This window comes from Lasioglossum baleicum, chromosome 13 (genome assembly GCF_051020765.1).
Source record: "Lasioglossum baleicum chromosome 13, iyLasBale1, whole genome shotgun sequence".
Lineage (NCBI taxonomy): Eukaryota > Metazoa > Arthropoda > Insecta > Hymenoptera > Halictidae > Lasioglossum > Lasioglossum baleicum.
In genome coordinates this window covers 1,247,072-1,391,250 of record NC_134941.1, presented here as the reverse complement: position 1 = coordinate 1,391,250, position 144,179 = coordinate 1,247,072, and the positions used below count along the sequence as shown (strand labels likewise).

At 34.7% G+C, this 144,179-nt stretch overlaps 1 protein-coding gene and 1 pseudogene across 2 annotated transcripts; both read right to left on the bottom strand.

Moving 5' to 3' along the window:
- Window positions 1-49,929: 49,929 nt before the first annotated feature.
- Window positions 49,930-50,924, bottom strand: LOC143215049 (histone-lysine N-methyltransferase SETMAR pseudogene; annotated as a pseudogene).
- Window positions 50,925-68,212: 17,288 nt separating this feature from the next.
- Window positions 68,213-131,434, bottom strand: LOC143214845 (protein gooseberry). Of its 2 annotated transcripts, none has more exons than XM_076436321.1 (6): window positions 129,875-131,434; window positions 100,518-100,831; window positions 99,055-99,184; window positions 89,579-89,750; window positions 87,889-88,170; window positions 68,213-74,844 (listed from the first exon to the last, which is right to left on the bottom strand). In XM_076436321.1, the coding sequence occupies exons 1-6, from the start codon at window positions 129,927-129,929 to the stop codon at window positions 74,583-74,585; spliced, it is 1,215 nt and encodes a 404-aa protein (XP_076292436.1). In that variant the 5' UTR covers window positions 129,930-131,434; the 3' UTR covers window positions 68,213-74,582. The 2 variants fall into 2 exon arrangements, with proteins under 2 accessions (XP_076292436.1, XP_076292437.1); XM_076436322.1 differs by having other exon boundaries at window positions 99,055-99,181.
- Between the last annotated feature and the right edge of the window lie 12,745 nt (window positions 131,435-144,179).

Sequence of the window (144,179 nt, the reverse complement as noted above, 5' to 3'; positions counted from 1 at the left end):
ATTACAAATACCAATTTTTAGAGTATTAGGTACCTACAATAGCGGACAAAAGTTTAAGACGACTACCTTTTCAGTAGATTATCGCATTCTATTAGAGACACTAAACGTCGAACAACCCTCAATTGTTCTTAACATTTACACTTATAATCGCACTCTATCTACGAACAACCTAGACTCTTTCTAAACATAAACAGTGTTTGGCACAATGCGCATGACACTTTCAACGCTGTATTTGCTGTGGACATTAATTTAAGACTTATTTATAAAAAGGTATTTATGTTAATATAAGTAACAATAACTTCTTTAAAAGTTAATATTTTGTGGGGTAACAGTTATTTTTAATGGCTGCAGCAGATCTTTGCGGCATTGAATCAATTAGCATTACTTTAATCCAGCATGTAATTTCGGTCTAGAAAGTGTGTTTTATTGTTCGTTGATTAGCAGATAGTCGTGATTATGGATCGGCAAACAGTTGCAATATGCTAAGAATTGTTTCTTGGATTTTGGAGTAAGAATGAGTGGCTGTGTCTAATCTAATTCATCGGATTTGTATCCGATGGACTACTGAATTTGGTCTGTTATGGAGCAGAAGATCTTCAGGAAGTGATACAAATCAACTTGTCAACTAAAAGTTGCTCTGATAAGGGATACTCTTCGATTTTGATGAAAGTTTGCGTAAATATTTATTAGACGTATCAACCCTTTTATCCGAACCGCCCCTATAAGTCGTAAACAAAAAAGATATGCAAAAATGGTTTCTTGAGATCAATGAAGCTGCGAGTAAACTAGACCATTTATACATAGAATACAAACGTATTCATAATTAATAGAAGGTAAAATAAAATTTCTGATTTGATCCACTGTGAAAAATGTCACATGTCTTACAGATTTTTTATTTATTATTTAAGATTAAGATATTCTATTTTATTAGCGGTGTATTAGTTTTAGTATTAGTAGATGTTTGTTGCAGCTACAGGAGCGTATTTTCACTTGTTATTGAAGTTCTCTGAACCGGAAGGTGTGGAACTGTATAAAGTGTTACTATACGATGTAAAGAATAACATTAAAAATCATAGTTTTGTCGCGAGCTGTCATTCTCGAATTCACGCGATGGTGTTTCAACGAGAACCGCTCGTAAATTGTTAGCAAATCTATACATTTTCGTTAAAACTATCCGCTGTCAAACGTCAACACTAGTTCCGATCCGTACACTAAGAATGTTTTGCGACATCGTGAAGATATTCGCTGGGACTGTCTAGTCTAGTTGCTGTCAGTAACTAGGATGCTTTCAAAAAGCCCACACAGAAGCTCCTGATTCGCTAATTGATATGCACAACGCACGCTGACGTTTTATATCTTTCCATATATCCACTTTGCTGTTAGTTCCTGATCGCAGAGTCTTGGCTAGGGACTCGAGGGTCCGTTAGTTTATCACGGGGTTGATTGATCAACAACTGACATCTGAATACGCGCGAGTACCAACCTTGAAACGGGTAAGCTCCGTAAATGTGCCTCATGCCGTTGGTGACATCCATGCTGGCCGTGGTCCCGATTCACGTTAAACACCGTGCACTAGAAAATCCGTGGGTAGGTATTCTTCTGATTCACTGTTTGATCTGAACGAAGACACAACAATCCTGTTTTCACGAGCGAAGAGTTTCCAGCCGCTATCGGAAGAAAGAAGCACGCCGCTCCGCGCCACGCCGAAGAACTCGTGGTAAAAAGGCAACGACGGAGATGGAGAACGAGAAAGAGGAACGGGACGAGAGGTGCATCAGCTTCGCATGGAGGGCAAGACACGCGCCCGAAGATAGAGGAGAGGAGATAGAGCGGAGTGCAGAAGGGAAAAAAAAGGGAAGAAAATGAAAGGAAAAACGGGCTCTGTAGGGGGACTCTCTCGCGGGGTAGGTCCCAGGCTAAGATACTAAACAAGAAAACGAATAAGCAGGCAGCACGCGTAGCTTTCGTTGCGAGGGGTACCGGTGCAATAACGTGTCAGTTCTGCCACTGGTGCCCTCGTGTCCCTCCAACTGTGTCGAGCAATGGGGGGCTTTCTGTCTTTCTTTGTCAAACCTGGCGGCTGCCTAGAAAAAAGAAGGGGGCCGTCGCGTCGGGTCTCTGGGACTAACGGGGTATACTATATCACTGGGGTCTCATTGTCGGCTACGCCCTGCTATTTGGTTGGTAAGCGATCACCTAGCGGTGGGCGTTCTTACATACGGGAACGCCTACAGAGCGCAATGCCACGATCCTTGCCCGCTCCTGACTGGTTTGTTTTCCGTACCCTGTGCCCCTACGCTCACCGTGCTCACGGGCCCCCCAGGACTCTCCGAAACCTCCTCGTCCTCGCCGGTTTGCCCAGCTTTGCCATGCCGCCGCGTGGCTTCAAAAGCCACAGAGAAAAGCCGCGTGGCTTGCTCTCAGAAATGCTGCTGGCACACGTAGCGGCACGGCACATGCCCCACGCTAGTCAAAAATTGTTGAAACCTGGACTAATAAATCAGGGCCGTGCCGTGCTATGATGCGGAGAACCGGCCGCATCAGGCGACACTAATTTGGACCATTCAATCATTTAAAATGTTTACGCAAGAGAAGAATAATATTTAAAATTTCTTTGCAAAACTTCTTAGTACAATAAGAACTTAGGAGTTATTTGAAGTCGTCGTGTTATGAGACTCACCCTGTAGTTTCAAAATAAAAATAGTATTCGTACATTTTGTGCAGTCTTTTCTTTTTAATTTAGAACCGAAGGTTTTTTTAAAAAAAGAACATTTAAAGAGCGGCATTTCGAAGACTTGCATCATACTGAAATTAAAGTCAATTTACAATGGGAAATTCATCATTTATAGGACTGACCTGTGTTAATCTTTGTACATTCTCCAACTTCATGACTTTGCTCGCTATACTTGAAGCAGGTAACCTTTTCTCGCTTAGGCATTTTACAGTCCTTTGAAGCATGCCCAAACTTGCTGAAATTGTAGCACCTCATCTTCACTTGTGCTGCATCTGGTAATATCGATGTCTTCGCTTGTGGGTGAAATCTCCGCTCGTACCCCTTGTACATAGGCATGATTCCTCGATTCGAACGAGCTTCAACGATTAAATTGATACTTTGAAATGCGTTCAATAACGCAGCTGCAGTTTGAAATTGTTGCAGCCTCGCTTGATTCCGTTGAATATGTGCGTTTCTTTATTCTACTTTGAGGAACATAATGTTAATATTGTATCCAGCAGCATTATACAGTTGTGTATTTCTTCAGACACGGCGGAAACCACGCGGATATAAACCGTGCGGATCAACCGCGCGTAGCTTATTTACATCAGCATCTTCATATGTATTAGGTCAATCGGAAAGTTCCGTCCGTTTAGCGTCCAGTAGCTGTTAGCTCGAACTGTCATTAACTATAACGTCTAAAGCAATGTTAACTTTCTAGTTTGGACATCTTTCAATAAAATTCAATACATAACAATATACGCTTGCATCAATAACATCGTTTTTGCTATATTGAAAATGTCGGAATTTGAGCCGAATAAGCGTCGTTTGCACGAAGTGTTAATATTCTGCTTCAATTGGAAGAAAACTACAGCTGAAGCTCATCGAATGATTGTAGACGTTTATGGCGATAATGCTGTTTCCGATAAAACATGTAAAGAATGGTTTCGACGCTTTAAAAATGGTGATTTTACTGTGGAGGACAAAGAGCGTTCGGGACAGCCACGAGTATTCGAAGACGAAGAATTGTCGGCATTGGTGGATGAAGATCCATGTCAAACGCAAAAACAAATTGCAGAAGCGTTAAATTTTGCTCAATCTGTCATTTCCGATCGTTTAAAAACCTTGGGGAAGGTCTACGAGGAAGGAAAGTAGGTTCCATATGAACTCTAGCCAAGAGACATTGAAAAGCGAAAAACCATCTGCGAAATTCTGCTTGCGAAACGTCACAAAAGTTGTCAAAGAAACGTTATACGCACTTCGCTGGAAAGTGCTACTCCATGCGGCTTATTAGCCAGACTGTGCCCCTTCTGACTATCACTAGTTTTGGTCGATGGCACACGCACTTGCTGAGGAACGATTTAATTCTTACGAAGATGTCGAACAATGGATCTCTGACTGGATAACCTCCAAAGATGACTCATTCTTTCATCGCGGAATTCGCTTGCTGCCCGAAAGATGGGGAGAAGTCATCGCTAACGATGGACAATATTTTGATTAATGTACTTTTTCATTTTGTTTCTTAAATAAAGCTCTACTTTTTGTAAAAAAACGGACGGAACTTTCCGATTTACCTAATATATCATTGCTCAGTTAGTAATACATAGGTTGTATCTGTGCAGGGTAAATGCTTGTTTTCTGTCCATAGGTTTATGGTTAAAGGGGCCTACTCACGAGCAAGCATTTTGCGCAACAATGACTATTGCGCAACATGATTGATCGTGAATGATAATGATTGACTAATTGCGCAACCTGTTGTGTAAAATCGGAATTTCCTGATATTTTGTGTACAACAAACGGGTTGTGCTTGTACTGTGTTGTACTGTGAATGACAGCGTTGCACAAATATTGTCAGACGAGTCTCATCACTACGGAGTGAAAAACTGAACGATTGCTCAAATTATGTGTCAACGTGAATACAATTTGGATTTGCACACATTACAGATATAACTACAGACAATTACATAATCGCCAAAATGATTTTCAGAGTTCATTCAACTAACTTGAAAGTAATAACTCTTTTCTTCATTATTATTCATTCATACTCTTTTTCTTGTGTTTTCGTATATGCAAAATAAAAATGTTCTGCATTGATTGTGGGATGCAGGAATAAAATAAAACTTGATTTCATCCTTTAATGACTTTGTTACATTAAAAACAACATTACGACATTCTTAAATTTTTTAATCCTTTAGTGTTTTATATTTCACCCAACCAATTTCTTCATAAATGCATAAGGATCCACAGTCTAATCATCAGTTATGGATAGACAGCTGATTTAATGCATTTAAGACATTATTACATTATTTGCGACCTATTAAACATATTAGAAAACAAGATAAAATTTTATTTCACTCCAGATTGTTGCAATTCAGGTAGAAAAATAATTTTATTTCTGTATTATGACCCGCTGTCTAGTTATGGGCTAGGCTGTGTATACAATAAGTCATAATTCTTCTCTATATATAGAGCCATTATCACGAATCATCGTTGGGCACTGTAAATCTTTAGAAAATATAGTGCAGGCTAAACGAAACTTTCTGTATTCGAAGTTCGAAGGCTTATTATGAGAAACCATGCTTCTTCCATGGTTGCGTCGTAGTCTTCAACGGCAAGGACATTGCGAGAAATTGTTCCACAAACTTCCGGCTACCTGCCTGGCTACTGTGCAGAAGATTTACAAGCTGAAAGACCATTCACACAGGAGACCTTCAAAAAAATTTATACCGGCCCCCATAATGCGTTCATTATGATTTTACTTCCAGACAGTAGTCGCTGTAAATATTACTCGAATTTGAAGGCAAGCAGAATGTCTTTCTTCAGACTGTCTCAGAGCTGGGTAAGACAGAATTTTAAATTGAGATAGTAAATGTTTAACAGTCCTATTTATTTTAAAGTGCACGTACGTGCAACGTACTGAATTGAAAATAAAATATTTTATATATATTCGCTACAGAAGTTTTTAAAATAGTATTTTATTTGAAGAGTAATGAAAATATTTCGATTTGTCTGGATGTATTTTCCATATTTTTGATATTTTTACTTAAAATAATGGTACGTATTGAATACATTCATGGACATACATTGTTTCCTCATTGCAAGATATTGTATGTTGATATTGTGTATCATCAAACCGCAAAAGGATCCTGCTGTGTGTATTACATACATAATACATCAGTTTTATGTGGATCAGTCATAAGTATGGCTTCTGAAAATTTAAAAAGAATGCTACAATATAAAAAGACACTGAATTTAATACGATTTTTATTTATTTCAGATACAAAGGCTGAACCACTGAACCTAAGAAAAATTAAAATTTGCATAAACATCCGCAGTCTAATCTACAGTAATACGTATTATATCCACGAAACAAATCTCATTATACGTTTAATTGATCTAATGTTAACAGACAAATTAAAAAGATAAGTTTGACAGAGTATTTTTAACAGTCACTCTTCCTTTTGTGATATTGTTTTCCTCTGTTCTCAATTATAACAAGCGAGGGTGCAAAATCTTCGTATTATAACAGTATATGTACATACAGAGTGGGTATCTACACATTAGCATTTGAATATCTCTGTTACACTTTTGGAGATATTGATAAACTTTATTAACGATAGTAGTTCAGATCAGAGACATCTATAATATGGCGGTAATGAGTTTTTTGCAGCTGGAGAATTTTCGGAGATTTCAATGTCACCTTCATTTTTTTAAATATGTAGAATTATATGCCACTGTATAAGGGGCACATGTAACGCATGCAGACAAATTTTTGATACCAAAAATTTAAAAAAAAATTGTAATAGATGACATTCATATGTACATACACGTGTGTACATACATACAATACATATACATATGTATACATATTGCATTTTTTACGCCGTTTTTCACTTGATTTTTTCTTATTTAAAATAAAAAGCTATTATTTATCAAGAATGTTGATTTTTCTTTACCAATTTCTTGATTTTAACGAATTAGTTGGGGGGTTAACCCTTAGCACTGGAATGTTAGACGCAATCTTTAATATGGCACGTTTTTCTCGAGCAGTAGTGACTTTTGAGCAATCACCAGGTTGTCCTCTTTTTACAGTAATTATAATTATTTTCCAAGGAATTGTAAATCGTACAACGGCTTCTTCCTAATACATAGTTTTGCAATAACCTTCGCTAAATAATTTTTATCTATTTACCCTTAGCACTCGAGTGGTGGAAACCGCGCGTTTTCGATCGCGCGATTTTGGTTTTAGATTGTTGGTCCGCGCGGGGACAGATGTGAACGACTATACATATGATACGAGAACTGTACTTATTCAACTATATTTGCGAAAATTAACAAAATTGCATAGTGTAAAATTGCACCTTTTTGTCGCGGAGTGTAGACACGTCAGCTGAAATTCTACGTTTAATTGAATGAGTCTTTATGTGAATTGTGGGAAAGATAATACATGTGTATATGTATACTCCACCACATGACGCAATAAGCACTATTACAAATGACAAAATCTTTTTACAGAGGTCTCACTTAAGTGTGATATGTATGTTGTTTTTTCTCGTAGTTTTCAAAGTTATCGATGTCTTGATTTTAAGTAACTACATACAAAGGGTGTCTCGACAGGAGTGGAATATTTAAAATCCAAATAAAATACGTAAAATATGTATGGAACAACACATCTGGAAAACGCCCTCTTCCTTTGCTGGCACATTTGCGTTATGTGACGAAATTTTCAATCACATGTTGGCATAATTGTGGCTGGATCTTCGCGATATAGCGTCTAATCTCTTCCTTCAAGGCTTGGGTGGTCGTAGGCTTGTTTGCATAAACGTTTAACTTCAAAAAACTCCAGAGATAGAAATCCAAAGGCGTTCAGGGGATAAACTCGTTTCGAGGATTGCAAGGGTGCGGGATACGCCTTCGCATTTCTCGATGATGCAAAAATGGGGTTTTTCAGTAGCTAAAAGCGCTAGACTTTCACCATTTTTGTTGTATCGAATAGCGATAATTTTACTGTCCACCATTGAACTGTGATAATGGTTTGACTCTCAAAGCACTGCAACACAAATGGTGCCAAATTTAAATTTTCCGTTCTTGTTGGGATACCCTTTATTTTCGGGTTGTGATGAAAAAGAATACATTCATATATGTACTGTGGTATGACCTTCGAGTGACCTTGAACTCCGCAGATAAAGGTCAAACTTACCAACTTTATTTGTAAGAAGAATGCAGGTTTTGCGAGAACCGCTAACACCTGTAAATCCGTAGAAAATGTCTTTCGTAGCACAAAGAATATCCAGGTTTGCCCACAGTGTGCCAATTTGGTAATCTACAAAGAATATTCAGGTTTGCCCACGACGTGCTAATTTCGTAATGTATTGTTTTTAATGCACCAAGTAAGTTATTATTATTACTTTAAAAAATAATTTGTATAGAGCAAAGTTAAAGGATTTCCGGCAAGTCGTATTCGATATTAACCATTCTTCACGTCGACTCATCACAAATAATGATGTTACTAGATTTATCCACGCGAAGTAGTAGGGAAAAGAACGGCTGAAGGATTCGATACACTCTTTTCATGGCCGGAGAAAATTGGGAGATAGAGAAAACGAAGTAACAGAAGATGCCTGGTCGCGGCCAAGGTAAAAATGACTGGACAGTTTCGTTTTTGAGGGAAAAGGAATTTTTCGGGGGCACTGGAAGCCACAGGGGCGACGAAGCTTCACCAGCTGTGACAATAGAAAGCACACAGGGTAACCTATCGATCCACCGAATTCGGCTAATCAATTTCTTCCGCGTTATAGCGTGCTACCTGGTTTACTCTTTGATCCCCAATCTACATGACCTTGCTACGCTCCAATAGAAGACCGGTGACTTTCTCCTCCTACGTCGAATAAGAGGTAGGCCCTTTAGACGACTAGCACTCGACCACAGTTCACGCCGAATTTACCGCTTCCGAGACAATGCGAATGCACCTCCGTTACGGAAATATTGAAACTCGTTTTATCTGGGCACCCTCGGACTTGCTCGGAACTAAGTCGACTTCGCAACACCTCTTTCTTGGATTCGACGTACCATCTACTGTTGTTAGATGACTCCATGCTGGACAGGTTTGTCTCTGCGTTAAATGGACAGGTGGCCGGTTACCTGCTTCGCATTGTCTCGCCACCTAGGCCAAGGCGGATTTTATCAATTTTTGCCAGATCGAATTTCAGATAGGGGAGACTGGGGAGGATTCGCACACAGGGAGGATTCACACATTTTTATATAGGTTTTGCACTCCAAACTCATCCTTTTGCAAATCAATTTCATCTTTTTGCAAATCAATTTCACCCATTAACCCTCTGCACTCCGAATTATTTTTCGATTTTGTTGCTCACAACTCCCTACTGTTTTAAATATTTTATTTGAAATTTATTTCAGAAGACAGTTCCTTGACTGCTACTTATTTTAAACAATGTCGTTTACTAATTATATTAAATAAAGCTCTCAAACTTTAATTTATATTTGTGGAACTTGTATTTGTTTTTAACTAAAAAATAAGACAATTAAATACATAAAGGAAGAACCAAATACAGTACCATTTCTTCTTTAAATTATTGCTAAAATAAGAAATATTAAATAAGTAATGCAATTTCTGAAAGTATGTATTAGGTATAACGGTGCAAAATATAAAATATTCTATTTTGTGTTTCAGATTATTAAAATAGAAATATTTTACTTTGTGTTTGAGATTATTAAAATAGAAATATTTTATTTTGTGGATGAAATTGTTAAAATGGAAATATTTTATTTTGAGGTTCAGATTGTTAAAATAGATGGAAGTATTTTATTTCGAGGTTCAGATTGTTCAAATAAAATACTATTGTCTTTAAGCAAAATAAAATCTAACCTCTGTAAGAAACTCAAAATAAATAAAAATATATTTTTATAGCAGATTGCTTAATGAGGGATATTTTGTAATTAAAATTTTAGAGGAACATCCTCATGCATTAACCCATTTTCGTTTTAAGTAAAGGTTGCTTTGAACATTTGAAAGATAACTGTGTCAGTTTTTAAGTAAAACGATCTAATTTTTACGATCGTACGAATATAAAAAGTTTTTGTGTAGTCATAATCACAAAGTAAAATTCTAACTTTTGTTACGTCGGTTGTTCTAAACTAAAGATATGGCAAATTAGGAAACAGTATATGAACTAAAAAAACTATTTATATTAACTTGTAGCTATTTAGTTTTATTATTTAAAATATTGAAAAATGAGCTAAGCGACGTTAATATGAAGCAACAATTCATTTGAACAAAATTTATTTTATGCGAAATTATGTTCTGAATGTACAGCAGCTGCCATTTAAAAAAGTGATATAAATATTCTATGAAGCTTATAAAAAGTTATTAATAATAAATTTCATAATAATCAAATAATAATAATGAATAATAAAAAAGGTTGTAAACAATAACAAAATAGAAGTTATTTATTACATTGCCATAATTGTTAGAGTGATTAGTTTTGTTATATTAGATATTGTTAAGCATAACAATGTTCAAGCAGAAATAATCACTTTTCATTAATATTGTCGAAACAGCTATTGCGTTAGCGGAATATTGTACAACAGCAATTCTACACTGTCAAAGTATTTGATTCAATAACTCAAGTTTGGACAACAATAAACGCTGTCTGTGAAGAAAGTGGTCCGCCGTGCGTTTCATTGTCGGTATACCGAAAACCTGTTGGTTTTCTTGAACTCCCAATGCAATTTATGCAGTCTCGCAGAGGGATGTCATCTCGGTAAAACGTCTTACGTTGCAACAAGTACTTCGCTACGGTTCTAAATCTACCTGTGTACTTCTAACTGTCTGTTGGCACAATACTCGCATCTGCCTACCACGGATCTGTTTGTTGGAAAACGTAGTATGTACTGTACTTGAGCCCCTTTGAAACTGGCTACACTACTATACATATTTATTCTAGTTCCGGAACATGAGAGAAAGCACACTACATGCTTTTTAGTTTTAGAAGTAACCAAATTTTTAGGTTTATTTCACTTTCTTATAGATAAGGAAATAAAGCAAATTCGTTTGAACATAATTGAGGTTTTTATTATTAAACTGCGGATCTTTATGCAATTATGGCTTTTGAAAATTTTCAGAAAATACGTTAGGATATAAAATATGACAGAATCTAGTACGATTTTAATTTATTTCAGATCTAAAGAGGTTATTACCAGAGTAAATAAGATTTTATTTGATTCCAGTTCCTCTCTCTCTCTCTTAAAATTCATTTACAAAAATTGCGAATTGTATAAACATTCCGCAGTCTATTTATTATATTTTGTAAAATGTATTAACTTATAACATAATAACAACAATATGCAAATACAATGCTCTGTTAAGACAAATTTTGTTACCAGATTTGAAATCAGCGTGAAAAAATCTACGGGAAATGATATATGTATAGCATGTTAAAAAAAATTTTTCCGCGCGTGGTACTGGAGAAACCACATTTTCTTGAAATTCTACATTTAAATTAAAAAACGTCGTACCATAATCTCTCTATTTTTCCCATATTCTGCAAAAGTTTCAGCTTTAATTTAAAAAATATTTCATCGCTCTACCTCATTTCTATCGAAAGTTCTTTGATTTTGAATCGAATTTGGTCCAAATTTTTAGAGATGTCAGGCAGCCGCTGTACGTGGTGCGCTAATTTCTGCGAAGCACTAACTTCAAACACAGCTATCACAGGTAAAAAATTGTCGCAGCGAGTTCATGGGGTACTCAATCGAATCGGCAGAATCTCTGCTTCAATCTTACGTTTGGATCATGGTATTACCATAATTTCTCGCCGAGATATAGCGAGTTAAAGGAAAAATGGAAATTGTGCACTTTTTAAGCATATTTTCAGAAACACCTGGTATATCAAAATGTTAATGAAATGGAAAAAACAAAAGAAGTGCCTTGAAGAGAAAGAAACGCTCTTTCCATTGCTTTTTTGCACAAGATTCTACGATAATTTTTTCGCTTTCTGGAGCCAGTTAAACTTAAAAAGCCCATATTTACTTCAATGTTGAATAACTCGAATAAAAAAATCGCGCAATATTCAACAACACAATTTACTCAGGAAAGATAGCCCTTCCAAATGATATTAACGCGATTTATCAAAAAAATTTGTTGCTCCCCGTGTGATGTTCCAAAGTTGCACAAAATTTTTGTTAACCGTCAATATTGTCTTCATCTCACTATAACTTTGTAAAAACCCAACACAGCAACAATTTGAAACAGAGCATCCGAAACTAGAAGTTCCAGGCTTTCAAACCATTGTTTAACAATATCGATACGGCAATTTTTGACGGAGTTATGATCACGTAAAGTGGGACCAATTTTTCGGGTTCGCACAAGTGATTGGAGGAGTGTATTTTATGTTGTATCTGAAATATTATTTATTAGATTGAATTATGTTTTCTACATTTAATTACCATCAATCTACACTTTATGTTTTTCAAATAACCTTTCCATTAATGTAACATATATCTAATAATGGTCAAATAAATGCCGTGTTCTCGAGGTGTATATGTATATTTTATTCTCACCGTATACATACCTAACTACCATAATATAAGTAAAAATAACCGCATAAAACAATACATAATTCTCAGTGAATGCGTTATAAATAAATATTCCTAGCAATTACTACATTTATTGTCAGAACAATAATGAATTTAGAAACGTTGAACTGTTAAAAATGCTGTTGTACTATTGAAAAACAAAGTGAACCCGAAGTTTGAAGTTGTTAAAATTGATATGTTGAAACAGGAAGGAAGAAACCGTGGAAGAGAGAGAATGAGCGTGGAACATTTATAAGGCTTACCATCGTGTTTTCAAGCTCGAAGGTAACGAATGTTCTCTAAACGTTCGCATTGAAAATTCTAATGGTGTCGCACACTCATCGCGCGTCTCTCACCTGGTTTAACATAACAACGACTCACCGGTTGGCGGTGGTACTTGGACCACAGAAGGAATCCTGCAGTTCCCCCATTTTCGTCCAGCGAGAGCGGTCGTGGAAACAATGTGTTGGAAATCGGTGTAGCCCTCGCCACAAGCGTCTTTGACAAGCAAACTGATGTCGGTATATCAGTCATCAAGATTTATAGAGACTTAGACTAATTGCCGCTTTTAATAGAAATTTGGTCAGACCTTACAGAAGGGTCTACTTAGCGGGCCGACTCTTTTCTTTCTGTATTTCAAATTAAAACTACCGAGCGTAGTGGAAATCTAATTTTAATGAACGATATTCAAAAGTAGTTTCAACTAAATTCCACGAAATGTTCTTTCATTCGATTAACATACAGGGTGGTTCACCATTTATTTACCACTTCGACTTTCGTCATGATCATTATTCGTTGTGAAGAATGTTTATATAAGGATGACTGATTGAATGTCATTTTTACATGATTTGTCATTGCATATTCGACAAGCATTGTGACTCCAATAAGATGGTTGTCCTGCACATAATGGAAGAATAACAAGAAATGCATTAAATAAAATATTTCCGAATCGTTGGATAGGACGAGGTGGTCCCATTCATCTTCTGGCAAGATCACCTGATTTAACACCTCTCGACTTTTCCTTATGGGGTTACTTGAAAAATAAAGTATACACTAAGGGGCTTCGACTACACATTCAACCTTATGCATTTACATAATTAATATCACCCTTTCGGAAATCTAATTTACAATAAAATTAATTATTTATTCATTTAGATTAGATTGCCGAAACGTCTATCTATCGCATGCGAAACGAGCTTTTCGGCACTGGCTGCAATGAAAACCAAATATCGAACCAGGTTAATAGTCGAAAAAGAGTTGCGAGTGGCACTCTCCACATTGCCCCCAAGATTTTATAAACTTCGTGCCAATAAACAACAACAATACTCGCATTAAATTTTGATGCATTAGATGTAGTTTAATTGGTAATTTAATATAAAAATAAATATGCATGTTCGTATTGTTATAGCAAAACCTTGTTATTATTCTGTTAATTGTAGTTTTCAGTATTTTTCTGTAATAAAGTTATTACTATATAAAACGTGTCTATACTATTATATCGATTAAAAGATAGGGAGGCGCGGAAAAAAATTTTCTTTTTAGGGAGGCATAGTAGCATAAAGGTTGGAAACCGCTGCCTTAAGCCGTAAGTAATGATTTTTCGATATTAATAGGTTAATACTCTTTTTTGTAGAGAATATGAACCTTCATCGCTAATGTTTGTTGATAGATGATAATGAAACCACACATCAATTTTCAAATTTCAGTGAAAATTTTTGGATTTTGGTCCGACGTTTTTTTCAATTTTTTCGAAAACCGTTTGTTTTACGAAAAAATGTAATAGGACATACAAGATGCAGCCTGTCCAGATCTACAGATTTTGTTTAACACATTTTTCGACGCGGTAAAAAGTTTGGAAGATATTCGAGAAAAATGATTTTATCAGCATTAAATTAATTATTTTAATGTTTAATCCATTTGGAACCGTTATCCCCGATCGAGCTCAAACTTCGCGCAGATTTTAAAAAAATAATTGCAACAACCCTGGCGGTTGCCGTAGAAGGAATTTTGATAATTTTTGACAAGAATAAATAAGAGCCACCCTAATGCACATATTGGTGTTCCTAGTATCTTTTGTAGATGAACGTGCGTCAATTATGAAAATCAACATTGATTTTTTAAATGGACCCATATATGTATTTATGTTTATGCACCACTCGATGCAGCTTTTTAAAGAAGTATTAACCGATACGTGAGTACATATGTTGAGAAAGAATAGAAAGAAAAATCATTAATTTCTAAAATGTTGTCGTATGCATTACAACTTCATATAATATAAATACGTACAATAGTAATTTAAATCTCTTTAAATAAAATATTATAAAATAATATACAATATACAATTACAACAAACATATAACAATTGTAACAAATACTACAATTATAATATACAATGTACAAAATAATATGTATATGATGGTATTGTATACACTATACAATTACAAAATACGACAATTACAACCAACATATAACATATAGCAATTGCAACAAATACGACAATTATAATATACACTGTACAAAATAATATTCTACAAAATAATATGTAGAAAATAAAAATTGTCTGCATCGATTACAAGAAATGGGAACTAAATTGAATGTTACTTCTTCCCTTCATGATTTTAAAATAGGAGAAATCCTATACATATTGACATCTTAGTTTTTAAATTTCATAACAATTTTGAATTTCATCTACTCAATTTTGCTATAAATGCATAAAGATCCGCAGTCTAATAATGATACAAATGGAAACAATTGAGTAGTCAATGTAGCAATTTATTAAATCATGTGTATATCTAATTGTCAATTTATATGCAGTTTATATATTCAGGTTCGATTGTTGGTTCAGAGTACAGAAACCATGTGAAACGTATCGCCTACGGTGGTGTGACAAAAAGGGTTTTGTGGTCTGCATAGTTTTCAAAACTACAGCATATCCGTGTTCCACTTTTAGTGTTCGGCCGAGCTTTCTTAACCACCATTGCCTCTTTAGACTTTTAAATCGCTGAAATATTTTCCTGATTGCCTTATTGACCCAATGAATGAGTCTTTAGCATAACTTTAGAACTGGGGCACTTTCAGAGGTTTACCATTCGAATTTTACCTGTGGTTGGATGTAGAAAGAGCTGTTCCCCAAAGATTCTTGGACACAAAAACCTTCAAATTAGTTAAAATATATGCGAAATCTTCTGTTTGCCGTGCTTGAGGCACTACTATTGTCAACTTGTAAATTATAGCCTGCTTTTTCAACTTCAAACGAAACTATTCTGGACAAATAGTCGACATAACGTACATCTACGATTGTCAACCTTTCTATAGCACGGCACGTTCTGGTCTGTTTTTCGAAAGAAGATATCGGAAATACGCCAACTCTATTTGTACAGGGTGGTCACTGGAAGTCTGAATGATATAAAACAAAAATAACTTTTACAAACACATGTTTTTTCAGTATTATGTGCGAAAAAGAACATCCGTCAACGTATAAAATGACGTAGAAATAGTATACATATGTAGATATTTTCATCTTCAACGGGTAATTTATCGTTAAATTTATTATATATTAAAATTCTAACCTTGAAATTAAAATAACGTAATAAGTTTTTTATATTTTTTTATTTATTTGTCAAGTTGTTCTTACATTGGGGCAGGTTGTTACTAAAGAATAAAAGTTGCTAATAATTAAAACTTTGATGAAATATTTTATTTGTTAATGAAATACGATACTACTATGTAAACAATATCAGGTTAAGAAAAATATGCTGTTTAACAGATCATCAAAACAATATAACAACTTAAGCATTATCTTTGGTATGAAATTATTAGGTCGTGTTCGAAAGGTAATTTCGTTTTTCGTGTAGCGATGGCATTGCTTCCATTTGTTATTACTCAACTTTATTTTTATTTACAGTACTTTCGAACCTTCCACGTATTTTTTTTTGTCACCGCATCAAATATGCAAAATCGAAGAACGCTAATACTTTTCTATTACCGCGAGGGTAAAAATGCAGTACACGAAAGAAAAAGTTGTGTGCTGTTCAAAGACAGCATGTACCATCGGATTACCATTTGTCCGTTTTTTTCAACATGTCTTATGCGGTACAAAATTGCATTTCAAATACAGCCGTAAAAAGTCATATAACTCAGTTTTTTGCTAATAAAAAACAGAAATTCTACAAGCATGGGATGTTTAAGTTGAAAAATCGCAAGAGATCATAGAACCAAATGTCATAAAACGTATTCTAAATGGTAAAAAACTTAAAAAATTTCCGACGTGTAGCACATTATTTCGCGCAAGGGGGTTCAATAATTACAACACGTATGCCATCAATGTTTTTATATTCAATAGTTGCATTAGATACATTGCATTAGGCATCTCTTGTTGTATGATATAATTGCAATCTTCCATTTCTACTTTTTTATACACACGATTGTTTAAACAAGTTTAAACAAACCGAACATGTCTCTATCCTGAAAATTTCAAGCGCTGTGTTTCGCGCGGTTCGATTTTATTTCTGAAAAGGCGTTTTTAGAAAAGGGAATGAAGGGTCTGAAGGTATAATCCGTGACGTCACATAATTTACGTAAAATTAGCCGATAAGTTCTCGCCAGCAAGGTGGCCTATCCGAAGTGTGCCGGCACCTTTGAGGGAATTAGTCTTATTGGGCACAAAATTGGAACAGAGGGCCCTCTGACCTCGCATAGGGCGGACAGTCTACATATAAGATCCATAAGGTCCACAAGGCCCATAAGGTTCTCTCGAAACCCGCTTTGCGCATAACAAGCTGAATTATGTCCATACCGCCGCTTACTTCTGCAACATTTTCGAGAGCTGCATAGTTCGCAAGCATGCACCAGGAATGGGCCCCCACACGTAGACCGCTTCCTCTCTTTTGCCCCCGACCCGTCCGACTATCCAACTTTCTTCCTTCTCTTCTGCCCCCACTGTGACCCTCCTTCTCTTCCTTTGCCGTCCCTTCTTGTTCAGCTTCTTGTTCCTTCTCGTTCTCGTCTGAGAACATCCACCGCAACCCTGCTTCGCTTGTGTGATTGATAGATTCCTCAGTTTTGATCATCTACATAAATAGGGAAACGCGAACGCCGAACTTCTACATCTCTTTTTGAACCTAGCAAAACGAAATAGATATTGCTCAAATTAGATTACAAACTTCTCTTCAATCGACAAGCATATATGTACATTTATCTGCCTCCTAGAAACTAGCCCCCCCCACTTGTTGAATTAAATAATTTCAACAGTTGTGTTGAGTTGTGTCAAGTTTGTGCTACATTGTGCTCGAATATTATAACTGTAATATAAAAAATAAAACTAAAAATTGAGAAAAACGATTTTTTGAGTAGCCCTCCACTTTTCATTGTTTTCAATTTTTTCAATTTCAAAATTTACGAATGTTGTAATGTTGTTTTGAATGCAACAATGCCATTAAGGGATGAAACCAATTTTTATTTTATTTCCGCTTCCCACAATAAATGAAGAACATTTTCATTTTGCATAAAGATCCTCAGTCTATTTATCACAAACCAAAGGATAATGTTAAAAAGTGGCTAAAGTTTGAGTAGCTCTTTATTGAGTAGCTATTTATTTAAAGGTTTATTTTAAAGGATTTTTTTCTAAACGCAATTTTCTTTATACGATCTTGTCCCTTGAGAAAGTGAAACTCAAAAATTTTTAAGACTTAAAAAAACAAATACATAAAATAATATTAATTTTAAATGTAATTAAATTTTATATAAATAATACTATCCCTCTAAAATAATATTGTATACAGAATCTCCGGCAAAAATCTGCAATTTAAAAACAATAAGTTTCACAAGTTCAATAATAAATATTTATTGATTAATGATAATAACAACACACTTCAATTTTAAAATTTCAGAGAAAATTTTTGGATTTTGATTCTTGTTCAGCTTCTTGTTCCCTCTTGTTCCTTCTCGTTCTCGTCTGAGAACACCCACCGCAACCCTGCTCCACTTGATTGATAGATTCCTCAGCTACGACCATCTACATAAATAGGGAAACGCGATCGCCGAACTTCTACAACTCTCTTTGAAATTTTAACCTAACAAAACGAAATAAATATTGCTCAAATTAGTTACAGACTTCTCTTCAATCGACAAGCATACATTTATCAGTAGACTGCGTATTTTTTTGCATTAATGAAGAAATTGGTTGGGTGAAATATAAAACAGTAAAAGATTCGGAAAAGTTACGAATATTGTAATGTTGTTTTTAATGTAACAAAGCCATTAAGGAATGAAATCCATATTTATTTTATTCCCGCTTCCCATAATAAATGCAGAAGTGCATTTCTGATGAATTTTCTGATGAATGAATTTAAAAAATGAAAGTACATATGTAGGTATTCATTGAAGCGTATTGTGTGCGTGAGTATTGAGTCTCTTATGTTTCCCTCGCAGTAATGACACAGTTCACGTGTGTAACTAAATAAATATATAATTTAATCGAAATAAATAAATAATTAATTGTAAATATTCTTAATGGGTGAAAGTGATTTGCAAAAGGTTGAATTTGATTTGCAAAAGGGTGAAATTGATTTGCAAAAAAGTGAAGTTGGAGTGCAAAACCTAATAGCTAAAACTTGTTAGCTAAAAATGAATGATAGTTTATAAAAGGAGAAATCTGAAGCTTTAACAGGAGACCAGGCTTATTGTTGTACTATTTCATTTTTTAATAAAATTACCACAGTTTAAGTTCTCGAGAATTTTTCGACAATAAGATATTTAGTATTCAAATAATTTTTAGATCCATTGTATTAGTCGAGGAAACTATAAAATTTAAGTGTTCTGCGGTGGTGTAGGTACCATTTGCAATAACGTGAGTAGACGGATGTGGCACCAGAGGTCGAAGTGGTAATGCAACGCTACTTATTTTTCTTCCAGTAGCAATACCTTGAACGTAAATTCGTATTACTCAATGAGTGTTGCTCCTACATGTTGTGAATTATGCGACGACCCTTGACATCGCACACATTCTCTATTTGCAAGACGAATTCTTGGCTCGTCCCGAGAATTTTACCTAGAAGCATGCGCCCGGGAAAATTCATATATTACTTATTTCTATTTTTAATATTAATCCATTTCTCGTAGTGTTACGATTCGTATTCAAAACTAGGAAATCGTCCTCCCATTTCATGACAGTGAAAGTAAACATTTTTCAAAAGTAAAAACATAATATTTCCCCTGTGATTGCAAATTTGGTGATGGAAGAGTTAGAGAAAGTTTCTATTTCTAAATTACCTTTTGAGTTAATTTTCTACAAAAGTTACGTTGATGACATTATCACTTGTATAAAACCTGAACAATTGCAAATTGTATTGGACAGCTTTAATAGCTTTCATGAAAGACTTCAATTTACTCAATCAAAGGTCTGATTGATCGTGCAGTCCTACTATCTGATCCTGAATTTAGATCTGACAATTTGTTATTGATTAGATATGTTTTGAAACGTATTGGTTATCCTGTCATGCTTGTATCCAAGATCATCAATGAACGGGTTTTTGAGATTTGCATCGATTACAAGGGACAGGAGCCACACAAATAGACATTTCATTCTATTCTTAAAATATTTTAAATGGTATATACCTACTCATTTTTATTATAAATATATAAACTTATACTATGTGATAAAAGGCTGGATTAAAAGAATAGCAATTTCATTGAATTTAATATGTATTATATGAAAATACACTGGCAAATGAAAGAAAGTTTAAGGAATAATACACACGATAAATACCACAATTTTTACAAACCGAAATTTTATGTTAAAGCAGCAATTTTCAATCCGCACATACAGAAACATCAAGTTTAAACTTTCTTTTGTCCACCACTGTACATTATACACTTGTGTATATTATTCATTATCAACAAAAAAAGCAGTGAATTTCTTAAAAAATGTACAGAGTAGGCAAAAAGTCTTTTCCCGAATAAAAAAATTAATGCCTTTGTTATGTGTAAACATTTTATTTTTATCTCAGACATTAAACTTGGGAGATTACAATATAAAAAATACATTGCAGAGCGAACGAAAATGGTCACATTATTTTTGGAAAATGGTCGGTCAATAATTGCCATTCAACATGCGTACCGGCAACTCCAAACTTTCCTTTGTCCACCACTGTATGTTTATACAAGCTCTTTTGCTTATTTTTAGTATGCCGAATTCACCCCTGCTGTAATTTCAACGTGCAACGCAACTCCTTCTGTGCAGAAATCCCGCGTGCAACACGAGGATTAAGTTCCGAAAGGGTGCCGTCTTATGAGAATTCGTGCTACACGAAACAAGGGACTAAAATAAAATTTGAAGGGGTTCCAAAAATTAAAAAGAGCACATTATTTTTCATGATAAGCAGAATTTCTGAGCACATGACTAACAACGGAACATCTCGGTTCATACACTCCGATTTTGATGAAACTTTGCATTTTAAATTAGACCTATCCAAGATGGTAGCTGTAATTCGTTCGTGCCTCTTTTTCACGTTGAGGGAGACATCAACTCTTTTATCCGAACCGCCCTTTATAACTATGTACAGTTACTTTATTTTAATGAATCAAGTTAATGAAAATTTCTCACAATCCACCCTGTCATACGTGCTTATAAATCGTAAACAACAAAGAGATCTGTAAGCTGCGGTTAACATGCAATTAATTCCTTGTCCTGGGATTATCTTTATAGTTTCAATAATTAGAACTTCTTTGTCTGTGATAGTTTTACACACGAGAGAAGCAAACTGCTTAATCAATGCTTAAATACTGGTTACAAAAGAATAGAACTTTCTTTAATTTTAAAGAATTTTCATTTCATTTCTTTGAATTTTCAGATTTTGAAAATATTTAGTCGATTTTCTTGAACACTTCTGAAGCATTTCCAAAATAATACTTTTTCTTTTAGTATTTAGATTCGAGCAGTTAAAGGGATATGCTCATTTAAAATTATCCAGAGATTTTCAAGATCTTCAGATCTATCAACTGCGTATACTTGCAATTAACTCCTTGTCCTGGGTTACCTGAATTTACTTACTTCTCATCAACGAAATTTTTAACTTCTGGTAATACACTCCTCAAAAGAATTAAGGGATCACTTGTGCGAACCCGAAAAAAATTGGTCCCACTTTACGTAATCATAACTCCGTGAAAAATTTCTGTATCGATATCGTTAAACAATGGTTTGAAGGCCCGAACCTTTAGTTTCGGATGCTCTGTTTCAAATTCTTACTATATTGGTTTTTTACAAAGTTATAGCGTGATGAAGACAACATTGACGGTTAACAAAAATTTTGTGCAACTTTGGAACATCACACGGGGAGCAACACATTTTTTTTATAAATCGCGTTAATATCATTTGGAAGGGCTATCTTTCCTATGTAAATTGTGTGGTTGTTGAATATTGTGCGATTTTTTTATTCGAGTTATTCAACATTGAAGTAAATGTTGGCTTTTTAACTTTAACTGGCTCCACAAAGCGAAAAAATTATCGTAGAATCTTGTGCAAAAAAGCAATAGAAAGAGCGTTTCTTTCTCTCCAAGGCACTCCTTTTGTTTTTTCAATTTCATTAACATTTCGAGATACCAGGTGTTTCTGAAAATATGCTTAAAAAATGCTCAATTTCCATTTTTCCTTTAATTCGCTATATCTCGGCGAGAAATGATCGTAATACCATGATCCGAACGACAGATTGAAGTAGAGATTCCGCCGATTCGATTGAGTACCCCATGAACTCGCTGTGACAATTTTTTTTCCTATGGCAGCTGTGTTTGAAGTTAGTGCTTCACAGAAATTAACGCGCCACGTACAGCGGCTGCCTGACATCTCTGAATTTTGGACCAAACTCGATTCAAAATCAAAGAACTTTCGATAGAAATGAGGTAGAGAGCGATGAAACTTTTTTTAAATTAAAGCTGAAACTTTGCAGAATATGGGAAAACAGGGAGATTATGGTACGATCGTTTTTTAACGTTGAGAAAATTCGTTAAACATGTAGAATTTCAAGAAAATGTTGTTTCTTCAGTACCACGCGCGGGAAAATTTTTTTTTAACATGCTATGTATCATTTCCCGTTGATTTTTTCACGCTGATTTCAAATCTGGTCTGAAAATTTGTCTACGACCTCAGGATTTTGCAAGAAATCGATTTTTGTGAACAAAACTAATGTAATAATTTTTTCGTTGAACAGATTTGACATCACCGTGAAAAAATCTACGGGAAATGATATATGGCATGTTAAAAAAAAATGTTTTCCGCGCGTGGTACTGGGGAAACCACATTTTTTAAAAATTCTACATGTTTAACGGAGTGTACATTATATGTATTCTTTTTGTACACACAACCTTAATCGATTTTTTACTATTTAATATGATTGAAATTTTCGGGTCAGTTAAGTAGATATACATATACTCCTCGATTAAAAACGTCTAGCATTGTATGCTTTCGGCTATTTTGTCGTGAATGCAGTCTCATATTTACTGGTAGCTTATTATTGAGAACACGCAAATGAATCGTGGCATAAAAACTCTACAGAAAAAATATGATACATTTCTATCGAAAGTTCGGTTTTGAAAACTTTGGTTTTGACACAAAGTTCATCGGTTTATCTCACTGCACCGCATCTTAGTTTTCTTGTTTCGAAAACCAGGTTAGTTGAATTGGTGATTTCCGCATTCAAGAGAGACAGCAGTAGGGAAGACCGGGGCTAGTTGACTAATGGGGTTAGTCGACTAATCCATTCTAATTGTAATACTATAGAGTAGATGATGCTGCTTTCCGCGATGTTGAAACATAAGAATTAGCTCACCATGCAATGTGTTGTCGCGACCGAAACTTGCGTGTTATACCAATAAGAATAAAAAATCTAAAAACATCGGCGGTAAGTAAATATTTTTGTTCCAACTATTTATCAATTTTTGTCCATTAAGTACTGCTTGAAAATTTTCTTCGTCACTTACAAGATACAGGAACCATATAAAAATATCTTCCTATCTTTAACAATTGTAATAAATTGAAAATAACATATGGATGTCCTTAAATCGTTTCAATGTTTTTCCTGTTTGAAATTCCATCCATCTATTTTTGTCATAAATGCATAAAATCCGCAGTCTAATAATAAGTCAGCAAAATATTAATGGTTCATTGGTAAAAATTAAATATGTTAAAAGTTAGCTAGCCCCGGTCTCCCCTACTATTTTGTAAATGTTATTTTCAAAAACATAGCAAAAACAGTAGATGCATTACTACTTTATTTGTGGTTGGCGGTTGTATGCTGTTAGGCCTTCTATCTACAATGGATCGCGTAAGCGTACACGTAGCGAGTGAAATGTGGACACCTTCTGCTTCTAGTCGTTACTCGAAAGTGTACAGAAACCAATATTTACGACATTACGTTTTGTCTTGACGAATGTAAATCGTGACGATAACGCGACAATGATGCTTCGTGGAGTGAACGGGTGTCTATTGTTTTACTGATTGCTGCACTGAAGCCTCCAGCAAGCAGCATTTCAACGCGTACGCGTTTTCGACACTACAGTGTGCAAAAATGTGGTTACCCTCGGTTCGTCAACAACCCATTTCACCGATACTGTTTTCATCGACACGATTTGATCGACAGTAACTTTCGTCGACACTATGTCTTCATCGACACGATCAAATCGTAGACATATGTTTTCATCGACAGTCCGTGTTTAACAACAGGTTTAAGTTCATTATTCATATCGCTTTAATTTCATTGTTTGATATTTGTGTAATTATTGTACAATTTTGTTATGTTTTGTAGTCTATATATGTACATTCGTAGCATTCGTTCTGTTTATTCATATTTTTTATTTGTATTTATACAATTATAACGTATATTCATGTTTTCAGCGCACTGGTTCGATCTGATGTTCCTAAACTAAGCAATTTTGCAAATTACCACAAAATTTTCAACGTTTCGGTCAATATTTAGACCATTTTCAAGAAAAATTTTTATATAATTGCGTCTGTAAAAATTATTAAATCAATGTGTAATATGTAATTTATGTTACGTTCTGCACAAACAACATCATAAAAATGTTCAATCAGACTTACTTTCGTCCACCTAGTTTCTTCGTTTGTTTTATTGTTTAAAAAAGAAACTTCCTTTCGTAGTTCTTCTGTTTTTATTATTCCATTTGACAACGGTATTCACAAAACACTCACTATAAAACACAAGTTTATAAAAATTGTGGTATTTATCGTGTGTATTATTTCTTAAACTTTCCTTCGTCCAGCATTGTATCAGTGAGAAATACTGAATGAAAGATTTTTAACCCTTTACAAAAATCCGGGTACAAAATGTACCGGATATACAATATTGTTTTATAAAAATTACAAGACTGAATTTATTTAGATTTTTCACAATCTTTACAATAACACGTGCTCGAATAAAGAAATTTATTCAATCATTCCTAATGGAAGCATCTTTATTAGCTAAAAAATAAACAATATGAAAGCGGTCACAGCGGTCCCGACCCGACCTAGAATAATTCCATTCTACATGACTTTTTCCTCCGATGTAAACAACGTACAATGAACAATGTACAACACCACACGAGTGTTTAATTTTGCAAAAATAAATTTTAAGTATTGTAACTATCGCGCGTTTCGTGTAAACATTAAACAATTATTAGCGTACTAACAACGTTTAATTTATGAATTTTAGACACGAAGGAATGACATGTCGTTCTAATGTAATCCGCAACGAAGTTCGTTCAACCGAAGATCGACGAATGCGTGAGCGTGCAGCGGTCAAAGAAAGAGACTCAAAAGGTTGTAAAAAGAGTTAGAAAAGGAAACGGTAATCCGGCATATCGGCGTACGCGCGTGGCTATAAAGGTACTTCGATAATGGAGTCGAGTCGGCCGACAAAGGGTTTTATTTAAATAACTCGCGGCAGGCGAAACGGTTCATTCGAAAATCCAGAGAGGCCTGAGTAATAGCGCATCACTCTACCTAGTGTTTCTTTTATTGTTAGCGACGTACTTTTATTCAACCGTTCAGAGCCATTACATGCAGGAGGCAGTGTCATGGGAACGCTGCGAAATTCAACAATTTTCATGAATTTTTTCCAACTGATGGAATGTCGTACATTATAAATTTTTTCTTCGTTATTCGCTCAGCTACTCTTTCGTCACACAGAACAATTTTTTGTATGGTTTTAATTACTTGTTTCTTTAATAAATTCAGTTAAATCAATAAATACATCTTTAAAAATCGCATTTTCATGACGTAGATCGTAGATGATTAGAAATCTCAGGGTAGACTAAAGCAAAACAGTCAAGAACATTATATTCTTGCATCGATCATCTTTATTGTTAATATTAAATTACTAATGCTTTCGGCGCAAAGTTCGATCATTTGTTACTTGATTTACAAAGCAATTTTGCAAACTAATAAAGTAATTCCGACGTTTCGATTTTTATACAGCTCATCTTCAGGGTTTACTAGAATTGCGTCTGTGAGAAATTATTTTACTTAGAATATTTAAATTTAGGAATGCATAACACCCAATTAATTGTAATTTATGTTATTAAGAAAATTACTCACTAGCTTAGTGATGAAAATTAGTAAACTCTGAAGATGATCTGAATAACTTTAGTAGTTTGCAAAATTCCTTTGTAAATCAAGTAACAAATGATCGAACCTTTGCGCCGAAAGCATGAGTAATTTAATAGTCGAGAACATTCTTAGCCGTACCATTTTTGTTATAGTTACAGCGAATGAAACGTCTTTATCCCCAAAAATGTCGTAGGAGAGAAAAGAATTCTCCATTTATAATTTAATGCCTAAATATTGATTACTAGACTGCGAATCTTTATGCAAAATAAAAGTGTTCTGCATTGATCGTGGGAAGCAGAAGTAAAACAAAAATTGATTTTATTCCCTAATGACTTTGTTACATTAAAAACAATGTTACAATGCTCTTAAATTTTTCTAATCCTTCACTGTTTTCTATTTAACCCAACGCATTTTTGTCATAAATGCACAAAATCCCCAGTCTATTGATTACAAACGAATCAAATTTTATTTCATTTAAAAAGAAAGGCGTAACATTCATATTTGTTAGACTCTGTTTCAAATCTTCACGACGAGTGTGACTCGTAAAAATACAGTAATTCGCATGCTATACTGAATCATGCCTGAACACTTAGCAAACATTTTTTGGCTCTGTGTCATTTAGTTCTCTTGTACTGAACGCCTAAAAATTACATAGCTATTTTTGCGTGACTTGACGAGAGAGTATCTTGCGTTAATTGATGAAGAAATACTGTTCATTTCAATACATATCGATTGCTAAAAATTCGCCCTTAAAATACATATACAGTGGCCCACAAAATTGTTCGTACGCCCTTTAAAACAGAATAACTTTTTTATAATTGTACCAAACGACCTGATTTTTTATAATCAATTAGAAGCATTGGTTTGCGAAATGAATGCAAAAAGGATTTTCCAAATAATTATAATTTACAAGGTTACATGCAAAAATAAAAAGGCATTTTTAAAACTTTTTTATTTGGGCCCTAAATGAAGATTTAAAATACATGTTTTGTAGATCTATGTTAGTTATACACATGCTGAACATTTCATCGAAATCGATTGAGATACACACGAGCTACAAGCGGTTAAAAATGCTGAAAATCGTAGTTTTTCACGACTTGTGATCAGTTTCTGCTTAAAAAATCCACAGAATCGTACATCTTTCGATGCGTGTCGTTTTCCCCTGCGTCAATCGATTTCGATGAAATGTTCAGTATGTGTGTATAACTAACATAGATATACAAAACATGTATTTTAAATTTTTATTATAGGTCCAAACAAACAAGTTTTAAAACATGCCTTTTTCATTTTTGCATATAACCTGGTAAATTATAATATTTGGAAAACTTTCTTTTGCACATAATTTAGTAAACCAATGCTGCTAATTGCTTACAAAAAAATCAGGTCGTTTAGTACAATTATAAAAAAGTTATTCTGTTTTACGAACACTTTTGTGGGCCACTGTACATATGTATGATAGTAATGCAAATGTAAAATTTAAGGCTATAACATCCATTCAAAATTTGTTGAAGATAGCATTGATAACATCTACGTCTACATTTATAACGAATTTGTTGCTGTTCAAAGATGGTGGACTTTTCAATTTGTAATATGAATATATAGCATGATTTACTAATCAATGAACGTTAGTAAATCAGAGAAAATCTAAAAGTAAAGAAATTAGAAGAAACAGGTTTCATTATGCAAGAAAACTTATGAAATTTTATAAATTTTTAGGCATAATACATCGCTGAAACTATTTCTATAACAAAATAATTATCTTATATACATATATATTATCTTAAAAAAATGATATTTCGCCTCAAATGGATAAATTTGTACGCTATAAAGACAACAATTATCAAGTATACAATTTAATTCCTAGGCCTTCCTTCGTGAATTTATTTATTATTAATGAACACACACACACACACACACACCTGAAAGACAGTACGCTCCCTAATAGAACTAATTAATACTACCTACAATAGTAATTGAAAGATTTGAACTGAAGATGGAGACAGAATTGATTAACAAACGAGAGCCACGAATTAATTTGCACACGTAATAATATTGTTAAAATTCTGAATTACAAGTCGAAATATTTTTATCTAGCGGAACTGAAAGTACGTGATCAAGGATAGGAGATTTAACATTAACAATTTTTCTTTTCTAATTATTGAAACGCCAAAGATGGTTCCAGTAGAAATGATTAAATAAATTTCTTCGTTCAAGCAGACATTGTCATAAAAATTGCAAGAAATCAACAATAAATCTAGTTTTTGAATTTTGAAGTGAAACTTCTTTGCTGAGGGGGCTACAATTTTCTAGCGTTACGGAAGTGACGCGGTCAAGCGTCATTTGTGTGCCGAAATTTCGCGAATAACTTCGAATAGTTTGACAAGTAACGTTTTCATAATTAATTCACTAACTTTAAAGACTTCATTGGTGAACTTTTAAGATTGTAGAATGTAAAATGAAGCCTTGACTACATTCCCATTTCAGTTTTACGCAGGTTTGATGCTGAAATTGTTAGTTATTAACAAATTTTGGAGAAGTGGTATGTTATGTCTGTCCTTGTCGCACAGTTCGACCCTCCTTGTCTTACGCATTACGGGAATTTTCGAAACAATCAGCCCGCGCAACAATTGTTAATAACTGGACTGTGGACCTTTATGCAAAATAAAAATTGCCTGCATCGATTGCAAGAAATAGAAACTAACTTGAATGTTATTTCTTCCCTGAATGATTTTCATAGAGGACAAATTATACATATATTGAAATCTTCAATTTTACAAATTTTTCAACAATTTTGAATTTCATCTTCTCAATTTTTCTATAAATGCATAAAAAGATCCGCAGTCTATTAATAACTAATTAACCGGAGTTAATTTGTGAACATTTGCAATTGTATAACATAGAATCAACCTCCAGCTACCTTTACATGCAGTTTCACATCGGATTTTGTTCCGATTGAAATATTTATAAACAATTATCCAAACCCTTGTTCTAAACTAACCTGGAAAATTTTGACAGGTGTCAGGTAAGTGAAAAACCATACGCGTGGAAAAGCACGCGCGGCAGAAGTAAAACTTCTTGCAGTCTAGTAATGTTTAGAAGTAAATTGAGATTGGAAATGGTAAATAATCCTAATGAAACGACAACAAGTTCAGGAACAACTCTCGATGCAGTATTTGCAAGACATTTAGACAAAATTGAATCAAGAATATTTATATCATATTTTAGCTATCACAAGCTAATTGTTTCAATGCTAGAATCGTAGAAAAAATAATGAACGATCAAAATTTGTGACGCAAATTGAAGGAGAGCGTATGGAAAAGTAAGAGACATATTTCATTATAAATGTTTCAGTCGGAACAAAATCCGATGAGAAACTGCATGTAAAAGTAGCTGGAGGTTGACTCTATGTTATCCAATTGCAAATGTTCACAAGTTAACTCCGGTTAATTAGTTATTAACAATTGTTTTGAATTTTCCACAGTGAGTGAGTCAATGAGGAAAGCAATTCGTTTTCGGGATGTCGTGGCAGCAAGTGGTCGTGTAAAAAATAATAGTAATCGCGATGAAGACGGTATTAATCGTTCACACGTGTAAACTAATCGATTAGCTACAATTCGAAGTGGTAGCGGCATGGCAGAGTTGAAAGAATCTGGGGATCGAAAATTGGTCCGCCTAAAGGCAATCGAAAGGGTGTCGTATACACCGAAACGAAGTAATCCATTAAACGATCGTTGTCAGAGCGGAGGGTACGACGTCAAATGGCCGGAGGAAGTCTAATGAAAGGCACGCGCACTCTGACGGTCCGGCGTGAGAATAAAATAATTAGCTGAGCTGCCCTCCGCACCATGAACCCTTCCTCTCTTTCTTTCTTTCTCGGGTTCTCTCTTTCTCGCTTTGAGCATACGGAGAACGCGAAACGAGAGTGTCGAGGAAGATGAAGCACGATGGAAGTGCCAAGGTGGAACGGGACGACCGGACCGCTCGGGCCAGGTGGATCGTAAAGCCTTAGAATGATGCTCTAATAAATCCCACTGAAAAATTGCGAGGCCTCAGGCTCGACGAGAAGTCTCTTCTATCATCTTCTTCTCTTCCCCTTTCCTTCTCTTTCGTACTCCTTTCCATCATCATCCCCTGTCTCTTTCCTTCTCTTCCTTCGTTCACTTTGGGGATCTGTTCGCCGAACACGCTTAAAGAGTCCTGAGTTCTTAGTCGTTCCGTGTTCGTTCTTTCGTGACTTTAATGTCTCCAGAAGAAACGTGTCAGACACGACTTGTGCGAACCGAGACACGAATGGAGGTCGTTTAGCCTTCGATACATTATGTGCTTCGAAATATGATGTCATCGTGCCTGGTCTCGCTGTACGGGTGTCATCCTGCAAACCAACTTCGTCGAATCGGAGTAGGTTCTACATTCGACAGTCTTCTACAGTGACTCGCAAAACGATAGTACAATGGCGGTAGAAAGAAAGTGTCCAGAGTAATGCGTACATACAGTGATTCGGATCAATATTCGGACGCTGTAAAAAAGACGATAACTTTTCTAATATTGTACTGTACGATTTGAACTTTTTTGGGAAGCTAGAGCAATTAGTTTACTACAGGATGTGAAAAGAAATTTTTTTCAAAAATTGTAATTGATCGGAATTGTAGAAAAAAATACTAAAAGTTGCATTTCAGAACTTTTTTATGTGGACCTATTTTGAGAATTGGAAAAATATGTTTTGTAGATCTGTGCGAATTAAACATATTCTGAAGATTTCGTCAAAATCGGGCGACGTTGCAATGAGCTACAAACGTTCAAAGATGGTAAAAATTGCAGAATTCCACGATTTTCGGCCTCCAATTGCAATCAATTTAAGGATCTTTCAATGCTTGTCGTTTTTTCCCGCATCAACTGATTTCGTTGAAACTTTCACAGTGTATATAATTCACACAGATCTACAAAACATATTTTTTAAATTTTGACTATAGACTCATATAAGAAAATTGTAAAATGCAACTTTTAGTATTTTTTCTACAATTTCGATCAATTGCAATTTTTGAAAAAATTTCTTTTCACATCCTGTAGTAAACTAATTGTTCTAGCTTCCAAAAAAAAATTCAAATCGTATAGTACAATATTAAAAAAGTTATCGTCTTTTTTGAAACGTCCGAATATTAATCCGAGTCACTGCACTGTACACGATGTATTTCATATGTCCTGTATTTTTTTGTTTGAGTCCCGTATTTGTCCCGAATTTGCATATCTTTTTCTAAATACAGTCAAACCTCGATAACTCGAACCTCTCTAACTAGAAAACCTTCATAAAACATTTTGTTCGTTCCCTTCCGCTGCACTTTAAAAACCTTTATAAATCGAAATAGAACTTCCTCTAACTCGAATTATTTTCCACAAGTGTGGAAGCTAAACAAGCCAAAACAGCAGTAAATGTTTTACAAAGTCTGGTAGAAAGATGCGATGATGTTGAAGAAAATGTATTCTCTGCAGTTAATCTGTTAATTCATTAACGCGGAGCAAAATCACAGATTTCTTTAATATGTAATAGTAATATGTAAGAGCCTAGTAGATTATATTTACTATATGTACGTGTATAATAAATAACTCATTTCCAAAAGTTGAACTTTTCTTTCTTTAAAACTGTTACAATCAGCAAATTGTTAACTTTTGTACAAATTATTATTATTTAAACCCCCTGTAAGTCGAAACCTCTACAACTCAAAGATTGTAACTCTTCGCTTGAGATTCGAGTTATCGAGGTTTGACTGCGAGAGTTGAATGCGGGATTCGATACTGTCTACATCATATAACAACTGAACATTACATGTTTGCACATGTATCATATGTTCAATATGTTCATTTGCATATGTTCAAAGCTAAATCAAAAACTTTTCATTACTTGCGTTAGTTCACGAAGACTCAATTATTTGATTTTCTAAAAAATCAAAGTTTTAAGTTCGTTTAGTTTGGGCTTTGTTACGTTACGTAGACTATATTATTGTTTTTTGTTATTCCGTTTCCATATTTTCTTTTTGTTCCTTAAATAAATAATGTATTAAATCCTCTAGTATAACAGTTTTGTTATTATTCGCTGTATTTTGTTGCACCAATATACCTACTATTTTCGTTGTTCGCGGTTTCGCTTCCAAAAATATGGTTGTCACATACATACGTTAAATACGACCATTTTTACAAATTCAAATTTAGTGTTAAAGCAGAGCACTAAATGTTTCATGAATATCCTCATTTTGTAAAATAATGAAAACAAAAAATTATAAAATAAGGTACGAAATTAATAGTGAAATAATGAAACGAGTGAAGAAACTAGGTGGACAAAAGTAAATTAGTTTCTACATTTTAATGATTTTAACTTTTATATTCAAACATTTCATTGGGATCTTTTGTTAGCTTTTTTGGTATATTGGTAAAATAAGACATTTTATTCTTCCATTAACTCGGAGCTATTTTAACAGGGATGTCAGGCAGCCGCTGTACGTGCCGCGCTAATTTCTGCGTAGCACTAACTTCAAACACAGCTGCCATAGGTAAGAAATTGTCGCAGCGAGTTCATGGGGTACTCACAATCGAGAGAATCGGCAGAATCTGTGCTTCAATCTGACTGATTTTTTAAGCATATTTTCAGAAACACCTGGTATATCGAAATGTTAATGAGATTGAAAAAACAAAAGGAGTGCCTTGAAGAGAAAGAAACGCTCTTTCGATTGCTTTTTAGCACAAGGTTCTACGATAATTTTTTCGCCTTCTGGAGCCAGTTACAGTTAAAAAGCCAACATTTACATCAATGTTGAATAACTCGAATAAAAAAAATCGCACAATATTCAACAACCACACAATTTACATAGGAAAGATAGCCCTTCCAAATGATATTCATGCGATTTATAAAAAAAATTTGTTGCTCCCCGTGTGATGTTCCAAAGTTGCACAAAATTTTTGTTAACCGTCAATGTTGTCTTCATCTCGCTATAACTTTGTGAAAAACCGACATAGCAACAATTTGAAACAGAGTATCCAAAACTAGAGGTTTCAGGCTTTCAAACTATTGTTTAACGATATCGATACAGCAATTTTCGGCGGAGTTATGATCACGTAAAGTGGACCCATTTTTCGCACAAGTGATCCCTTAATTCTTTTGAGGAGTGTATTGTAATAAAGATATTTATTAAATAATTTCTCTTAGGAAAGCATCTTTACAATTTCATTAATTGTGAAATAAAAAAATCTAGAACCGGTCATTTGGCCAGACGCTGTACGTTTAGAGTTAAGGATTAGCTTTGTACTTCGAAGTTTTGTATAATAAACTTATAGACTGTAACAGCATCTTGAATTTTTTAAATTTCGTAATAAAAGAAAACTATTAAAAGTTCATATCATTACTAGACAGCGGATCTTCATGCAAAGTAAACATTTTCTACCTGAATTGCAAACCAATTGGAGCGCAATAGAAATTTGTTTTCTATCTTAATAAGTGAGATAGGTAGAAAGCAATATAGTCCAGTCGGCAGGTCGAAAAAAGGCGTCTACCTGGAAAATATTCCGAACTTAATGAAATTTTGACACGTCATTTAGGGGTACTCTGGGGTGTCGAATCTCAGTTTTCGACCTTGAGGACCCTGTGCTAACTTGGGGAGGGGGAAAAACCACGATTTTTATTACCTTGTTTTGGTTTTTCGCCTATTACTCAAAAACTGTGGTTCCTATGAACTTTTGTCTTCCATTTTGGGAAAGAGCATTAAATTTCCTTCAAAATTTCACTGGTCAATCATTTTTTTCGACCAAATAGGCACCGAGAGACAGGCGTTCAAAATTAGGAAATTAAGTGGCAACTGACGAATATAGGGAAAGACGGAGCAAATTACACTGTCCAACAACAAAAATGTTTCCATATAACTGTTGGGTATATCTCATACAGTTTTTAGCGCTGATTCCGAATCTGGTCTTAATTTTTCTCCTACACGCACAGTTTTTGAGAAATTTGAGTTTGAAAAAAAAACACGTTTTTCGACTTTGAACAGATATTATGATGTTATTATAAAAGATATTGTATTATTCTTTACAGCAAAAGATTAGCACAGGGTCCTCGAGTACAAAAACTCAGATTCGACACTCCAGAGTACCCCTAAATGACGTGTCAAAATTTCATTAAGTTCGGAATATTTTCCAGGTAAAAGTACCTGGCAACTGGACTAATAGGAAAAAAGTAATTTACATTTTCAATTTGCTTTCAACGTTCAATTGTTTGAACGGAGTAATACAAAGAGGAAAGCAATCGCCTTCGAGGAGCTTTGTTTATAATATATTACGTTTGTTCTCATAATTTGGGCACTCACATATAATATTCTGCAGGTCTTGGAAAATGAAAATCTGATAATAAGATGAATATCTTCGAGATACTCAGTCCATGAACACCACTAAAATTAACAGAACATAAAGGCTATAATGTAATCAACTTGTCAAATATTCGGTACAGTATACAATAAAGTCAGGTCGTTTCTTCCCACTGGGCGTCGGTGATGGATATACAAGGGTCGTTCAGAATGTTCTCGGCCTGGTAAAGAAAATCCAAAATTTTCGGGTAAATTTTTTTTTTCTCAACGTAATCTCCTTGAAAATCGATACATTTCGTCCAAGGATGTCTAATTTTTCAATCCTACCTTCAGAATAATACGATGCGTCCAAGTTTGCGAAATAAGCGTTTGTCTCAGTATTGACCTCCTCATTTGAAGGGAATCTTCTCGTCCTCCTTGCCATTTTTTATGTTTGTAGAAAATGAAGGTACAAATCCTTTAAAGTAGAGTCTAACTCACTTTTGATATCAGTCGGGGTAAAGTTCTTGAAAACGCAGTACTTGATCACAGCACGAACTTCAAATTTATCCATTTCACAGGAGTGACAACAATCGTCTGCTTTAATGGAACACCGCAATGAAAATATTATACGCACGAATCTGAAACTTTGCAGAGCGATATCTAAAGGTTTTTTTATATATTGGAACTTTTTTTTATCAGAATCGAGAATCGAGAGTCGGATCGATCGACGAGCGCCCATTACAAAGCTAGAACAAAGACTTTTCTATGTTTTCGTTTCTTGTCTTTCCGTTTTAGGAAATTTTTTTTTTAATAATTCTTCGTTTTAAGATTTAGTTCATAAAATGTTTTGTTTTAAAATAAAAGTTTTTACTTTTTCGTTGTCCCGTATTTCGCTCTTAAGAGAATATGATCTGCGGATCTTTACGCAAAATAAAAAATGTTTGCGTTTTTTGCAAGACACGGCTGCCAAATACAAAATTTGTTCATCGATTAATGATCTTATTAAACTGAAACTAATACAATGATGTCCTTAAATCGTTTTAATATAACCACTGCTTTAAATTGTGCGTAGCCATTTTTATCATAAATACATAAAATCTGCAGTCTAATGATTATCGTAGATATACACGATGGGAATCAATATGGTTGATTAAAATGTACATATTATAGGAGCATGGTTGCTGTGGTATTACGTCCCAAATTGGAAAAGGTACGATTTAGGCTAGGGCCTAGGGTCTAGCCGCTAGGCAGTGGTACGACTTGAACAGGGAAGGAGCAGAGAAGCGTTTCCTTGACAGATTAATCGGGACCCGTAGCCATTTCTCGAGGAAGGAACTTCTTCTCCGTCGATCCTGGATTTCCATCATAGCTTAGATAGTAAATAAACAACGGTTTAAAAAGTCAGCGGCCATGGAGCTAACGGTTAACGGGGTTAGTGTCAGCTTCGCGGCTTATCCAGCGGCTAAGACCAGGCTAAGTCTCGAGGCGAGAGGACGCATTATCTTACTGGGGGGTCCTCTCCTCGGCAGAGCAACTCCTTGATGATTTCCTCTTCGTGGTTAAGCCATAGCCACGGGATGCTCGTATAATCTACCGCTGTTCCGCAAACGTCTTTTTTCGCCTGTCTCGTCTCTTCTCAGATGTCACTTCGATTTTCCGTGTAAACGGATACCCCTTCCCGTGCGGAAAGAAATATTTTTCGTGAACTGACCTTTATTCCGACGGATTTTCGGTACTAAGGTGTTCCAGCTTCCAACAGGAAAGGTTATGATTTTGTCATTAATAGACCGGTTGCTTTTCGCTTCAACAGGAGTATCGAATCAACTAAAACGGCCTATCCAACTACCACCTACCCCTGGCAAAGCTATTCAAACGTATTTAACCCCTTGCCGCAACATTTTCTTGACAGTTACAGTGATTAAAACGTCTTTATTCACAAAAATGTCGTAGAAGAGAAAAAATGTTTATACATTTTTGTATGGCTACGTCCATTTTAATGGTTAAATATTGACTACAAACGAATCGAATTTTATTTCACTTAAAAAGATAGGCGTAACATTCATATTTGTTAGATTTTGTTTAAATTCTTCATCACGAGTGTGACTCGCTACAATATCGTGCCAGATTCGTGATCAAAATTCTAAACAGGGTCTAATAAATGTATGTTATTAATTTCCATTAAACCGAGATAAAATTCCTTTTTGGTTTTGTTAATCTGCAGCTATTGGAGGAGATACAGGCATACAATAGATATAAATCTCCTGTTTTAGGAAATTACGATCCACAAAAAGGTTCTGAGCACTGAAACCGTAAAATAAGTCGTAGGGCAAGGGGTTAAAAATCGCATAATTTCTTCCTCGAAATTGAACCAAACCAGTTGAGATTTCTTGACATGTTCGAAGACCTAGTTTACTAAGTAACGGGTAAACGGAATTTTAAATACATTGCTAGTGCCAATTTTTTCAATTTTTTTATATCTATTAAATCAAGCAAGTTGTACATCTACTCCAATTATTGTATATACAGCGAAAATTTCATACAAATCAGTTAACGTTGCTGTGAGCAATAAACATTTCAATACACATTCAATAATGTGATCGTTAAACAGCGGATCTTTATGTAAAATAAAAATTTTGTACCTGAATTGCAAGCAACTGGAGTGAAGTGGAAGTTTGTTTTCTTTCGACTATGTTTAATAGATTGAAAATAATGTAACAGTATTTTTAAATTTTGCTAGTGGTTTTGCTTTTTTAAATTATACTCATCTCTGTCATAAATGCATAAAATTCGCTGTCTAGCGATCATCTTGAAAGGTTTGTTGCTCATGACAACGAATTAAATTAATATTAGTTTAATCAATGATTGACCATTATTAATTATATGACTGAAAAGGCCTTTACGCATTTATAGCAGAAATGAGTAGATGAAACACAAAACAGAAAAGAACATCAAATGAATTTAATATCACTATGGTACATTATTTACAACCTATCAAAATTATTAAGAGAAGAAATCAATGTCTATTATGTAACTGCTGTTTTTTGCAATTGATGCAGACAATTTTTATTTTGAATTAAAAAATATTTTGTAGTTGATTATATGTACATATATTTCATATGTATAACGTTTAATACCTATGATATACAGAATTATTCATACAGTTGAAGGTCACGCGAAGTTCAACATATCGCATATCGTTGAAGTTGTTTTTTATTAGCTATAATAGAGAGAGAGAGAGAGAGAGAGAGAGAGAGAGAGAGAGAGAGAGAGAGAGACTGTTGCAATGAAAATATGTATTCCTAATATTTAAAAGAACTTCGATGACCTTAAAATCTCTAAAAGAGTGACCTTGAGAAAATTTTGTTTCGAATACTCTTTTCCTCTGACCTTTCTCCTATCATAAACAAACAAAAAGGGGTATTTAAGATGGTCAAATTAGGTGAAATATGTACCTTGTATTATATGTATACGTTGATGTTCGACACCGTTTGACTTTATAAGTCAATCTGTCAGTCAATAAGTCAGTCTGTTATTTTAGGATGCATTTGTAGCATAAATGCGATTAGAATACCGAGCATAAGGAACGGTGAGAGATCTAGACCCAAGTGGATTGACTATTAAAACAAACTCATGTTCGTTGACAATACTTGTGACACAGAGTAAACATACTAAAGAATGTATACATAGCAAAAATAGCATAAATGTTTTCTATTACACACATAGGAAATGCTCTGTATATAAATCAAGTTCAAAAACTAAATACTTCGTAACTCTGTAAGAACGATAGTAAGAAATATGTAAAATTAATTCACATTTATTGCTATTAATTTGATGTAAATGTAATAGATATCAGATCCATTAAAATAGTTCTAATTATGTTTTATTCAAAATTAATTTGAAAATGATTGTTCCTGAAATTAATTTCAAAATTATTGTTCCTAAAATTATATGTACATATATCCTGAAATTGATTTCAAAATTATTGTTCCTGAAATTATATTCACAGAGAAACTTTAATATGCAGTATAGTGGAAGAATCTTCTCTAGGAAATAAAAGATCTATCATTGTGTAGAATTGCAAATTATTTTATAAATGCATTTTGAATATATATGTTATTTTGTTAGAAAAGTTATTCATGTTTAGTACATTTTATTTTTTGAAAATATGAATTGTCGCTCATTGAAGCATGAAAATAATGAAATTTATTTTATTTCTTCTTTGCCAAATGTACCATTTTACGTTTACAGAATATGTTTTATATAATGTCTTTAAATTATACATATATATTGTTTTAATAATAATATTGTATATAATGTTTTAATTTCAATTAGAATTGAACATTTTCTAATCAAATTCCGCAGTAACCCCAACGATTCTTAAAAAGTTAAATATGTTTGAGAGTATCATACAACAATTGCAAAAGTATTTACAGTTATAAAAGTAGTTACAATATTTACGCTTTTCAGTTGAACTGAAACTAGTGATCTGTGAATATCGAACTTGAAATGTAATTAATAAAATCCCCAATATTAATTGCGTTATCATATTGTCTCGATATAGTTCCTTAAAAATATCTGTATCTTGTAATACAACTACAGTAAGTCACAGTTATATTCAGACACTTTTGAAAGGACGATCACTTTTTTAACATCGAACCATACGACTTGAATTTTTTTAGACAAGTTAGAGCAATTAATTTACTACCAGACGTGACAGAAAAATATTTGAAAAAATTGCAATTGGTCGAAACTGCACAGAGAAAATACTAGAAGTTGTTTACAACTTTTTTATGTGGGCCTACATTGAAATGTAGGCTCATAAAACCATTTCAAAAACTGTGTAGCAAAAGGATTTTAATTGCAACGGTAAATAAATAAAATCTCCGTTCATTTCGCGAGTGCCCTATCTTTTAGTCCTCGTTTAGGGGGTGTGAAATTGTATAATATTTCGTAGATCTCTGTTTGAAAGAACAGTTTCACCAGTTAGAGCAATTCATTTACTACGAGACGTAACAGAAAAATATTTGAAAAAATTGCAATTGGTCGAAGCTGCACAGAGAAAATACTAGAAGTTGTTTACAACTTTTTTATGTGGGTCTATATTGAAATGTAGGCTCATGAAACCATTTCAAAAACTGTGTAGTAAAAGGATTTTAATTGCAATGGTAAATAAATAAAATCTCCGTTCATTTCGCAAGTGTCCTATCTTTGAGTCCCCGTTTAGGGGGTGTGGAATTGTAGAATATTTCGTAGATCTCTGTTTGAAAGAACAGTTTCACCAGTTAGAGCAATTCATTTACTACGAGACGTAACAGAAAAATATTTGAAAAAATTGCAATTGGTCGAAGCTGCACAGAGAAAATACTAGAAGTTGTTTACAACTTTTTTATGTGGGTCTATATTGAAATGTAGGCTCATGAAACCATTTCAAAAACTGTGTAGTAAAAGGATTTTAATTGCAATGGTAAATAAATAAAATCTCCGTTCATTTCGCAAGTGTCCTATCTTTGAGTCCCCGTTTAGGGGGTGTGGAATTGTAGAATATTTCGTAGATCTCTGTTTGAAAGAACAGTTGACGAGAGCAGCGATCTATCAATCCCGATTGTAAAAAAGTTGATAGACAGTTAACCGCGGTTGACCGGTGATCGCGTTCTGGGACACCGAAATCCCCAGTGTCCTCGTGTACGTCGTCGATGCTGGATTTCCATGTCATCCAGGTCGAACATCTCCCCAGCTCTCGATAAAACCGTCCTCGATCATCTTTTCGCGTCAGTAGAAGAAGAAGGGAACTCCCAGAAGGGAAGAGGTCTTCAGGAACGTTCCCCAATTTTCTCGGTTCTATGGATTCGCAACGGCCGTCTCCCGACCAGCTGGTAGGTCACTGAGAGAAATCACGAGAAATATCGTAAACTCCTGGCACCGGAGGCACGAAAATGCGGTAGGACAGGAGAGTTCGAACCGGGAGGACACGGCAGATAATCGGTAAATGGGAGGAAGTTGCGATCCAGCGACACCGGGCCGAATCCAATCCGCGTTCAGGAAACAAGCGGACTGTGACGAAATACGAGACTTGGCTTCGCGTCGAAGGATCACCGCTAGCTTTTTCTACAGTGGAAATCAAAGAACGCGACTTGGCTCGTGTACAGAAAAGATCAAGCCTCGACCCCTCTTTCCTTCAACTATCGGATAAAAAGTGTCGGCGGCGGCACGAGTCTCTTCCTAGGCGTTCGAGAACTATTAGGTGTTCCGGTTAGTTTTGTCGGCTTCCTATGCACAGTAGACTCTCGTATAATCCGATCAAAAAATTGTTCAAAGAAGACTGTATACATATACATGTATCTTTTGTAACAGTACAATCTTTTTCAACAATTCTTTATACATGTAGATATTGACAGTTTTTTATAAACAGTTTTCCTGATCACGTTTATACGGAAGTTTAATGTGGGTGTTTTTTGTGGATATTTTCAAATATTATCGTAATATTTTCAAAGATTAATTTTATCTTTAATTTTAAGTTTCTGAAGAACCATTTACACAAAGCTGGCTACAAAAAGAAGCTCGATGTATGGGTGCCTCGTGAGTTAACATTGAAAAATTTAATGGATCGACATCTTTGGCGACCCGTTAAAAATTGCGAGAGCTTGGTTGGGAAGTTTTGTTGCATCCACCGTATAGTCCAGACATAGCACCCTCTGACTATACTTGTTTCTATTTCTTCAGAACTCTCTCAATGGAATTAAGCTGCTTTCAAAAGAAGCTTGTGAAACCACTGGATTCAGTTTATCAACCAGAAACCACAGAAGTTCTTCACTGGTGGCATCATGGCTCTATCCGAAAAATGGCGAAACATTGTCGATAATAATGGAGCATATTTGGTTTAAATAAATTCATTTTCACACTATAAGAAAACCAGTTGAAGTTTACTAAAAAAAACGCCACGAACTTTTTCCCAGACCCAATATCAATGCATATTTTCGGGAAGACGGAATGCGATGGACCAACATGGAGAAATATTGTATGTGTAGATTTCTAGATTCAATGTCTCATATGTAAATTATGTTTTCATATCAAAAAGAGGAATTTGTTTTATTCCTGTACTGTTGATGCCAAGATGTTACCAAAAAATGATTTCGTATGACTTCTGTTAGGGGGCTATATTACCCTTACTTTTGTGAAAGATCCAAATCTGACTTACAGTATTGAACAAAAGAAAGTTTAAAGTTGATATTTCTGGATGTGGGGATTAGTATCTTCAGTATTACATGGTCTTCAAACTTTTGATAACATTCAACTAATTTGGAGACCCTCTGCAACACTATATGGCATGAAACTTCTTTTGTTTATTCGTCTGTTCTCACATAATACGTTATTTACGTTAGTTACGTTAAAGTAAGTTTAACCCTTTGCACCTCATTGACACCTCTGCGCTGTGGTGACATTCATAGTCAGCTGCCTAATACATATGTAAAGAAAATATATTGTCTTCAATTTAAATCGAGCGCGCTTTGCATGCTCAGCGCACTCTTTGAACGGTTCTTACATTTGAGATAGATAGAGAGAGAGAGATAGAAAGAGGAAAAAGAGTAAAAGAATATAGATAGCACATGTGCATAAAAATGAAATGAAGATAGAGAATTAACAGAAGATAGTTAATTAACAGAATAAGTTAACGATATAAAGTTAGTGTGAATAAAGAGAGTGAACAATAGACTCTAACTGTCGTTTCTTTATTTACAGGTGAGTTTGTAAATAGTTGTAAAAAGTGTAAAGTAATAAGTATTTGATAAATCATAACCTTTATTTACACAGAAACAAATTTGGTCTGTTGTTTACTTATTAACACAGGATAGAATATTCCTCATTATACATTGTATATTTGCGAAAATTAACGAAATTAGATAATGTGTTATCTTTATCTCCCGGAGCGTATAACATCGGAGTCTGTAGAATGACGTGAAGGATAGAACGCGGACAAAAGAAAATGCAACAATCTGTAAGAAAAGGGAAGCCGAAGGGTCTACGAGGGAGGTGTGAAAGGAGTGGGTCATCTTCGTCGTCACGTTCGTTCGGCGCGATACGCTACTACATGCAGAAAACATCTGTTACGAATATGATTTAGGCGTGCAGAGTAGGGCAGCGACTGGGGGTTGAAGGAGCGGTGCTAACCCGGACCGCGCGTCACGGGGCACTTTTCAGCCCTTAACGAAGCTCGACGAAAGCGGGCTGGTTAGGTCGGTAGCCGGGGAAATACAGCCCATCGAGATCAATGTGTATATGCGTGTAGTATACGTGTTAGGGTAGGAAACGAGATTGTGGTTGAATGCGCGAGGAAAAAATGCGTGGAAGGATCCGTGGATAAACGCGGACACGGTATCATCGGCTGTTTGTTGCTTTGGTAAGTCTAGTTAAGACGGTCGGGCCCGGATTAGTTTCGTTTGGTTACTACGATGATATAGACGTGGACAAGGGGGATTCAACATTATTCGTCGAGTTAGTCAGGCAAACCAATCGGTTTGATTCGCTTGTTTCTACACTTTTTAGTACGGGTTGTTCGCTGATTTAGATTGTATCTGTCTATGCCGTCGACTAAATGTGTGAATCCATTAAATACCTTTAATGTCAATACGGTGCGTATCAAAAGTTTAGACGCACCCTATTATTTTAACAAGAAGACTAGTGGATGGAATACGGGTCTGGGTGGTTATTAGAACACTACGTTTCTTCCCAGCAACGCATTATATCTCATCTATTATACATAATTCATTTTCATGATTTAATATAATTTATTAATAGTGGTGGTTATTCGATAAATGTATACATATGTAGGAATAAACATACAATTTATAATTTTCATAAAGATCCGCAGTCTACTCATCTATTATATTGGAGGTGGGAATAAGTTTCCGTCCCTTTTTGTTGAAAAGAAGCGTATAAACAATTCCCATAGCGTGAAAACGTTTTCCAACAGTAGATCGATCGACGTTTAATTCAATTGACAGTTCTGCAAGTGTTTCACGTGGATTTCCATCAAGTAATGCTGGGAAATCTGTATCTTTGAATTTTTTGGCACACCATCGCAATCTTTGTCCCTTACGTCGAAATCATGGGTTTGATGGAGCATTGTCCCCGTAAATATATAACACCTTTCTTTAAAACAAAATAATGCAACATGACTTCCCTTAAATGCTGCTTACTTGGAACAAAAGTCGACATTTTTTACGCGAAAAATTGACTGCTGTTCACGCTCGAAACAATTGTCACTAACTGCGTTTTGAAGCTTACAATTAGGCATAGACCTTTCAAAAACATGTACTACGTTCCATCAAATACGCGATTGGTACTTGAGTACAACGACATCTGTCAAAAGGGCGGAAACTTATTCCCATACCCAATAATTCATTATCATGATTAAATATCATTTATTAACAATGATGATTATTCGATAAAACTTGATTGATACCTGTTTCCACATATCTGTCCACTTAATTTCGTCTCTGACCGTATGTATACATAGGAATAGATGTATTTCGAACAGCATTAAAATTCGCTTCAGTTTTCTTTGGGTAAGTATGTACAGTGTCTATCAGAAGTTTAGACGCATCCTATTCTTTTAACAAAATCGTACCCTCTCATGAATCTTCGACTGATTTCTTTTATCGTACATTGAAATGTTTTCGTATGTTTTATCGTATGAACAAAAGAAAGTTTGATGTTTACGTTTCTCTATGTATGTGCTGCTTTAACATAAAATTTTGGTCTGTAAAAATTGTGGCGTTTATCGTGTGTGTTCATGTGTTTTCATGTAATACGTTAGTCCCTCCTTTTATCACATAGTATAGCCTTGTTAGTAAACTGTAAAGTTTATGTATCGTATAATAAAAACGAGTAGGTACCATTTCAAATTAAGAATAGAATGAAATGTTTATTCCGCAGTGTACTTATTAGCTGACTGCGGATTTTTATGCATTTATGGCTTCTGACGTTTTATGCACCCTGAATATATTGTATATGTCAAAGTTGGGCAGTATTTAAATATTTCTGTACCACTTGAAATGTAGGCGGGCTTGAATTGGGCAAATAGAGCCTCGGCTCTACATGGCCATCTCTGTACTACGATATGAAGTAAAGAATAAACCATTAACCAACCATTAAAATTATTTAAATACCGATTGTGGAATAAAAGATACATAACTTTTATTCGTTATTCGATGGTACGAATAAAAAACTATCTTTCATTCGACTTTTATTTAAAGAATTTTGTATTTTGTAATTTTGTAAGCGGATGTATTAGAAGTTTCGAATACAATTTGTAACTATTATTCATCGAATACATTCTCGGCGAATACAAGATTATTTAAATAAAAGTAGAATAAAAGATACTTTTGTATTCGAACCATCGAATAACGAATACAAATTTTGTATCTTTTATTCGTTATTCGAAATTTGTATTTAAATACGATTTAAAGACAATGAATTTAAATACGATTGTATTTAAATACAATTTTTGCCCATCACTGGTATATGTATTGGGTTGGCAAGAAAGTAATTCCGGTATTTTAAGGTGAGATAAAACCCGAATTTTTTTATGCAAGCGATGAATTTTAATCAATAAAATATTTTCTTATTTATTCTTTATGGCAAAAGATCATCGAACAAAAGAGAAAATATTTTATTCGTAAAAGTTCATAGCTTGAATAAAAAAATTTGGCTCTATTTCACCTTAAAATACCGAAATTACTTCCTTGCCAACCCAATATTTTATTTATATGCATATTGACGGTGAACTGTACCTTAAAAATTTCGGCGAAAATGAGAATAACCTCTGATAGTTTGCGACACAAAAAGCGCCATTCCGGTGAAAGTGTCCTTTTGAAAAAGGGTTGTAATCCTGGTGGCGTTGGTCTAGTATTCTTAAGCCTATCCCGCCTACTCGATGTTTTCACTTGCTTCCGCAGGGTTCCTGTGGATTGGATTCCGGTCTCTTCGACGTCGCTTGTCCGAAATCCGCATGGCCAAAGGATTTCGCGTGCTCGGTCCGCGTTTTGTCTCAAAAATCTGGCTTAAGTGGATTTGCTCATCGACCCGAAAAAGTTTGCAAAACTTGGAGTTTAACTTCTGAAGAAGTCGAAGACTGCTTAAATCTTTCCGGTTTAAAAAGTCAAGTCCGATTTCCAGAATATACCTAAGGTAGTCTGTAGTTAAACAATGTATGTTGAATTTGAACGATTATTTTTGAAAATCCTAATTCAACTTTTAAACCTTGTTAACAAAGTCAATCACTATCTTTTAGACAAAAGCTTTTCTTATTTTTCCATACCTTTCACAGACTGCATAAAACATCTTCTCAGGTATCACACTAATAACACTGTCCAACACCAAATTTGTTTTCAATATACTGTTGGGTCCTTCTTATAGAGTTTTTTGCGCTGATTCTGAATCTGTCCTTAATTTTTCTCCTATACGCACAGTTTTTGAAAAACATGGCTTTGAAAAAAAACATATTTTTCAACTTTAAACAAATATTGTGATGTTATTATAAAAGATATTGAATTGTTCTTTACAGCAAAAGATTCTGTAGACTTTCCGGAATACGGTGATATCCAATATTAATACATTATGATTGTTTAAACATGTTTAAACAATGATTAAAGTCGGAGAGACACCACTTTTGCAACAATTTTTGAGGATATTTTTCAATTTATCTCAAAAAATAAGGGTCCAGAGGAAAATCGAACTATACCACGCGATAGAGCAGACTTTTATCTTGAAAAACCGTGATGTGACATTCACACTATAATAAAATTGGAAGAAGAACAATATTCAGTGACAAAAATAGCAAAAATTATGGATATAGAAGTCGAAAAGTAATAATGAATTTCTTAAAAATCCGGAAAAAGAAGAGTTCTGGACGTCCGCAAAGTCTAAGTGCCCGGGTACGTCGTGAAATACTAATTGTAAGAGCAGCATCCAATTCTAAGATGGACTGCAACGCAAATTGCTCTAAGTGTTGGTGTAGACACTTATGCAAAGAATAATGTGAGACGTGTTTTACAAAAATGCAAATACATACAACGTAGAAAATTAAAGAAAAAGCTAATGACGCGTCAAACGTGATGAACCTTCATCTTTAGAATGAACCCTCACCACAAATAAGGACAAACAACCGAAGCGCGCAAACCCATATTTCGACCCAAAATCTAGTAAGATTCTAGTCCCTTTCTAGTTATAATCCGAAGTTAGACTACCGCCTTAACTGTGTAACATAAGATCAATCGATTACACTATGTGGAAAAGAATATGTATATGCGAAAGAAATGGCGAACAATAATATTTATGGATGAAGGGATTTAACTCAGACGGATCTGATGGTCTGAGTTACTATTTTCACGAAATGCGAAAAGAGGAACAGTTTTTGAGCCGTCGGCAAACGGGTGGTGTGATGATTTGGTGCGGTATCGGGTACTATGGTAAAATGGAAATCAAATTTATAACAGAAAAAATGAATAGCAAAATGTATTTGGCAATGATTAAGAAACAAATAAACACGTACGCGATCAGAATTGCTGGAGTGAAGTATACTTTTCAGCAGGATAATGCCGCAGTACACACTGCAAAAGTAGTAAAAGAGTACTATATATGGAAATGGAAGACAATTTGGAAATATTGCCAAGAGTAGAAGCAATTGGAGCAAAAAGCTATTAAAAGAACTACAAATCTTTGCCAAAGAGAATGATGGCTGTTATTAAATCTAAAAGAGGAGCCACAAAATATTAAGGATTAAATATCATTCGTTGATTTACTGTTATACATAATTTTAAGTTAAATGTGCAATGGGTAAATAAAAAATTCTTTTTTTTTAATAAAATTGTATAGACTGGCGAAATTTAATTCAATTTCATCTGTGTCTGTTTATAGAGGCATTTTTCAAGAATGTGTAAAAACAAAACCTTGGTTATAATGTTAAATAAATAAATATTACGTTAATTTTAAAGTGTGCCATCTTTTTGTCCCAGAGTGTAATAAGTGTTCTATAGTTTCGAGCGCCGATTTCGCGTTTTTGGCCATTGTGCGATGATTCGTAACAGTGAGACGTGAGACATGAGACGGCGCGGCGTGCTGGTGCACCTTATCAAGGAAGAACTAGCATGTGGACCGTTTTCTTTCGCATGCGTTGTAACAGAGTAAGCGCGGAAGGAAGAGAGTGCGGAACGGAAGGTAAGAAAAGGGATTATTCGGGTGGCATTGCACGCTGTAACCAGGGTCTTGATGAATGAACCGGCCGGCTCGACCCGCACGGCAGCTGGCTACGCCGCGCTGATTAGACGCGCATCACGCCGCGTTTGTAAATCTTTTGCCAGTAGATCCACGCATAAGCGTACCCGCTGCCCCCCATCCAGAGAACCAGGACCCCTGTCGACCGACGCCGTTGTTCTCTGTGTCTCTAGATGCCGCGCCACGCCATGCCACGCCGCGCCGCAACGCTCCTGCATCCCAATGATCAGCGACCGAATTCCGTAAATCAATTCTTCTTCCACCACGTATCGATGCCATCGTACCGACAAAGTCAGTTACGCCACCTTTGGTTTCTGGTTTACACGTATATACAGTGACTCATGTGGGTATTCATACCCTTTTTCACATTCGCACCGAAGACATCCTCTTTTTACCAAGTTTTTATTACCGAAAGCCTATTAATAGGATTTTCAATAATTGTGCTGTACCAAAAGGATGCGCATAGATGTTTTCTCTTCTACAATCTTAAATAAAACTATTAGATGACGTTATTGAGGGTGACCTGTTAGTTCACAATGAAAATTGCTGTTGCTATTGGAGGTTCCATTAAAAAGTGTTTAGCCATGTACCAAAGATTTTTCAAAATTATGCGACAATCACCGATCGGTAATGTGTTAACTCGCTTTCTTGTCTGTCTGTTTGTTTGTTTGTCTGTTCGGTACAAATTTTGCAATTGATTTTAAACTAACTTCCAGATGAGCTTGAGACTTGAAACTTTTAACATAGCTCAGAACTGGATGACAATGCAATATTTTATCGGTTCCTCGCTCGAACGTTCTAGATCTATTTAGTTCGTTTGAATTTTCGTACGTTGAGGTGAACGGTCTCAACGCCCTCTGTTCGTTCTCGTAACTGCTCCCGTTTCTTTTCGATATGCCACGGTCGCAATACCGTCGGCGCTCACGCATACACACACGCTTGAAATACAATAAACCTGTGTACGTATCTATATGTATAATAAACCTGTTGCTCATATCTATCCAATTGCCTTAGATTGAGCTACTTACTCCTGACCATGTTGAGATACCCACTAAAGTCTTGAGACATCGGTGGTTTGAATAATTATAATCAAGGTCTTGCTGTATACATATAATTTTGAACTCTGACATCTATGGTGTGGGTTTATTAGTTCCATGGCCAAATTCTACAAGAACTTTTTCCTTTCACTTAACTTTGCTGCACACAGATGATGTCCATGAATTTTGTTTCATATTCCATACGACATAAGCGTTCCGAGCCATTATGTCGAGGAAATTACAAGGAACATTTCACCTTCAATTCTAAAAAATAATTACAGGCACCATTACGTTGCTTGCAAAAAACAGTATAACTTTTACTTCTTCCATATTTTTCGAATGACAATTTTGATAAAGACGCTGGCTTGTAATGACGCGAACACCCTGTATGTATACTACGAAACTTTAGAAAATGGAAGACGTGCTATCTTTTCATGCATTTATGGCTTCAAAAAATTTTCAAAAAATGCTAGGTACATAATAATATTCTACAGAGTTTAGTGTACGATTTTTATTTATCTCAGATCTACAAAAACTACTACCACTGAAAATAACACATCACGTGATTCCACTTTCTTAATTTGCCTACAAAAATTGAGAATTGCACAAACATCGGCAGTCTAATTATTATAAATCCGCGCGTGTTTCATTTTTGATGATCGATACGACCCAGAAATCTGCGGATCTTCCGGCTCGGCGGGCGCGCGATTCAACGGAGTATCGTTAAACGTCATTAAATTCGCAACACCAGACTTTCCCATAGGTTCTCCCCATTGTTCCCTCACACTAAACGAAAGGTTCCCAGTTTGTCCTGAACGCGTTGCAACGGGCGAGTCCTACGATTGCGCGCTATACATCCCCCACGCGAGATTTGCACGGTTTTCATTGGCTCGATTAAGTGTGATTAATTCTCTCCGAACGTGCCATTGTTCGAAGTATCGTGGCCAACCCCATTGGTCGACGGAGACTCGGTACGGGTTGCATGGGGGGCTGCTTAGCCATTATAGGGGGAGCGACAGACATGGTGTCCGCATGAACTGGTTTTGTGTGTTTTTCGCTCTGCCCGTTTTATGCTCGTTTCTACGTCCGTTTAAGTCGACGATGATTTGTGCCCTGCCCTTTTTTCCTCTCTCTCTCTCTCTCCGAACCGAGGATACTGCTTAGCAATCCTTCTGCACGCGATACTATATCGACGTTGAATAATAGATTGCCGAACGATATTTAAAGCAGTCACGAACAAATTGAAAGGATAGTTTCTGTTCGGCCTGGGGTTATGTATGTACACTCCGCGACAAAAAGATAGCACACAAATATATTAGGTTGGAAAGAAAGTTCTGGCGGTTTTTAACTATTAAATTCAAATGCACATATCTCAGCTCGAACAGAGCTTTATTAATCAAAATAAAGACCATTGCAATCAATGCACTTTTGCCAACGAGAAACAAGCTTTGTTATTCCGGTTGAATAAAATTCTGGAGTCCTGGAGTCGACAAATTCGTTGAATGCCGTTTCAGCATCTCTCTGAGATTTGAAGCATTTCTCACGCAAGAAGTTGTTGAGGTGCTTCAAAAAGTGGTAATCGGTGGGCGAGAGATCTGGCGAGTATGGTGGATGAGGTAGAGTTTCGTAGCCTAATTCCTTCAACTTTTGAAGGGTCGGTCAGACGACGCGACGCGACGTGTGGCCGGCCGTTGTCGTGGAGAAGGATATGACCATTTCTGTTGACCAGTGCTGGACACAAACGTTGAAGTTTTTCGTGCATTTCGTCGATTTGATAGCAGTACTTTTCAGCTGTAATGGTTTCACCAGGATTCAGGAAGCTGTGATGAATCAAACCGGCCAAAGACCATCAAAGTAGCACCATAACATTCTTTTGGTGCAACTGTAGCTTTGGGAAGTGTTTTGGATCTTCGTCGTGGTCTAGCCACTGAGCCGATCGTTTCCTATTGTCATGTCGTCAAGAATCCATTTTTCATCGCACGTTACAATTCGTCTGAGAAATGGATCATTTTTATTGCGCAAGAGAAGGGCAGACGACGATTTTGTTGATATTCGTTTAATTCGTGCGGCACCCATTTATCAAGCTTTTCTGTTTTTCCAATTTTCTGTAGATGGTTACAGATTGTTGTAAGCGTTACGCCCAATTCAGAAGCAAGCTCCCGAGAGGATTGACTTCAACTAGGGCCCTCAGGTCATTGTTGTCAACATCTGATGGCCGACCACTGCGCTCATCGTCTTCAAGGCTCTCGTCGCCGCTTCGAAATTTTGTAAACCACCTTTGTGCAGTGCAGTCGTTAGTAGTCGTTGATATCGCGAGCAATTTCGACAGCTTTCTGACCTAGTTTGAACTGGAATAGGGAAATTGTTCGAATCTGCTTCTTGTCCATGTTGCTTTCAACACCCTGAGAAATCGGGGAAACTTATTTGCAAGTAAAATTAATATCACATTTTCATAGAGCGAAAAATGCACTTTAAAATTATATACGAAGTCAATGCAGTGTAACACCAACTTAATCGAAAATAGACTATTTAAAATCAAAATCACAAAAACCGCCAGAACTTTCTTTCCTACCTAATACATACTTAAATAATCTGTGCAGGGTAATGGTTGTTTTCCGTCTATAGGTTTACGGTTAAGTCGAAAACGTAAACAGTAGTGCTGACTGCTGCGTCAAAATGATAGTTAGTGTCAAGTCTTTAATATTGTGCGTGTTCTAGAATTGAAATATTGTGAAATGGGTCGCTGTAAAAGATTGCCTGGTCCTGAAATATAAACAATTCAAAATTTGCGTAAAGAAAATTGTTCCATTGCTAAAATTGCGAAACTGTTGAATCGTAGTCGCAAAGTTATTTATAGTTTCTTAAAAAATGTAGACGAATATGGAATAAAAGAGCGCAGTCGTCCAAGAGTGACAACTGATCGTCAACGGCGTGTAATTTTAAGAACTGCATCAAATTCTGCTGCTACTGCAAGAGAAACTGCAGCAGAAGCTGAAGTAAATACTAAGATTCGTAATGTACAACGTATTATAAAAGAATGTAAATACATAAAAAACCAAAAATTAATGCGTAAACCACCCCTAACTAAACAGCATAAAGAAACTCGTTTACAATATTCTGAGAAGTATATTCATTGGAAGGAAAAATGGCGTAAAGTTATGTTTAGTGATGAGAAGAGATTTGCGTTAGATGGACCGGATGGCTATCGTTGTTATTTCCCCGATTTGCGTAAAGTACAACTATACAGTCGACAATTCGGTGGTGGTGGTAATAATGGTTGTGGGCGAAAATTGGATACTATGGAAACACGGAAATTAAATTTTCCAATAAATCGTGTTATTTTTCTCACATTCAATCGTATGTTATTGATTCCAAAAAAAGTAGAATGTCAATAACGATTTACCAATATGGTATATCGGTATGAGTGGATTTAAGAACATATTATGAAATTTACCGCCGTTCATCGATTGGCATAACCTAGATCGAGTTCAAACATGCATCTTGACAACAAGCATGTCCGACGCACGCAACACACGTGTTGCACAATTTTTATATGCTTAATTTTCTCCAAAGCAAGTGAGTTTGTCTTTATGAACAATATTTTTTACATCAAATTACTCAATAACAACAATTCACTAAATAAATTCTGTTTTTCAACATTTTCATAACACATTTATTTTACAGACGCAATTTCAAATTATTAATCTTGAAAAAGATCCAAACTTGAGATCGAAACGTTGATGATTTTTGAATAAATTAGCAAAAATGCTTTGATTGTTATAAAGGATCGAACCGTAGAGCCGAAAACATTTAAAGATTAATTAAGTTTATAAGTGGAAAAATGAATAGTGCAAAGTACATTAGTTTAATCGACGAACAATTGAAGAGACATGCTGTAAAAATTGCGAGCACAAACTTTATTTATCAGCAAGATGATGCAAGTGTTCATACCGCGAAGATTGTAAAAGAATATTTTACACGGGAAAATATTCAAATTTTGGAGTAGACAGCCAGGTCTCCAGATTTAAATATTATAGAAAATTCCTGAGTCCATTTAGCCAAATCGGAATTTGCCGGCGGAAGACAATTTCCAAACTCCGTCGAATTAAAAACCTGTATTGAACGAAACTGGGTATCGTTAAGCAGAAACGTGGTTAAAAAATTATATAAATCTATACCGAAACGTTTATTCCAAGTTATACAAACAAAAGGCGAAGTTGCAAAATATTAAGACATTATTTTTTTATACATATACTTTATTTTTTAGTTATTTTAAGAAATGACTAATTTTCGACACTAATTTTCATGCAAAATAAACATTTTCTACCTGAATTGCAACCAACCGGAGCGCAATAGAAATTTGTTTTCTATCTTAATAAGTGAGATAGGTCGAAAGTAATATAAAAGCAATTTACATCTTCAATTTGCTTTCAACGTTCAATTGCTTAATCGAAGTAATACAAAGAGGAAAGCAATGTTTGCCTCCGAGGAGCTTTGTTTATAATATATTACGTTTGTTCTCATAATTTGGGCACTCGCATACTATATTCTGCAGGTCTTGGAAAATGAATATCTGATAATAAGATGAATATCTTCGAGATACTCGGTCCATGAATACTACTAAAATTAACAGAACATAAAGGCTATAATGTAATGATTAACTTGTCAAAAATTCGATACAGTATACAATAAAGTCAGGTCGTTTCTTCCCACTGGGCGTCGGTAATGGATATACGAGGGTCTTTCAGAAAGTTCTCGGCCTGGCAAAGAAAATCAAAAATTTTCGGGTAAATTTTTTTTATTTTTCAACGTAATCTCCTTGCAAATCGATACATTTCGTCCAACGATGTTCTAATTTTTCAATCCTACCTTTAGAATAATACGATGCGTCCAAGTTTGCGAAATAAGCGTTTGTCTCACCATTGACCTCCTCATTTGAAGGGAATCTTCGTCCCCCTAGCTATTTTTTATGTTTGTAGAAAATGAAGGTGCAGATTCCTTTAAAGTAGAGTCTGACTCATTTTTTATATCAATCGGGGTAAAACGAAGTACTTGATCACAGCACGAACTTCAAAATCCATTTCACAGAAGTGACAAGAATCATCTGCTTTAATGGAACACCGCAATGAAAGTATTACATATACGCACGAATCTTTTTTGTATCAGAATCGAGAATCGAGAGTCGAATCGATTGATGTTTGCGTTGTTTGCAAGACACAGCTGCCAAATTCAAAATTTGTTTATCAATTAATGATCTTATTAAACTGAAACTAATACAATGATGTCCTTAAATCATTTTAATATAACCACTGAATTAAATTGTGCGTAGCCATTTTTATCATAAATGCATAAAATCCGCAGTCTAATGATCATCGTATTAAATCCTGTAATATAAAAGTCTTTACTTTTTTGTTGTCCCCTATTTTTCGTTTAATGTTACATATTTTCCAATAAAATTGTTTCTTCTTGTAATAAATGCATAGAAGCATATTGAAATAATTTTTTATTCTTATTACTCAGTGTCCAGGTCACAAACAATGTAATATACTACTTGAAAAGCTAAAAAACTATTAGATTATGTATTTAATCAAACAAATTAAGTTATTGAAGTTTTATTAACACAACTATGAGCACACAGAAAATACGTCTATTTGATTTAAATATCACACGTCAATCGAGAATCATTCAGGCTAGAAAGCATTGAACGATACATCGAACAAATAACTAACGGGTTTATAAATAAACTGAACTATACAAATATTAAATCGATCGTTCCTTGAGTGAAACAATAGATTCATTTTGACATATTTCAACAAAAACCATTCATCTGTATAATGTGCTATCTTATTGTCTCGGAGTGTAAGTAACATGTCTCAATACATACGATTCAACCTCATGTATTTGCTTATAAACCCTCTTTCTTAATGCTAATATTGCTAACTATAGTCTTCAGAAACACACACGTAAGGTTAACGTAAGGTTAAATCAAAAGACGTTGATTTCCCTATCTTTTTACCATTGATAACGCACTACTAGCAATCGGGAAAAGAGACCACTTGTAGAAAAGGTAATAAGATAATTGAAATATTAATGAACTAAGAGTATAAATAATGCAATAATAGTATCGATATAGAAAATTAAAGATATAATTACAGAAAATCTTGATTTATCTTGATTTTGTAGTTCTTTTTTACTATCAACGACTATAGTAAGTTAATTAATCACCACATTTTGACTAAATACAAATCACATAAAAGTTATTTTTCCAGGCCCATAAAGGAATACACGACAGTCGCGTTGGTTGACTTTGAAATAAACTTTATTCGGAAGTAAAATTATACATCTAAATTAAAATTGAACATAGGATATTAACACTAAACTTACCGAGCTATAAAAGCAATAGACACGTGGTTGCCTTATAAAAATGACAAGAAATAATTTATCTAGACTTTGCGCGGTTCCTATTATAATATGTGCTGTAATAAAGAGATTTATTAAATAATTTCTTATGAAAGCATCTTTACAATTTCATTAATTGTGAAATAAAAAAATCTAGAACCGGTTAGCTTTGTACTTCGAAGTTTTGTATAATAAACTTATAGACTGTAACAGCATTTCTTGATCGAAACGTTGATAAGAGTCGCATTCTAAAATCGGACATTTCATATGCAATAAACCTAATAATTATAATAACTAAAAGGCAGAAGGCAATGCGAAAGAACCTATTTTCAATTTCTACTTAATGAGTTTTTGAAAATCATTCCATTTACATAAACGGTTAGACGAGGTTGTTAAAATATAGCGTAAATCTCCGGCGTTTATGACGGTCTTGCACGATTCAGTAAGAACGTCCTTTTCAGGAAATTTCCGTAACTCCGCTCTCTCAAGTATTATAAGGATAATGTGCCGCCGCAGAATAATTGCACGAAAGGAACTGCGGCTGATAAACTTCGTATGCTGCATATGTAGTTTTATCGTTTGCATTTATCGCTGCATGATATTTTATGGTCCGTGAGAAAGATCTATTAATTCTACTTACAACAAATGCCATGCAGAGCGTAACAATGTCATTATCTACCTATGTTTAACCATACGGAATAACATATTTATACATATACTAAATACGTTAACGTCTAATATAAATTGTAAGGTATTCGCTATAGAAATATGGAGGGTTCAGAACTTTAGAGATCTGGGGATTGTAGTATTAAATTATTGTTCCACAAAAAGTTGGATGCGACGTTCGCAGTGTGCTTGGGAACGTTATCTTGCTGAAAGATAAATCAATTCAATTAGTTTTATTCATTCGTATTATTCATAGTTAAAAAAATCAATGTATTCGAGACAATGAAGGGAATTATACATAATGTGTCCTTGTTTTTAATACTACTGGCTCATTCCACGCGAAATCGAACAGTTTTTGGAGTAATGTTTCGGATTTTGTGATTCTGTGAACGGATCTTAAAGGTTTTTTTGATAATTTGTGAAAAAAGTGTCACTTTTTTTTATTAAATCATAAGACTAGAACACTAATAAACCGATGCAGAAAAAACAGAATTCTGTTACATTTTCACAGACGATTTGTATGACGGGAAGGATGTAATAACCGTTGCAAGTGTTGTTTCGACAAAATATGTGACGCTCCAATCTATTCTCTAATTAAAAGCCCTGTGCTGATTGCAATGCAGCTAATTAACACTGAATTCGTTGTAAATGTATAATGTAACGTACATATGTATAATTACATTGCAACACGATTTAATAACATGTAATTTGAGATAGTTTCAACGACTGTAATTGCTCCTTATGCGACGTAAAACTCGTTCGATTTTATAAAATCTTCAATGCACAAATTATACACCATCATACTTATTTTTACATTGTTTCTTTGTAATTAGATCTATTTACATTATACAACTATGTTCACATGTTCCTTTCGAACATGTCTGGTTTCAGTGCTATACAAACATTGTAGTAATTATCTACGAATAATGTTTAGATGCAGTGCCACTAAAGTTTGGGTAAGAATATATTTTCGTTTTGGTAATGCCCGTATTACATGTTAGTTTAAAATGCGAGAAATACTCACGTGAGAACAAATCAATTATTATCTATGTATTATGTAACTGCTGCTTCTTGCAATTGATGCAGACACTAAACCTACCACAAGGGGTCAAATGAAATTGTAAAGGTGTTTTCATGGGACTTCATTGAATATACAGTGAGGAGCAAAAGACACACAAACGATATTTCTACAAAAATGTATTTTTATTTAATGTTTGCATATAGAATTAAAAAAAACAAAATACACAGTATTAAGTAGAATATTTCAGCTTCCCAAAAAAATTTAAACAACGACGATATTATTATCATTTTGATAAATACAAATTGTTTTCGTGTAATCGGTTTTTACCACAATTCATTTTCGAATGAACATTTCATATTTTTATGCATTTAATACTTTGTCCAGAAACCTTGGCAGTGGCTTGAATGCGTTTAGGCATACTTGAAATTATACATTTTCGCAGTATTGTGGAGGAATAGAATAGCACTGTTGCTACACTCTTTGCCACAAATCATTTATTGTCGTTGGTGGATCATTGTAGAAATAAAAACACGTTTTTGTAAAAATATCGTATGTGTGTTCACTTTTACTCCTCACTGTATGTAGTTTTTGACTCCAGTATACAGGGTGTCCCGAATTTAAATGGCAAAACTTCAGGAGCATGTAGGGGACCGTTAAACTAACTGTAAGACAAAAAGTTAAGAGACCGAATCATAGATGCAGTGCACCAAATATCACCAGAACAATGTTTAGCTGCAATTTATCAAGTCAGTGCTAGATGTAATGCTTGCATTGCTGAAAAAGGGCAACATTTTGAACAATATCTACATTAAATAGACGTAAATAAAATGTAAATGTTCTTTTTTCCGATTTTCTCCAAAACGAAGCAAAAACGAGCAAATCTCTAAAAGAGTTTTTGTCTTAGTTTAACGGACCCCTACAAGCTCCTGAAGTTTTGCCATTTAAATTCGGGACACCCTGTATATTATAGTAAAAATCGCACGAAACATAAATAAATTTAGTCTCGTTGTTTTAATAATATTGTACTATACACATCAGTCACTTTTGATAGCCGGTAGGTTTAGTGTTAAGACGGTCAATATTGACTTTACAAGCTGTTATTTTAGGATTTGTAGCTTAAATGCGACTAGAATACCGACCATAAGTAAAGGTGGGACATCTAGAGCCAAGTGGATTGACTACTAAAACAAATTTATGTTCGTTGACAATGTTTGTGACACAGAGTAAACATACTAAAATGTATACATAGCAAAAATAGCATCAATGTTCTCCATTAACCACATAGGAAATGCAAATTAATATTCGGACGCTCTAAAAAAGAGACGATAACTTTTTTAATATTGTACTGTATGTGATTTGAACTTATTTGGGAAGCTAGAGCAATTAGTTCTGACAGGTTGTAAAAGAAATTTTGTCAAACATTGCAATTGATCAAAATTGTAGAAAAAATACTAAAAGTTTTTTATGTGGCCTATGTGCGCATATTAAAAATTTTTTAAATACGTTTTGTAGATCTGCGTCAATTATATGCACTGTGAAAGTCTCATCGAAATCGGTTGATACGGGAAAAAACGACAGGCATTGAAAGATGTAATATCCTTAGATTTATTGCAATTTGAAGTCGAAAATCGTGAAAAACTGCAATTTTTACCAGGTTTTTTGGATGATTATCGTTATATTTACATATTGTATTATGTAGTCAATACAGTTAACACATTACCGACCGGTGATTATTGCTTAATTTTGAAAAATCTATGGTTCAGGGCTAAACACTTTTTAATGAAACCTTCAATAGTAACAGCAATTTTCATTATGAACTAACAAGACACCCTCAATAGCGTTATCTAATAGTTTGATTTAAGATTGCAATGTAAAAGAAAATGTCTATGCTTTCTTTTGCTACAGCAAAATTATTGAAAATCCTATTAACAGGCTTCCGGTAGTTAAAGTGTTAACACTAGAACTACCAGCACTAAACGCAATTAGCATACATTGCCTTATAATATTGACAAAACTGCATTTATTTAGATTTCGTACCAGTTTTGTTTAAATATGTACTTCAATAGAGAAGTTCGCTAAAAAAGTTTCTCAGAAAAACATATTTATAATACTAATATTTCTAAAAGAACAAATCAAGAGTAAGTTATATTAACTCATCCGATAGTTCTATGTAGTGTTAAAGGTTCGTAATCTATACGAAATACTAGAGTTTTACTAAAAACCAGAGGTGTCTTAACACCTACAAGCGGGCGTGTACAGTGTACATATTATACATATGTATGTATGTATACATATACACATAAATCCAGCAGACGCAAGAAATTACACCGTTCTTCGGTAAATTTGCAAGGGGATGGCATTACCCCTGTAGGGGGACACATTACCACTCCTCCCTCTGTAGATACGAGTACAAACTATGTTTAGAAAATCATGTATTATGAAGATATTTAAGTGAGAAAGTAACTAAATTTTAGGACACGCGCTCGTTCGGGTGCACAAATTGGAGTACAAACTTTGTTTAGAAAATCATGTATTATGAAGACATTTAAGTGAGAAAGAGTAACTAAACTTTAGGACACACACGCTCGTTCGGGTGCACAGAAAATGGTAACTCGGCCACCCCTACGCTTTGGTGGCGAGGGTGCGACCTAAGTCTGGGAGGTCGTCACACCTATCACCTTTGTCGTTGCCGGTACATCTGTTCTGGTTACCTTTTGAGCGCGTTGAAAACTCACGACAGGGAAATGACGGTATTCTCAAGGAAATGGTGGAAATTTCCAAAAACTTTGCAAGAAACGGCTACACAGCGGATCTCTATGCAGAATAAAAATGTTCTGACTGAATTGCAGCAAACTGAAGCGAAATAGACATTTTTCAGAGTCATAAAAACATTCTAACTCGAAATCCAAATAGGGTACTAGGAGACCCCGAGTATTAAAAGTATGCTGCAAATTTCGAAGTGGTTCTTTTTTCTATGGATAAACAATTTGCGGAACTGTAAATACGTAAATCGATCGGAAATAAGTTAAATAACGAGGTTCTCTAGACGGGTTTCAAGACAATTCAAGGTCATAAAAACATGTTAACTTGAAGTTTAAAATGGGTACCATCACCCATTTATTCCTGAGTACCCCAAGTACGAAAAGCATGTTGCAAATTTCGAAGTGGTTTTTCTTTTTCTGGTTAAACGATTTGTTGAACTGTAAATATGTACATACGTAAGTCGATCGGGAATGAGTTAAATAACGAGGTTCTGAACGGGTTTCAAGACAATTCATCAGGGTCATAAAAACATTCTAACTTGAAGTCCAAAATGGGTATCAAATGGGTGTTATGAATAGAAGGGTTAAAACTTAAAACTGTTTAATGTCTGTTATGAAATTCTGTAGTAATAACAATTATGTAGTTTGGCTAGAAACTACGCGCGCGCACACACACGCGCGCAGCTTGCAGTATATGTAGAATTATAAAATCGAAGCAAAGATCCCCAGAGTTTACTACCTCCAGACCTCACATATCGTTTCCATCGTGATTCGCCATTGAATGATCCCCGCCCCATACTCCAACTCCTTTGGGTGTGGCATGGGATTGCGCTGCCGGCTGCCTCTTTGTATTCTTCCGTTCTCGCCCCTATTGGCAATCTTGCAGGAAGCTCAATCGACCAATCTGTTGCTCCAAAATGCTTCTACCTTGTTGAAATATGATACGTCCAGGGCGGGGAAAGTCCTCGACGCTCTGAGAGTTCAACTCAAATAGGGTATGAATAATTAAAATTCAGAAGACTTTATAAGCATTCCCCATTCGACTTACTATACATTCCAACTATCAACATTTTTACGCATATGGTCAATTCAGCTAATCATTAGACTGCTGATTTTTATGCGAAATAAAAATTCTCTGCATTCCTCGAAAAATACTGGAGCTACGTATACAGCAGCGGACAAAAGTTTAAGACGACTATCTTCTCAGTAGATTATCGCATTTTATTAGAGATATTAAACGTAGAACAATTCTCCATTGTTCTTAACATTTACACATATATTCGCACTCTATCTGCGAACAACATAGACTCTTCCAAAACATAAACAGTGTTTGGCCGAATGCGCATGAAACTATCAATGCAGTATTTGCTACGGACATTAATTCAAGACTTATTTATGAAAAGGGTATTTATGTTAATATAAGTAAGAATAATTTCTTTAAAAGTGTTAATATTTTGTGGGGTAACCGTTATTTTTAATGGCTGCAGCAGATCTTTGTGGCATTGAATCAATTAGCTTTACACATTGTTCTATTGAAACGTCGTTCAACTCTGTTTCAATTGCAGTGTAAAGGTCACACAAATTTTTAGGTTTATATTCGTGTACGTTTCTTTTAACAATGTTCCACAAGTTCTCAATTGGATTGAAATCCGGTCATTGTGATGGCCATGGTAGTAATATTTTCTTCTATAAAGTACTGCTTCACTATTTTAGAGGTATGTTTGGCATCATTATCCTGCTGGAAGATGAAATTGTCTCCCTTATATTCACGTGCATAAGGTATCATGGTTTCCTTCATAATGTCCAGATATTGAAACCTTTCCATAATGCCATTAATTTTTCGAATTAGTGCTGGACCGTTTCACGAGAATGATGCCCACACTATCACACAAACACTACCATGATTGAGTGTTCCTACGGTGTAGTTTGGACTAAGATCTTCACCTTTGCGACGTCTTATCAGACGTCGAATTTCGTCAGAAGATACTTTATTGAATTTCAACACTTACGAGCAATTGGGAACTATTAGACGTTTAGCATCTGCATATAATAAAATGCGATAATCTACTGCAAAGATAGTCGTCTTAAACTTTTGTCAGCTGCTGTATTTACTTCTTCTTTGAACTATTTTAACCCTTTGCACTCGGAGCTATTTTAATTCGAAAATAAAACATTCTATTCTTCTGAATAGAATAATTCCGCTACAGTTACTCGACAAGAGTGGACTTATTCGTAGATTAAAAAGGATAAAACCTTTTGAACTAGTGTAACTTAAGCTAAGTGAATTTAGGACATTTAAAACATGTTTAAGAAGTGTTTAAAACATATGTGGAGCACGCAATTGGGAGTACATCCATTAACCGCGAAGACTTACCTAGATTTAAGTAAGAATTGTTCTAACCAAATTGCTAGATAGTGGAAACTAGTTGCAATGTCTGCGCCAAGTGCGTAATGAAAAAAAAAAGAATAATTTCATTCTGTATGATTTTTTGTTATGGATATGAAATTGATATATTACCTCATACTATACTTAAATGTTTAGCAATCGATTAGATACCAACAGATTTAATAAGGTAAACAATATTTTGAATTATGGTACAGCAATTTTTAGTGGCGTCTCTTTCAGAATCAACATTCGAGTGCTAAGGATTAAAGAAGGGGGAGGGAGTATTTTCTGGTTTTAAATTTTCAAAAAATGCGGGTTTTCTTCTTCCGCTTTCTCTTTAAGTACAAACGTTGCAGAATATGTGTGCAAATGAATTCGTTTAACTTTGAAAAACCAACGTAATTACTAGACTGCGGATGTTTACGCATTTTCCAATTTCTGTCGACAAATTTTAAGAAAGTGGAATGAAATAAAATCATATTTTTAATGGAAATAGCCTTTGTAGATTCAAGACAAATGCAGACTGTACAAAATTCGATAGAATTTTATATTCTAGCCTTTTTCGAACATTTTCATAAACCATAAATGCATAAAGATCCGCAGTCTAGTAATTACAAGCACTTGAAGAGCATATCTTATAATTCATGGTTGAATGTTTAAATAATATATAGACAAATTTTTAAAGAAAGTGGAATGAAATAAAATCTTATTTTTAGTGGGAACAGAGACAAACACCTTGTAGATCTAAAATACATAATTAAAAACTTGTGAAAGTTGTGCCATAAGAGTTAAATATTATTCTTTCAATGATTTTGGTTAGAAGTACCCATTATGGATGACTACAATTTTTCTGACTACTACATAATAACTAGACTGCGGATCTTTATGCAAAATAAAAAATGTTTGCATTGATTACAGGACACAAGGGCCAAATAAAAGTTGTATTATTAAGCTGAAACTAACACATTCATGTCCTTAAATATTTTTTACATGTCCACTGCTTTACATTGTACGTACCAATTTTTGTCATAAATGCACAAAATCCGCAGTCTACTAATAACTATTGCCGATAACGTGATTCATTTTTGGTTACGAATAACTATTATTGACTATTACTGCTAATGACAATTACTTTTTAGGTCTCCATTAACCATATTATTGATCGTATTCTGTTTACTTCTCTTCCGTTTTCGTTTTCAAACAACAATTCTGCGTTATCTTTATGTTGAGTCTCTTAATACTTGAATAACATCACTCTTATAATGACTGCAGCCACTGATGGAGTTACAAACAACGAGAAAAACAAGTGGTCTAATCTTCTGATACGGCCCTTTTTCATATTTTGGTTAAAAATTCTCCCCTGAAGTGCCATACACGAATAGTTTTCGTAGTAATAATAATTTTTCAAAGTATTTTAAACATACGATACAAGAAATCAATCGAAGATTCATGAGAGAGTACGTTTTTCTTAAATTAATAGGGTGCGTCTAAACTTGTGATACGCACTGTATTCCCACCTTGTCCCGTAATTATTGATTTGGAAGTGAATGGAGGTGATAATTGCAAACGAAAGAAATATTGAAAAGATTCTCGGTGCATACGTCGTTTTCATCTGAAAGTAAAAATTGTTTACTTTCTAATTGCCAATCATTGTTACAAGACAGCTTTGTGTCAGAGAGGCAGAGGGAGGGAAGGACGGCCACCTACTTCATCGGCACAATGGGCCACAAATGCGTGGCGACAGCAGCAACAGATATACGGCAAGCTGATTGCTCGTTGTCGCGGAACGTCCGATTGTCGGCTCTCCTTTTAGAGAAGCTTCTCGATGTCAAAAGCCAATGTCTCTGCCACGGAGTTGATCAGAGTGCACTCGGGCGACTGTGTCTGATGCAACAGGCGAATCAAGAGCAAAACGTGTTAATGTAATTTAGTGCTTGCACTTATACATACTTACCTGAACGAAAACTGAAGCGAACCGTTTCGCGAATCTTAATGCTGTTCAAAATATTGGGTTGTAACATAAGTTCGTAGAGGTTTTATTTTCGCTTTTGTTCTGAATCAATTTACCTGCTTTTTTTAAAATTGTGTACGCCATTCTGAAGTGTTTTTTCCGCTCTACAAGCGTGTTCCAATCGTTATCTTGAATAACGTAGTCTTGAGTAACATAACATAATCTAAAATGGAATTTCCGGGCGGCAAAAATCACCATTTTCGGCATCTATTGTTTTTCGCTTTTCATCAAGGCCAGAACGCCACCGAAGTAGCTAAAAATATCTGCGCAGTGTATGGAGAGGGCGTCATAAGAGAATGATTTGCACAGAAATGGTTTGCCAATTTCAAAAATGGCAATTTTTGTGTGTGTGTGTGTGTCTGGAGAACACACCACGCTCCGGTCGACCTCCCAAGTGCGACGAGGACCGTCTTAAGACACTTTTGAAGGAGGACGGCCGTCAAACGTGCATGGAGCTGGCCAAGAAGATTGGCAGTAACTGCTATGACAATCTCTCGCCACCTTCAAACAATGGGATTTGCTCGAAAATTTGGAGTATGGGTGAATTCAAAATATTCAATACAAATGATTAATAAAAAAAACCCTACGAACTTATGGTACAACCCAATACATTTGAGTCGTTTATTTAGAAAGTGGCCTAAGTCCATTTAAGTTTAAATTGAGATATTTAAGAGTTTGCGCGCGCGTTTCAACGAAATTAAAAATATACGTTTAGGATACCAATGTATCACGCTCCTTAAGTGTATCTAAGAGAATTAAATTTACAATTGCTATTAAAATAATAGCAATTATTAAGTGAATAATATGTGTCTTCTTACCAAAAATGGACTTAAGCCACTTTCAAAATTAACAACTAGATTTGTCATAAAATTTGAAAGAGCCCAAGTCCATTCGATATAATTTAAAATGCTTCAAATTGAAAAAACAATGTTCAATTTATTTTATATTTCATTAGAAAACTTGGAAAACACCGTTCATGCAATTCAGGAAATCTTCTAACGATATAAATTACATAACAATTTACTCCTCATTTACATTTTGTGTATGCGGCAGGGATTTGATGAAGTCATGATGCTCCGGTGGTATACAATCGTAGTAAGTACATCATAGCCTTATATTTTACTGTTGTAATTTGTCTTATATTTTTATAAAGTGGTGTCAATACAACATTTTCGAATTTTCTTGGTCTACCCCGACGTGGTAATAAATTCAGTTCTCTCTGCAACTCTGCATTCTCGTCCATTGATATCTTACGGAAAATTTTGTATGGTTCATTTCTCAAAAAACGCATCTAGCATATTTTTAACCAATTTATTGTTTCTCCTAGAATTCTTTACCCTTTTACAAAATTGCATACTCTAAGAATCTTGTTGATATGAAACCCTCTTGTTTCATTTCATTTAAAATAAAGTTATTACCTTCCCGGCACTTCTTGCTAACATTATAATAATCTTGGGGGACAAACAGTAAGTTATTTTTCTTTAATGACATTTCTACAACGCTGTTGCGGATAGAGAATATATTCCATTCGTTTTCTCACAGGATTCTCTTCCAGATCGTCTCTGGCAGGAAGCGTCCTAGATAACCTTTCATATCATAGTTGAACCCTTTAATTTAGGACCGAGCTCTGGCTCCGATTTCATTAGAACTGACAAAATGAGAGTCTGCCTCTAAGCCCTAATCCCTAAGCGCGATTAGATTACGAACAGAGCATTCCATTCATTGTAGGGGTATATAAACCCTTAGATTCTTACTCTCGTGGGCTAGTACTTCGGTAGACACGTATCGCGTCACGTCGCATAGTGGGTAAAATCGACGTTCTAGCTGTTCACGCCTATTTCACCATTATTTCAATACATAAAGACCACATTAAATAGGTCGTTGGATTCGTCTTGCCGTCAGTTACAACATTATTGAATAAAAAATATATAGTTATAAATAAATAATGAAGGTGACCACAATTTTTTATTGAAAAAAAATTTTTTTTGGAAATTTTTTGTATTGATATTTGTAAAAGACTGTGTACTGATTACTTTTTGTAGGAAACATTTTTTTGTCACACCACCGGAAATGTCTGAAAACTCGTGTGAATAATGAATAATTTGGCCACGATTTCGATCGAACTCACCACTGTGCGCGTGTCACGCGACGCTTTAAACTATCATAACTTCGGATAATGGATTATACTGGAACTAAATTTTGCACGATCTTTTAGAGGAGATCTTGCCGAAAATGTTCCACTTTATCAGAACATGGACATCCCCGGACATTTTAACTTATCCCTTGTCAAAGGTGAAAAACTTCGACAATTTTCCTTAGTTGATTAAATATTTTTTTTTATAATAAATTATGAACAATGATGTTTAGTTCCTGGTGCGTTCTCAACATAGATATACATTCTTCATATAAAAAAAAATTGATCACTTAATCTTCAGTAGGTTTTCCAAGACATCATTATGAAGACAAGGAATTTTTTCGGTGATAAATCGTATCTGAAAAAGTTTGATCTTTGAATGTTTATTGTAACGAGAGTTTTTAATAGCTTCAATTAATATTATCGTTTTCGAATGTAATAGACATTTAAGAAACATTGTGCATTCGTTAAAAATCGATATGTGGACTTTGAGTTTTTAGCCCGTGAACAGCTAGAACGTCGATTTTACCCACTGTGCGTCGTGCTGTATTTCGGAAAGTCAACTTTTAGTGAGATCGGACTAAAGTACCTTTCGAATCAGAGTTAACCATATAGATTCCGCAAGTTCGGTTTAAAATCTATTAGGCAGTGTTAAAGTTGTTTCCAATTCCCCCGCATAGCCAGTGCGTCGAAATTGTGCATTCGTATACCTTCACTATTACCTATTACCTATTACCTACCTTCACTGCATTCGTGACAATTACACAATTGTACCACAGATTCTTATAATTAGAATATACTTGTGTTCTTTGGTAATTAGAGCAAATTTATTAAACCCATAATTATTGTCCAATATCCTAATCAAGTAATCGAACGTCCCCACACGATACAATCTTATCGCTCGGATTGTATCAATTAAATTATACTAGTTACAAGGCCTACTAATTATCCTAGCGACTCCCCGATTTCGCATTGGGTTCGTCCACGAAAACTATACTATTCTAGCGGCTCTCCAATTTCGCATTGGGTTCGTCCGCATCCTAACAGCTCCCTGATTTCGCATCAGGTTCGTCTGTGCTCTTATCCAACCTCCCAGCGGCTCCTCAATTTCGCATTGGGTTCGTTCGCGTCGTTGTACAACCTCCTAGCAGCTCCCCGGTTTCGCATTGGGTTCGTCTGCGCGTCTTTTCTAGTAACTCCCCAATTTCGCATTGGGTTCGTTCACGAAGTTTCACGTTCTAGTCCCCTTTCTTGGTTTTCCGCTTATATCTCGGAAACTATGCGACCTAGCGATAAGACCATTCCATACAATAAAATTAAAGCTGACAAAATTTGCCATAAGATTGACTTGATTCAGTTTTTCGCTATCTCGCATAGTTTCCGAGATATCCGCGCTCACAGTTCACTAATTGTGCTGAAGAGTTAGCTAGTCAAATAAGCCAAAAAACGTGAGGCAAAAATTTCTTTTTCACGCTTAGTGAACTTTGAGCGCGGATATCTCGGAAACTATGGGAGATAGCGAAAAACTGAATGCAATCAATCTTGTGGCACATTTTGTCAGCTTTAATTTTGTATACATAGAATTGGCTTATCGCTAGGACACATAGTTTCCGAGATATAAGCGGAATACCGAAAAAGGGGTCCTTCTACGTGCCCCTTTGCACACCGCTCACCTCCTAGGAGTGGGGACTTTTAGTATGTTTACCTCCTAACTAGTCCAAACAAAGGCCCAAAGTTAAAAATTGTGTTCCTTCCATTTCCCTCTACACCCCCCTTATGAGCATTCATTGACTGGACTATTCCTAGCAGCTCTCTGATTTCGCATCAGGTCCGTCTGCGTTTGACTCCATTCCTAGAGGCTCCCTGATTTCGCGTCAGGTTCGTCCTCGCTGTCTATAATCCTAGCGGCTCCCCAATTTCGCATTGGGTTCGTCCGCGTACCTTAACTAACAAATTGATATCATATTCCCAGGGTAACAAGTCGTACTGCTCGCGGCCCTGGCTCGTAACATCACAAAGAAATAGTAGAACCACAGGATCTAAGAAACAGCACGGACCCGAAAGTTTTAGATCAAGGCTTCACTGTAATATTTAGACTGCGGATCTTTATGCAATTATGGCTTTTGAAGATTTTCAAAAAATGCTGAGATATAAAATATGACAGAATTTAGTACGATTTTCATTTATTTCAGATCCAAAAATTGATTCCAGTTTCTTAAAATTCGTATGTAAAAATTGAAAATTGCATAAACATCCGCAATCTAGTATAAAATGTTTACGATGATTTTGGGTAAGTAACATGTAACTCGGTAATCTTTCAAATGTTTCTTTATTCCATAAGAATGAATGACACATGAGAATTATAAGTAATAAATTACAACAATATTATGTGCATAATATAAAATAATTTTTGTACAAAAGGGTTGCAATTAACTGGCTAGGTTAATTATTCAATTGATAACATTATAACGACGATCGTTCTAACTATTAATCATTTTTGTTCGATACGCGCGGTTTAGGGTATAATCTCAACATCGATTCTTCCCTCTCTAGACGAACATCTACAGCATAAAAATCTAATTATGTATACATAGAAAGGCAACCGTAAGGCATTATGTATACCTGTATGTTGTATTATTTAATTATCTAATCATCTGATTGCATAAGTTCGTGCCCAATTTGGAAATACAATTCAATGGTTAATAAACAATAGTGACTATATAATTCTTTTTTTACACTCGGCCGTGGTTTTTATTTATGCAATCATCTGGTATAAGTTCAAGATTTTCACGCCGTGCTCGAAACTTCCGCGATTTCAACGTGCAAATTATAGCTGCGTGAACAAATTGATGTCTCTCTTCGTTGAAAGTAGTCGCTCAATTTCGTTGACCTGGCTCGGATTTTTATTAATCATCAAAGGAAATATTAATCGAACATTCATGTGCGTATTTACAGTCTCAATTCGGACGCGCTCATTGCGTCTCAATTTCAGTAGGTACTTTTACTACGTCATCATAGCGCATATAAGACACTTGATTGATTGTATGTACTCCTTAGGGGACAGTATTGAATAACTGTATACGTCGAATTTCATAGAAATTCAACGAGAGATAAATCATTTCGGGATTCATTATATCCGATCTGGGTCTGTGCACATAAATATTTACCCCGTCTGTAAATCCACGTAGAGAAAGCTATAATAAACCCGTAAAATCGCTCCGCTACGGATAGTGATCTTAATATTAACTCAGAATATAGAAATATGTGTGTACAGCAAACTCGCGATATTTTTCCAACGGCCTGTGTTCTGAACGGAGGCATATCGTGTACAGACTTTCCTTTTTACGACTGCGTCTATCGCGCCGACTTCGCCGGGAGTACGAAAGCCGAATGTAGAAAAGGACAGCATGTAAATACGTATCGGTGTGAACCACTACTAATCGAATTACAAAACTTCTTCATTTTTCATTATTTTTTAATGGGACTTTCACCAACTTATTTCTGTCATTTTTCTGATTAAAATGACACCAAACACGATATAATTTCGACTGTGTTTAGTGGTTTAATCGACGGTGAAAATTTCTAACGCAACGAAGAACAGCGTATGGTAAATTCTTTGAACTGTGCCGGCGACGGCAACTGTCCGCGTCTCTTTCTTTCCCACATGCTGTCCTTTCTTGCGCCGGAAACTTTTATCGTCGATTAAACCACTAAATACAGTTGAAATTATATCGTGTTTGGTGTCATTTTAATCAGAAAAATACCAGAAATAAGTTGGTGAACGTCCCATAAAAAATAAGCAGTTTTGTAATTCGATTACTGGATAAATTCTGGGTAGAAAGTCGCAGTAAAATATCGCGACTTTATTGTACATTAAGAAGATACATCTAAGATCTCTGTCACAGTTTGCAGTCATACAAAATTAATATATCTAATCAGTCTACTGTAAGGACATATTGGACTCACGTAAAATCATTTCACATTCTCTCATTCTCGTATTGCACTTTTACTTTTCCCTTGGAAGAAAAGTGCACGTATACAAACATTAACTATACATTTAAAAGTACAAGTGTGCATGGTAAAAACGTACATGGAGCAAAAAGCTGCATTCTTGCAACGTTATAGTGTATTCTAAAAAATTTCAATCCATATACAATTTTATCGGATTCACTGATTATATTATTGGACACCGGACTTTTATGCATTTATGGCGTATGAGAGTTTGTCAAAAAATATTAGAGTACGAAATTCGATAGAATTTGGTACGATTGTTATTAATTTTGTATCTACAAAGGCCATTGCCACTGACAATAAGATTCCATTCGATTCCACTGTCTTAAAATTTATCTAAAAAAATTAAAAATTGCATGAACATCCGCAGTCCATCGATTATAAAATAAATTACGCGTTTCGCAATGTATGTTTTGCGACGAGGCCATTTTTATATTGAATTCTGTACATTATACAAGGAATAACTCTTAAGAGTGCAACTGTTTCCAACGATGCTGGAGTTTGTTCGTGCGGTATAATAAACGTGTACGCCATTATCGATAACAATATTATTAACAAAAAATTCGCTTTACGAGTTCGGGTGTATATGTATACGTATAAAGCCTCTAAGTTATAGCATTTTGTATGTATGTATAGTAATCTAAGGCACGCGATTGTAGCGATAGAGGCACTGGCAGTTATATGTAGTAATTACACATTAAATATGTTTAACTTATGAAAACTTAACTGTCGCTTTATAGTCAGCGAATTCATAATGTACACACCAGCTTTGTCGTTTTCTTTGAACCTGGAAATGTGTTTGAACACATTTGCGTGTCCTACCTGGATGGGTAGGTATTATACAATGTACACGTTATACCTACAAGAAACCTAAAACTATGAAATAATAATAGAATAAAATAATTTCTATTTTCTGTACATATTTGCAAATCGATCCATTTAAAGTGGTTGTTTAAAACTTAAAGCAGAATACCTAATCTCATCACTACTCTCTGTGGAATAGCATCCACTAATTAGATCATTATAAACATTATTAACTTTTATATATACATAGTGCACAAAGTAATATAATGTACAGTCAGCCCCATAAGTATTCGTACGCCCTTTAACTTTTTGTATTCGGAGCTATTTTCACTCGAAAATTAAACATTTCTTTCTTCCTTCCTTCTTCGTGATTTTATTCATCTAATGCATATGAAATTTATATAATACCTCATACAGCCAATAATAATAATTGATGAAATCAATCGTGTATAACATACATTTTCTGAATTTCTTTTTTCTGAAACACTGCGTGAAAGAAATTGACGAAAGATCGATAAACAATAAACTAGTGATTGAAAACGAATCGAAGATTATACATCCGGTCAAAATGTAGACGACAAATTAAGAAGAAAAGCGATTACACTCACCCCCATGAAGATTAAGCTTTGAACAATGGATTGACCGATCTATTAAAACATTAAAAGGGACAGCTCCTCATCAGGACAGTCAGTCGTTAAAGAAAGTTAAAGAAATCCTTACGTCATTCGACAAATCAGTCAGTATTCAGAGTTATGATTCTGGTTCAGGAGTTATGCTTGCTTAAAGTTGTGCATTTTTCAGTGTTTTTGACAGGTAAGGGCGCCGCTATATTGGGTTGTAGTGACGACCGCGAGTCGCTTACGGAGCAGAACAGAATCACCAACCAACTCATTAATTATTCTGCTCGGTAAGCGACCGTAACTACAAACAAATATGGCAGCGCCCTTATCTGTCAAAAGCACTGCAGATTGCTCAACTTTAAGCACATAACTCCTGAACCATTGATCCTACAGGATCGAGACATCGATGTGCAGCCGCTCCGGGTACAAATCTACTGGATTACATACCAAATACATCATAATGTATAGAAGAAAGGCACAAATTTTGAGTCCGGTAAAGTAAAGTTTTACCCGAAAAAGAATCATATAGAACAGAATTATTCTAGCTAGGAAGAAATGTTTAATTTTCGAGTAACAATAACTTCCAGTGCGAAGGGTTAAAAATTGTGGGATTCGTGGTTTTTCACGACTTTTAGTCAGTTTCTGTTCAAAATCCACAGATTCTGACATCTTTGGACGCGTGTCGTTTTTAGCATGTGTGTGTAACTAACATAGATGTACAAAATGCATATTTTAAATTTTTATTCCGGGCTCAAATAAAGCAGTTTTGAAAAGTGTCTCTTTTATTTTATCGTGTAATTGGCAATTGCAATTTCTGCAAAATCTTTTTTGTACACCATTTGGCAAACTAATTCTTCTAATTGCTCAAAAAAAGGTCAGATCGTTTGGTGCCATTTTTAAAAAGTTATACCGTTTTAAAGAGCGTACGAATACTTATGGGACTGACTGTATGTACAAATGGTCTGCGTATACTATTTGTTATACTATACGTTGAATTACATACATGTAGGTAGATCAATAAATTTATTTTGCATAAGTATGTTTATGTGTAAACGGCGGATCTTTATGCAATTATGGCTTTTGAAAATTTTCATAAAATGCTAGGATATAAAATACGACAGAATTTAGTACGACTTTCATTTATATTTCTATTTCATTTATTTTTATTTTATTTGATTCGAGTTTTTTAAAATTCGTCTACAAAAATTGCAAATTGCATAAACATCCGCAATCTATTTATGTGAATCCGTAAAGTGTATCCTTGAAAATTTGATTTGAACGATGTAAGACAATGTAAGAGAAGAAATCCCATTATATATACAAGGTGATTCGTAATATGTAGGGTCCGCTTTTTAGGAGTGAATAAGGGACACAAAAGAATAAAATAGTTCATACCAAGATATATGTCCTACGTAACCTTGTTTCAAAGTTATAGGCACTTTTGTGTTTTAAGGGGTCATTACACATTCTCGGGTCGGAAAAATCAACTGTTTATAAAGTATCCTATTGGAAAGTATCATATTTCAATAATCTTCTCTGAGAATTTCAGAGGAAAATTCGAAATACTTTCGAAGTTATAGACGATTATAGCAGGCATAGCTGATTGGACGTAAGTTTTGTCAAAACTTTTTTTTAAACGCGTTTTTCTCAAAACAACGTTTTTGTAATCGGCGTGCATGATAACTTAAAAACCATTTAACCGATCGTTCTGAAATTTCAATATGTTCTTCTACACAACAATAGCCCCAGTACAGACTAGAATAAATATGATTGGTTAATTTTTTCCTCAATTTTTAACGTTTTTTACGAAGAAAATGCTATTTTTGAGACCACCAACTTTGGAGGTCCACCATTTTGTGAATTTTTACTCGAACAAAATAATCGTAGTCTATACTGGGGCCATAGTTATACTTTTTCTAAGGATAATTCTTTTTTTCAACGTTCCAGTGAGCCTCAATCGTGCACGCCAGCAGACCAAAATTTTTAAAATGACTTCCATGAGACTGCAAAAAACCCTTATAAAAAATATGTCAAAAATATTACGGACTCAAAAAATATGTTTTTCATTACTTTATCAGTCCCATAAAAATTATTCAAATTTTCGACCGAGAAAGTGTAATGTCCCCTTAATAATCCGCCACATCTTATCTTCATAGAAGATGCTCGGGCCTCGCATATTACGAAATATTATGTCAACCGAATTCATTGTTTGTAAATTCACCAAAAATTGTTTTCAGAAATGATATCGCCTCCAGAATCCGAGATTAATGAATGAATATGATCGACACAGATAGTTATTTTCAATAAATGATTTCGTGCTTGTCATATGCTATCTGTACATCTGCCACAATTTTTTACAAGTGCTAAAATGCTTGCCAGAAATGTTTGTTCTCGCCAGTAATTAATGCAGATATTTACTCTGTACCGTTAATGTAATTTCCAAAAGATCTAACATAATCACTAGACTCTGGATTTTATGCATTTATAACAAAAATGAGCAAGAGCAATTTAAAACAGTGAAAATATTAAAAGATTTTGAGAGTATTAATATATTATTTTCATCACATTAAAATTATTAATGAAGAACATTAATTTATATTTAGCTCCTGCGTTTTGCAATTGATGCAGAAACTTTTCATTTTGCATAAAGATCCGCAGTCTGATAATCACACAATTCGCGGCGTCCCGTTACTTTTCAAACGTTGCTGTTAATTATTAAAATATACAAAGTTCTCAAATATAATTCCATTCTCACGTAATCGCTCAAGACTATCGGTACATGAGGGTATAACCCAAAGATATTATATTGGGTTGGAACGAAAGTTCGTAAATTGAAATTGAAAGCTAAAATTCAGATATTTATTCAGAGATTTATTCAATAACAAATTTTCCATTCTGTTCTATTACTTCTATCAACTTCTTGCCAGTTTCGAGGTAACTTCTCGTGTTATTGAATAAACATGCGAATAAATACCTTAATTTTATCTTCGATTCTTAATTTGAACCCAACCCAATATTTTAAACTTTTCATGTAGGTACTTCCGTCGCGTCGTCGAGCAATCAACAAGGCACTTTAACGTGAAGGCACTCGATACGTGTCTATAATTTTCTCCTAACACTTGAATTACTTCTAAGGTCACTTTCTGCCCCGTTTAGTTGTAGTGACGGGGATAAGATGTTTCGAGTAGAGATGTTCTCTCAATTTGACTACATTAACGCAAACCTTGTTATTCAGTGGACTCGACCGCACACCTGTGATTCTATTCCACCTAAATAAGGATAGCCACTTTTGGCCTCGCTGGGACTGTGAGGCGTTACGTGATGGCTGATCGCAGCTGGAGTTGGTACTCCTGAAGTTGCACTCTGAGCCATGCATGCACTCATGTTCGACGCGGTGGAACTGAGACTGCCGCCTAGACTACTCAGGTTCAGATTGTTGGACGCTAGATTCGAAGCGAGGTTGCTGCTGCTGTAATGGGAAGCGTTGAACAACCTGAAACAGAAAAACGAAATGCATATGAAAATCATAGTTTTTCGCGACTTTTGGTCAGTTTCTGCTTAAAATTAAAAAATTCTCTCACAAATTCTTACATCTTTCGATGCGTGTCGTCTTTTCTGCGTCAACCTTTTTCGATGAAATTTTCAGCACGTGTATAACTAACATACATCTACAGAATGCATATTTTAAATTTTCATTACGGGCTCTAATAAAAAAAGAGTTATAAATGGTGCCTGTTTTACTTTCTCGTGTAATTCTTAGCAATTGCAATTTTTTCAAAATCTTTTTTGCATGTCATTTGGTGAATCAATTCTTATAATTGCTCAAAAAAAAGTCAGGACGTTTGGTCCGATTAGAAAAAAGTAATACTGTTTTAAAGTGCGTTCAAATACTTTCGTGGTTCACTGTATGTTATCTTTAGACAGCGGATTTTATGCATTTATGACAAAAATGAGTACTGTCCAGAGAAAGAGTGTAAACTAGCCGGACAGGAACGGGGAAAGAAGCCCGACCATTCAGATTGCCTTTGCGTTCCTCTAGCTCCGTTCCCGTCCCGCTAGTTTACACTCTTTCTCTGGACAACAGGCGTAATTTAAAATGGTAAAAATATTAGAAGAATTTAATAACACTGTTGTATTATTTTCAACCTATCTAACATATTAAGAAAGAAGAATTTCCATTTCACTCCAGATTGTTGCAATTCAGCTATAAAAATTTTTGTTTCGCATAAAGATCCGCTGTGTATTTAGTTATCTTCAATTTCTCGAAAACTACATAAAATTTCTGAATGAAACACGCAGTACATATCGTAATTGCTACGATGCAGGGAGAAGGAACCTGTTACATAGTAAATAAAGGCTTTCTTATCAAGCAGAAGGAAAACAGAGATCTTGAAGGCGAAATGATCGCACACCGAGCTTTGCGGTAATATCGTTCACTAGTCTGTGAGTTGTCATGCAATTAACAGTTCGTTTCATGATGTGAAATTACAATTAAGCACGAATTCACAGTCGAATGAAACCCACAAAAATACATAAAGTGTGTAGTATAAAAAATAATATGTGTAGTGTAAAAAGATAATTTTTATTAATTAGTAAATGTTATTGTGTTTTTGCCCACGAGGCAATAATTTTATTAATTGCGCTTTAAAACAATTGATTACGAAAAATGAAAAATCTAATTTGGTCAACCAAGTCTGTCACCATATTCATCTAGCGCATATTACAACAATTTTTAGTATTATTTTAACCCTTTGCACTCGGATAATGTTATAAGTGGTTCGTATATTTATAATGAAAGTATTCATCTTTCTAACACAAGAAGATGTTCAAGTGCATAGTTTCAAGTATTAATTTAGAAATAAGAATATTATTTCATTGTCCACGGAGATATGGAATTTTTGGCTTTTCTAAAAGTGTTATTGTATTTTGTACAAAAAAAATTAGACATACGGAGGCATTCTTAATCTGTTTATAATTACATTAACATGACGTTGGTTTTATTACTTTTGAACGTTTAAGCTACCTAATTGTTCACTAATATGTTTTCGAATAGTTTTAAGTAACCACGTAACGAATACGTATAATAAAATCATATTATCGAATTTAGTTCCAGTCGTTACGAACACATATGCTAATAAGTAAATGCATATTGCTCGCGATTTCAAATTTGTACGTGGATTACATTGTGTTTACAGAGTGTAGGACTCTAAAAGAGCACGAAAATCCATTCGTAAGCCTGTGTTATCCGAGTTGCGCCAAGTACTAAACCCTCGGCACGCTTTCAATCGAATATTTTTGCTGTTTTAATTGAACTTCTCGAATGTAAATTAACGTTTACTGTCTTCGGATTCGGTAAATTGGTATAAACTTGCAAGGTTTTTATGGGACCGCAAGGCAATCGTCGATTACACGTGTCTCCCTGCTGTATTGTGATCAAAGCATAACAGTCGATAAGTATTTAACTGAAACATTCGGTAGCCCCTTTAGGGATCACCAACGTTGAAAGTTACAAATTTCTGGCGAACTTACACCGAATATAAAGCAGGTCGGTGATATTATGGTCGCCGAGTGGAGCGACAATATTAAAATATTAACGCGGAGCAATTTTGCCTCCATAACCCCGAGATGAAATTCCCTTTTCGTTTGGTGAGTCTCAAAGTAACCGCCGACAACTTCTCTCTCGTTTTGCCGTGCAATCAAAGTTCACTGCTCGTTTGCAAGCCGATACTGTACGCACACGGATAAGGGAGAAACTTTCACGCTTGTACACATACACAGACGAATCGTTTAGGGCGTGTCGGGGCTGCCAACAACCGATTTCAAAACGGAGTAGCGGTCCTTTTGACCGTTTCGGCACAGCAGCCACGGTTAAGAACCCCGAAGCGTACCAATGCTGAAACCATTTAATTCCTCTCTTCTTCTTTTCTTTCTTTATCCCTCTCTACCTTTTTCTTGTCTTTCCTTCCTCTCGCCGACCTTTCTCGTCGTCTCTTAATTTCTTTTTACGAACGAGTGCAGAACCTCGCGCGGAAGCTTCGGCATCTATGTATACCTATGCATACCTGTATGTATATTGCGTGCCTCGCTGATCGGTCTACAAATCTATTTTCGCCTAGCGGACCCCGGCCACAAATCAAATTCACTTCTATAGAAGTGTTAATGAATTCCGCTGAATTTCAGAATGGAGGAACAATTTATAACGCCGCAGGGCCAGAGCGTTCAAGAATTCCTCGGCAAAGGACCAAGAACGGCGTCGCGTCGGCGTCGCACAGAGGTCCAGATCGAGAAATTCAGTGACTTTCTGCCCAAAAACTTTCTCGTATCGATATCTAATCGATGAATATTGCTCCTAAATGTCCATGGACTTCGAAAATGAAGAAATTAGTACAATTTAATAAATATTATAGTTGTAATAAACGTTGAAAGTCGGACATTTTAAGAAGAGTATTTCTTATGAGAAAAATTACTTCTCTTTGACGCGATGCCCTGACGTCCCTATTTAATATTTCCTCTCGCTTCTTTTTTAAATTGAAGAGCAGATTTTTGCGATAGAAAATCATATCTTACATTATTAATTAGTGTGCATATTATATTAAAAGTCAATGCTGAACTAAATGGAGAAGATTTTAAAAATTCTTTATAATCGGTAAGGGATATCTTTCAATTCCCAGGGAGTCCCACCTTCTAACAAATTGAAATATCTTTAGTAAACCTTCCTCTACTTAATCGTGTCAAAATTATTTCGGTATTCGTCCGCCTCTGCAAATTATAGCAGTTTAAAACTGTTAATGTTACGTCGCGTCCCCTTGCGCTTTACGGGCTACGTTTGTATTCTCCGACCAAACTTTGCAAAGCAATACGGAGTTTTTCTCAACGAACTGTTTGGATTAGAGTCATTAGAAATGTTTATGCTATGGCGCAGATAAGCCTTCAAATGAGTCTTCGACTTTCGGTCAATTATTATCGGAGGAACCTCAGGAAACACGTCACTAAGACTTTAAAGAATTCAGACACAAATATACGAGAAAATTTAGCAGAACATTAACAAATGAAGATATAGTTTATAGACTGTTATTAACATCTGGCCCGCCCATATCAGCAATGCGAGTAGAATCGTCTAAGAAAAAAATACAGAATTTATAACCGGAAGCTGAAGCATTAATAATTAAGTAACAGAAAAGGCAGGCTTTGAAATGCATGGACTATAAAAAATTAATACTAGACAAAACCATTTGAGAATGAAGACTGACAAAGTATAAATAAATATTATTTTTTTTATATTTCATGTTATTCATTATATGCTATTATTGTAATATCATAAAACCGTTATTGATATCACATTTTTTTCTTAATCTACTTATAACCCATCACTTGGATATTATTCATTTGAAATGTCATATCGAATGTTATACAAAAATATCACTAAACTATTATATATTATACACTATATCATAAATATTATGAATTATTATTAAAAATATCTTTCTTAATTTAATTTAAGCGTTTTTACCTTCTTGTTATTATACTTTTTGTATGCGCTGATTAAAAAAAGTTTCCTCAAATTTACATTTTACCCGCTCCATAAAACATTTTACGTATGAAACGTAAATATAAAATACATACTTAGAAAGTAAAAAAATGGTTTGGAAGATTGTATTTAAACCATTTTTTTTAGTCAAAAATATCAATGACATTGATTAAAAAGTATTGTTTAACAAATATAAAAAATATTTATTTGTCTGTAGTTGAAATCGACTATGTTTTAAATGAATTTTAGTGCAAATTTCATCCCGATATCTCTTATGATTCAAAAGTTATAACTAGACTGCGGATCTTTATGCACGTAAAACATGCAAATATGTACAAAAAATATGTAAATGTGCACGGAAAATATGATCAGAACTAATACAAAGAGATATTTATCAGTTATGTTTTAATTAACAATTTATTTTTATGCGGAAACACCATATAATTTGCGTTACAATAAGTTGCTAGTAATTTTTCCATATTTGTAACACTTAATTGTTGCCGTTTGTCAGTTAATGTTGAGTTATATGCTGAAACAGTACGTTCTATGTACAGGGTATTAAGAAATGTTTGGTCTTGGCAAGCATAGGCGTATTCTACATCTTCGGATCGATGGAGATCTGTAAAAAAAAGTTGCTGCAAAATTGTCCTTAACCTTGAATTTCAAGGACAAATTTTTTTTTATTTTATTGTATTCTACGCATCATGAGGATAAAAAGTGTCAAAGGAACTATGGGTCAAAACTCAACCGTTTTCATAAAAAATAATAGTAGAGTTATTACTAATATATGAAGCATGCAGTTACTATTGTTGTTTATCTGTTGTTTATCGAAAATCTAACATAATCAATCATAATCAATATTACCTTCTAAGTCTTGAAAGATGTTCATCTCCTATTTCTTCTTCTAAGCCCAAGAACCGATCCATTCTGATTAATATTTCTTAATAACCGAGCTTGACTGCCAGCTTCAATATGGCCACCATTGTTTTGCAAACAGGTCTCTAATCTGTTCTGAATATTGTTTATAACTCGCTGATGTAAATTTGGTATACTTCGTAAATGTTGGAAGACATGCTCTATTCGAATTTTCAATTCTTCCACAGTTCTTATTTCGTGCCCCGATTTATATGTATATCTGTTGATTTCCCGCTCCCCATAAGAATCTAGTGAGGGTCACTCGAACTGTGTTTATGTGGCGTTTAACGCTGTAGCGGTGTGTTTAAATTCTCGCCAAGACTGTGTCTATGTCAACAACTACAAGTTCCATTTGAAATCTCCAATTTCTGTGAATAAAATTCATCTTGCAGCCAACAAAACATCCACATCAATTTTTGGCAAAACGGTTGAATTTTTACCCATATTTCCTTTGACACTTTTTACCCTCATGATGCGTAGAATACAATACAATAAAAAAAAATTTGTCCTTGAAATTCAAGGTTAAGGACAATTTTGCGGCAACTTTTTTTTACAGATCTCCATCGATCCGAAGATGTAGAATACGCCTATGCTTGCCAAGATCAAACATTTCTTAACACCCTGTACATCACAGGATGTAATGGGTGCATATTTATATTTGCTCCAATATCGCTGTGGTACATTAGTTGACACATTTTCATCGCTTAATATCCTCACGGGTTTAGATATTTCGCATAAACTAGGTTTCTTTTTTATCACTGCATCTATTTTAACACGAATTTGATCACCACATTTACCAGGAACAGCTCTTAAATGTTCAATACAGTCCACTAATATTTTCATTGAATTTGTTAAGTGTAAACCGACAGTTTCCAGTCTCTTCATAGTGGCTGAGTTTGCAAATGTACCTTTATAAACGTCAAATTGTATGCAACTTGTGTCTGTTGCAACACATTCTGAGCTGTTGCAATTGCAACTATATCATCTTCATGAAAATCGTCAACTACTTATTTACAGAAACAAAATAAAGATCGTGAATTAATGATTTTACAGTTTTCGGATGTTGAGAAAAAAGAATAGTCGAATCTCTTTAGTTTTATTAAAATTTACGGCATAAAATATTGGAGTCAAACAAATCGCAATAAAATATACTGAAGTTATATAAAAGAGATATGTAACGTAATGTGCATATGCACGTGGTAGAAAACATATGCAATATGCAAAATAATATTTGCATGTCGATATATGTATTTACATAAACATCCGCAGTCTAGTTATGAATGATTATTAGATCGAGAAATTTGGTGACTCTTGAACCATAAGAGATATCGGGTTTTACTTAAAAATATGAATGAAGAACATTCTTTTACCTTGAACATGCATACCTCAAATTTAGAATACAATCCGTTGTTTATTAATTATTTAATTCTTAATGGACTAACGAAAGTCGACGAAGTTATTTCCCTTTGTCATGGAATATTTTCCGAGTTCCAAATAGTTCCGCATTTTTTTCAAATTTGAATATGTTCAGTATACTTTTCCTTGTATGTTGAAATGTGGGAAAATACGGAAAACTGAGAGCGAATCGTGAAAAGAAGGACCGAAGGAACGGAGACCTAGAATGAGACACATCGTGAGAGAGTGCAGAAAGGTGAGAGTAAAAAAGGGAAGAGCGAGACAGAAGGGAGAACAGGTGAGATTGGAGGACTATCAGACAGAGAAAGGTTAGCGGAGGAGAGAAAGAGAGCTATCGGTTCGGTGCGGTGTGGTGCGGTGCGGTGAAGCAGGCGAGGCCCCACCGACACGTTTTCTGTGTGGTCCTCAATTATGTTGCTTCTTCGGCCCCCGTAATGAAACGCTACCGGCTAATCTTCGCCGATGGCGATGATCCAGCTTTAACCTGCAACGGCGTGGCCTTTCTTTCACCCCGGAAGCGATTCGACCTCGACGCTCGGTAGCCCTACGAATTCTTACGAACTTATACTTCAGTTCAGTTGGTTCTTTTCATCCATTTTAACTATGGAAAACTAACGATCTCGAAACATCTGAGCATTACCACGGGAATAAATATTTTCAATATTCGATACTAAGTAGACAGTGAATTTTCTATGCATTTATCACAAGAATGATCGGTGTACTTTAAAACAGTAAAAACATTAGAAATGCTGTTATAATACTTCAGTTCACTTGGTTCTTTTCATCCATTGTATAGGTTGGCAACTAAATTTGCAACCTTTTGTTTTGTAATTCTTTTATTGTAGCATTATAAACTTATTCAGTGACCACTCCTTGTAAACTGTATGTCATTGGGAAGCTCTGACTTTTGCGATTAATTTGATATAAAATACTCGTGCTTAAAACAAAATCCGAATTGTATAATCAGCTTTTCTTTTTCAGTAAAACTCGATATCTCTTATGGTTGAAGAGTCACCTTTTTTCAAAAATTGCAATTTATCGGAATTGTACAAAAAATACTAAAAGTTGCATTTTACAACCTCTTCACGTGGGCCCATATTAAAAATTTTAAAAATACGGTTTATAGATCTGTGTCAATTAAACATATTCTGAAAATTTCATCAAAATTGGTCGACGTTGCAATGAGCTACAAACGTTTAAAAATGGTAAAAATTGCAGATTTTCATCATTAGACTGCGGAAGTTTATGTAAATACATATATCGATACGCAAATATTATTTTGCATATGTTTTCTACCATGTGCATATGCACGTTATGTTACATATCTCTTTTATTCAGTATATTTTACTGCGATTTGTTTGACTTCAATATTTTATGCCGAAAATATTCTTTTGAGTATTCTTTTTTCTTAACATCCAAAAACTGTAAAATCATTAATTCACGATCTTTATGTTGATTCTGTAAATAAATAGTTGAAGATTTTGATGCAGATGATATAGTTGCAATTGCAACAGCTCAGAATGTGTTGCAACAGACACAAGTTGCATACAATTTGACGTTTATAAAGGTACATTTGCAAAATCCTTCCAGCCACAATGAAGAGACTGGAAACTGTCGGTTTACCCTTAACAAATTCAATGAAAATATTCATGCACTGTATTGAACATTTAAGAGCTGTTCCTGGTAAATGTGGAGATCAAATTCGTGTTAAAATAGATGCAGTGGTAAAAAAGAAACCTACTTTATGCGAAATATCTAAACTCGTGAGGATACTAAGCGGTGAAAATGTGTAAACTAATGTACCACAGCGATATTGGCACAAATATAAATATGCACTCATCACATCCTGTGATATACATAGAATGTACTGTTTCAGCATATAAGTCAAAATAAGTTAACTGACAAACGACAACAAGTATAAGTGTTACAAACATGAAAAAATTAGTAGCAACTTATTATAACGCAAATTATATGGTGTTTCCGCATAAATAAATTGTTAATTAAAACATAACTGATAAATATCGCTTTCTATTAGTTCTGATCATATTTTTCGTGCACATTTGCATATTTTTTGTGCATATTTGTATATTTTACGTGCATAAAGATCCGCAGTCTACTTATAACTTTTGAATCATAAAAGATATTGGGATGAAATTTGCACTAAAATTCATTTAAAACATAGTCAATTTCAACTATAGACAAATAAATATTTTTTTAATTTGGTAAACAATACTTTTTAATCAATTGTCATTGATATTTTTGACTAAAAAAATGGTTTAAATTCAAACTTCCAAACCATTTTTTTACTTTTTAAGTATGTATTTTATATTTGTTTTATACATGAAATGGTTTATGGAGCGGGTAAAATGTAAATTTGAGGAAACTTTTTTTAATCAGCGCATACAAAAAGTAACAAGAAGGTAAAAACGCCTCACAAGCGTGTCAAAAGATATTTTTTATAATAATTCACAAATTTATAATATATAATAGTTTAGTGATATTTTTGCATAACTTTCGATATGACATTTCAAATGAATAATATCCAAGTGATGGGTTATAAGTAGATTAAGAAAAAAATGTGATAACAACAACAGTTTTATGATATTACAATAATAGCATATAATGATAACATGAAACATAAAAAAAATTATATTTGTTTATACTTTGTCAGTCTTCATTCTCAAATGGTTTTGTCTAGCATTATTTTTTTATAGTCCACGCATTTCAAAGCCTGCCTTTTCTGTTACTTAATTATTAATGCTTCAGCTTCTGGTTATAAATTCTGTATTTTTTTCTTAGCCGATTTTACTCGCAGTGCTGATATGTGCGGGTCAGATATTAATAACAGTCTATAAATTATATTTTTATTTGTTAACTTTCTGCTAAATCTTCTCGTATGTTTGTGTCTGAATTGTTTAAAGCCTTTGTGACGTGTTTCCTGAGGCTTCTCCGATAATAATTGACCGAAAGTCGAAGACTCATTTGAAGGCTTACCTGCACCATAGCATAAACATTTCTAATGTCTCTAATCCAAACAGTTCGTTGAGAAGAACTCCGCATCGCTTTGCAAAGTTTGGTCGGAGAATACAAATGTAGCCCGTAAAGCGCAAGGGGACGCGACGTAACATTAACAGTTTTAAACTGCTATAATTTGCAGAGTCTGGCGAATACTGAAATAATTTTGACACAATTAAGTAGAGGAAGGGTTACTAAAGATATTCCAATTTGTTAGAAGTTGGGACACCCTGGGAATTGAAAGATATCTCTCACCGATTATAAAGAATTTTTAAAATTTTCTCTATTCATTTCGGCATTAACTTTTAATATATTATGCAGACTAATTAATAATGCAAGATACGATTTTCTATCGCAAAAATCTGTTTTCAATTTTAAAAAAAAGCGAGTAAAATATATTATATAGGAACGTCAGGGCATTGCATCAAAGAGAAGCAATTTTTCTCGTGAAAAATACTCTTCTAAAAATGTCCATCTTTCAATGTTTATTACAACTATAATATTTATTAAATTGTACTAAATTTCTTCATTTCCGAGGTCCATGAACATTTAGGAGCAATGTTCATCGATTAGATATCGATACGAGAAAGTTTTTGGGCAGAAAGTCACTGAATTTCTCGATCCGGACCGGCCTAGGTTACACTAGCGATCCGCTTGTTCATCTTTTTCCGTAGACTTTCTTCGTTTGCAGTCTCTGCGGCACTCGAACGAATTGGCCTCTACACTTCACGTGTAACAGCACCGTACAGCAGGCCAAGCATTTCGCCAACCTGTTATTACGCCACAATGGCAGAATTAATTGTTCGAAAGATTCTGCGAGCAAAAGCTTCGTAGATACTGACTCTTTCTTTCCGCCGCATACCTCCTGGCGTTCTCTCCTTTTTCTTTCCGTGGCTACCCCTCTGGTGAGCGATTCGACTGGTTTAAACGTCTCGAGTAATGCATCTCTGCCTCGACAACGTGCACTTTTCTTCCACGCCGGACCTGCCTCGTGGAGGGTCTACCATTTATTTTTAAGTTTAGACGAATCTACGTTATTGTGATGAGGCTGACGTATTGCTCCTAGCGTATTACTCTAAACAAACACGCGATCAAACGAGTTGGCCGTTTGGTGAAACAATAATTCACACGTTGAACGTACCTAATATTTAGATTCGTTGTTAACCCCTTGCCGTACCATTTTTTCACAGTCACAGTGGTTAAAACGTCTTTATCCTCAAAAATGTCGTAGAAGAGACAAGAAAATTTACATTTCCTCTCAGAAATACGTGGACAACGCGTTTGATTTTTATATAAATCTTTGATCAGTTTTATTTAATTTTATGCGGTCAGTTTACACAGTTAATAATAACACTGTCCAACAAATTTCAACTTTTTTTGTGATTTCAATATACTGTTGGGTCCTTCTTATAGAATTTTTTGCGCTGATTCCGAATCTGGTTTTAATTTTTTTCCTATACGTCCAGTTTTTGAAAATCATGGCTTTGAAAAAAAAACATATTTTTCAACTTTAATCAAATATTGTGATGTTATTATAAAAGATATTGAATTGTTGTTTACAGCAAACGATTCTGTAGACTTTCCCGAATACAGTGATATCCAATATTAATACATTATAATTGTTTAAACATGTTTAAACAATGATTAAAGACGGAGAGACACCACTTTTGCACCAATTTTTGCGGATATTTTCGAATTTATCTCAAAAAATAAGGGTCCAGCGAAAAATTGAACTATACCACGCGAAAGAGCAGACTTTTATCTTGAGAAACCCCCCTGTGAAGTTTGCATGGTCGACGTTTTTACCGAACCAGAAAGCAAAATATCTTCGCCCGACATGCGTTGACGCCAGTGGTGCTCTTCCACTAGCGCGGTCGTTCGTCGGGATACGGCGCGGCGCGCTGCGCTGCGGTGAAACGGCGGTGTGGCTATAAGCGCGCAATTATGTCAGCTTACTTAAATGTAATATTGTATTAAATGTTATATTGTTGTTATTTATTATTTATTAGTATATTTATTCTGTATAAATTATTTTATGTATTTTTTAATGTTAGTCTCTCGTTTATAGTATATTTAATACAAAAAATACCTTTTGTAACAAAAAAATAATTTATTCACACACTACACTATTACACTATTTACAATGCTAATATATATGTGTACACTATTCAGATATAATACACTACTAAAATACATATATTATATACACAACAACTAAAATACTATAAATAACTATAAATGTTTTTTATGAAGTTTTATACGTAGCAATGCAGATTTGAAATGCTTGACACGACTGATTTCAACAAACACAAAGCCGAAACTGAACTCTGGCATCAGTTTTCTTAAGAACCAACACGATATTTTGAAATAAATGACGATCTATGGACAACGGAATACATACAATGTAAGGAAAGTCTGCAATGCGGTGACTGAAAAATTTTATTTTCAGTAATTGTCGTCTTATCTATGTATTGTAATTATAGTGCCAATGAACACTCGAGATTCTTCCGAGTAAAATAAGTCCAAACACAATATAAACGGGACTATTTTTATTGACTTAAATACATAATTAAAATAGTCTGCTCCATATTAAATCGATATAGTGTATTATATCTGAATAGTGTACACATATATATTAGCATTGTAAATAGTGTAATAGTGTAGTGTGTGAATAAATTATTTTTTTGTTACAAAAGGTATTTTTTGTATTAAATATACTATAAACGAGAGACTAACATTAAAAAATACATAAAATAATTTATACAGAATAAATATACTAATAAATAATAAATAACAATAATATAACATTTAATAAAATATTACATTTAAGTAAGCTGACATAATTGCGCGCTTATAGCCACGCGCCGTTTCACCGCAGCGCGCCGCGCCGTATCACGACGAACGACCGCGCTAGTGGAAGAGCACCACTGGCGTCAACGCATGTCGGGCGAAGATATTTTGCTTTCTGGTTCGGTAAAAATGTCGACCATGCAAACTTCACAGGGGGGTCTCTCAAGATAAAAGTCTGCTCTTTCGCGTGGTATAGTTCAATTTTTCGCTGGACCCTTATTTTTTGAGATAAATTCGAAAATATCCGCAAAAATTGGTGCAAAAGTGGTGCATCTCCGTCTTTAATCATTGTTTAAACATGTTTAAACAATCATAATGTATTAATATTGGATATCACTGTATTCGGGAAAGTCTACAGAATCTTTTTCTGTAAACAACAATTCAATATCTTTTATAATAACATCGCAATATTTGTTTAAAGTTGAAAAATATGTGTTTTTTTAAAACTCCATTTTCTCAAAAACTGGACGTATAGGAAAAAAATTAAAACCAGATTCGGAATCAGCGCAAAAAACTCTATAAGAAGGACCCAACAGTATATTGAAATCACAAAAAAAGTTGAAATTTGTTGGACAGTGTTATCATTTCTGCCAGGGGATCATATTTCAATTATGAAATAATTCGAAGGTGTAATATAATTTAATCGTTTTCCCTTCAATATATCTACAATAGCCATCTATAACATTTGATCATTAAATCACAGAATTTTTACTCGATTACAATAGTGCACCGTAACTCATCGCATTAATTACAACAAATCAAACCGTTGGCGCGAAGAAGAAGAAGCAATAGAAATCTGTAGTGGTAACTTACCCATAGTTCTCTGCGGTTGGTCTTGGCCATTGTTGCTGCGCGGCGTAGTAATTTTCGCTGTAGTTATAATGCTGAGGATAACCAGTCGTGGTTGTTGCGGCTGCAGCTACTGACGTTTGACCATAGCTTTGATAAGTTTCAGCACTACCGTAGTGCTGAGACTGAAACGACTGTAAATTCATTGTGTTGAAAGCGTTCAGTTGTTGACTATTCAGCTGCTTGCGAAGCCTAGCCCGTCTGTTGCTGAACCATACTTGGACACGAGCTTCTGTCAAGTTTGTCCTGTAACAATAAGAATCGAGAATGTAACAATAAGAATAGGCGTTCAAGATAATTATGTTTCTTCTATCGATCATATTTGCTGTTAATAAATGATAAATGCTTTCGATCGTTTATTACTAATTATGAAGGAATTTTGCTAATTATCGATTATACACTCTTTTCGAGATTTTAAGGTTATCAAAGTTTTATATAAATGAGATTTCATATTTTCATTACAACAGTCATATGGCTCATAAAAAAAATAAATACGACGTTGTGCAACATGTTGACCTTCAAGTAACCTTCAGTCGTGTAGAAGGTATTTTGAAAACTTTGCTATTGCTTTAAATCGTAGAGAAAATACTCTATGTAAAGTAGAATACTTATTTACATGTATCTTGATCGAATCGTTGTATATTGTCTACTCTTATTTTCAATACGAAGATAAATAAAAAATATTGGGTCTGGGAAAAAGTTCGTGGCGTTTTTCCCGATAGATGACGTCAATTGCAGATAACTCAGGAAACCACTAAACAGAGCAGAGATACCACTAAACGCTCGTTGGAAAGGTTGGAACATACTCGTGGAACACTTCGAGCGTTACTTTGAGTGTATAAACATCGAAATTGGTGCAGTGGCTGGAAAGTTGTTTGCGTTTGAAAATGGAGAAAAGTAATGAAAAATTGCACTATATTTTGCAATATTATTATGACAAAGGGAAGAACGCTGCGCAGGCTTGTGAAAAAATTTGTGCTGTGTACGGTGAAGGTACTTTATCAAAATCTACTGCGCGGAAATGGTTCGCTCGCTTTCGTTCTGGTAATTTTGATGTGAAAGATGAGTCACGCTCTGGTCGTCCAATCACTGAAAAAAGCTGATGAAATTCTTGAAAAAGTCCAGCAAGATAAGCATATCAGCAGTGTCGATATTGGTATGGAGCAAGGCATTGACCACAAAACTGTTTTGAACCATTTACACAAAGCTGGCTACAAAAAGAAGATGGATGTATGGGTGCCTCGTGAGTTAACATTAAAAAATTTAATGGATCGACATCTTTCGCGACCCGTCAAAAATTGCGAGAGCTTGGCTGGGAAGTTTTGTTGCGTTCACCGTATGGTCCAGACGTAGCACCCTCTGACTATCACTTGTTTCGATCTCTGCCAAACTCTCTCAATGGAATTAAGCTGCTTTCAAAAGAAGCTTGTGAAAACCACTGAATTCAGTTTATCAACCAGAAACCACAGGAAGTTCTTCGCCGATAGCATCATGGCTCTACCCGAAAAATGGCGAAACATTGCCGATAATAATGGAGCATATTTGGTTTAAATAAATTCATTTTCACAATATAAGAAAACCAGTTGAATTTTACTAAAAAGTCGCCACGAACTTTTTCCCAGACCCAAAATATACATATATATATAAAACTTACTTTTGGGCTAACTCTTCTCTGGTATAAACATCTGGATATTGAGTTCGGTGAAAAGCTGCTTCCAATTGCTCGAGTTGTTCACCAGTGAATGTAGTCCTGCTTCTGCGTTGTTTTCTTTTCAACGCAATTCCTGGCTCGCTTTCTGTATCTGAATCGTCACCGCTACTGCCGCCTAAAACAAAAAAACATAGTTATGTGTGTTACGTAATAAAATTCAAATAAGCGCGTAGCAATTAGTAGCAATAAAAGATTGTTTACGAGCTAGTAATACGCATGACATGGCGATTCGTAAAACGCGGTTTTTACGTTTGTAAACTGTAAATTGCATCGAAGTTAGAGAATAATCATAGATAAATATCTATGTGAAGAAAAATATTAAATTAATATGTTATATAGTTATTAAGATATTACTAAGATGATATGCTATAAGTGTATCTTATAGTGTTATTACTAGACTGCGGATCTTTATGCATTTATAAGAAGAATGGGTACGTACAATTTAAAACAGTGGAGGTGTTAAAAAGATTTAAGACCACCAGTGTATCAGTTTCACCTTAAAAAGATAATTAAAACAAGAATGAATTTATTATTTGGCTCCCATGCCTTGCAATTAATGCAAACACTTCTTATTTTGCATAAAGATCCGCAGTCTACTAATCACATATGCGGTTATATTCACCGATGGCAATTGTCAGCAACTTTTAAATTAATTTTAATGAACACTCATTGTTCAAACATCTTGCCACTAATCGTAAGATTGCTGCATTTTCGAAGATTGGTCATCGTCGCATAAGGAAACATCCTCATAAACATAAACGTAAAATTGAGTTGTCCGTGAATGCGAAACGGAAGAAGCACGGATAAAAATGAAAGATATTTTTCACATTAAGCGAGTAATGTACACACTCAGTAATTTGCATTATATTTCAATTACATTTTATTTCAATTACATTGTACTTCGATTACACTCATGATTCGCGTAATTAGCAATGTATTTAAATTTATTTCAATTACATTGTACTTCGATTACACTCATGATTCGCGTAATTAGCAATGTAATTCAATTCCAATGTATTTAAATTAGCACAACTCTGGCACTCGAGTGGCGACTCTGTAGCACCACATAAATATTGCTCTATCAGTAATGTAAAATAATTGTTACGTTCTTCAATTATTTCATATCAAATGAACTACTAAACATTTGATTATTGCATGAGTAAATTGCATCAGTTTAATATGCATAAAATGAAGAAAAAATCATGTACATGGAAAAGAAATATTCTAGGTCAGAAGGAATATGTTTTTTCGTGTCAAAATAGTTACGAGTGCAAAGGGTTAAAATTGGTTAGGATAATTATTATATGTATAATAGTTTTATTCGATCTCTGTAGGCAGGGAAACGACGCTAAGAATGTTGAATTCTTTAAAACACGCGATCGAGGCTCTTCTTATCGAAGAAAGGAATCGACGATGAAGTCCGAGCGATCCAAGAGATGCTACGGAGCGGAGCACGCTTCTTAATAGCGGCAAGAAGGTCTCCCAGACCAGCACGTGCTGCACGTCAGATACCGAAGATAGGAAGCGAGTCGTTCACGCCCACAGTTCACACGCCGGACTCGGCAACCCACCATTAAGACCCTTCTGATTACAGCCGTGCCAGCCGAACCTATACTAAACTAAAACACTGGAGAAATTAGGGTTCGCCGCGAAGAAATTAAGTTCTTTGACATGTCCCGTCCCACACGAGCTAAACGAAAGCCCGTCTATCGTCCATCCACGAGATTCGTACTTTCGTTTACCGAACCGTACTATGTTCCCCTTCTCTATCACGAATCTCCTGTCGCACAGTGGCCCACTTCTATACTATACAATAGATGGAATTCATTAAAAAGTGTTCATCTCATGAAATACGTTCAAACTAGATCTTTTCCTAAGCTAATACTTGATGGAGTCTGAAAAGAATGTAAATTTATATCTAGACAGCGGATCTTTATACAAAATAAAAACTTTGTACCTGAATTGCGACAAACTGGAGCGAAGTGGAAGTTTATTTTCTTTCTTACGGGGGTAGACTTGTTTTTCCAGGATTGCAAGGGTGCAGAGGATGCGCCTTCTTATTTCACGATAATGCAAAGATGGGGGTTTTCAATAGTCAAAAGCGCTACACTTTTACATTTACGAGGGGTAATTTCCATTATTCGGAAGCATGTAGCTGTCTGTCGCAGCTTTATGAAAATAGGAAATTTGGGGCTGATCGCGGCCTAGATTCATTTTTGAAACACTGGAAATCCCTATCTTTGCATTATCGTGAAATGAGAAAGCGCATCCCGCACCATTGCAATCCTAGAAACGAGTCTACTCCCCTTAATATATTTAATGGATTGAAAGTAATATGTAACAGTATTTTTAAATTCTTCTAATATTTTCACTGTTTCAAATTGCACCTACTCATTTTTGTCATAAATGCTTAAAATCCGCTGTCCACTTATATCTGATGTTATTTGTTAAATTATATAATTTTAAGTTTCATGAATTTTCAATAATTTGAATATTTGCAATCCTTAAAATAATTACAACAACGATTTTGTCCGATATTTACTCTGAAAGCAAGGTTAGGTTCGCTCTTAGTACGACTGATCTGCCCTCTATAACGAGGACAGACCCTGTCCTCGATTTGGCCTCCATTTGCCATGGAATTTCGGCGCCAAACTCTGTCGCCAAATACCGAGCCTAATGCGGAAACAGATGCGTCGGTATTTGGCGCCTTTGGTGCCAAATTCATACTAAATCAAGAGCAGATTGCTTACTGGATTGTTATAGGAGTAAATATCGAGGAAAATCGGAGTAAATTTTACTATGAGAGGAAAAATTGAATTTTATTTAAATGTCTAAGTTATATAATTTTAAGTTTCATGAATTTTCAATGATTTGAATATTTGCAATCCTTACAATAATGACAATAAAGAGGTTAGGTTCGTTCTTAGTACGACGGATCTGCTCTCGTTATGTCCTCCATTTGGCATGGAATTTCGGCACCAAACTCTGTCGCCAAATACCGAGCCTAATGCGAAAACAGATGGGTCGGTATTTGCTTGCAAAGTTTGGTACCAAATTCATAGCAAATCAAGAGCAGATTGCTGACTGGGTAGTATCAACCCCTGAACGGTGCTTATTATCTTTTACGGGCCCACAATTTGTAGTGTGACAAGTGATAAATGTCGAGAATATATTCCCATAGAAAACCGCAAGAAGTAAATCACCTAAAACGATGTGCACAACTAATGGCGAAGTGCATGTTCAGATCACTAGAACGTCTAAATCAATATACAGTGTAGTGTGGTTCGCTGACCAAAGGTAACAGAAGGTTGGTCCTGATATTGGTGGTTCGAGTGGTGGAGGCAGATACTCATACATACATACACACACGTATACCAGTTATACAAATCTCGGGAGACCACACGCCGCCGCGCCGCCGTGGACCTTTTGCAGACATATTTACGCCCTCTGCTCTTACTATTCTTTTTCGGCATTATTCTCCTTACGATAATCTCTTCATTAAAATTTTTATATTACACGTTTACCGTTGTGCAGCCAACCAAAATGTATAGATTGTTTAAAACCTTTTGTATTTAACATATCGCCGCCTGAATGTAAGAACAAGGTAAATTGAAATTTGGACATTTTGAGTTATCTACTTCATATCAAAGAAGACATCAAGTAGAATTTAATATACAATAAACTTTATAACCTATTAAAGTAATCTACGACATCTAGTGAGCAGTGTTCAAAGTAGATAAAAAATAAATACAGATTTCTATTTATGTTATAAATGGGCAACTCGACTTTAAAAAAATTTTTTTTAATCCAAAATGATGTTTTTTCTTACACATATACACATATATAATACTTGCATAAGATATTATTGTTATTATTAGACAGCGGACTTCATGCATTTATGAGAGAAATGAGTAGGTGTAATTTAAAACAGTAAAAACATTAGAAGAATTTAAAAATACTGTTGTATTATTTTCAACCTATGTATTAAACATATTAACAAAGAAAATAAATTTCTATATCACTTCAGTTTGTTGCAATTCAGGTAGAAAATGTTTCTTTTGCATAAAGATCCGCTATTTAGTTATTATCTACATAAATATATGTATTCATGCAACGCGCAAGCATATTGAAAACTTTAAAGTCTGATTATTACGCTGACCCAGCTTCTTTTCTTCTTGAAATATTTTTTTTGCATTTGAGTTATTGTAATAAATGCGTGCATTTAATCTTCAATCGATTACATTGATCTGACAGCAAATCAAAGAGAGAATACAAATGCCCAGAGATATTTGGCAGCTGTGTTGAGAAGCGCATTCGACGAAATGCCTTTTTCGTTCAACATGACGTGACGTCCAATTGAACGTCCATTAATACAACAGCGAAATCGAGGCGTCTGTCACTTGATGTATTTTCCCCTTGTACGAGCGACTATAGACGCTAATTACCCATAGTTTTGGTTAATAATTGAATTTACTTGAAAGAGTTCAATTAATTAATTAATAAAAATTATATATGCAATATAATTTTTAATAAACATAAAAATACAAAAATTACACGATAGTATTTATACACGAATACGATTTCTAAGAAGTTAACAAGATTATAATAACAAATAGATCTTTAATTAGATATTGCTAAGTTAACAAAATAATATGGCTCTTGGATTCGATTTCGGAAAAAGTACATTTTTATATCATTTCTGTTCTCTACGATTAATTTAGACAATTTTTATTTTGCATTTTGCAGTCTACTAATATGCAACTACACAATTCTAAACAATTATTAATTATTGGTTTACTCCTCGAAAATTGTTGTCAAGTTCATTTTCCTGACTACCGAAATGACGTTACCACAATTTTGTGTAATACATATGTATACAAGGTATTCTCGTCATCATCATAGCCAACGTCTTTCTCGAAAATTATTCTGATTCGAAAAGAATGTGTGAAAGAGGAAAATGATATACTGTTTTCTGCAAGCACTGTAATGACGTCCGTAATTTTTTGTTGTTATATATTATATATTATTTATATCATATGAAAGCGTGTGCCAAAACAAATTCATTCGTGAACGACACACTGATCTTCAAGGTCATGCAAGGTCACAAATGGAAGAAACATTTCGCAGAACATGTCCAGAAGTGTAAACGACGTGAAAAGTAAAGTAATTGACAAATAAATAATGTAATTAGGACAGTCAGTCAATAAAAAATCCTTGTAAACACATTCGCAGGAGGTACCCGAAGTATTTCTTCGATTTCTAACCTTGTGTCAGATCTTGCAGGTCATTATGTTGTATACGCTTTCATATGATATAAAAAATATGCATAGCATACCATTTTACATATTGAAGGTCACCTTCATTTCTAAAAAAATAATGCAGTTAACAAAAAATTGCAGACGTCATTAGAAAATATCTTTTTAATCTTTTTCTTCTTTCATTCTCCTCGAATCAGAATAGTTTTCGAAAAAAATGTTGGCTGGTAATGAAATGTCACCTTCAACATTTTCCTCTTTCATTTTCTTGAAACCACAAAAGAGCTTTCGAAGAATATACGCTGGCTAGTAATGACGCGATCACCCTGTAATATCGGTGACAAATTGATTGACACGATTTGAGTGACAATAAAGCGGAAATCTATTCAATGAATAGTGCAAAGTGATCAACAGGTGGGTAGGCTGTGACCATAATCGCGTTCCAAAGATTAGATCGGGTTGCAATTCCCGGGGTACATCTAATCAAAACTAAATCTTCTAGACATGGTAATAAACTCGACACATCTACGCGCCACGGGACGCCTAATATTTCTTCGCGAACTCCACTCCTGCTAATAAATAAAAAACCAAGCGACTCCTTTTGCATCCACCGACCGGGCCTATATTTTTGTTAATCTCTTGCTACCCTTCAAATTATTCTGCTTTCAGCGAGCGAAAATTCTTATTCTTTGACACTATTATCATAGCGTTCAACGTTTAAATAAATATGCACACAAACTCCGTAGCATCGATAACATGGCAACTCCATAATAGTATGTGAAAGAATGGCTATCAATTATGGACATTAATAAAAAATGGACATTAATTAGATATGAAATAAAGCAGTGGAAATATATTTTTTCTCATATATTACTGAAATAATAAAATTATTACATGAGAATAAAGAAATATTACAAGTCTATGCATTCAAATACGTACACTTATGTTGAAGAAATGCATTCGGTCGCAGTTGTGAAAACAAATAGTAAAAATTGATTTTTACAGCTTTTTTTCTGGGCCAATAACGAAAAAAAAAATGTGTTTGGTCAACTCGTATTATACATTCTGAAAATTTCATTGAAATTGGTGATTTGGTTTACGAGTTATAAACAATCAATAGTGGTAAAAATTGTAATTTTGTACCACTTTCAAAAAATTGTAATTTTTACCACTTTTGATCGTTTATAACTCGTAAACCAATTAACCAATTTTCAAGTTGTAAAAATCAATTTTTACTATTTGTTTTCACAATTGCGACCGAATACATTTTTTCAACATATTTGTTAAACGTCATTTAGTAAACTAATTCTTCCAGCCTTACAAAGAAGTTGTTTACTCCATTCATAAAAAAGTTATCCTGATTTAAAGTGTGTGTGATTAGTAGACTGCGGATCTTTATGAAAAATAAGAAGTGTTTGCATTGATTGCAAAGCACGGGAGCCAAATAATAAATTCATTCTTCTCTTAATTATCTTTTTAAGGTGAAACTGATACAATGGTGGCCTTAAATCTTTTTAACACCTCCACTGTTTTAAATTGTACGTACCCATTTTTCTTCTAAATGCATAAAATTCCCAGTCTAGTGATTAGTTATGCTCCTAACTGTATTATACTAAATGATTTGGAAATAAATGACTAGTTGTTTCGTAGTTTTGTGTATTTCAATGTAATTGGACGAAACCGGGGGAAAAATATGTGGTAATATCACGGTAATAAATAAAACGGTAATATTATCATTGCTATAAGACTGAAATGTGGCCTAACCTAACCTAACCTTACAAAAATGAACATTACGTATCTACTAGGAATTGAAAATCGCACTCTCGTTCTCTCGTACAGTGGAAAATATGTATTGCCAATATGCATGCAGTACTTATCGTTACGGTTACCTTAACTCAATTAACTTAATGTTTCTGCACGCTATAATTACGCTTATCGCTCGATTACCTCGAGCGTTTCATTTACGCCCGCCTAATGGTTTATGCGGTGTTAAAACAGCGACGCTGTTCGCAAATTTTGAGTGTACGTATCCTTCTCGAAAATCTTTTTAAGCGGCGAGCCGCTGAATCCGGTTTTCTTAATTATTTCACCGAGATTTGTAAGATCGCATCGCCGTGATCACAGAAGGAGTTTTTTTAATGAATTTAATCGTTACTTTGTGTCAAATTAAGCGACCACGAAAATATGTCATTTCACTTTATAATTATTGTTATCCGTTTCAGGATTCAAATGCGCTGCTTATAACAAGACAGCGGATCTTTACTGAAAATAAAGATTTTCGTGGTAAAAAAATATGTAGTGCCAATTTACAAAATGCAAGGTGGCCGTCATTTTTCATGAACAAATTTCGTTTTTCAACTGTATTGCATTTTGTAGTTGACAAAAAACTAATTAATTTTGTTGCAAACATGCTTTTATCTGGCTACCGGAAGTGCCCGAAAAATCTTGGCGACAGTTTCGTGTGAGACAACCCGTATAAGTAATAATGAGAACGACAAAGAAAATGATTCAACTCCTCTTTCTACTACTTTAATTAATGCATCAATGTATATAACAGCGAACATAAATTTTAATTGTAGAATACGTAGATTCTATGTATGTAGGTATATATATAAAAATTATTCTGAATATTGATGAAGCAATTTTTAGTGGCAACTAAGCGTTTCTATTCAAATTCAAATGCAGAGGCATGAAGCGCACAACATTCCAGGAACGTTATAAAGATAATTACCAGGCAGCGAATCTTTATGCAAAAGAAAAATTGTTTGCATAATTTGTAACCGACACAGTACACAGAAACCAAACAGGAGTTTGTTTTCCTATTTCGTGGTTTTATCGAGTTGTACAAAATGTATTGAAAATAAATTTCTATTTCATTCCAGTTCGTCGCAATTCAGGTAGAAAATTTTTATTTTGCATAAAGGTCCGCTGTGTACTTATATATTGTTTAACACTACGAACGAGTGCATGTAAAAACGATGTGAAATCAAAACAATTTATTTGATGAAACAAGAATAAGAAAATTGTATGCATTTGTGATAAAAATGGGTGCATGTCATTTCAAATGGTAGAAAGATTAAAAGAATTTCAGAATATTAACACAGTTTCTACAACTCGATAAAACTACAAAAGAGGAGAACAAACTCTTGTTCGGTTCCTGTGTCGGTCACAACTGACGCAAACAATGTCTGTTTTGCATAAAGAGTAGCTGAAATATTAGTATTAAGAATAAGAAATTAAGAAATATTAATATCAATATTGAGAATTAATAACAAAGATTTTCTTTCTAAATATATTAAATAGGCTGAAGATAATATAGGGTGAGTCCGAAGAAACAGAACACCTAAATATCTCCGTTACATTTCGTTGTACAAAAAAGCTTCTTAGGACAAAGTTACACTGTTTGAAGGGCCACATGTAACGGTGTAAGGGAAAAAATTTTCAACGTGATTTTTTTTCAAGATTTCAAGGTCTGATATTTTTTTCAATGGATTGAGATATTTTTTAATACATCAATCGATGCAGCTGGACATTCGTTATAAAAAAGTACTAACCCATGTATGTCGAAAAGTTAGTAGTTCAGGAGATATTTCAATTTAAATAACTCTAAAACACCATTACTATCGTACTAAGGCGTTAGCGTTTACTTGCTAGTGTAAATTGAAGAGTTGAAATTGAAATTGAAATATTGAAGTTGAAATTGAAAAATTGAAATTGATGTTAGCGTTTACTTACTTGTGTAACGTCTTAGTACGACAGTAATGGTGTTTTAGGGTTATTTAAATTGAAATATCTTGTGAACTACTAACTTTTCGACATATATGGGTTAGTACTTTTTTATAACGAATGTCCAGTTGCATCGATTGATGTATTAAAAAATACCTCATTCCATTAAAAAAATATCGATGACCTTGAAATCTCATAAAAAAATGACCGCGAACATTTTTTCCCTTACACCGTTACATGTGGCCCATCAAACAGTGTAACTTTGTCTCAAGAAGTTTTTGTGTACAACGAAAAGTAACGGAGATATTTAAGTGTTCTGTTTCTTCGGACTCACCCTGTATAATGGTATTTTTAATTTCTTCTAGAACTTTTGGTATTTGTTTTTCTGTTGCCTAAATACAAGTATGAAATATATTTAATGCGAGGAAATAGACGCACCAAGTATTCCATCGATCGAATGATTCCTGCGAGGATCATCACCAGGCCGAGTTTGATTTGCAGGACCGCGGATAAGTCTCGATATACTGGACACCGACGGCGCCGAGGCCTTATCACAGACACCGTCCTGCTGGCAGAACCACATTGGACTAGTTAGTATAGAAATTAAAAGTAATAATATTAGAATAATTATTTTTCATTCGATTAGGTTGTTATGCATATGAAATGTTGAAAGAGATATTAGTTTAATAGCTTTCGTCTTAAAGTGATGTCATTTCGTTTGTTAACTTCTTTTTGTCAAAGCATATTCCATGATAAATAAGTAATACATAATTACAATAAATAAGGTGACATGTTTTAGGATCGAAAATATGAAATAATAGGTATTGTAAAAATATTCGATATTCGATGAATTTCAAATACAAATTACAAAAGTATTTCACATTTCATAACATGATTGAATACAAAATGCCAATGTATTCGTTAACAGAACTGATGTACGTATTCAATAGAAGTACAGTAAAGCCTTGATCAAAGAAAACGGAAACCATACGATCTATAGAAAACGGTTATCCCCTCACCCGATCGCCGAGCAGTGTAAACATGCCGCATAATCCTGTACGGGGTCGGTAATATCAGTGTGAACTACTAATCCAATTACAAAACTTCGTTATTATTCATTATTTTTCTATGGCACTTCCACCAACTTATTAAAGTTTAAAATGACACTGAACGCGATATAATTTGAATGGCATTTAATGGTTTAATTGACGGTATGTAAACTAACCGTGATTTATCACAGCGATCGCAGAATCACGATCATGGTCGTAATTTTAACTTCATTCGCGCCTTGATCGTGATTTTTTAAATCTAGGATGAATTTGCTCACTGTCATCCTAATTCTTCACATCTCGATTGAATTAGTTCCTTTTTAAATACATCACTTAGCTTGCAGAAAAATATCTGCATATAACGTAAAAATTACGTTACGTTTTCTGTATATGTCTACCGTATATTTCCGTACCTTATTTCAGTATTTAAAAAATAAAAAAATTATAATAGAAGTGCAGATAATTCCTTTTATGTTTATGTATGTATAATTGCATTTGCTATGTATAAAGTTTTACAAAATACCAGTATGTTGCTTAACGATTATAGGAAACGGAAATGATAGTTTGAGAAACATCTTACAAATCTAATAAATTTGATAAAAATGCGATGTAACTCGCAATTTTGTCAAGTTATGACTCTGTGGAAATCGAAAATCACGAATCACTGTGAAAAATCGTAGAACTCCAGGATCTAAGAAATAGCACGGACCCGAGGGTTTTTCTTAGATCAAGACTCTTTACTGTATTTCAATTACACAAGCATTCGACCCTGTCCATCACTGATACAACGTAAGTGTGACAACTTAATAGAAGAGACGTGCTATTACTATTATACAGACGATGTCAACAGACCTTTATCAGCTTGTCTCGAATTTCCCAGCTGTATATACCAGGATTCTGTTTCTTCATGTCTTCAATTTTTGCTTCAACTTCAGGCGTGGCTACACGTGGTTTGCTACCACCGATCACTCCCGGTCTAATCGATCCCGTTTCTTGATATCGATTCAAGATTTTCGATACGCAACCATGCGAAACCCTTAGCTGTCTGGAGATTACGCATGGTCTGATACCGGCTGCGGCCATTTCTACGATCGTACGACGAATGTGATTCGGCAACGGACGCCCATTAATGAACACACCACCGAGTTGATTCACACGCCCTTGTCCTGAAACGAAAGAACAGGAACGTACATAATACACTTCTGAATAATGTGTGCGGAAATAAGGTTCAATGAAAGGATGATCAAATAAAGCAGGAAAAGCAGGAGCAGTGAAAGCAGGACTAGTGTTCCTTCTCGAGAATTCTTTCGATTTAATAAATCGAATAATTTACGATTTATTGCCGAAAATCTTGAAAATCTGCAATTTTTACCATCTTTAAACGTTTGTAGCTCATTGCAACGTCGACCGACTTTGACGAAATTTTCAGAATATGTTTAATTGACACAGATCGACAAAACGTATTTTTTAAATTTTCAATATAGGCCCACATAAAAAAGTTAAAAATTCAACTTTTAGTATTTTTTCAACAATTCCGATCAATTGCAATTTTTGAAAAAATTTCTTTTCACATCCTTCAGTAAGCTATTGCTCTAGCTGCCCAAAAATGTTCAAATCGTATAGTACAATATTAAAACAGATATCGTCTTCGTTAGAGCGGTCTTAAACTTTTGTCCGCTACTGTACATAGGAGTATTGGGTAAATTGATAATAACAGAATGAAAATGAGAAAAAATATGTATATTACAGAGATGCCTGTCGTTTTTTACGGCATCTAAGGCCTAAAGTCTATAGAATTATGCAGAAATTGGAAAACGATAACAGTTTATACAGCCGACTTCCAATTCACGCTCAAGATGACAGGACCATAAAAAAGAATATATTTTCCTGAGACTGTGAGGAGAAAAAAATCACAGAAGGTCCGGAGTGGCACGCAAGGTGTCGCTCGAACCCTACTACTAATTACTGGTAATTAGTCTTCCTTTTAATTAACTTAATTATAATCGCCAAGTTAAACAAACGACGTCACACAAGCAGCAGGAGCAGCAGCAAAATCTGCGAGGAAAAAAGTTCCCGGAAAGGAAGGAGCGGCGAGTTCTCTGTGAAAGGCTCGAAAGGACGAAACACCAGAAGAAGGGAAGAAACAGAATGAGATGCGTCTCGGTGGAGTAAACGGTCTTGTACCCTTTTATGATGTCCACCTTACGACTCCTTAAGGGAGAGAAGGCTTTACGTAAGACAGAGATCGCGGGGCCTACGAAAAGTAAGTGTTACGAGTTACGAGTCCGGTTTTGCGTTAAGCAGTAAAATGCAGTCGGGTAAGGGGTTTACCTAAGCGAATCTCTTCTCCTGAAAATTCTCGCATGCAAACTACCTCTTTCGAGACACGCTCTTGCCGGGACAACGACGAACCATGTCATATTTACATGAAGGACCGTTTGCATAAAAATCGCCGGTAATATTTAATTTCTACATGCGTTTTGCGCATGTATTTGCCAGGGCACATGTCTTTTTCTCTGTAAATTCCTGGGGGTTCTATATTTAAGGTGAATTTCCCCACTAAATTTCCATACAGCAACAAAACACCGTATAAATTTTGCTCGTTCCACACTTGCTAATCGAACAATATCATTAAGTGAATCCTTTCGAATCTACATATAATACTGCAGATATTTTCAATGTGAAACTCAATAAACATATTTCGGTAACGTCACCTTATTGTAAGTTACGAGTGTCGTGATATATGTATGTAGAGTAATATGTATTGCAATATGGTAGAATATATGTATGTATTACAATTGTATAGTAGAATATATGTATGTATTACAATATGGTAAAATATAGTAGAATATACTAGAATACAGTGGAATATAGTATGTATTACAATATGGTAAAATATAGTAGAATATACTGGAATATACAAGAATATACAACGATATACTAGAACATACTACAATATACCAGAATGTACCAGAATTGACTAAAATACAGTAGATTGTACTGAAGTATACAAGAATACATACATATACCACAATATACATATAAGATTATACTGGAATATACTAGAATATACTAGAATAAATACTCAAAAGAATAAAGGAATCACTTGTGCGAACTCGAAAAATTGGTCCCACTTTACGTGATCATAACTCCGTCAAAAATTGCCGTATCGATATCGTTAAACAATGGTTTGAAAGCCTGAAACCTCTAGTTTCAGATGCTCTGTTTCAAATTGTTCCTATGTTGGTTTTTTACAAAGTTATAGCGAGACGAAGACAACATTGACGGTTAACAAAAATTTTTTCAAAAAAAAGGGCTTTTCTGTGTAAATTGTGTGGTTGTTGAATATTGTGCGATTTTTTTTATTCGAGTTACTCAACAGTGAAGTAAATGTTGGCTTTTTAACTTTAACTGGCTCCAGAAAGCGAAAAAATTATCGTATATAGAATCTTGTCCAAAAAAGCAATGGAAAGAGCGTTCCTTTCTCTTCAAGGCACTTCTTTTGTTTTTTCAATTCCATTAACATTTCGATGTACCAGGTGTTTCTGAAAATATGCTTAAAAAATGAACAATTTACATTTTTCCTTTAACTCGCTATATCTCGGCGAGAAATGTTCGTAATACCATGATCCGAACGTCAGATTGAAGCAGAGATTCTGCCGATTCGATTGAGTACCCCATGAACTCGCTGCGACAATTTTTTACCTATGGCAGCTGTGTTTGAAGTTAGTGCTTCGCAGAAATTAGCGCACCACGTACGCCTGACATCTTTGAATACGCTACCGCGCCGCGCCGCACCGCACAGGGGTGCGGACGGGGAAAAAATCAATTTTTCGAATGTTAGGTACATAGATTTTTCATTGCAATTTCGTTTACTAGATAGTTCGAGTATTTAAACCAATAAAAATTTTTTATAAATATCACTTATTTCTAGGAATGATGTAACATGAAAGTTTGGTAACAGGAAACCTGCGATTTTGGCTTATAAATGCGTCTACATATAAACGCAGCCACAAGAATCTAAAACATTAAATCACTTGAACAATATTATAATTTGATTATGTTTATAATAGATGATTTATTTAACGTAGCTTTAATTAATGTAAGTGTCATTTATTTATCGAAAACACAAATTGAAAAAGAGGTATTTTGAATAGTAGAATTAAAGTTTAATTTGACATAACTTGTTTGCGCCAAAACGCGCCAAGATAAAACTTGTTGCAAATCATGCAACACACTTTAAAGTATACATATATCCAACCAGGTTTTGGCTGCGAACTCCTGCGAACCTGGATCTGCGACCAATTTTTTCTAACCATAGCCAGTCGCATGTATCCGTGTACGCCTTTTAAAACGGAATAACTTTTCTAAACTTTTACCAAACGGCCTGATTTTTTGTGATCAATTAGATGCAGTTGGTTACTAAATAACGTGCAAAAAATTTTTTGATAAAAATAGCAATAACATAAAAAAGGAACTTCTAAAATTTTTTTATTTGTCGCCGTAAAGAAAATTTAAAATATATGTTTAGTATATCAATGTTAGTTACATATATACCGAAAATTTCATCGAAATCGATTAACATACACACGAGGTATAAGCGGTTAGAAGTTAGAAGTGGTAAAAATCTTGGTATGTACAGCTTCTGGTCAGTTCCTGCTCAAAATTCACAGATTCGTACATCTTTCGATGCGTGTCGTTCTTTCCACCGTCAACCGATTTCGATGAAATATTCAGCACATATTTAACTAACGTAGATCTACAAAAGGCATATTTTGAACTTTCATTACGGGTCCAAATAAATAAACTTTTAAAAAGCATTTACATTAGACGTGTATTTTAATAAATTTTAAATGTGAGTGGGTCACAGTTGAGAATTTTTTATTACGCAATGCAAATTTTTATTACTCAAATTTTTATTATTCGAGAATGCGCAGTGTTGGCACAATAACAGTCGAAATATGCTAAAATAAATGATAAATAAAATAAATAATTTATTTTAGCATATTTCGACTGTTATTGAGCCAACGCTCCGATGTTCGGAATATTTGTTACCAAAACGACGGGCAAAACACTCGGAAGTTTGTCCGAGTCTTCTATGGTCATTTTAATGAACAAATGACGGGCATCGGCAAATTAAACAACGGACAACCGCTAATTAGAGGAGAGGACTCCTAATATAAGGCGTATAGTCAGGTTAATGTGCTGAAGAGTGTTGCATAGTATTGTTTAAGGTGTTGTGTAGCGTTTCTTATTTTACATAATGGAAACCTACAACATCAGTAATGAAGAATTGGTGGAGATTGTACTTACAAGCAATCGTAACGTACATAAATGTACCGAGGCTCTGAGAATTAAATATCCGGATATCACAGCAAATACAATGGAAAAAATTAGTTGTCACTTGAGGCAAACTTTTTTGCCACATTTCACTAGAAGATGGAATTCTGCATCACGAAATAAAGCTTCGTTATTAAAAATGAATCAGGACTGGCTGAAGAGTAATATTTCTATTTCTACGGATCTCACGGAACGTGTCGCAGATAATGAAGTAGAACCGCGACCATCTCAACGGCTACGAAGGGGACGACCAAAGAAAGGCTTCAATGAGTGCTGCAATCGAGCAAAACGATACAAAGTGCAACAATTCCGTGAAAATTATTCCGAGGAATTGATTATGAGAGCTGCTCGTACACCGACTGCTTCAGCAGCTGTATTCAGTGCAGAAAAGGCATTGGCCTTAGTTTTGGATTGCACATTATCGAAGTATCAGTACAAAATGCTTCGGAAGGCGGCTCAGGAAATTGGCTGTGATATTTTTCCGCCCTATTGGCAATTACTAAATGTGAAGAAGGAGTGTTATCCTTCGGATGTAAAGGTGACGGAAAGCTCTGGGAGTGTCAGGCTACAAGGATTGCTAGATCACACCACGACAAGGATTTTTAAAAGTATAGCGAATTATCTGGAAGAAATTGAAAGTGATTTGACCCTAGTGACCAAATGGGGATGTGATGGTTCGTCTGGGCACAGCGAATACAAACAAGCGTTCAATGAAGAAAACGTTACCGATTCGCATATGTTTTTAACATCTATCGTGCCGATTTATTTGGAAGAACAGGGTAAAGCCACAGCTGTTTGGAAGAATACAAGGCCTTCCTCAACTCGATTTTTTAGGCCCATCCAATTTTAATTTACCGCGGAAACACCGGAAGTAATAAACAATGAAGTAGAAAGAATAGAGACAGAGATAAAAAATCTGAATGATACTGTCCTAGAAATGAATGGAAAAACCTTCAGGATAAAGCATAGGCTTTTATTTACGATGATTGATGGGAAAATTGCGAATACTGTCACAAATACGTCGCCAATGACAGTGTGCTATATATGCAAAGCAAAACCATCAGAAATGAACAAATTGAATATTGTGCGAAATAAACCACATTCTGAAGATGCCCTTGCCATGGGCTTATCACCTCTGCACGCAAGGATTAAATTTATGAAATGCATTCTGCATATTGCTTACAATAGTTCCTTCAAAAGTTGGAGAGCGAATGCGCAAACAAAAATCGAGCAAAGTGAAAGGAAAAAAAGCATTCAACAAGAGTTCGTCCGGAGAATGGGACTTAAAGTGGATTTTGTAAAACAAGGCATGGGCACTAGCAATGATGGCAACACGTCAAGAAAATTTTTTAGTAATCCAACATTGACAGCGGAAATAACAGGAATAGACGAACAATTGATTCATCGCTTCTCCATCATTTTGCAAGTACTAAACTGTGGACAAGTAATAGATCCAGGAAAGTTTAGTACATATTGCAAAGAGACTGCCGACTTGTATGTGACACTGTATGAGTGGTACAATATGCCAAATACAGTGCACAAAGTGCTTTTACATGGCAGTGACATAATAACAGCGGTTATGTTGCCTATTGGAATGTTAACTGAGGAAGCCCACGAAGCCAGGAACAAAGATTATAGAAAATATCGGCTAAGACATTCGCGAAAATGTTCTCGCATATTTACAAACGAGGATACAATGAATATGCTTCTTGCATCCTCGGATCCGTACATTAATATAATAGCTTACGAATAGAGCCGAAGAAAAAAGTTATGGAATTACACGACGATGTAATAGCATTACTTGTTGAAAATAATGAACCGTTATAACAAAAATATTGCATCGATAACTCAAATAAAAAATATAATTCAGGTATAATATTTTTTTTCGTGTTTTGTTTAAATTTGCAATACGTTTTCTAAGTCACAAAAAATTACTATTTATTATATTTATTTCTAGATTTGGCCAGCTCAGACTCCAGACCATTATGACGGATTAAGCGAAGTTATCGCTCCAATTGCAGCGAAGATTGACCGAAGGTGGTCGAGATTTGTTAAACGCTAATAAAGAAATAAAATAAAGAATTAGTAATAAAGAATTTGTTGTATGCTTCAAGAAATAAAGGGATGTACTTCCGAAAAGCCCATACCTCCGATTTTTTTTATACTCTGGATTCTTACGTATTTTGACGTGCTGATTACGAATATGATAGTGAAAATTGGCGCAAATAAAAATTATAGTTTTTTTACTTACTTCCGTAAATAATGGGAATTTTGAAAAATACTTCAGATAAAAGCTGTAGACCTCATCAAAATACACATTTGATGTCCTATTGATTTTTGTCATAAAGATAATACTTCCTGAGAAAAATGATAGGTCCGGGTTAGGTCTGGGTTATTTACGGAAGTAAATAAAAAAACGCCAATTGCGCCAAATTTCACTATCATATTCGTAATCAGCACGTCAAAATACGTAAGAATCTAGAGTATAAAAAAATCGGAGCTATGGGCTTTTCGGAAGTTTATCCAATAAAGGATGTGCGTAATGCAAAGCTTTTCAATTAGCCCATTTTAGTTAATAATTAATACAATTTTTTAATTTTAATTGTTGCCACATAACCGTTGTACCTGTGGCATGCTTTCTACAAATTTTCAAGCAGATTTGTTGAGTAGTTTGGTTTTTATAGATTTTTTTCCGCTCTATGGCCATTTCGCATATCACAGTGATCGATTCCTCGATTCTAGGTGGACAAAATTCAAATTTTTGTATTCTCTTGTAGTAATAACGCTTTATTTCTCAGAAATCATGACAAGTGTATAAAAACTACATGAATTTAAGCGAATTATATCATTTATTTAAAATGGACAAATATAACAATTAATTGTAACGTTTGTGAAAATAACATAAATGAAATATTTTATAGTTTTTGTTTAAATACGTGAATAAACAATACACAAAATGGAAAGAATGAATCTTAACTCATATTTAAAAATTAGATAAAGTTCTACAAAAATATAATACAAAATTACAAAATTATAATAAGGAATGTGCATGACACACACAAAGGTGGATATTCTAAATTATTATAAATTATAATTGTCATATGTAATTCTCGCAGTCTGAAGTGCATATTCTGTAAACTTTCTATCGTCAATTTCAATACCACATGAAATAGTGGCATACTCCATGTCTTTTCTAAAAAATGATATAAATGACTAACGGGCCAAAACGGGTGAACGATATTTAGTATCATTGTTTTGAAATAAGTATTCTTCAAAACTATGAAAGAACCAAGTCCGGCCGAGTCCGGCAAAAGAAGTTATACAATTTGACCTTTTCTTAAATAATATTATTAGTTAACCTGTTGTATATGATTTACACGGCAAAATAAAATTATATCGGTATGTAAAAATGAAATACTTACCTTCGCTTACACGCTCCATTTTCTAGATAATAATTTAAACAAACAAACAAGTTATACGATGAAGAAGAATTAGCTTATTTATAGTATTTCGCACAGGCAAAACTTTAGCACCGTATTATCGTCGTAATAACCACGTGCAATGGAAATATTACGTTATATATCGAATAAATTAATGTTCGTAAACAAAATAGAACGGCAGCGAAGATATCTGAAGTTGATCAAATTTACCATTTTGTCCACCTAGAATCGAGGAATCGATCACTGTGGCACTGTGCGCCGCGCCGCGATTCAAGATCAAAGAACTTTCGATAGAAATGAGGTAGAGCGATGAAATTTTTTAAAAATTAAAGCTGAAACTTTGCAGAATATACGAACGTTTTTTAACGTTGAGAAAATTCATTATGTTATGTAGAATTTCAAGAAAATGTGGTTTCTCCAGTACCACGCGCGGAAAATTTTTTTTTAACATGTTATATATCATTTCCCGTAGATTTGTTCACGCTGATTTCAAATTTTGAGACCAGATTTGAACAAAAGGAGTGCCTTGAAGAGAAAAAAACGCTCTTTCCATTGCTTTTTTGCACAAGATTCTACGATAATTTTTTCGCTTTCTGTAACCAGTTAAAGTTAAAAAGCCCATATTTACTTCAATGTTGAATAACTCGAATAAAAAAAATCGCACAATATTCAACAACCACACAATTTACACGACATCGATATCTATTAAACGATATCGATACGGCAATTTTTGACGGAGTTATGATCACGTAAAGTGGGAGCAATTTGTCGGGTTCGCACAAGTGATCCCTTAATTCTTTTGAGGAGTGTAGAATATACTAGAATATATGGTATCATAACTCTCCAATCGAACAATATCGTTAAGTAAATCCTTTCAAATCTATGTATGATACTACAGATAGTTTGTATGTAAATTCTTCTCTATTATATTCTTATGATTCAACAAAATTTACCAGATTCATGATACTGTAGTCAACCCTCTCAGAACGCGGTTAACACATTACCGACCGGTGATTATTGCATAATTGTGAAGAATCTATGATACATTGCTAAACACTTTTTAATGGAACCTTTAATAGCAACAGCAATTTTCATTATGAACTAACAAGTCACCCTTAATAACATCATCTAATAGTTTCATTTAAGATTGCAATATAAAAGAAAATGTCTATGCTTTCTTTTGGTACAGCAGCACAATTATTGAAAAACCTATTAATAGGCTTCCGATAGGTAAAGTGTTAACTCATTACAATCGAAGTCCAGGCTGTGTCCGGTTACTAATAAAGTAAAGTTACCAACACTTTACATTCATCGCCCCCATTTGGGCCACCTTGTATCTAATTGTAAGAAAACTTCGTTACTGCTACTATTATAACTAGACATGGTACATGGATTTTATGCATTTATGACAAAGATGAGCAGGTGTAGTTTAAAAAAGTAAAACCATTAGCAAAGTTTAAAAATACTGTCAAATTGTTTTCAATCTATTAAACATGGTAAGAAAGAAACTATACTTCCACTTCGCTCCAGTTTGTTGCAATTCAGGTACAAAACTTTTATCTTGCATAAAGATCCGCTGTCTAACTATAACTACTGCGGAAGGTCAATTTTATTGTTTAAAGATAGAAATAATCATTGCCGGAATTCATACCCATTTTATGCTAACTACTTGTAGCGGAAAGACTTTATACTAATTATGTACTTGTAGAAACTTTTTAAGGATAACAATTTAACCATCATACGTCCTTTAAAAATAGTTGCACGAAAGTCCTTGGAATAATATTTTACTCATTTTCGCTTTACAAGCTTAGAACAACGAATTGTGTTTTACTTGTGATTTCACATTTCACTGAAATACGACTTACAACACAAACAGAAGAAAATGAAACATTTAGTAATAATTATCTAGATCAGGTAATGCGTGAATTCTTATCCTCAGGAACATGTGAAGGTTAAAGACATTATCGAAGATAATTTTAATACAAAAATTTCTATAATGACCATTTCTATATTCGATGGTTGAACAGAACATGATCGAAAACATAATCATAATCTATTTATTTGCTTCCAATGCCGCTAAATAAACTGTAAGTGATATGATTAAAATAAAACAATACTGTTTAATTGAAACAGTAATGAAATAAATAAAATTTGCATAAAATGTCCGTGAACATATCACAGAAACAAAGAAAACAGACCACTCATAAGATGTACCGTAATATCAGTCGTATAGATAAATGTTAACGATTAATTCTTGAATTTTCAAAATAATTATATCGCAATAATGGTGGCCGGTATAATTAATATGCACGCACCCCCAGCATCTGACCTTTGGTTGCTTCGAATTCGTCCGTTTCCGGTGGTTTTGCATTGCAATAGCAAAGGATTACGCAATCTCGGAAGTTCGTAGCAAACTATACTATGATACATATAAAGTTTACGACGTACGGAGGTGATTGGATGCGATAAAGAAGCATTGTTTCGAACACGTTGCTCGGGGAACCGTTCCCCGACAAGAGCCCTAGAATACGACACCTCGTAGCTCGGAAAGGCGTTCGACCCGATTCAAAATAGCAATCGTGGGATCGATTTATCGCTGATTAAATTTATCCGACACAAGAGCATTATCGTGTGGAGGAACGGAGAGATAATGAAGAGAAAGGTAACAACGTGAGCACGCTAACGCCATTGAAAACATGCGGCCCGGCTTTCAGAAAAATTGATAATCGACGAAACACTGTAATGAACCTGTCATTACGCGGGGCCCCTTGCAACACCTGCTATGAAAACTTCTGCTAATTGCCACGGAGTGTGCTTTAAAAAAGGGACATCGCCGAACCATCCTCTGCCCGTTCTCGATGTAGCCAAAGTAGTCCCGTTTCGTCATTCATCAAATCTTCAAGATTTACATCCCCCTACCTCGCCGGGATCCCAATGGGCCGTAAGGACATATCCACCAGCATACATCGCACACCTAGATGGGTTCGTCGCGTATGTATGGCTCTCGGACACCTTTCATGACGTCAGTCAGGCCGCGGGGCCCGACGGGATTACAGGCAAGATCAAAAGGCGCCGACCGCCGCCGCCGACTCGATCACTCTTCCTCTCGCTCTCTCTTTCTCACTCTCTATCTCCTATCTCTATCTCTCTCTCTCCCTCCTTTCCTCGCTCGCGCATCATGTCTTTCTCTCTCTCGCTCTCTTTCACGCGCTCTCAGTGGGCGCGAGAGGTGAATTGCACAGGCTTCGGGACGAGTTCGGAGCGAAAAGAGCTATGTATAGTCATGGGGTAGCCCCTTCATCGTCCGGCTCCACTTCTTGCGCGACAATACGTGAAATTCTACGTAACCGACCCACAGTGGTCTAGAAGTCAGTTCTGGAGCGAATTAATTATTGTGCGAGGAAAAAATTGACATTTTCTGTAAAAATTACTTTTAACCCTTTGCACTCAAATGACGAGTCTGAGGCGCCATTAAAAATTGCCATACTATTATTCAAAACAGTTTTAACATTATTAAATTTGTCTGTATTCTATAAATTGTATAAAAGCTCAACTGTTATATAAGAAAACATGTTCAATTTGATGTGAACAATTTAAAAAAAATTACATAGAACAAAGATGATCTGGGTTGGAACAAATATCATGATATTGGAATTCAAATTGCTTCGAGTGCAAAGGGTTAAATATTTGAGTAAAGTAAATAAAACATAATTTACAATACTGAGTACTTGTTTATTAATATAATAATTATTAATCTAATATTCATTAAAATTTTTTAATGGCCTTCCAACTCTTGCGGGAATACTATGGTCGATTCTAACCAAGTCCTGTTTTTTGACAGAAATCTATCTGTATAATTATTGCCTATTTTCCAACGTTTCTCAATATTTTTGATAAAGTTCTCTAAAATTCCTTCAATATTGTGTCCGCTCACATTCCTTCCGGTAAAAATAGCCTCTAGTAATCCACTAACGCAATCCTTTCGTTTCAAATTCTTCAATTTGAACCATTCTTCGAACAACTCTAAGCGGGTGATCGTAGATACGTTTACTAAAATATTAAAATAAAATGATAATGAGACTGCGGGGGATCGCGTTTTCTCTTTGCCGTTTATGGAGGTGAAGTAAGCTTTCAAATAAAATACTTCGCAACGCGTGCAAATGCATGGAAATTTTGTAAAACTTACGACATTCTAATAATTTTTCTTAAAAAGTATCAGTTCATAAAATATATCATAAAGTATGTGAAGGAAACGTAAACCTACCATTTCCAGTTACAGCCATACTGATAACAACATATATAACAAGATACTAACACAATTTATGCACACTTCAAGAAAGAACTCGATGTTTTCAGGTTATAATTTGTTGCAATTGACTAACGCAGAAAAACAAAATGTGGTTACTGGTTGACAGTCTTGCCAACAATAATACGGTGATGTGATTTACTAATTTTGCTTTTGTTATTGTAGTATACATATCAAACTATCATACAAGTATACAGATTTACGTTAGTTGGTATTTTTAATTTATTCGCGCCAGAACTGACTTTCAGACCACAGTGCGACCCCCGTATACTCCATTACGAAACATTCGAATTCACTCGCTGAACAGGCGAACAAACGGATTAATTCCTAACTGGCAATCCATTTCGCCTCTACGCTACGCCGAGATCTCCCAGCTATTCCCTAGAATACCTATATGGATCATGCAAAAAAATCTCGCTGAAGAGGCCTAACTGCAGAGCTGGGGAAAATAGTATTTTAAATAGTAAATAGTAAATATAATCCCATTTATTTACAGTATCTGCACAACTTTGAAGATAAAATATTTTATTCGATGCAGTAATTTTTGGAAATAAAATATTTTGTTTGATGCAGTAATTTTTGAAAATAAAATATTTTATTTGATGGAGTAATTTTTGAAAATAGTATTTGAAAATAGTATTTTATTTTAAGAATATTGAAAATATTTGAACTTTGTCTTTATTTTCAATTTCAATTTTAAATATTATTGCTCAAAATAATGGTCCGCATTCAATAGATATTGCGAACCTTTGAAACTTCATTTAATATCGAGTTTAAAATCTCGATTTCGTGATTTATTCGATTTTTCTGAACACGCAAGCGACTATATAATTGCTACTGTTAGCCATCCAAAATGGAAATTACGATGGATTCCGAAAGACTTAAATGAAGAAGAACGTACTTTTATCAAAGAAGCCGTATTAAATGCTTTGAAACAGATAGCAAATCCAGATTCAGAGTCGCGACCTCAATTACTTTCACGAAACCAAGAAGTAGATGATTTTTTTACCTTTATGGAAAAAGAAACAAATGATATCAGTCATATAAACATTCCAGAATTAACAAAAATTATTTCAATATTTGAGCGATAGTGATACACGAATTAAAAGTATTGCACACAAAGTACAAATATATGAAAAGATTATTTTTAAAATACAACACAGCTATTCCATCCTTTGCTCCAGTTGAGAGACTTTTTAGCTTTGCTGGACTGATTCTGTGTCCTCGAAGGAGCACCCTAACTGATTCCAATTTGGAACGCTGCACCTTCTTGTATGCGAATAGCAGCAGTCGAACAAAAAAATAAAACGAAAATGTGGCAAATGATATAGTTTCTTATATTAAGTACCATTTCTTCCTTAAATTATTGCTGAAATAAGAAATATTAAATAAGTAATGCGATTTCTGAAAGTATTAGGTATAACGACGCAAAAAATAAAATATTCTATTTTGTGTTTCAGATTATTAAAATAGAAATATTTTATTTTGTGGATGAAATTGTTAAAATAGAAATATTTTATTTTGAGGTTCAGATTGTTCAAATAGAAGTATTTTATTTCGAGGTTCACACAGATTGTTCAAATAAAATACTATTTTCTTTAAGCAAAATAAAATCTAAAATATTAAATAGTATTTCAAATATTTTTTTCGCCAAATAATGCCCACCTCTGCCTAACTGGTTGTACTGCTTATGCATTTATGAAGAGATTGGCTGGCTGAATTATGAAACAATAAATTAATTAAAATGTCTAAGAATATCGTTACCCTGTTTTCGATGTAAATGAGACTATTAACACTAAAACCTACCATCACCGGTTCCAGATTTTTTATTTTACAATTATTGAAATAATAAACATGATTTCATAAGGAATGGTTGCATAAATATCTTTACTAGAGCACGTGTTACAATAGGGGCCGCACAATGTCTAAATAAAATGAATCTTGTCATTTTTATAACAGATCACGTACCAGTTACTTTTAATAAACGTTTAGTGTTAAATAATGCAACGAACTTTTAATTAACTCTCCTCTTTCCACACAGATCTATTTTACTCAAAAATCCGCAGTCTAGTTCTAACACATGTGTGCTATCTTTAAATCTTTTAGTGACGATGCTTAATTTAAAGTACACCACATGTATCACTGTGTGACTGAGTACTGTGCGGAGCATGAGAGAAAACTAGCGGGCAGGGAACAGGGAAAGAAGATTGCCTTTGCGTTCCTCTTGCCCCGTTCCCCTCCCGCTAGCTTTCTCTCGTGCTCTGGACAGTACATATATTATTGTATTGGTGTACTTTTTACACCAGTGCGGCTAGTTAAAGTTAAAAATTTTTTTTAATATTGCATTGTCATCAAGTTCTGAGCTATGTTTAAAATGTCAAGTCTCTAGCTCATCGGGAAGTTAGTTTAAAATCAATTGCAAAATTTGTATCGAACAAACAGACAGACAAGAAAGCGAGCTAATAAAAACGTGGTAAAATGGGGATAGGTCCAATTTAAAAATGTTTACAGGTTAAGAGAATTTAGAAACACCAATGTATTATTTTCATCCCACTAAAATTGTTAAAGTAGCAAAGAACTTTTTCCTTGACTCCTGTTTCTTAAAATGGATGCAGAACATTTTTATTTTTCGAAAAGATCCGCAGTCTATTCATTATTATGACTAGACTACAGATGTTCATGCAATTTTTAATTTTTGTAGACTTTTAGGACAATGGCGGTACCAAATAAAATCCTATTTTCATTGGTAATATCATTTGTAGATCCAGAATTAATAAAAATCGTACTAAATTCTGTCGAATTTGATACTCCAGCATTTGTGACGAATTTCTATAAACCATATAAATGCATGCAGATCCGCAGTCTAATTATGACGTAATATTTCATTACATTATTAGTATTACAATGATAATTGATTGAAAATTCAACATAGTAGCAGCACTAGTAAACAAAAAAGAAATCAAGTAACGGGTTCAATCACAAATATTAATTTTGAATCTATCTAGTCTAAATGTTTATAATACTTTGAGTATCGTCTTCAGAATTCGAAGTTTTTGATACCATGAAAATTATTGTTGCAGTATGCACATTCCATAAATGTATGTAAAAGCAACATCACAACATTCTTGAATTTTTTAAACCTTTTACTGTTTTATATTTCATCCGACAAATTTCTTCATAAATGCATAAAGATCCACAGTCTAATAATCACAGTGAGAAAGCAAATTTTGTACTACCCGATTCTTACAGTTTTCCCTAATTTTATTTATAAACATGCGCTATTTTTAAAATGCATAAAAGACTGGATTTTGATAAATTTAAAAGAATCACGATATATAAATATAACGATAAGCAATGCAAATTGTCGAATTTAAACTATGCGTGATTCATGCATTTTATAAAAAAAAAGTTGCGTATGTACAATGTACAACGCATGTTTATAAATAAAATTAGGGAAAACTGTAAGAGTCGAGTAGTACAAAATTTGCTTTCTCATTGTGATCATTAATACTGCGGATCTTTATGCAATTATGAAGAAATTGGTAGGATGAAATATAAAACAGTAAAAGATTTAAAAAATTCAAGAATGTTGTGATGTTGCTAATTAATATAACAAAGTCGTTAAGGGATGAAATCAATGTTTACGTTATACCTACTTCCCAGAATCAACGTAAAACATTTTTATTTTGCATAGACATGCGTAGTTTAGTGATTATGGTCGTGTATGCATCGAGATTGAGAACACATTATTACAAGAAGGGGTGGTTAACTAAATATTCTGCACTGTCCGTTTACATATTTCTAAAACTTTGTATCCCATCAAAGGGCGCAAGACCACCCTGCAGCAAAAATAAAAGAGGGTTGCAGTGCTGCGAATCATTGAGAAAATAATTTTCAGCATGAATTATTGATAACGGGTAATTGATTGTGGGCGATCACGCTAATATCCATGATCGTGCCGATATGACGCGATAGGGGCTTCCCCGATTTGAATTCGCTCGACGCAACTTGCATGATTAAACTTTACCCTCCAGGCGGTGCTTCTCGATGAAATGCTATTTATTGGAGACCGATTATCTAGGAATTAGTTGCAACTATTTCTCATTTTTCTATATTACAGAATTAGAAGTCGAATTAGTATTAGATACCTGTCTACGACTGTAAACATCATAAAATTTTCTAATAGTTATACATATCATTTATGTATTGAAAGAGAAGAATCCTATACACAATATCAAATACTTAATTAAAAAGCAATATTTATTCTTCGATTTGTTTCAACAGCTAAATTATTTTTAGAATACTGACAGAATAAATCGATATTGAAAATTCATCATAGTTCCATTCCGATTGATGTTAATAAGTCGGAAAGTAAAATATTTCTGCAATGATTATAGTGTTAATGATTCTATCGACACACAATGAACTACTTTCAAAAAATGTTACTGGAAGTAAAATAAAATATTTCTTAAATGATTATAATTTTAATGATTTTATCGACACATAATGAACTACTTTCAAAATGTTACTAGTAAGTAGTAAAATAAAATATTTCTGCAATGATTATAGATCTAATAATTTTATCGACACACAACAAACTACTTTCAAAATATTACTAGAAGTACAATAAAATATTTCTGCAATGATTATATAATAGTTTCAATTGATTTTATTGACACATAATGAACAACTACTTTCAAAACGTTACTTCTGTTTTATGCTCTACGTGATACATTTTGTTAAGATCTACATTGTCTATTGTGGATTATAATTACGAACAGTGAATAATAATTTGTTTAACGTATCACGTTTTACTTATACAACATGTAACAATAAGAAAATTATCTTCTTATAAATTCCAGAGATTATTTAAAAAATATCCATATGTTCTCTCGTGTATTTTATTGAAAAGGTATATGTAGAATAAATTAAAAGATTATACAACATATTAGCTATGGAAATAACTAATTGTTGATGCTATGTTAATGAAATAAAGCAAATATTAGAATAGCATACATAAATAAAATACGGACACATCAAATCCGTAAAAATTGCTTCTTTAAAAATATAAATGCAAAAAACAATTTCCGGTGTAAACATGGAGAAGCTCGGAATTTTCAATAATAACAGAGAGAGAGTCTCCACTAAAAATTACTGTACCATTATTCAAAATATTGTTTACATAATTAAATATTTTGGTAACTAAACAAGTACAAAACATTTAAGTATTAAGTATGAGATATTATGTCAATTTCATACGCATGAAATGAAAGACAAAGGAATTATTCTAGGTCGGAAGAAATGTTTAACACTAAACCTACCACTGCCGGTCAAATGACCGGTTTCATATTTTTCATTTCATAATTATCGAAATTACGAAGTTGCTTACGTGGAAATTGATTCGATAAAATTCCGTATTCAAACACATATTGTTGTAAAAATTGCAGAAAATGTAAATAAATAGAGCCTCGTCATTTTTACAAACTCAACCATGTTAATCGCTTTTAGTGCTCGATAGGTTTAGCGTTAATTTCCGAGTTAAAATAGCTCCGAGTGCGAATGGTTAATTTACGACTGGTAAAGCCTTCGTAATCCGAGTTTTGCTGAATAACAAATATTTGAAGAATGTAGGTGCGTTTCTAGCGGCGAGTATCGAACAAATGTTTAAAACCGCTTTCGCAAACCGCTCATTAGAAGTTTCTCGCGTGTCCTAAAAAGAATCAATCATCGTATAATATCGGTTCGGTTGGTATCGGATGATGCCGTTCGTAACTGTATGATAAATGATGAATTCCGCAAACAATCGGGTCAACGGAACCGAATGCGTCCCGATCCGGTGCCGCGCTGGCTAGGCGGTCCGATGAAAAGCCAAGAGAGGTGAGGTGAAGAACTGATTGTGAGAAGAGGAAGAGTTGCGCGGGTATTACCTGACTGAGTGAGAATATCTGTGCTGTACGGGCGAAGGGGATGCATGTATTTAAAGTTCGGTATGAGTTCCGAGTTGCGAAGGCTTCAATCAACGTGCCGTCGCTCGAGGCCTATCCGATATCAGACATTGGGTACCCACGGCCCTGGCTATGGCTACGTAGTACTTCTACTCTTGTACATACCGACGCCTACGAGATCGCCAGCCTGCCTGCCTGCCTGCGTGTTCTCCTTCGATGGTCGCGAATTCGAACTTCTTTTATTCTTTTTCGCGAACGTGTCCTTGCGGAGGCTACTTCAACACCTATTTTCTATTATGTACAATTTAAAGTGAGCGGAACTCGCGTTTAAACGCACTTTAAAATTGACAAATTTTCATGATTATTTAGAAGAAAAGGACAGATGATGATGTCAAAATGGGGTTATTTACTTTGCTAAACCTTTACTTTCAACATTTATTCTTCGAAATGTGCCGTATTTACATGCCAGAATATGTCGCAGAACGAAACGTATTAAATCAGCGTCTGCAAGTGCGAAATTCGTTTAAACGCAGTGCTTTTTTTCCCAGATGTTGAGGAAATTTCCCAGATATAAATGGAAGTGGTTGATTTAAAGAGTGATCTTAAAGGTATTGTTGTACCGTGTACCTGATTAAGTCATATTTTTGATTTTATGTAACAGAACAGAATGGCGAAAGGAAAATATTTAAATGAAGCTGAAAAGGCAATAATATCTTTTTTTAAAAAAGGGGGAATTGAATCGAAAGATTGCCAAAGAAATTAAACGTTCCGGGTGAATAGTACGAAATTTTTTGAAACGTGGTGAAGATGAAAAACGAGAAAAAATAATATAATAAGTGAAGCGACAAAAAAAAAGAATTAGTTGCACGTTAAATTGTTGCGCAGTTACAATTAACGTCCAGACGTGTGCAACAAATTTTGCACAATGCACCAAATGTTGTTTTCAGGAAACCGACGAGAAAGTCAATATTAAAACAACATCATAAGGCTACCCGGTTACAATTCGCAGAAAATCACATGCACTGGCCCGACGAATGGCATAAAGTCATTTTTTCCGATGAAAAGAAGTTTAATCTGGACGGTCCAGGCGGATGCTCATCGTATTGGCATGATCTGCGTCAAAAGAATGATTCTATCATAGATTAGGCCGAAATTTTCATGGCGGTAGTGTTATGATTTGGGAAACTTTTTCATCATTTGGGAAACTGAAACTTTGTTTCATTTCCCCCAAGATGAATTCAGAAAAATACATAGACATGCTCGATGGGCTGTTAATACCATTTTTAGATGTAATTGGAGAAAACGAATTTATATTTCAGCAGGATAACGCAGCGGGTTCATGTGTCAAGGTATTCCTAAAATCCTTATTTTTGTATGAGCGTTTAAACGAATTTCGCTCACTGTATTAGGTTGGTAACTAAGTCCGCGACCTCCACATTTTCTCAAACAAAATCATTTATAGAAATTAGTTTATGTTATCGGCGCACAGGTTCGATCCAAAATCAAAACAAAGCAATTTTGCAATTTGAAAGATTTTTCTCAACGTTTCGATCCAAGTATGGATCATCTTCAAGAGAATTTTGCGTCTGAAAAATATTGAATATTGTACCGAGTGTTTCACAAGATCAATAATAACCACAATGGTGTTTTAGGGTTATTTAAATCGAAATATATCGTGAACTACTAACTTTGCGACATACATAGGTTAGTACTTTTTTATAACGAATGTCCAACTGCATCGATTGATGTATTAAAAAATACCTCATTCCATTAAAACAAATATCGATGACATTAAAATCTTGTAAAAAAATGACCTTGAAAAATTTTTCCCTTACACCGTTACATGTGGCCCTTCAAATGGTGTAACTTTGTCCTTAGAAGTCTTTTGGATACAATGAAAAGTATCGGAGATATTTAGGTGTTCTGTTTCTTCGGACTCACCCTGTATATGCATATGTATTGTCTTGTAGACGCAAACTTTTCCTTTGAAAAAGGTTCATAACTGAACCGAAACGTTAGGAAAGAAGAAAAGTTTATTGCAAAATTGCTAGATTTACTAAGTGATCGAAACGGTAGCGCCGGAAGCATCATTAAATTAAGTACTAAATGATTTACCCGGATTGCCCACTGAATACTTTTATCTCGAGTGATTCCGTGTAGGGGTGGGTGTGCGAGTTCCCGTAATTTACGAGCTGAGCTAAACTCGATTCAATTGCTCGAGCCGAGTCGAGCGTTTGATTTTTCCTAGCCATTTGAAATCGACGAACTGTTCGAAAAAATCAAACGGCTCGAATATTCGAGCCCGTGACTAACACACGTAGCTGACTGTGCAGAACACAGGCTGTTTGACAAAAATCGCGACTTTACTGTATTCGAGTAATTAGAAAAATTTCGAGCTAAAATTCATTCTCAAGTAGATCGAAGTTTTACGAAGGCTCGAATATATCGAGTACTCGCGCACCACTAATTCCGTGGTCAACATAAGTGCTGCAATCTAACGCTTCTATTATGAAAATAGTGACTTTTTGAACTACATAACTCTCATTTTTGGGCAAAGTTCGACTTACACTGATTGACTTCTGTACCCTCCACATGCACTTCGTATTCATAGTTTTCACTGCATCAAAGCATACGTTTTCACGAATTATGACGAAACAACCACAGTAACTTTTAGAAGTAAACAATAAGAAAAATCTTCCACTATTCTCTGCGGTTTTATCCTTACATCACACGTGCGCACGAGGCATTGAAGAAACCTGGCACTCTTACAATTAGATAGAAACAAAAACTGAAATCAGAAATCACACATGTGCGAATTTTCTGTCTGCATTTCAGCTTTTTATTTTCTGCATTTCACATTCTCAATACTCCCTCTGCTCCCATAATAATAGTATCAAGTGAATATTTAAACGGGAATTATTCGCGAATGCAGCTGTAAGTTATGTTGTAGCGCAAAATTGTCATCTGTCATTTGTTTTGACACATCTTTCAATTTTTAGGTGAACCTATAATTATTATGAATTATAACTATTTTTATAATTTCATCCGCTGATTGAAATCAATTGTTTTATTTCAGTTGAATAACAACCCGTTGTAAAAGTAAGATGAAAAAACAAGTTATGCTGGAAGCAATGAAGAACGATGGCTCCAATAATTAATTTTAAGCTCACGCATACAGGGAAAGCGAAGCTTCGCAGCCAAGGGATCTACCTACAAGTTTAAAATGCAGTAACGAAATTATTGAAAAATCCAGAAATTATCTGAACACTCAAAATAAAAATTAGGAGTACTATTTTTATTTTATTGTTTAATGTAATCTAGTTTTTTGATAATAAATGTTGGGTTCTACATTTATTTTATTTTGCTACTATTATTATGGGACAGATGGGAGTACATGTTCATAATGAGAATAATGTTAGAAGTGAAATACATAGAGCAGGGGTGGCCAACCTATGGCTCATTGGATGATTATAAATGGCTCATTGCATGTTTGAATTGCACAACTGAACCCATCTTCAAATTTTCGACTTCTTAGTGCTCTCAGTTGAATTCATACAGCCTTCTTACTCACGAGTTCGTCGCAATATTTTAGCAGTTTGCAATTATGTAGAATGTGAATTGTGGGGTTCACGACAGCGATCGCCCTGTCGTCCAAGAGATCATTTATCACTATTGTATTGTATTGGGTTGCAACGAAAGTTCTCGTAGCGTTTTTAAATTAAAACTCAAAGATAAAATTAGAATATTTATACATAGAGAGAGAGAGAGAGAGAGATTTGTCCAATAACAGATTTTCCATTCTCTTCCATTACTTTTTGCCATTTTTTAGGTGACTTATTATGTTATTCAATAAACCTATGAATAAATATCTTAATTTTATCTTTGAATTTTGATTTAAAAACGCTATGAACTTTCGTTCCAACCTAATATATCGGTGCTCCAATAAACGTGTGTCTTTTGAACTGGCGTGATCTTTTGAACTGTCTTTTAAACTGGCATGTCACCCTTCATATTCACCCTGAACGCTAAATTTCAAATTCTGGAAAAATTGTTGATATTTAACCTGTGTTGCGTTAGTAAAAAAATTGTACAGGAATGAATTAGGTCTCATTTTCAAGCTTCGAGCTTCTAAAATATTTTCGAATAATGTAACGATGTAAGAGTAACCGGTAAGAAACTGAAGAGTTATAGTATTTCGTCAAAAGTTCTCAATAAACTGAAACGTGTGTAAAAACGTACGAAAATTTTTTCAGTGGCTGAATCTACCAAACGTTTGAAGATTGCAATCTCCCCATGTGTAACCACCCCTTAAAAATTGTTGCACGATTTGTGTTCACTGTTTTACAGAACAAAACTGGGGACACTGTCAATTTGATAGTACCTTTCATTCAAAGCTTAATAAAACGGTCCCAGAAAATTGTACACGAAGTCTTTCACGCCTTAGCAAGGGGAAGTTTTCAATCTTCAAACCCTCCGTTCAGTTTCATTCACGAAACAAAGTTTTCAATATTTTTAGAAACGCTTCAATTGATAACATTTTCGGGGGAGAACATCTCTTCAGTTCTTCACCCGTTACATCGTGGTTTACCACGATACAATTTATTGTATTTTAGGTGAAAATGTTTCGTGGTTTATGAAACTTGAAGTTTCAAAAAATCCACGATTTTTCGCAAATCGGAAATTTAGTGTCGAAATACTTTTCGGATCCACTGTATACGTTATTGGTTGGATAAGTTTGAATATTAGGTTGGTATGTTGTGAATATGCGAACGTAATGCGAATTATAAAGATGCTTTCATAAGAAATGATTTAACAAATACTCCCTATGGTCCATAATAATGCAGTAGCAAGTGAATATTTAAACAAAATCAAAATCAATCAGAATTCACTTCACACATCAACAATCAACTTCAATCTAAATCAATGTTTCATGACATCTGTCATTTGTTTTGACACATCTTTCAATTTTTAGGTTGACCTAATTATTGAGTTGGCAAGAAAGTAATTTCGGTATTTTAAGGTGAAACAGAGCCCAATTTTTTTATTCAAGCAATGAACTTTAATAAATAAAATATTTTCCATTTTGTTCGATAATCTTTTGCCAAAAAGAACAAGTCGGAAAATATTGTATTGAATAAAGTTCATCACTTGAATAAAAAAATTGGGTTTTACTTCACCTTAAAACACCGAAATTTCTTTCTTGCCAACCCAATATTACGAATTATAACTATTTTTCTAATTTCATCGGCTGATCGAAATCAATAGTTTTATTTCCGTTGAATATCAACCCATTGTAAAAGTAAGACGAAAAAAAGAACAAGTTATGCTGGAAGCAATGGAGAACGATGGCTCCAATAATTTTAAGCTCACGCATGTAGAGAAAGCAAAGCTTCGCAGCCAAGGGATCCTACCTACAAGTTTAAAATGCAGTAACGAAATTATTGAAAAATCCAGAAACTATCTGAACACTCAAAATAAAAATTAGGAGTAATATTTTTAATATATTGTTTAATGTAATCTAGTTTTTTGATAATAAATATTGCGTCCTATATTTATTTTCTTTTGCTACTAGTATAATGGAACAGAGAGAGGGAGCATCTTTATTAGAGGCTGTTCGGTGTCGATCGACGATCGAAATCACCGAGATCCGGAACCGCTCAGACGTGAGCGCGTGAGGAACACGAGAAGGAGATGACTCAAGGAATTAGGCGATTATTAAATGAATCTGGTTTGATTCACAAGTCATTCGGCACTTTATTTCCGTACGATGTGGTTTCCAGAAGATCTCGAACCGTTACAGTGAAAATCGTAATAGCGGAACTGCTTGTACAGAAACGGCTGGTCACAATTGAAACAAGTGCGATTTAGAACAGAAGTAGCCGTGGTCGAAAGACGAATCCGCGCAAAGACCGAAGAGAGCCTTTTAAATGCTCTTCGAGCGACAGGCGGGGTCGCACGCGATTGGATTATAATCGATCGCATGATTCTCGAAGACGACTGTTCGAGATTCAAATTGGAGATGTTTACCGGTAACGAGTGTCGATAAACACATCGTGGGCTCGCGAAACGGTAACGATTGATCGCTACTCGACTCTAAATATACACCATAGAAAAACATATCGAACGTCGATCGATAGTCTGCGTAACGACTAATAAATCCTCAATTTGAATCCTGAGCAGAGGCCATATTACAATCAGAACCGCACAAAATCATAATAAATCAAATCTTGTTATTTTCATAAGGCAACATGTCCCTGTTATTTTATAGCTCACTACGTTTAGTGTTAAGAAGGTTCAGAATCTTCTAGGTAGAAGATATTATTATTTGAATTAATTAATTATTAATTATGTCGATTATCAGTGAATACAAACAGAAATGACAAGGGAATTAAAAATCTTTTTATACATAATACTTCTCGAAAATTGTTTCTTTTACCGGTGGAAAATGATGATGATGTCTGGACACCTCTGATGTCCCGAATTAATTCGTTCTCACAACGTTGAATTCAACAACGCGGTTTGCGTAACGACGACACACGTCCGAAGAAGGTCATTCGAGAAGCAGAAAAAAGGCGAAGCGTTTAACAGGGAGGGAATAATTCACTCAAAGCACATCGTAAAACCATTATCATCGGCTGTAAAAGTTCCTCTTGCTCTTTGTAAAAACTTCACAAGGCATCCGACATCGATGCATGGAACATTCTGCAGCTGGGATCCTGTTTAATTCTCGGTGAACCATGTATTCCACAGATGAAACGATCGCAGAGACATTTCGAAAAACCATGTAGTCGGTTCGGTTTTCTCTCAGATTTAAAATTTCAGCGATGCAGAAGATAATGTACTACTTATTAAATTTAATGAACTTTAATTCTTCGAGGACAATCTCTGCACACTCTGCTGACTCTGTCAAAAACGAACTTCGACGGAAAGCCATGTAAAACTTGTAAGATCATCTTGTAACCAATCTTGTAACCAATCATCAAGGAACTTTCAGGCTTATTTCATTGCATTGGCGTTGGAGCTTGCATCCTTTTTTGCGGAAAAAACTAGTTTTGGAAAAATGGCACTGCAGCCTTATTTAATTCCAGTCTTCAATGAATTGCACATTAATGTTCAAACGCCCTTTAAAGTATTACTTTTTAAAAATTCAACCAAATGACCTTATTTTTAGCAATTAGAAGCATTGGCTTAGCAAATGACGTGCAGAAAAGATTTCCAATAAATTGCTATTGGTAGGAGTCACATGAAAAAATAGAAAATGTACTTTTTTCAATTATTGTACGTGTGCATAACTTATATGAATCTATCAAACAACAAATTTAATTATTAAATTTTATATTAAATTAATTATTAAATTTTCGTTACAAGCTCAAATAAGAAATGTGTAAAACAAAACTTTTACTATTTTGTTTGTAATTCAGACTAATGCAGTTTCTCTAAAATTTTAATTGCGTGACGATGTTATCGTCTAATAAACTAACGCATCTAATTTGGTAATAAAATTGAAGTCGTTTGGTCCAATTTTCAAAAAAGTCATTCGAATTTAAAGTGTGCGCCATTAATTATGAGACATAGCTAAAAGAAATGATCGACAGATCTTGTGATATCATTCAGAAAAGATCCGGTGATCAGAAGTCGTTCCCGAAGGATTAACCATGGAAGGGTTGACCATTTTTATAACTATGTATAAATATAATTGAAGATGTTTATCTTTTGTTATTTATGCTTTTTTGCGAGAACTTCTTTTATAATACATGCGCTAATCTTTTTATTTTTCCTAACGTAGCAGCTATTAATTTAATTAATTCGGCAGAAACTGAGTGATAGGATGACTGATTGATACTCTGGGTGAAAATAGATCCTGACTTCCCCGTCGGAAGGTTAACTGACTCTGATCGACCAAAAACAATTACGAAGATCAACGGAAAAGAGCGTCGCTTTAACGCAACGGTGCGTCGAAGACTAGAAAGTCTTGTATGTATCGCAAAATATTCTTGACAAAATCTAATTTTTAAAACTGCCCAAAATTTTTGCTGAATATACCAATTTGTTGTTGAAAAGTTTCAGCTTAATGTTTGAATCAATAAAAAGTTTGAATTCAGCTTAAATCAATGCATTTCTGCAATCACGTGTCAGAGAGGATATTTGTTTTCTCAAATTGATTTTTACAACTTGAATTCAGTACTGTATAACCTTTAAAACGTGTAAAGAACAATATATTTTTATAATTTGTCATATATGAAATAGTTATCAACTAATAGAGACTTTAAAAAAGAGTACCGAAAAGAACCTTTCTGATTTTTCGTAACTATTTCTGGACACGTTAAGCTTTACCTTACAATTAGTTTTATTTTCACGAGTTACTTCAAAACGAAAATATTAACGTCGTTACAATTATACGTCTTATAAGTTTTTAATTATAAGTTCTGAGCCCCTAGTATCAATTCACCGAACAAAATGTTTCAGAATGGAAAGAGCTGATTCCGACGAAGTTGAACAATATTTAATGATAGATGAAACACGTGAAGAATTTACTGGTTATTTACGAATAAGCGTCAGAAGCCACAGAATTCGAATCTGAATGATAATGTAAAAGTGTAATAAACATTCTCATCCAAATATTTTACTTTACAGAGGCCAGTATATTTTTTCCGTTTTCCTATGAATCGTGGCGATTTTTCACACATTTCTGATAAACTGACAAAAAAATTGTTGAAACAAATGTTACTCAGTAATTATGTAATCACCAGTTGCAATTACGAAAACTGTGCAAAAAAACTTATTATCTAATAAAAAATTGAAATTATTGAAACTGTTGTAACGTAATTGTATTCTTTTTTACCACGTTTTTATTAGTTCGCTTTCTTGCCTGTCTGTTCATCAATTGGTACGCCTTCAGACGTTCTTTAAAAAGGTATTGATGGTCTTGGATAAAAAATTCATTAGTTTAGGAGTTATTAATTTTAAAACGAACACTGTACGTCGCTCCAAATTTTATACTTCAAAGTACAATCGTTGGTTCTTATAAGCTCCGAATGCCTATGCAAATATAGTTTAATTAACTAATTTATGGACACCGAAATCGAAGAACAATTTCTTATTTTTTTCGTTAGTAATAATGTATCGTGTTCGTAATAATCAGACTGCGGAAATTGTCTGCATCGATTGCAAGGAATAGAAACCAAATTGAATGTTATTTCTTCCCTTAATGATCTCAATAGAGAAGAAATCATACAATATTGACATCTTCAATTTTTTAAATATTCCAACAATTTTGAATTTCACTATAAATGCATAAAGATTCGCAGTAATAAGTAAATAGTAATAATAAACAAAGATAATTTTATCTGCGCAATTGTCAGTTCTAAAAACCCGTGACAAAATCGTCTCGAATAAGAAATGTTTCTACATCACGTTTGTATTATTGAGATATTATTATTATCAGGAAATCATTATTGTTAGTCACCTTGAGAAAGTATAAGCGACGCATAAGCAAAACAGTATTAACGTTGTTTCAGAATATGATTTGACAACACGGTACAGTCAAATGATCTAGTAGATCTTCAAATTAATTAACTATTTCTAAGAAATGCAGTCATTCATCTTGTTTGATGTCATTTGTAAAACATTAGCGTGATAGAATAAATAGATGTAGGCCAAATTGCACACAATTCGCACAGAGTGCATACAATTCGCACAAACACAAACCGTCGCGCGTCGGTCCAGGCAAATCCGACGTATTTTACGTTAGAAAACTACAGTTTGAACATTTTCTAATCGGTTTATTACAGTTTTTTATCGCAATAATTTTCAATGTACAGAGTAGTTGCCACTACAGGTAACACAAAAATTTTCGTTTACTTTACACAATTTAAAATAACCCTTTGCACTCGGAGCAATTTTAACTCGAAAATGAAACATTTCTTCCAATCTAGAATATTTCCATTCCCTATGAATGAGAGAAATTGGTATAATACCTCATACAATACCTAAATGTTTAATAATTGATTAGTAGACAGCGCACCTGTATGCAAAATGAAAATTTTCATATGAATCGCAACAAACTGAAGTGACACAGAGATTTATTATCTTTGTTAATATGTTTATTTAATAGGTTGAAAATAATATAACAGTATTCTTAAATTCTTCAAATGTTTTTACTGATTTAAATTGCACCTACTCGTTTTTGTCATAAAAATGTATGAAATTTATTGATTAGATGCCTATAGATTTAATAATGTAAACAATATTTTGAATAATGGTACAGCAATTTTTAGCGGTGACTCGTGAGTCACCAGTGCAAAGGGTTAAAAGAGGAATTATCGCCAAACATCGTCGTGCCACGGAAAGTCATTTAAAGATTTATAAACGACGAATAATTGTAGCATACAACTGATAGAATTATCACCTCTTAAGTATAATTATTAGACTGCCGATCCTTATGCGAAATAAAAATGGTCCCAAGTTAATTGTAAGAAATAGGAGCCACTTAGGAATTTCTTCCTAGTTTCAATAATTTTATTAGGCTGCAAATAATGTGTCGGCACATTTAACATCTTTTAACCTTACTACTGTTTCATATCGTAGCGACTCGTTTATGCCATAAATGCACATAATGTCTAATCGTTATCGCGAAAAGACAATCCTTTGCCTCGGGAACAACCGAAAACCGGAAGAGTCCATAAAAGATTTATAAAGGATCTCTTAAGTATAATTATTAGACTGCGAATCCGTACGCGAGATAAAAATGGTCCAAGTTAATTGTAAGAAATAACAGTCACTTAAAGAGTTTGTTTCTACTTTCAATAATTTTAGTTAACCTCTTTTAACCTTCCTACTGTTTCATGTTGTAGCGACTCGTTTATGCCACGAATGTACATAATTTCCAATCGTTATCGCGAATCCTTTGCCTCGAGGACAAAACAATAAGTTTTACAACGAAGAAGTATGAAAATATCCAAGTGAAAGCGACGAGATTCATTTCGTGTTTCACATCAGAGTGCCATAAGCTTCACGGAATGATTAGCGAAGCAGATTCGAAGTTGTCACGGCATAACACGATACAGTCTCAGTAGTTAGACTATCGTCAAACATTGGATTCACGAAATGTCGGAAGGGAATAAGCGATTGTCAGTAGATAGTGTGCTTTCGGAAGAAACCGTAGGAGCAATAACTTACCTTGAAAAGGGTATCCAGTCATGTAAGGTGCCATGTTCAGAGTGCTGACAGCCATCTCGCTAGTTGCTCCAGGCCTCGGGAGTCTACAAGCACCAAATCACCACAAAAATGGAGAAGAAACAAATTGGAGAATTTCGCTTGTTCCTTCGGTATCGCAGTTCGGTGTCACTTTAGCCGGTTCGCGGATAACGATTCGGTCGGATCGCGATCGGCACGGAGAACGCGTCGTTACGGAGAAACGAGCTTGGCAGAGCCACGAAACGGATTAGGCTTAGTGCGAGACGTCGGGCTGCGTGAAATAATGGGATGAGGAAAAACGAAGCGGCATCGGCTTGTTCCGGATGCGAAGTGCGGGGATCGTGAGAGACAGACCTGTTTGCTTCGGGCTCTGGGCTCGAACTGTTCGGTTACCGAATCGGACGCACACTGGCAAGAAGGGAACGCCAAGAAAAGAAAGGAAAAGAAGGGCAGGTACCTGAAAGCGTAGAAGACTCCGCCTTCGTTCCGGGGCCTGTCGAGGAGGGAATATCTGGGATGAAAAGTACCTTAATGGCTCTAGTCGAGCGGTGCATTGGTCACTTCGAAGGTGATCTCGAGGAGGTGGAGGTGGTCTTTTCCCTGACTCCGCCCGGTCGCCGCCGACCGTCTTTTCCCTGTTGGGCGCAGGCCTCCTGTTACTGTTTCACTTTACTCTCCACGCATTTTCCACCGTTCTTTGATCTCGACTCGACCGAAGATCGGTAGCTAAACGATATGTGTAATGATGTTTAATCGATTACCTGTTGAATGATCGGTGTGCGGCGCGAAGTCCTTTGTTCCATCTATCATTAGCTACGGCTGCTGCCATTTCGTCGGCATTACTACTCAACTCTTTCGGGTTAGGTCAGTTAAAAACTGTCCAATTCTTGCTTAGCTTTTTATGTACAGTGGGATATATTTTAACCCATCTCTAAAAGTTGATGTTACTCGTGGCCGTACTCATGGAAGTTACTCATTTAAAGTTTTTCATTCAGTTGGTAACGCTATGAACCAACGGTAAATACGTAAATAAGTGAAAACAAAAGTGCCACAAACAGGAAAAATAATATTTTTCATCGGAGACCCCCTCTTCCCCCTCAAAGATACAAAATACTGTCATTTAACCACACACTAGTTTTATAAAAATATTTTTCGTAAAACATTTATTTAGATTTGCATCAATACTCATCATTTTTTTAACCCTTTGCACTCTAAACTATTTGAACTCGAAAATTTAACGTCTCTTCCGACCTAGACTATTTCCATTCCCTATGATTTCTCGAATTTTGTGGATATGAAACTGGTATGACACCTAGTACAGACACATTTAATAATGTAAATAATGTTTTGAATAATGGTACAGCAATTTTTAGCGGCGCCTCTCCTCAGAGTCACCATTCGAGTGCTAAGAGTTAAACAATCCGACCATTATACAGGGTCTGTCCGGAAAGTAATGTGACCACATTAAAAATATATAATATGTATATTGAACATATGAGTACAAACCTTTAAAATTCTTCAAAGTAGGACCCTTGGGCGTCGACACATTTTTTCCAACGCGACTTCCATGCTTCGTATGCTCCCTGGAAGGCGTTTTCTGGAACCTCGTCGCAGCTTCGACGAGTACTTCCAACTAAAACTTTTCCGTAGGCTACAGGGAAAACAGTAAACGGTATTTTTTAGTTGGAAGTGCCCAAATGACTCGAACAAAGGGTCAATCGCGTCAGAAAAGAAATCGCCGCCAACTGGGTGCTTCACCACGACAACGCGCCTAGCCACACCTGCCTGCGAATCCGCAAATATCTGGCAAAAAATAACATCACAACACTTCCTCAACCCCCGTACAGTGCTGACTTGTCTCCCGTCGATTTCTTCTTGTTTCCAAAAATTAAAAATGTGCTAAAAGTATGCCTACTACGAGAGGTTCCAGAAAACGCATTCCAGGGAGCATACGAAGCATGGAAATCGCGCTGGAAAAAATGTGTCGACGCCCAAGGGCCCTACTTTGAACAATTTTAGAGTTTTGTACTCATATGTTCAATAAATTTTTCTTAAAAATGTGGTCGTATTACCTTCCGGACAGACCCTGTATGTATATTATTTTTCGTTTAAAAATTTTTTATTTTTGCAAACTTGATAGTCACTTTACTTCAACTCGTACATAACTGACTAAAACAGTGACTACTGCAATAACGATTAGGGAAGTGCAGAGGACTCCTTCTGAACAATGAAAGTGAGAGTCATAAACTACATTCAAATTTACCGTACACTATTTAAAAAATGCATTCAAGTAAGATCGAATATATGATTCGGCAAAAACACGGAAAGGGTTAATTACACAACGAACCCGAAGACAACAGATTTTAGAAGGATTTAGAAATACGTGTAGTCGAAATGTAATCGTTTATCATTCCCAGAATGCCAATTTTCTGCAGCTATGATAAGAATGGTTAGATCAAATGCAAAATGGTAAAACTATCGTACCATCGCACTGTGGTCTAAAAGTCAGTTCTAGCGCGAATAAATTAAAAATACTAACTAACGCAAATCTGTTAAAATTTATACTTGTATAATAGTTTTGATATGTATATACATATATGTATACATATGTATATACTACAATAACAAAAGCAAAATTAATAAATCACATCACCGTATTTGTTGGCATATTATGGCGTATTATTGTTGGCAAGACTGTCAACATTCCAGTAACCACATTTTGTTTTTCTGCGTTAGTCAATTGCTACAAATTATAATCTGAAAATATCGAGTTGTTTCTTGAAGTGTGCATAAATTGTGTTACTATCTTGTTATACATATACGATATTATCAGTATGGCTGTAACTGGAAATGATAGGTTTACGTTTCCTTCACACACTTTATGATATATTTTATGACTGATACTTTATAAGAAAAATTATTAGAATGTCGTAAGTTTTACAAAATTTCCACGCATTTGCACGCGTTGCGAAGTATTTTATTTGAAAGCATACTTCACCTCCATAAACGGCAATGAGAAAACGCGATCCCTCGCAATCCCATGTATTATCATTTTATTTTAATATTTTAGTAAACGTATCTACGATCACCCGCTTAGAGTTGTTCGAAGAATGGTTCAAATAGAAGGATTTGAAACGGAAGGATTGCGTTAGTGGATTACTAGAGGCTATTTTTACCGGAAGGAGTGTGAGCGGACACAATATTGAAGGAATTTTAGAGAACTTTATCCAAAACATTGTGAAACGTTGGAAAATAGGCAATAATTATAAAGATAGATTTCTGTCAAAAAATAAGACTTGGTTAGAATCGACCATAGTATTCTCCTTTAATGAGATTAACATTCACGAACTTGAACCCGCAAGAGTTGGAAGGCCATTAAAAAATTTTAATGAATGTAGTATTAGATTATAATAATTATTATATTAATAAACAAGTAGTCAGTATTGTAAATTATGTTTTATTTACTTTACTCAAATATTTAAAAGCAATTTTTACACAAAATGTCAATTTTTTCCTCGCACAACAATTAATTCGCACTAGAACTGACTTATAGACCACTGTGTATCGTATTAGTCTACAGTCTACATACAAATTTTCAGATTTTTAGCTTGACTACAAATATTCTTCATCCGGAGAGGGGTGAAAGTTAGGTAACCCTAATATTCTTTTGCGGTAACGTGATTTATTAGACACGTAAACATCCATCATGAAACCCAGCAAGTAACCGCTGTAGACATAAAAACAATATCGCGTGATCCGACCAATGAAATCGTATGAAGTTCACAAAGCTCCGCCTTTCTACTTGCACACTGCAACTGCACTTGTATCGATTTACATAGTCAATTGCCATTTGTATTATTATTAATTAAACTTTTCGTGTATTTAACTAGTTTGTGGAATCTTGTAGTTCTCGATTGTTTCCGACTTGTTTATCTGCATTCGATGGAATTCAAATAATACACTTTTTAACTTTTAATTACTCACATATACATACAGTTTGGAGCATAACTGATCACTAGACTGCGGATCTTTATGCAAAATAAAAAATGTTTGCATTGATCGCAGGAACAACAGCCAAATAAAAATTGTATTCTTCTTTTAATTATCATATTAAGCTGAAACTAATACATTGATGTCCTTAAATATTTTTAACATGTCCACTGTTTTAAATTGTACGTACCCATTTTTGTCATAAATGCATAAAATCCGCAGTCTACTGATCACACACACATTAAATCAGAATAACTTTTTTATGAATGGACCAAACGACCTCAATTTCCCTGTAAGTCTAGAAGAATTAGTTTAGCAAATGACGTCTAACAAATATGTTGAAAAAATGCATTAATTGAAAATTGATTTTTACAACTTTTTTAGTTGGACCAATAACGATAATTTAAAAGGTGTGTTTCGTTAACTCGTATAAACTATATACGCTCTGAAAATTTCATTGAAATTGGTTAATTTACGAGTTATAAACGATCAAAAGTGGTAATAAAATTTCAATTTTTTAACGAGTTTATAACTCGTAGACCAATTAACCAATTTCAATGAAATTTTTAGTCATAAACTGATTCTTCTAGTCTTACAGAGAAATTGAAGTCGTTTGGTCCATTCATAAAAAAGTTATTCTGATTTAAAGTGTGTGTGTGTGATCAGTTATGTTCCTAAAAGTATGTATACGTAGTATTTATAATTTCAAAACTTTAAATTTAGTGTTTCAAGCATAAACAAGGGTGTCGTCTACATTAGCAAATACATAAAAAATATATCCATTTTGCATTAAAGTAGTTATTAACTAAAGGTTAATAAACAATCTTTAACAATCGGCGATAAATTACTCCATAGTGGTACGATACTGTTAAACTATCATTACACTGATAAATAAAACTTTGGGAGATCAATTTACAAATTTTTCAGAAAACCAAACTTGACATCCTTCCACATTGCGTTTATTAACATTTAAACAAATGTTCAACACTCTTCTTATACAACTTGTTCATTATTTTGTACAACTCAAAAAATATCGAGAGAGAGAAATTTATGTATAGTTTGAAAAGCTGTGTTTAGTAGAAATTACATTTATCATTTTGTTACACTAATGCAGTGGATAGGACAATAATTTTCATCGTAGAAAAAATTGGTTGGTAAAACTTACGTTTAGGGGCGGCAGCTCCGATGACCTTGACCTTGACATATGTTGTCGAGGACAACATTCTGAACAACTTTTGTCATTACAATTACCCGGTTCTCGGTCTTAGTTTTCGAGATATTTGCGAAAAACTGTATCGAATTTTACGTATTCTTCCACGCTCCGTGGCAACGTAAGACTGCCATAGTTTCGAATGAGCTACACCTTAGATAAATAAACATCTGGCGAATGAAAATTATATACATAAAACAGTGAATCATTCGACTAATTTTGTTGATCCTCAAACTGGAGTTCATACACAAAATATTGAAAGATTGTGGAGAGATCCGAGAGCCAGCATTCCTCGCTATGGCATACGTGACTATCATTATATGTACTAATTATATTGCCAAATGTTTATTTAAAAGAACGTACAATTTTGATAAACGCATTGATGCTTTTTTCGAAATAATGAATTCTATGTATCCATTAGACCATTTAAATGCTGAATAAAATTCTCATTTTGAGATAGATAGTTTTCGAAATATTCACAATTTCGTCTGCGCCCCCCCCCCTTACACCACCTAACCCTAACTAATTCTGTTTGCATGATTTTTCCATTCCTAGTTTAAATTCTGTATGAAGGCTATATAGAATGCAAAAATTATGCGATCAGAATTAGTTAGGGTTAGGTGGTGGGGGCGGACACACCATGCATGCGAAAATCCAGAAGTAGTCTTTCAAAATTGAAAGCTCACCCTATATAGAGTGACACTCTGTTCTGATCCCCACAATGTGTTTACAAACAGAAAATAATGGCCACGGAGCATGCAAGAATACGTAAAATTCAATACAGTATTTGCAATAGTTTTTCGCAAATATCTCGAAAACTAAGAGCGAGCACCGGGTAGTTGTAATGACAAAAGTTGTTCAGAATGTTTTCCTTGATAACATATGTCAAGGTCAAGGTCATCGGAGTTGCCTCCCCTAAACGGTAAGGTTTACCATCTATTTTTGTATTGTTTGAACATGGACAGTTAAATTATAAAATGAATAAAATTGTCCAGCAGGTTTAACCCTCTGCACTCAGAATTATTTTTCAATTTTATTGTCTACAACTCGCTACTACATATCTTAAGTGTATTATTTCAAATTTACTTTAAAGAACAGTTCCTTGACTGTTACTTATTTTAAACAGTTCTGTTGACTAATTATATTAAATATAGCTCTCAAACTTTGTTTTAATTTATATTTGTTTTTAACTAGAAAATAAGGCTATTAAATAATTAAAGAAAGAACCAAATACATATAAAAACCCGTTTGATTTATATGTATTTCTCTTTCTCCGATGTCGAATCACACTCGTCAAAGGAGTGCAAAGGGTTAATGCATTTAAACAAGGATTGCTTTATACTGATGTATTCTCGTCGGAATTATAACACAAATTGCAATGATAGTAACGCGAAGCATACATCGATGCGATTGTACATCGATTGACTACGTAACCAACGGTGTAAATAAAGAGACAAACGAAACGCATGAACAAAACATGATAGCGAGAAACATATAAAAAAGACGCGTTCACGCAGTTACAGAGATTCTCGAAAAACACGAATAGATATTGACGTAAAAGTTTATACGATACGATTACGATTACGGAACGGAACACGACGAATTTCGGCTACGCGATTTACTATTAAAGAGTTTACGTTTATTCAGTTACATATACATATATTGTTATTCTCAGTTGTGTGCTACTTTTCGTTCAATAAATATTTAGAGTTTAACATCTGTACTCTTACATATATACATTATGCACACAAAATTATATATTAGTTAACACAAATCTAAAATATCACGTGTTGATTTAACTTATCGATGACCGATTTTCTTTGTCCTTACTCCGAACATTAGACGTTTCAACCTGATTCCCCGCTGCGACAAAGCCATCGTCTCTGATTCGCGTGTAATCACCTCGGAGATTAGCTGAAAGTAAGCTGAAATCGTCTCGACGAGCGTCATAATCCAACACAATAGGCCTTGAAACCATGTTAATACGTGAGACTCATATAAAGTTATGTACCTACAGCTTCATTTTCTTCAACCAGTGAATAATACAAGCAGTGATGTACAATAAGCGTTACACAAAATATTTGAATAACAAATACATTATCAGTAGACTACGGATCTTTGTGCATTTATGGCTTATAAAAATTTAAAACAATGCTGGAGTATTAAATCCAACAGGATTTAGTACGATTTTTATTTGTTGTTTATTTGTTCTGCACGGAGAAATATGGTGTGGGGACACTATTATTTTATGACTGAGTCCACCGCGCCGAAAGTACAGGGTATAAAGAAATTGCATGTCGTGGCTACCATAGAATAATTCTACACCCTCGATTTGGTTGAAATTCAGCTAAGGAAAATGCCGAAAAATTGGCCCTTTTTGACCTTAAGATTCAAGGTCAAGGTCAATTTTTCGGCATTTTCCTTAGTTCAATTTCAACCAAATCGAGGGTGTCGAATCATCCTATGGTAGCCGCGACATGAAATTTCTTTATACCCTATACAAAGGAAGCCGAACGTAGCAAAGGACAGCATGTAAACATGAATCGCGCTGTCCTTCCTTGCGCCCGAAACTTTCATGATCAATTAAACACTGAATTCAAATTATACTAAATTCTCATTCGCTGTCCTTTCAGACTCGCCTGTGCGATCACTGTCCAGTGCCTACCCACTCCACTGCCGGCCAACGCTGCAGGGCGGCTATGATTGATCTCGGCTCGGGTGTATCGGTGTGAACTCCAAGCCATTTACACCATGAATCAAATGTTCAAACTTCTTAATTTTCATTATTTTTTTATGGAACTTTCACTGACTTATTTCTGGCATTTTCTTGATTAAAACAAGACCATACCCGATATAATTTCAACTGTATTTAGTGGTTTCATCGACGGTGAAAGTTTCGGAAGCAAGGAAGAACAGCAACAACGCGGGTCTTGAACTGTGCCGGCGCACAGTGGTCCAAATCGAGAAATTCAGTGACATTCTGCCAAAAATCAACTTTCTCATATTAATATCTGATCGACATGTATCTCTTCTTAAATGTTCATAGATTTCGAAAATGAAGAAAATAAATCAAATATCATTCAGATTTAAATTATACAAGCACTTAAAGTTGGACATTTTAAAATTAGAATCTTTTACGCGGAAAAACTGTTCTGTTTCTTCGTGGTGTCCTGAGGAGCTCAGTTAATATTTGGTTTCGATTTTTTTTTTTTGAAGAGCATTCCTTTGAGATAAGAAATCGTGCACGTCATTAATAATTATTGTATATAATGTCTTGTAAACATAATGTTGAATGAAATAAAGAAAAATCTCAAAATGCTTTACAGTTGACAAGGTGTATCTTTTTTGTCTCGGGGGATCGCGCATTGTAACAAAATAGAATATTTTCAGTAGATCTTCCCCTATGAGATGGTGTAAATATCATTTCCCAGGCTATTCCAGCGTTAAAGTTATTATATTTTAATCCATCCGCGGCATGTCATCTTATGCGTATACGTTTGGATCCAGCGCCGAAACTCCACAACGAACTAATGTAAGACATTGGAAAGATTTGTTTAGATTCTTTTTTTTTACGGAAGAAGCTTTAGAAAGCAGACACAAAGATTTTAAAAAATGTAGATTGAAAAATACAAGAAAATTTTCCAGATTGATTACGAATCAAGATTTATTTTATAGACTTCTGTTAACATCTGATCCGTACGTATCCACTGCACGAATAAACTTGAAGAAAGAACATAAACAATTAGATGCGGAAGCTATAAAATTAATTATTAAATAGCTTCAAAAGATATGCAGTTAAATAAAATTGATATTTGTTATTGTTTTTTTTTTTGTTAAAAATATTGTTTTTTTTATATTTCATGTTATTCGTTGTATGCTATTATTGTTATATTATAAAACCGTTATTGTTATCACATTTTTATAACAAAAGATCTACAAAAATGTTACTAAATCATTATATATTAAAAAATATCTTTTATATATAAAAATTATATATAAAAAATATCTTTTGACACAGTTATGAGGCGTTTTTGCTTTCTTGGTACTTTTTGTATACGTTGATTAAGAACAGATTCCTCAAATTTACATTTTACCCATTCCATGAAACATTGTATGTGTGAAACATAAATATAAAATACACACTTAGGAAGAAAAAAGGGTTTGGAAGATTGTATTTAAACAATTTTTTTTTTAGTGAAAAATATGAATGAAAAGTATTTTAAAATTATTGTTTAACAAATGAAAAAAATATTCATTTGTCTATAGTTCAAATTGACTATTTTTTAAATGAATTTTAGTGCAAATTTCATCTCGATATCTCTTATGGTTCAAAAGTTATAACAAAAAGTCACTAAATTTCTCGATTTGGACCACTGTGCGGCGACGCGACGTCGACTGTCCGCGCCTCTTTCTTTCCCATACGCTCTTCTTCATTGCGTTCGAAACTTTCATCGTCGATTAAACCACTAAATACAGTTGAAATTATATCGTGCTTGGTATCATTTTGCATTAGAAAAATACCACGAGTATGTTGGTGAAAGTTCCATTAAAAAATAATGGAAAACAAAGAAGATACAACTTTGGTGATGACGTACAGGCCTTTAAACTGTGCCGGCGACGGCGACACGCTTCGGCCACGCGATCCTATTTCATTCTGTCCTTCTCTATGTTCGGCTCGTCGATTGAAGTCTCGGCGCGGTCCGTTCAAGCTAACGTCCGTTCAAAACACGGGTGCTGGGACTTCGATTGAAGAATTACTGTATGTATTTGGAAGGAGTGAACTGGGAAATTTTGCCCAACCCGCCATATTCGCCGGACATTGCTCCTTCATATTTCCATTTGTTCCGATCCATGCAGTCGGCCCTATCTGGAGAGCAGTTCATTTACTATGAAAGTACAGTAAAAGCTCCTTCGTTGTCCAAAGGCCGGGGGTTTGAGAGAACAACGACCGTGCCCGGACACTATTTTTGATTTATGACTGCGTCTAGATATCGCGCCGACCGCGCCGAGTGAGACTTCAATAGAGAGCCGAACATAGAGAAGGACAGAATGAAATACGGATCGCGTGACCGAAGCGTGTCGCCGTCGCCGGCACAATTCAAAGAATGTCCTATACGCTGTTCTTCGTTGCGTTCGAAACTTTCATCGTTGATTAAACCACCAAATAATGTTGAAATTATATCGTGTTTGGTGTCATTTTAATCATAAAAATGCCAGAAATATGTTAGTGAAAGTCCCATAAAAGCCTAATGAAAATTAAGAAAAGTTTGAGTATTCGATTCACTCGAGTCAATGTCGTGGTGTTTACACCGATATACCCGAGCCGACATCAATCGTTGCCGCCGTGCGGAGCGATTCGGCGTTGACAGGCAGTGGAGTGGGGAGGCACTGGGCAACGATCGTGCCCACGATTTTGGACAACGAAGGAGCTTTTACTGTATCCGAAATTGGCTCGATGAATGGATTGCATCGAAACAACCACATTTTTTTCTTTGAGCACTTCGTTTATTACCTGATCGGTGGAAGAATGTCGTAGATTCCGATGCAGCATACTTTGAATGAATTTACTTTCCATTTGCATTTCTGAATAAAGAGCTTCTTTTCGAGAAAAAAGGGCGGAAACTTATTCCCACACCCAGTAGACTCCTAATATTAATTATAGTGTGAAGCAAGAATAGGATGATGAAAAAAAGGTGTACCGAATAAATTTGTGCGATCAATTGGTCCGGTTGGAAGGTACAGTATGATTTCAGTTTAATCAGAGCCGAGACTGAAGGAGTTCTACGGAAAGGTATTTTATACGTGAAATACATACACATACATACGTATGTATCCTACCGAAGCAGCAAAAATGAAGCGCGGAGTCCACGATCGGACACGCTATTGCACAGTGCTGCTCATCATTAGAGGGATAATGCATATCTTAATGATTATGAAACGAAACACTGACACTGCGGTGGATACGTAAGTATGTGCACCAGTGAATACTGACGGGACTAGTGGCTGGACCCATATGCAATCTTGCAACCGTCCCACGCTTCTGCAATCAGCTCCCCATAAACTACAATCACGACACGTGCTATCCTCCGGTGCACCCTGTGCTCCTTGTAACCAGGCGATAGCTCCAAAGAATTAAATCCTTGGCATATGAATTTAGAGCGGTTGTGAAACACAGTGAACTGTACCGAACACGATGACACGACGACGTACCCACAACGGCAATTCTGTTAACCCTTAGCACTCGAATGCTCACTCTGAGAGGCGCCACTAAAAATTGTTCTACCATCATTCAAAATATTCTTTACATTATTATTAGGCATACGAATAAATTCGGTGTCTTCTGAGCATACTTTTTGTAAGAATGTTTATACCACCGTGTGGATGACTGAATGTTTCACTCATATGTTTATCTGTTATATATAATTTTATTGATTTATGCGTTGCGTTAACTCTTTTGTTAACAAATGTATGTTACGTTCAGATTTTGTTAAATATACAGTTCCCTGCGAGCGAGCAACGGATCACAACGTGTCGTGTCAAGCCTCCGGGCCTCCTTACATTTTGATCTTTATTTATAAAGAAAAGTAGGGGTGTGCGGATACCCGAGTCTCGGGTCGAGTCGGACAATGATCGAGTCAAGTTGGGTCGGGATCCCGAAAGTTTACAAAGTTCGAGTACTCGTGATTTCGGGTTCCGAAAGTTTGCAATATTCGGGTACACGAAGTTAAAGTTGGGGCAAGTATGTGATTAAACTTATGAACTTTAAATTCACTGTCGTTGCTACGGCGACACGACTGTTTTGCGTACCACAGTGGCCGAAATTTCTACATAAAGTCACTGTGTTTTGTGCCCGTGCGAAATCAATACGGGCCGGTTTATGTACTTCTTTAAGGCCTGGTTTACGTTGTATTTTTGTCCAGAAGAATTTAAAAGTTGTTGCACACGTCTTGTTGTTACTGGGAGCTCCAATTCAGCTCGAAATTGTGCTGCATTTTTCCTTTCCTTAACTGCAGACCTCATTAATATTGAATGTTGTCTCTTTGACTATTTTTTATTACTACCTTTAAGATGATTTTTTCCGTAATTTTCACGTAAATTGATATAATTATTAATCACAGTATACATATGACCGATTAGTTTTCTTAGCAATTGTGCGATTAGAGCAGCCCATATCTTTATAAGCATTGATTGATGCTTTTTCTTCACTTGTTAGTACTTTTCCTCTCGGCATTCTCATACACGTGAATCAAATTATAACAAACAGGGGATTTCTGTGAGTTCTAAAACTAATACTTTTAGAATATTCGCAGTTTTCCGTAGTTCTCTGCTCAGAGAATACAGAGAAACACTAAGTGATTTTATAGAAACTTCGTACTTGTGTTCTGCACCACACAGAAAAAAATCAAAACAAAACGTAAATAGTAAACATAGCAGTCTATAGAGTACGCAGTCTCTCTATCCGAGTGTCTACAAGGCACAAGACCAGATACGATAAATCAACAAAAATTGTGATATTTTTAAAATATCTATGAAAAAGAAGATGACTTTATAGAAATTTCGGCCACTGTAATATAGTGTTGGAGGTGTTGGTGTACTATATGAATCACTAGGCTGGAGTGCTAAGGGTTAAGATGTCCAATCATCGGTTGTAATAATATTTCGATTTGTAGTAAACACCGTTTACTAAACGCTGCTGAAATCTCCTCTATGCCTCCACCCACGCAGAAAATGTTTATGTCGCAATATATGCCCCCCTCTATACCATGTAAAAGTTTTGTATATAACATTTCTTCATATTATTACAAATAACGGCAATATTCAAAGTGGACATAGTTATTGCCCCACCCTGTATTTGAGAAAAACACGCGGAGAGGGTTAATACATAGAAATACCACGAAAGAGTAATCTGAGCGCACTTTATAATTAAAAATGACTAATAACTAGACTGCGGATCTTTATGATCAAGAACAAGATTCAAGAACCTTGAATGAAATATAAAACAGTGAAAGATTAACACTAAACCTATCGAGCACAAAAAGCGATTAAAATGTTCCAACTTACAAAAATGACAAGGTTCTATTTATTTAAATTTAGTGCAATTTTTATTACAACATGTGCTTGGACAAAGATCAATCAATTTCCGCGTAAGCACCTTCATAATTTCAATAATTGTGAAATCAAAAATATAAAATCGGTCATTCGACCAGCAGTGGTAAGAAGTTTAGTGGTTTAGTGGTAAGAAAGTTCAAGAGTATTGTAATGCTGGCAAGTACTGTCTCCCGATTTGTATTAAATGCTTCCTATGTGGTCCAGATATTAAAGGCCTGTCAATTATTTTCATGTTCAATTAAAATTTAATTTCATTAAAGTAGCCTAACCAAGTAGAAGCTATATAAACTACACTCCTCAAAAGAATTAAGGGATCACTTGTGCGAACCCGAAAAATTGGTCCCACTCTACGTGATCATAACTCCGTCAAAACTTGCCGTATCGATATAGTTCAACAATGGTTTGAAAGCTTGAAACCTCTAATTTCAGATGCTCTGTTTCAAATTGTTGCTATGTTGGTTTTTTACAAAGTTATAGCGAGATGAAGATAACATTGACGGTTAACAAAAATATTGTGCAACTTTGGAACATCACACGGGGAGCAACAAATTTTTTTGATAAATCGCGTTAATATCATTTGGAAGGGCTATCTTTCCTGTGTAAATTGTGTAATTGTTGATTTTTGTGCGATTTTTTTTTATTCGACTTATTCATCATTGAAGTAAATATGGGCTTTTTAACTTTAACTGGCTCCAAAAAACGAAAAAACTATCGTAGAATCTTGTGCAAAAAAGCAATAGAAAGAGCGTTTCTTTCTCTTCAAGGCACTCCTCTTGTTTTTTCATTTTCATTAACATTTCGATATACCAGGTGTTCCTGAAAATATGCTTAAAAAATGCACAATTTCCATTTTTCCTTCAACTCGCTGTATCTCGGCGAGAAATGATCGTAATAACATGATCCGAACGTCAGATTGAAGCAGAGATTCTGCCGATTCGATTGAGTACCCCATGAACTGGCTGTGACAATTTTTTACCT

Coding starts and splice junctions, on each gene's coding strand:
- LOC143214845 (XM_076436321.1), bottom strand. CDS start 129,929: ATGGCTGTCAGCACTCTGAACATGGCACCTTACATGACTGGATACCCT. Junction 88,171..89,578: donor AGAGAAGAGTTAGCCCAAAA/GTAAGTTTTATA, acceptor TTATTGTTACAG/GACAAACTTGACAGAAGCTC. Junction 74,845..87,888: donor CCAACCGCAGAGAACTATGG/GTAAGTTACCAC, acceptor TTTCTGTTTCAG/GTTGTTCAACGCTTCCCATT.